The sequence below is a fragment of the Carcharodon carcharias genome, chromosome 30 (assembly GCF_017639515.1).
Source record: "Carcharodon carcharias isolate sCarCar2 chromosome 30, sCarCar2.pri, whole genome shotgun sequence".
In the NCBI taxonomy this organism is placed as follows: Eukaryota; Metazoa; Chordata; class Chondrichthyes; order Lamniformes; family Lamnidae; genus Carcharodon; species Carcharodon carcharias.
The window spans coordinates 13,330,606-13,460,263 of NC_054496.1; the positions used below are offsets into that span (position 1 = coordinate 13,330,606).

The 129,658-nt window shown below is 48.6% G+C and overlaps 2 protein-coding genes across 3 annotated transcripts; one reads left to right on the forward strand and one right to left on the reverse strand.

The window, feature by feature from the left end:
• Positions 1–202: 202 nt before the first annotated feature.
• Positions 203–73,751, forward strand: zgc:158403 (tetratricopeptide repeat protein 39A). Of its 2 annotated transcripts, XM_041177376.1 has the most exons (18): positions 203–311; positions 13,745–13,849; positions 32,776–32,907; positions 38,939–39,015; positions 43,734–43,801; positions 46,034–46,098; positions 48,064–48,163; positions 49,123–49,188; positions 50,777–50,885; positions 52,223–52,290; positions 55,601–55,660; positions 57,335–57,496; positions 61,078–61,169; positions 62,964–63,084; positions 65,966–66,077; positions 70,076–70,190; positions 70,871–70,987; positions 73,577–73,751. In XM_041177376.1, exons 1-18 carry the CDS (start codon positions 280–282, stop codon positions 73,689–73,691), a joined length of 1,716 nt encoding a protein of 571 aa, XP_041033310.1. In that variant the 5' UTR covers positions 203–279; the 3' UTR covers positions 73,692–73,751. The 2 variants fall into 2 exon arrangements, 1 of the variants encoding a protein (XP_041033310.1); XR_005941710.1 differs by lacking the exon at positions 70,076–70,190 and having other exon boundaries at positions 73,577–73,716.
• Positions 73,752–76,127: 2,376 nt separating this feature from the next.
• On the reverse strand, positions 76,128–83,229 carry gadd45gip1 (growth arrest and DNA-damage-inducible, gamma interacting protein 1). Its single transcript, XM_041177438.1, has 2 exons — positions 82,827–83,229; positions 76,128–77,045 (listed from the first exon to the last, which is right to left on the reverse strand). Exons 1-2 carry the CDS (start codon positions 83,213–83,215, stop codon positions 76,754–76,756), a joined length of 681 nt encoding a protein of 226 aa, XP_041033372.1. The 5' UTR covers positions 83,216–83,229; the 3' UTR covers positions 76,128–76,753.
• Positions 83,230–129,658: the final 46,429 nt, after the last annotated feature.

The following is a 129,658-nucleotide window of genomic DNA, read 5'->3' on the forward strand; positions in this document are numbered from 1 at the left end:
GGAAGCGAGCAGGTTGCGACAGGGGCTGGGATTCACTCCTGCGCTCTCTCTCTCTCTCTGTGTTCATGTTAATTCCAGCGCCGGCGAGTCGGTGTCAGTGAAGCTGAGGGAAGGAAAAGTGGCTGAGACCATTGGGAGGGGACCCTCCTCAAAGCCTCTCCCCTCCTAAGTAGGGTAGGGGGGGGAGGGAGGGAGGGAGGAAGGGGAGTTGACTCGCATCAGCACCGCTCTCCTCGGCTTTTAAACCCTTTTTGACACTCTGGATCCAAGCAGCTGGAAATGGCTAACTCCAGGGACTCCCCGCCCAGAAGGCAAGTATATGGTTTTGGTGGGGGGGAGGAGGAGGGGTAGAATAAGTTCTAAGTATTAAGCAAAGCAGCTAACAAGTGCATCCCGCACCTCAGTTGCAATTGCCACAGTCAAATTGTTTACAAATGCCTGTTCAGACTCAACAACAGTTTTCAGATCATTTTTAACCTCTCCCTCCCTCCCTGGAAATGCAGACGTGGCAGTGTAATTATCTGGGTAAAAAATAAAACCGACTGGTTAGGAACAAATGTGCTTTTCTGGCCTGCTCAGGTTAAAAGTTGCCACATGGTCATTTGTGTAAACACCTTGCAGGGTAGTAGGCCAGCAAACACTGGTGTCTCACAACAGGTGCAACACCCTCTGAAGGAGCAGGATTTTATTCACAGAAGGTTATTTGGGAGTAAGATGGGAGAGCAATTTCATCCATCCCTATTTTCTGCACCGCACCTCCCCCACCCCCACCTTTTTTTATTTTGGGAAGAACACTAGGATGCCTGTGTGACATCTTGCATTTATATAGCGCCTCCTAACATTTCCAGGCATTTTGCAAAGACATAATTAACTGTCAATCGAGGCATAGATTACAGAAGTAGGGAGGTCATGTTGGAGTTGTTATAGAACCTTGGTGAGGCCACAGCTGGAGTACTGTGTGCAGTTCTGGTCAACACATTATAGGAAGGATGTGATTGCCCTGGAGGGGGTGCAGAGGAGATTCACCAGGATGTTGCCTGGGATGAAACATTTAAGTTAAGAGGTTGGATAGACTCGGGTTGTTTTTGTTGGAGCAGAGAAGACTGAGGGGCAACTTGATCGAGGTGTACAAGATTATGAGGGACATGGACAGGGTGGATAGGGAGCAGCTGATCCCCTTAGTTGAAGGGTCAGTCACGAGGAGACATAAGTTCAAGGTGAGGGGCAGGAGGTTTAGTGGGGATGTGAAGAAAACTTTTTTACCCAGAGGATGGTGATGATTTGGAATGCGCTGCCTGGGAGGGTGGTGGAGGCAGGTTGCCTCACATCCTTTAAAAAGTGCCTGGATGAGCATTTGGCACATCATAACATTCAAGGCTATGGGCCTAGTGCTGGTAAATGGGATTAGGTAGGTAGGTAGGTCAGGTGTTTCTCACGTGTCAGTGCAGACTCGATGGGCCTCGATGTGTGATTCTGTGATAATTGGGCCATTTAACACGGAGCTACACGCCAGGAGATGTTGTGGGTGTGTTACAGATCACTCGGGGAGTCCGGGTTGCTGTGGCAACATGTACTTTTTCCATGCATGTTGTAGTCCGGAGCTGTGGATGGTGATGGTAGAGGCTCCAACATTCTCTCTGTCACAAGGCTGATCAGCAGTCTCCCCTGCTCTTACTGCCTGCCATTGGCGTGAGTTGGAAGGATTTACAGGTTGATCCTCGACTGTGGATGGGTAGTAACGTGTGGCCGCACTATGAATGTTCCTCCCTCGGCCATCAAGCCCTGGAGGGGGGGTTTGAACCCAGAGCTTCTGGCTCTGAGGCAGAGATGTTACCCGCTGCGTTACAAAACCTCTAAACAGTTAGTGGGATAGGTGACCAAAAGGAGACTCTTAAAGAAAGAGCAAGAGGACGATAGGTTTAGGGAGAGAATTCCAGAGATTAGGACCCAGGCAGCTGAAGGCATGACCTCCTGGTGGAGCAGTGAAAATCCCAAGGTTAGAGAAAAATTATGCAGCTAGCATATTGTGTTACCAGAAGAATACAGTGTGACACATTCTGCAATTTTATCCACCACATATCTGGGCCTCTCAGATATTTTGAGAGAAAATAAAAGCCCTGAGCACCATTTATAAGAAAGACATCCTTGCTTTTTATATAGCATTCCGTTATATTTCTCTGAAACGTTTCGAGCACTTTGCACACAGTTAATTACTTTGAATTGTACTGATTGTTATGTGGGAAGATGATGGGAACAGCTTTTTACAGCAAAACCTCCTCCTCCTCGGTGAACTCCACTGGCAAGGCTGGCATTTATTACCCATCCGTAGTTGTCCTTGAAAACGTGGTGGTGGGACGTCTGCTTGAACTGCTGTGGTCTGTGTGGGTGAAGGTGGGCAAGGGCACGCCAGGATTTTGACTCCGTGACAGTGTGAAGCGACAGTCTCAAGCCATGACGGTGTAGGAGTTGGAGGGGGACTTGCAGGCGGTGATGTCCCCATGCGCCTGCTGTTCTTGCCCGTCTAGGTGGTGGAGGTCAGGGGGTTTGGAAGGTGCTGGCGAAGGAGCCTTGGTGAGTTGCTGCAGTGCACCTTGTAGGTGGCACACACTGCTGCCACTGTGCGTCGGTGGTGGGGGCAGTGAATGTTTGAAGTGGGTGGATGGGGTACTGCTGATCAATGAACGGCTCTTGATTTGGACAGTGTTGAATTTCTTCTGTGATTGAACAAGTTCAGGGTATTCAGTCACACTCCTGGCTTACGCCTTGTAGGTGTTAGAGAAGCTTTAGGGAGGGTGATGGGGATGTCATTGGATTGTAAGGGGAGGTAGTTGGGCTGTTTCTTGTTATGGTGCCAGTCTATACTCTGTTGGGAGCACACTTGCCTTTGAGTTTGTGGGGTCATTTCAGAGAGAATAAGCACAAAATTCTGGACTAACACTCCAGTGCAGTACTGAGAGAGCGCTGTCGGCAGTGCCATATTTTGGATTAAGGCCACTAGGGTGAACATAATAGGGTCCATCTCACTATTTTAAAGAGAGTTCTCCTCAATATCCTCATGCATATTTGCCCTTTAGCCAGCACCTAAAACAGATGATCTGCTCATTATCTCATTGCTGTTTATGAGAGGTTATTATTTCCTATGTCACAACAGTGACGACACTTCAAAAGTACTTTCTTAGCTACGAGGGACATGAAAGGCACTATATAAATGAAACTTGGACTTTCAGTTTGTTGGGATTTCCTTCTGGAGTGAGTATTACTTGCCACTTATTAGCCCATATGTTTTGTGTATTGGGTCTCAACATTTTAGCAACTGGAATATGGGAACTGTCCAAAATTGACCCCTAGTGGTGTAAAAGGAAAAAAAATGGGCCAGTTCTCGGCAAAGCCAGGTACCACAAACAATGAAATGAACCACCAGAGAATCTGCTTCATGGTAACGTTGATTCAGGAAGGCTCAGGCACCAAGAAAAGTCCCTACTCACCTAATAGTACCACAAGATTGCTTACATCCACCTGAGATGGCAGAGAGGATGAGGGAAGGTTTAATGTTCCACCCAAAAAAAAAACATGGCATCTCCGACAATGCAGCACTCCTTCAGGTGTCAGGGTAGATTATGTGCTCATGTGCCTGGAGTGGGCCTTGAACCCACAACCTTCTGTTTTATAGGGTGAGAATGTTGAGAGAAGCTTTCACGTGGAAGCCATAATACCACAAAGGTTAGGGCGCTGAGGGAGTGGGTTGGGAGGAGGTGGTGGGTGGGGGGGTGCGGCTAAAGTAAAATGGGTTCAGTGATCTTCCCCAATCTGGAACGAGTGTTACTTACCATCTATCAGCCTATATGTTTGGTGTGTTGGGTCTTACACTTCAGTGCATTTATATAGCAACTGTGAAGTGACAGACGATTTTTGAACTCCATTTTTTACAGATGGGTTTGACCGATTTTTAGTTTGGGTGCTGTGACTGCTTCTGTGGAAAAGGCCATTCACCTGCTCCATGTGTGTAGGGTTGTCAACCGTGATTAAAAGTATTCCAGGAGGTTTCATCACATGATTTGCCCCCACCATCCAGCCATTAGTCATCCAACACATCCATCACGCACTGTCTTCCTACGCCAATTGGAAAGCAAAAATGCTCATTACCCAATTGGATGATGCTTGACTGTCAACCAAACAGCCCCCCCCCCCCCCCCCCCCCCCCCCCCCCAACCCCCCATTTTCAATATTTTTATTTCTGGCTAAGCGAAATGTTCAAAGAAAATGACAGAAAAAAAAAACAATCTTTTGTAAAGTCCCGATGATTTTTCTCCAGAACTGCACACAGCTGTGTCCTGGAGGTTGATCCTCAATTCCCGGAGACTCTGAGGCCAGTCCTGGTTGGGTTGTCAACCCAACATGTGTGGAAAGGGATCCACTGGAACCTATCGCCTTTCTGTCAACTGTGGCTCAGTGCACGCTCGCATCTGAGGGTAGGATTTTCCGGTCCTGCCCACCGCGGGGACTGGAAATTCCCTCCCGAAGTCAATGGATCTTTTTCCGGCCCATCGAATTTTCTGTCCCGCCCTCGATGATCCCTGTGGAGGGGCAGGACTGGAAAATTCTGGCCTGAGCCACAGGGTTCCGTATACGCTCCAGTTTTTAAGCACACAAATCAAATCTGACAACCCAGTACCGCACTGAGGGAGTGCTGTACTGTTGGAGGTGCAGTCTTTTGGATCAGATGTTAAACTGAGGCCCCACCTGCCTGCTCAGGTGGAAGCAAATGGCCCTATTTGAATAAGAGCAAGGGAGTTCCCCCTTGGCGTTCTGGCCAATATTTATCCCTCAATCGACATCATAAAAAAAATTATCTGTTCATTGCTGTTTTGGGAGCTTCCTGTGTACAAGTGGGCTACTGCATTTCCTACCTTACAACTGCATTGTCAGATGAGTGAAGGGCCAAACAGAGGGCCCCATCTGCTTAGTGAAAGGAATGTTGAAGAAGGAAGGACTTGCATTTATGTAGCGCCCTTCATGACATCCCTTGGCACTTAACAGCCAATGAAGTACTGTTTGAAGTGTAGTCACCATTGTAATGTTGGAAACACAGCGGCCAATTTGCGCACAGCAAGCTCTCACAAAACAGCGATACGAACTTTGAGGGGTAAATATTGGCTGGGACCATGGGGAGAATGCCACTGCTCCTTTTCAACATAGTGTCAGCTTACATCCATCTGAGAGGCCAAACGGGGCCTCAGTTCAACATCCCACCTGAGAGACAGCGCCTCTGGCAGTGCAGCACTCCCTCAACACTGCACTGGAGTTCAGCCTAGCTTTTCGTGCTAGTGTTTCTATAGTGGACGTTGAACCCACAGCTTCCTGACTCTGAGGCAAGGAGCCACATTAAGATCCCATTCTGGCATTCGAAGAAGAGTAGAGAGTTCTTCTGGTATTTTGAGTCATGTTCATTTCTTAAATTGACAAATTAACTTGTGACTTATGGATCAAAAGCCTTGGTGTATGTTATGGACTGTAAGAGCTGCTTGGCTGCCTGTGCTGCTTTTTTTTCCTCTAACATCCAGATTAGCTCATTATCATGTGAATGGCATTTGTGGCTTTCTAACTGCCCAGAGATTGTTCCACTGTCTTGTTGACACACACAGCCCCAGCCACATGGTATCATTATGAGCTTGTGCTTTTTCCCTTTGGCTTATCTTTTGAAAAAATCTAAATCGGAGTTACTCTGAGCCGCATAAATGAATGGTGCCTTTTCCATCTTCCCACGGGCCTGGAAATTGTGGAAGAAAACAGATGAGCAGGGCCATTTGTTTCCACCACTGTTTGTGGGATCTTCCTATGTGCGGGATGGCTGCGGAGTAACGGGAGCAGGCAATGACTGTGCTTTAAAGCAACTTGTTGTGATGCAACACGCTTTGGAGAGACGCCATAGCAACCATTCCATCACCTTTTCCTGCTTTTTCAAGGATCTTGAGGCCCAAGAAACCAGACCCATCACTCCATCTCCCTACCCTCGTCCAACCCTACATTTGGTTCTATTCATTTATGGGATGTGGACTTCGCTGGCTGGACCAGCATTTACTGCCCATCCCTAATTGCCCTTGACAAGGTGGTGGTGAGCTGCCTTCTTGAACCGCTGCAGTCCATGTGGTGTAGATACACCCACAGTGCTGTTAAGGAGGGAGTTCCAGGATTTTGACCCAGCGACAGTGAAGGAACGGCCGATATATTTCCAAGTCAGGATGGTGAATGGGTTGGAGGGGAACTTGCAGGTGGTGGTGTTCCCCATGTGTCTGCTACCCTTGTCCTTCTCGTTGGTAGATGTTGTGGATTTGGAAGGTGCTGTCTAAAGAGGCTTAGTGAGTTCTTGCAGTGCACCTTGGGGAGGTGGTGGCGTAGTGGTATTGTCACTGGGCTAGTAATCCAGAGACCCAGGGTAATTCTCTGGGGACCAAGGTTCAAATCCCACCATAGCAGATGGTGAAATTTGAATCTAATAAAAATCTGGAATTAAAGGTCTAATGATGACCATGAAACCATTCCCGATTGTCATAGAAACCTATCTGGTTCACTAATGTCCTTTAGGAAGAAAAATCTGCTGTCCTTACTAGGTCTGGCCTACATGTGACTCCAGACTCTCAAAAAGAAATAGGAGCAGGAGTGGGCCATTCGGCCCCTCGAGCCTACTCCACTATTCATGATCTGATTGTGGCCTCAACTCCACTTTCCACTGTCTCCCATTAGATTTGACTCTTTGACACAGATCAAAAATCTGTCTAACTCAGCCTTGAATATATTTAGTGACCCTCCAGTGCTTCCTGTGGAAGAGAATTCCAAAGATTAACAACCTTATGAGAGAAGAAATTCCTCCTCATCTTTGTCTTAAATGGGAGGCCCCTTATTTTTAAACTGTGCCGCCTAGTTTTAGATTCTCCATGGGGGGAAACACCCTCTCAGCGACTACCCTGTCAAACCCTCTCAGACCAATGGGGATAGGCCCAACCTGCTTAACCTTTCCTCATAAGACAACTCCTTCATCCCAGGAATTAGCCTAGGAAACTTCTCTGAACTGCCTCCAATGCAAGTGTATCTCTTCTTAAATAAGGGACCTGGCAGCATCTGCAGAGAGAGAGAGAAAACAGAATTCATATTTCGAGTCCAGTATGACTCAATCTTCAGAACCCGACTGAGACTGTTGTGAAGACTTCTTGTCCTCCTCCTGGGCTTCTCTGCCACTGTTGGCAAGTTTTACCTCACCATCCTCCTCCAATACCTCTCATCCATTGTTCCAGTGGGATTGCCCTTGCCTGCTTCCAGTGTTGCTTAACCAGAAGAAGCCAGAGAATCTCTGGCAATCTCTTTCAGCACCGTTACTTCCGGCGTCCCGCAACAATCTATCCTTGGGATCCTCCTATTTCTCATCTTCGTGCTGTCCCTCGGCAACACCATCTGAAGGCACGATGTTGGGCGGCAGACGTACGCTGAGGATCCCAACGCTGCCTCTGTGTTGTCGGACTGCGTGTCTGTCACCTGTCTGTAAGGAAGCTGCTTTTGTTGGTGCTTCCTTTGCAGTTTGATGGCACTGGTGCCCAGTTTCAACCAATTCCCATCCAAATGACCATCTACATACATGTGAATGGCAGAGTGTGACCATGGCTGAGCCTGATCATGACCTTCCCCTGACTTGCACACGTATCCACCGAGGATCAGGAGCTGATTCTCCCGACCCACGCCCTTGGCCCTTGACCAAATTGAAACGTTCACATCTGCTGAGCTGGCTGTGATATGGTTAACTCTGCACAAACTGAGAAAGAAACCTGGCTACTATCTGGTCTGTTTGACTCAGCTACGCATTATCCTTGCCAAATATACCATTAGGAGAACTGTCCGGAGATATAAGTTGCATTAGAGAAGGTGCCCAACCTGTCGCTTTTAATCAAGACAAATGGTCTGTGTGTCTCCTTGATCCTGGGAAAATGGATGGAATCCTGGGATATGATCTCCAAAACCCTTGTTTCCATTCCCGGAATCCATAGTAATAAAAATGGAACTTGATTTATTCCGGCCTACTTTTGGCTAATTGTGTAGCCCACACAAGTCGAACAGAAACACTATTTACATGAGGGTGGAGTGCCATTTTAGCCTGAAAGAACAGCTATTGTGTAATATTTACTCTTGAAAAGTCGCTCTAACGTTTATGATACTCTCACAAAGTAGAGAGTGGGCTGGGACGGGGCTTGATTTTCTCATGGTTCTCTCCTGAAGAGGTTTTGGGCAAAACTTTGAATGAATGCCGCAGGTCACTGGCACCACAAAATGTTGTTGCTTGGCTTGCCCCACCCCCACCCCCACCCCCACCCCCACTCCCACTCCTTGCACACCGCCCCCCACCCCCCAACCTCCCACCAACCCCACACAGTCCTTTCGTCTTCATTCTCAAAGTGGAGATCTGATTAACACTTTGCAAAAGTGGCTACAATAGCAGGTCGGAGGCTGGGAATTCTGTGTCAAGTAACTCGCCAACTCGCCTCCTCACTCTCCGCAGTCAGCCCACCATCCACAAGGCACAACTCAGGAGTGTGATACTCTCCACTGGATGAGTGCACCCCCAAGAACGCTCGAACAGCTCAACACCATCCCGGACAAAGCAGCCCGCTTGATTGGCACCCCATCCACCAACTTAACTATCCACTCCCTCCAGTGCCAGTGCACAGTGGCAGCAGTGTGTACCATTTACAATACGCACTGCAACAACTTGCCAAGGCCTTTCAAGAGCAGCCTCCAAACCCATGACCTCTGCCACCTAGTAGAACAAGTGCAGCAGACACTGGAAACACCGTTTACAAGTTCCCCTCCAAGCCACATGCCATCCTGATTTGGAAATATGTCACCGTTTCTTCACTGTTGCTGAGTCAGAATCCAAGAACTCCCTCCCTAACACACACGTGGGTGTACCTACACCACATGGACTGCAGCGGTTCAAGAAGGCAGCTCATCACCACCTTCTCATGGGCAACTATGGATGGGTAACAAATGCTGGTCCAGCCAGTGATACCCACATCCCATGAAAGTTAGTCTTAGTAATGGATTGTCATTAAATGACAATTGTCATTAAATTGTCATTAAAAACCCATCTGGTTCACTAGTGTCCTTTAGGGAAGGAAATTTGTCATCCTTACCTGGTCTGGCCTTTATACAAGGTTCCAGACCCCCAGCAATGCGTTGACTTTACTGCCCTCTGGAATGGCCTGGCAAGACACTAAAGTGTTTCTTTTTTTATTCACCTACAGGATGTGGGCTTGCTGGCTAGGCCAGGATTTATTGCCGATCCCTAATTGCCCTTGAGAAGGTGGTGGTGAGCTGCCTTCTTGAACCGCTGCAGTCCCATGTGGTGTAGGTACACCCACAGCGCTGTTAGGCAAGGTGTTGCAGAACTTTGACCCAATGTGTATCCCAAGAAGGTAGCACACCTTCACAAAGGCAATTGGCGATGGGCAGTAGATGCTAAGATTGGCAGTGACACCCACATCCCATGCTTGAAGCTAAGCCAAGAAGAGAAGGATTGACATGATCAGGTTGTCCCAGTAGCTCCTGGCTTGTGAGTGGTGATTTGTTTGGGCGATGCGTAAGCGGAAAAAAGATTTGACCAGGATTTCTAGAAATGAGAAGACGCTGAGGACAAACCTTGGTGGGAAAGATGGTGTCATGGATTACACATCAGCTGTTCTCTCTCGGGACTTGGATTCAAATTCAGCCCCGTATTATGGGATGAAGGTCTCACCAGTCTGTTTGCTGTAAGGGACCCCACATAATCTGATCTTGAAGGTCCTTGGCCCAGTTCCCATTGAGCAAGGTTCCACAATGTAAAAGTAATCTAACTCGGCACTAAATTTCCAATGTTTCTTTCTTTTTATTACTACTTGGGGCATGGGCATTGCTGGCAAGGCCAGCATTTATTGCCCATTCCTAACTGCCCTTGAGAAGGTGGTGGGTGAGCTGCCTTCTTGAACCGCTGCAATCCACCTGGTGTAGGTACACCCACAGTGCTGTTAGGAAGGGAGTTCCAGGATTTTGACCCAGTGACAGTAAAGGAATGGCGATATATTTCCAAGTCAGAATGATATGTGGCTTGGAGGGGTGGTGTTCTCATGCATCTGCTGTCCTTGTCCTTCCAGGTGGGAGAGGTCACGGGTTTGGAAAGTGCTTGTTGAAGGAGCCTTGGTGAGTTTCTGCAGTGCATCTTGTAGATGATACATACTGCTGCTACTGTGCGTCGGTGGTGGAGGGAGTGAACGTCAGTGGAAGGGGTGCCAATCAAGCGGGCTGCTTTGTCCTGGATGGTGTGGAGCTTCTTGAGTGTTGTGGGAGCTGCACTCATCCAGGCAAGTGGGGAATATTCCATCATACTCTTGGCTTGGTATGGGAAATGGGGAATTATCACCCTAGTGTGGGGGCTCTCTGCTTGGGTCAGAGCTCCAATGAGAGCTAAGGCATGTAGCTGAGGCAGAGGGAGCTTTATTTTGCATTGTTTCTTATAAAAACAGCTCTATACCCTTCCTCACCATTTGTTGTTTTGTCTTCAAAAGCCTCCTCAATGTATTTTTGACCATATATCAGTCACCTCGCGCATATTTACATCAAGGCTCCTCCCAGAAAAGCATCTTTTATGTTGTTATGATTAAAATAACTGCTGTATAAATCCATGTATGTAACCCTAACCCTAAGCAATATCCCTCATCTTTATGAGCACAAAATTCACAAAACAGATGGAGAGTTGAAAAGGAATTAGACCACTCCTACTCTCAAAGCCCTGACATCAGACAGCATCTAACTAAAGTGCAAGAGAGAACGTAAATATAAAAAATGCACTTTCCCAGAATTAGTGAACTCCTCGCGTGGAGAGTGCTTGGACCTTGGAGTAGTCCTTGCAACATTGTTCTGTCATCTTTAACCACGTAATATTGGTAAGGCAGTGGGCGATGTGGTGTGTCGTTGGGCAACATTGGAAACAGGCAAATTGTATGGAAATTTCTCCTGTCTATAGTTAATAATTTATCTCAGGGGATAGAGCGATTTAGTAACAAGGCAAATAGTCCAGGTTCTGTTTAGGTAATGTGGGCTGAATGGCCTTTTCCTGTTCCTGTATATGTGTCAGAGAGAGAGAGAGAGAGAGAGAGGTTATTTTAAGGAGCCCTCTCTCTCAATGGTACTGCATCCCTCCTAGTTTCCTCAGCTAGCTTAGACTAGAGACTGTCGTCATTCTATGATTCAGCTGCAGGAAGTCTTGTGTTTATGCAACAGCATTCCCGACCTTTTCTGGGAGGAGCCTTGATATAAAAGTGCAAGAGGTGACTGATATGTGGTCAAAAATACATTGAGGAGGCTTTTGAAGACAAAACAACAAATGGTGAGGAAGGGTATAAGAAACACTGCAGAATAAAGCTCCCTCTGCCCCAGCTACATGCCTTAACTCTCACTGGAGCTCCAACCCAAACAGAGAGCCCCCACACTGGGGTGATAAGTGCTTTACAGCCAATAATGAACTTTGTGAAGTGCAGTCACTGTTAAAGTGTGGGAACCAATTTGCTCACAGCAAACTCCCACAAACTAAATTGTTTTTTTTTGAGAGATGTAGTTTAAAAAATAAATATTGACCAGGAGACTGTTGGACTCTCATTGGAGATGCAACCCAAGCAGAGAATCCCCTCCACTAGGGTGATAATTCCCCATTTCCCATACCTAGTCAGGAGTGTGATGGAATACTCCCTATTTGCCTGGATGAGTACAGCTCCAACAACACTCAAGAAGCTCGACACCATCCAGGACAAAGCAGCCCGTCTGAATTGGCAGATTGCAATTGCCTGCTTTTCTTTGAAATAATTCGCACCTACAATCTAGATCTACCTGAAAGGGCAGACAGGGCCTTGGTCTCACGACTCATCTGAAGATGGCACCTCTGTCCTCTGACAGTGCAGCACTCTCTCAGTACTGCACTGGCTCTATCATTCTGGACTTTTATTTAAACTTAAGTCTCTGATGTGGGACTTGAACCTACAACCTTCAACTCGGCAGCACCCACTGAACCATAGTTTACACTGAACCAGTTAAAACTCGGGAGGAGCCCATTTCTTGCAGTTTAAAAAAAAAATAAAGATATCTAGGTGAAAACCAAGATCCTATAGTTTGAATAGGAGAATAAACAAGTGGCTAGGTAACACCAGATGTAAGTTTTAAAAGTTTGTAGAGTGAATGCGATTGGTAAGATGGTGGGTTGGAGTCCAGCAACTGGAGATAGGATAAGACCCGAGAGTGGTTAGAATGTAACTGCATCCTAGGACTGGTCTGGGCAACTAGCAGCGATGTCTTAAAGGGAAAGCGAGATAAGTTCATAAGGGAGAATGGGATAGAAGAATATGTCAATAGGGTTAGGCAAATTGATGCGGAAAGAAGCTGATGTGGGGCATAAATGCCGAATGGCCTGTTTCTGTGCTGTTGGGATGTGGGCACTGACGTGCAAGGCTGCATTTATAGTCCATCCCTACTCGCTGAGAGATATTGTCAGTTGTTTGCACTCTTGAAGCAATTGCTTTTATAACTGAATGGCAGTAGCTGGGCCACCTCACAATCAGCTAGGTGGTGTGGGCCCAGAGTTGCCTGTAGGCCTAAGCAGCACTCACTGAGCAACTTGGGAAAGTGAGGGATGGGGAAAGACCAACAGGGCCTTGAAGCCAGTCATCGGCAGACCAGCAGCCAATCTACCCGTGCTGTCAACACAATCCCCTCAGCCACATGACCTCCTGTCAGTCAATGAAGCACTTTTTGAAGCGTAGCCACTGTAATGTCGGAAATGCGGCAGCCAGTTAGCGCACAGCTAGATCCCATAAACAAACAGCAACGTGATAACGACCAGATAATCTTTTTATATTAAGCGATGTTGGTTAAGGGATAAATGTCGGTCAGGGCACTGGGGAGATCTCTCCTGCTTTTCTTCAAATTAGTACCATAGGGGTTGGTGGGGATGGGGGGGTCGGGGTGGGGGGGGAGGTGGTTTACATTTACTTGAGAGGGCAGACGGGACCTCGGTTTGATGTGTCACCTGAAAGATGGCACCTCTGACAGTGCTGTATTTCGCTGGGAGTGTTGGCCTAGATTTTGGGCTCAAGTCTCTGGAGTGGGACTTGAACCCGCGACTCTCTGACTCGGACGAGGAAATGCTATGTCTGAGCCGTGGATAATGGCTAAAGGAGGCAAGCTGCATCCATCGCCATGCGCCACAGGAACCATTAGAAGGCACCAGTAAAATCACTTGGCTCCTAATAACGTTCCTCTTTTCTCTTTATTGTTTCTTACTATCGTTCCTTTTGTTTCACATGTGCAGCCTCTCTTGTGAGGGTTAATGTTAAAGGCTTTTCCTTTAGCTGTGAGGTGAAGCTATCCCAACATTGAGGTGCGGGGTGAGGGGGTGGAAAACCATCTTCCGAAAGTGTAATTTTAATAGGGAGCTTTCACTGCTGCTATGAACACTGGGATAGCTACACCTCCATAGTTTGTTTCTTTTTTTCTTTACTCACGGCCAAGAGGAAGCAGAGTGCATCCTGAAAAATTAATGGTGCGGTGCTTACACGTCTGATATCATTAACCTGAGCACCCTGGTGGTTACGGGTTTGTTCCCCAGCGAGGGATCAGGAGGGGAGAAGAATAGCAGTGAAATATATTCTAATTCTTTCTTCAATTTAATTTTGTGCAGTTCCCCAAGTGTAGACCTGAAGACGTCCCTTGATGAATGTATGTCAGCCATGGACATGTTTCTTAACAACCAATTCAGTGAAAGTCTGGAGATGCTGAAACCAAGGTAAACTTTCCAATGTTGGAACATCAGCTGAATGCCCTTTGCACACCGGCAAGTCCATTCTAGCCGACTTAAGCTCATAAATCTGGTCAGTACTGGAGGAGTGCTACATTGTCAGAGGCACCATCCTTGAGTCCCATCTGCCTGTTTCAGTGGCTCTCGTGGATGTTAAGGATCCGATAGCTCTGTTGAAAGGACAGACGTGAGTTCCCCTGGTATGCACCAAGCACAGATGGACGACTCACTTGTGGGATCTTTCTGTCCACAAAATGGCTGCCATAATGGAAACGGCACCTCAGAGTAATTTATCGCACATGAAATGCTGTGGGATGTTTTTGAAGTGTGATAAGCTGTTTATGTGAGCGTGTAATCTTTATTTAAGATAACGGATATAAATGTCCAGAAATGCTTAAATTATGCCCAGCTTCTCTCCTGCCTCAGCTCACCTGCTGCTGAAACCCTTATCCATGCCTTTGTTACCTCCAGCCTTCACCATTCTATTGCACTCCTAGCTGGCCTTCTACCTTCCCGAAACTTGAGGTCATCCTACTGCCTGTATCCTAACGTGTGCACCAAGTCCCATTCCACTATCAGCCCCTGCGCTCGCTGACCTACATTGGCCCTCGGTCAAGCAACACCTTGGTTTTAAAATGTAATCTCCTCCAGCTCCACAGCTCACCAAGATATTTGCATTTCTCGAATTTTAGTCTCTTGCGCGTCCTCGATTCTAACTGTTTGGCAGCCGTGCCTTCAGCTGCCAGGGCCCCGAGCTCTGGAATACTCTCCAAGAACCTCTCTACTTCACATTCCTCCTTTAAGACACTCCTTAAAACTTACCTCCTTTGACCGAGGTTTTGGCTGTTTGCCCATATATCACCCTGTGGCTCAGCATCACACTTTGTTTTATAAAGCTCCTGTGAAGCTCCTTGGTAAGTTTAATTCTGTTAAAGATGCCAAATAAATATAAATTGTCGTTATTAAACACTAAACATAAATGTTTTTTTTAAGCCAAAAATTAATTTTTCCTGCCGCATCTGTCTCCTTATGTTCATTTTTATCATCAGGAATGATGCTTGAAGCCTCCAGAGACTGAGGTCTAGACAGCAATTAGCTTTAATGTCTTTACAGCAGGGAAGAAAGCTAAGGTTCCTGCTTAACATTGCCCAGCTGCTCCCTGCTAGAGCGTGTGTAGGGGTGTGTGCGGGTAGGGGTGTGTGCGGGTAGGGGTGTGTGCGGGTAGGGGTGTGTGCGGGTAGGGGTGTGTGCGGGTAGGGGTGTGTGCGGGTAGGGGTGTGTGCGGGTAGGGGTGTGTGCGGGTAGGGGTGTGTGCGGGTAGGGGTGTGTGCGGGTAGGGGTGTGTGCGGGTAGGGGTGTGTGCGGGTAGGGGTGGTTGTGTGTGTGTGTGTGGGGGAGGTAGGGATGTGTGTGTGTGTGGGGGGGAGGTAGGGATGTGTGTGTGGGGGAGGTAGGGATGTGTGTGTGGGGGAGGTAGGGATGTGTGTGTGGGGGAGGTAGGGATGTGTGTGTGGGGGAGGTAGGGATGTGTGTGTGGGGGAGGTAGGGATGTGTGTGTGGGGGAGGTAGGGATGTGTGTGTGGGGGAGGTAGGGATGTGTGTGTGGGGCGGGGAGGTAGGGATGTGTGTGTGGGGCGGGGAGGTAGGGATGTGTGTGTGGGGCGGGGAGGTAGGGATGTGTGTGTGGGGGGGGGGAGGTAGGGATGTGTGTGTGGGGGAGGTAGGGATGTGTGTGTGTGTGTGTGGGGGAGGTAGGGATGTGTGTGTGTGTGTGTGTGTGGGGAGGTAGGGATGTGTGTGTGTGGGGAGGTAGGGATGTGTGTGTGTGGGGAGGTAGGGATGTGTGTGTGTGGGGAGGTAGGGATGTGTGTGTGTGGGGAGGTAGGGATGTGTGTGTGTGTGTGTGGGGGAGGTAGGGATGTGTGTGTGTGTGTGTGGGGGAGGTAGGGATGTGTGTGTGTGTGTGTGTGTGGGGGGGAGGTAGGGATGTGTGTGTGTGTGTGGGGGAGGTAGGGATGTGTGTGTGTGTGTGTGTGTGTGTGGGGGAGGTAGGGATGTGTGTGTGTGTGTGTGTGGGAGGTAGGGATGTGTGTGTGTGTGTGTGTGGGAGGTAGGGATGTGTGTGTGTGTGTGTGGGGGAGGTAGGGATGTGTGTGTGTGTGTGTGGGGGAGGTAGGGATGTGTGTGTGTGTGTGGGGGAGGTAGGGATGTGTGTGTGTGTGTGTGTGGGGGAGGTAGGGATGTGTGTGTGTGTGTGTGGGGGAGGTAGGGATGTGTGTGTGTGTGTGTGGGGGAGGTAGGGATGTGTGTGTGTATGTGGGGGAGGTAGGGATGTGTGTGTGTGTGTGGGGGAGGTAGGGATGTGTGTGTGGGGGAGGTAGGGATGTGTGTGTGGGGGAGGTAGGGATGTGTGTGTGGGGGAGGTAGGGATGTGTGTGTGGGGGAGGTAGGGATGTGTGTGTGTTGGGGGGAGGTAGGGATGTGTGTGTGTGTGGGGGGGAGGTAGGGATGTGTGTGTGGGGGAGGTAGGGATGTGTGTGTGGGGGAGGTAGGGATGTGTGTGTGGGGGAGGTAGGGATGTGTGTGTGGGGGAGGTAGGGATGTGTGTGTGGGGGAGGTAGGGATGTGTGTGTGGGGGAGGTAGGGATGTGTGTGTGGGGGAGGTAGGGATGTGTGTGTGGGGGCGGTAGGGATGTGTGTGTGGGGGCTTTAGGGATGTGTGTGTGGGGGCGGTAGGGATGTGTGTGTGGGGGCGGTAGGGATGTGTGTGTGGGGGCGGTAGGGATGTGTGTGTGTGTGGGGGAGGTAGGGATGTGTGTGTGTGTGTGGGGGAGGTAGGGATGTGTGTGTGTTGCGGGGGAGGTAGGGATGTGTGTGTGTTGCGGGGGAGGTAGGGATGTGTGTGTGTTGCGGGGGAGGTAGGGATGTGTGTGTGTTGCGGGGGAGGTAGGGATGTGTGTGTGTTGCGGGGGAGGTAGGGATGTGTGTGTGTGTGTGTGTGGGGGAGGTAGGGATGTGTGTGTGTGTGTGTGTGGGGGAGGTAGGGATGTGTGTGTGTGTGTGTGTGGGGGCGGTAGGGATGTGTGTGTGTTGCGGGGGAGGTAGGGATGTGTGTGTGTGTGGGGGAGGTAGGGATGTGTGTGTGTGTGTGTGTGGGGGCGGTAGGGATGTGTGTGTGTTGCGGGGGAGGTAGGGATGTGTGTGTGTGTGTGTGGGGGGGGAGGTAGGGATGTGTGTGTGGGGGGGGAGAGGTAAGGATGTGTGTGTGGGGGAGGTAGGGATGTGTGTGTGGGGGGGGAGAGGTAGGGATGTGTGTGTGTGTGTGTGGGGGAGGTAGGGATGTGTGTGTGTGTGTGTGGGGGAGGTAGGGATGTGTGTGTGTTGCGGGGGAGGTAGGGATGTGTGTGTGGGGGGGGAGAGGTAAGGATGTGTGTGTGGGGGAGGTAGGGATGTGTGTGTGGGGGGGGAGAGGTAGGGATGTGTGTGTGTGTGTGTGGGGGAGGTAGGGATGTGTGTGTGTTGCGGGGGAGGTAGGGATGTGTGTGTGTTGCGGGGGAGGTAGGGATGTGTGTGTGTGTGTGTGGGGGAGGTAGGGATGTGTGTGTGTTGCGGGGGAGGTAGGGATGTGTGTGTGTGTATGTGGGGGAGGTAGGGATGTGTGTGTGTTGCGGGGGAGTTAGGGATGTGTGTGTGTGTGTGTGGGGGAGGTAGGGATGTGTGTGTGTTGCGGGGGAGGTAGGGATGTGTGTGTGTTGCGGGGGAGGTAGGGATGTGTGTGTGTGTGTGTGGGGGAGGTAGGGATGTGTGTGTGTTGCGGGGGAGGTAGGGATGTGTGTGTGTGTGTGTGTTGCGGGGGAGGTAGGGATGTGTGTGTGTGTGTGTGGGGGAGGTAGGGATGTGTGTGTGTTGGGGGGAGGTAGGGATGTGTGTGTGTGTGTGTGTGGCGGGGGGGAGATAGGGGTGTGTGTGTGGTGGGGGGGAGATAGGGGTGTGTGTGTGGGGGGGGAGATAGGGGTGTGTGTGTGTGTGGCGGGGAGGAGATAGGGGTGTGTGTGGCGTGGGGGAGATAGGGGTGTGTGTGTGGCGGGGGGGAGATAGGGGTGTGTGTGTGTGTGTGGCGGGGGGGAGATAGGGATGTGTGTGTGTGTGTGTGTTGCGGGGGAGGTAGGGATGTGTGTGTGTGTGTGTGGGGGAGGTAGGGATGTGTGTGTGTTGGGGGGAGGTAGGGATGTGTGTGTGTGTGTGTGTGGCTGGGGGGAGATAGGGGTGTGTGTGTGGTGGGGGGGAGATAGGGGTGTGTGTGTGGGGGGGGAGATAGGGGTGTGTGTGTGTGTGGCGGGGAGGAGATAGGGGTGTGTGTGGCGTGGGGGAGATAGGGGTGTGTGTGTGGCGGGGGGGAGATAGGGATGTGTGTGTGTGTGTGTGGGGGAGTAGGGATGTGTGTGTGTTGCGGGGGAGGTAGGGATGTGTGTGTGTTGCGGGGGAGGTAGGGATGTGTGTGTGTGTGTGTGGGGGAGGTAGGGATGTGTGTGTGTTGCGGGGGAGGTAGGGATGTGTGTGTGTGTGTGTGTTGCGGGGGAGGTAGGGATGTGTGTGTGTGTGTGTGGGGGAGGTAGGGATGTGTGTGTGTTGGGGGGAGGTAGGGATGTGTGTGTGTGTGTGTGTGGCGGGGGGGAGATAGGGGTGTGTGTGTGGTGGGGGGGAGATAGGGGTGTGTGTGTGGGGGGGGAGATAGGGGTGTGTGTGTGTGTGGCGGGGAGGAGATAGGGGTGTGTGTGGCGTGGGGGAGATAGGGGTGTGTGTGTGGCGGGGGGGAGATAGGGGTGTGTGTGTGTGTGTGGCGGGGGGGAGATAGGGGTGTGTGTGTGTGTGTGTGGTGGGGAGATAGGGGTGTGTGTGTGTGTGTGAAGGGGGGGAGATAGGGGTGTGTGTGTGTGTGTGGCGGGGGGGAGATAGGGGTGTGTGTGTGTGTGTGGCGGGGGGGGAGATAGGGGTGTGTGTGTGGCGGGGGGGAGATAGGGGTGTGTGTGTGGCGGGGGGGAGATAGGGGTGTGTGTGTGGCGGGGGGAGATAGGGGTGTGTGTGTGGCGGGGGGGAGATAGGGGTGTGTGTGTGGCGGGGGGGAGATAGGGGTGTGTGTGTGGCGGGGGGGAGATAGGGGTGTGTGTGTGGCGGGGGGGAGATAGGGGGGTGTGTGTGTGAAGTGGGGGAGATAAGGGTGTGTGTGTGTGTGTGGCGGGGGGGAGATAGGGGTGTGTGTGTGGCGGGGGGGAGATAGGGGTGTGTGTGTGTGTGGTGGGGGGGAGATAGGGGTGTGTGTGTGTGTGGTGGGGGGGAGATAGCGGGGTGTGTGTGTGAAGGGGGGGAGATAGGGGTGTGTGTGTGTGTGTGGCGGGGGGGGCGATAGGGGTGTGTGTGTGTGGCGGGGGGGGGAGATAGGGATGTGTGTGTGTGGTGGGGGGGAGATAGGGGTGTGTGTGTGTGTGAAGGGGGGGAGATAGGGGTGTGTGTGTGTGTGAAGGGGGGGAGATAAGGGTGTGTGTGTGGCGGGGGGGAGATAGGGGTGTGTGTGTGTGTGTGGCGGGGGGAGATAGGGGTGTGTGTGTGTGGTGGGGGGGGAAATAGGGGTGTGTGTGTGTGGCAGGGGGGTGATAGGGGTGTGTGTGTGGCGGGGGGGGAGATAGGGGTGTGTGTGGCAGGGGGAGATAGGGGTGTGTGTGTGTGTGTGGCGGCGGGAGATAGGGGGGTGTGTGTGGCGGGGGGAGATAGGGGTGTGTGTGTGTGTGTCTGTGTGTGTGTGGTGGGGGGGAGATAGAGATGTGTGTGTGTGTGGCAGGGGGAGATAGGGGTGTGTGTGTGGCGGGGGGAGATAGGGGTGTGTGTGTGGCAGGGGGAGATAGGGGTGTGTGTGTGGCGGGGGGAGATAGGGGTGTGTGTGTGGCGGGGGGAGATAGGGGTGTGTGTGTGGCGGGGGGAGATAGGGGTGTGTGTGTGGCGGGGGGAGATAGGGGTGTGTGTGTGTGTGTGGCAGGGGGAGATAGGTGTGTGTGTGTGTGGCGGGGGGAGATAGGTGTGTGTGTGTGTGGCGTGGGGGAGATAGGGGTGTGTGTGTGTGTGTGTGTGGCGGGGGGAGATAGGGGTGTGTGTGTGTGGCGGGGGGAGATAGGTGTGTGTGTGTGTGGCGGGGGGAGATAGGTGTGTGTGTGTGTGGCGTGGGGGAGATAGGGGTGTGTGTGTGAAGGGGGGGAGATGGGGGTGTGTGTGTGGCGGGGGGGAGATAGGGGTGTGTGTGTGTGTGGCGGGGGGGAGATAGCGGTGTGTGTGTGTGGCGTGGGGGAGATAGGGGTGTGTGTGTGTGTGTGTGTGGCGGGGGGAGATAGGGGTGTGTGTGTGGCGGGGGGAGATAGGGGTGTGTGTGTGAAGGGGGGGAGATGGGGGTGTGTGTGTGGCGGGGGGGAGATAGGTTTGTGTGTGTGTGTGTGTGTGAAGGGGGGGAGATGGGGGTGTGTGTGTGGCGGGGGGGAGATAGGGGTGTGTGTGTGAAGGGGGGGAGATAGTGGTGTGTGTGTGAAGGGGGGGAGATGCGGGTGTGTGTGTGGCGGGGGGGAGATAGGGGTGTGTGTGTGTGTGTGAAGGGGGGGAGATGGGGGTGTGTGTGTGGCGGGGGGGGAGATAGGGGTGTGTGTGTGAAGGGGGGGAGATAGGGGTGTGTGTGTGGCGGGGGGAGATAGGGGTGTGTGTGTGGCGGGGGGAGATAGGGGTGTGTGTGTGAAGGGGGGGAGATGGGGGTGTGTGTGTGGCGGGGGGGAGTTAGGGGTGTGTGTGTGTGTGTGAAGGGGGGGAGATGGGGGTGTGTGTGTGGCGGGGGGGGAGATAGGGGTGTGTGTGTGAAGGGGGGGAGATAGGGGTGTGTGTGTGAAGGGGGGGAGATAGGGGTGTGTGTGTGAAGGGGGGGAGATAGGGGTGTGTGTGTGAAGGGGGGGAGATAGGGGTGTGTGTGTGAAGGGGGGGAGATAGGGGTGTGTGTGTGGCGGGGGGAGATAGGGGTGTGTGTGTGTGTGGTGGGGGGGGAGATAGGGGTGTGTGTGTGTGTGAAGGGGGGGAGATAGGGGTGTGTGTGTGAAGGGGGCGAGATAGGGATGTGTGTGTGTGGCGGGGGGAGATAGGGGTGTGTGTGTGAAGGGGGCGAGATAGGGGTGTGTGTGTGTGTGTGGCGGGGGGAGATAGGGGTGTGTGTGTGTGTGTGGCGGGGTGAGATAGAGATGTGTGTGTGTGTGGCGGGGTGAGATAGGGGTGTGTGTGTGGCGGGGTGAGATAGGGGTGTGTGTGGCGGGGTGAGATAGGGGTGTGTGTGTGGCGGGGTGAGATAGGGGTGTGTGTGTGGCGGGGTGAGATAGGGGTGTGTGTGTGGCGGGGGGAGATAGAGATGTGTGTGTGTGTGTGGCGGGGGGAGATAGGGATATGTGTGTGTGTGTGTGTGTGGCGGGGGGAGATAGAGATGTGTGTGTGTGTGTGTGGCGGGGGAAGATAGGGGTGTGTGTGTGTGTGTGTGTGTGTGGCGGGGGGGAGATAGAGATGTGTGTGTGTGTGGCGGGGGGAGATAGAGATGTGTGTGTGTGTGTGTGGCGGGGGGAGATAGGGATATGTGTGTGTGTGTGGCGGGGGGAGATAGAGATGTGTGTGTGTGTGTGTGTGGCGGGGGGAGATAGGGGTGTGTGTGTGTGTGTGTGGCGGGGGGAGATAGAGATGTGTGTGTGTGTGTGTGGCGGGGGGAGATAGGGGTGTGTGTGTGTGTGTGTGTGTGTGGTGGGGGGGAGATAGAGATGTGTGTGTGTGTGGCGGGGTGAGATAGGGGTGTGTGTGTGGCGGGGGGAGATAGAGATGTGTGTGTGTGTGTGTGGCGGGGGGAGATAGGGATATATGTGTGTGTGTGGCGTGGGGGAGATAGGGGTGTGTGTGTGTGTGTGGCGGGGGGGAGATAGGGGTGTGTGTGTGTGTGTGTGTGTGTGTGTGTGAAGGGGGGCGTGCAACCTTTCCACCATTCCAACAACCTGTTTTCCACTCGCTCTTTAAATTTACCTTCCACATTGGAATAAGTTTAGCATCTCTGTGAACCTCACTTATTATCAACTGTTCCTGCAATACTCCCTATGAACAAATGTCACTATCCCACAGCATTAAGAATTGACTAGCCACTGTGTCTCTTAAAATTTTAACACCTTTACCTACTCCACCCTGTACACATGGAAAGACTTTCCCTTCACACACAAAGTCTTTAAACATTTCTGCAACCCGCTCCTCAGAATTCTCTTGGGTGAATTGTGAACACATTCCCACTTCTTTACCTATCACTGATTGTCCGTCTTATCTGTACACAAACCACTGTTTCATTTCTGTGCCTGAACTTCAGAACCCACAGTACTTTTACTTCCAGAACTTTTTTGCACCCCTATAATTCCAACAGATTTTACCTGTAATGCCCAACATACTGATTTTGTGTATCCGACTTTATTACAATGAAAACACCTCAATTTTTGGGTGTCATTCCTACCCTCAGCGTCTTCCTTTTTATCCTGAGGGAAAAAAACTTCCTGCAAATTTCCACCTACTCCTTCTCTTCCCTGACTGCTCACCTTCCTTTCACCTTCCCACTTTCTACCCTTCTCTAATTTAAAAGGATGACGAAAGAAAGGTTTTGCTCTATGAACTAACTCATAATCATCAGCTATCTCAGCTGCTTGTCTTACCGTTTGAACCCTCTGTTCCTCCACATGAGTTCTCACTACCGAAGGAATTGAATCTTTAAATTCTTCCAAAAGAAATACTACGCCAAGAGCTGCATATGTCATCTCTATCTTTAATGTCCGTATCCACTGGTCAAAATTACATTGTTTTACTCTTTCAAACTCAATATAAGTTTGCCCAGGCTGTTTTCTCTTATTCCTAAATTTCTGCCTCAGGAACCAACTCAAATACACTTAAAAATACCACCTCATAGTTCACTGACATTTCTTCTGACAGTGAAGCACAAACCTTATGTGCTGTACCCACCAACCTGGATTGTAACAACAATGTCCAGTTCTCCTGTGGCCATTTCATCTGTTAAGCTATCTTCTCAAGTGAAATAAAGAATGCTCCAACAGCTCTTTCCTCAAACTTTGGAGGAGCTTGTACAAATTTAAACATCTCTCCGCTGGGTTTTAGGTTAAAGGTGTTTTTCATCATCAGAACTTTCCTCAGAATCTGAGATCCCTTTTTTAACTTCCAGCCTTTTAAGCTGTTTTTAAAAAAATCATTCATGGGATGTGGGCTTTGCTGGCTGGGCCAGTATTTATGGCCCATCCATAGTTGCCCTTGAGAAGATGGTGGTGAGCTGCGGCTGTGCCATTTCCAAGGGCTGGGAGTGTGGGTCTGGAATCACATGCCAGGTAAGGATGACAGATTTCCTTCCCTAAAGGGCATTAGTGAACCAGATGGGTTTTTGTGACAATCAACAATGGTTTCATGGTGAAAAAAACAAAAAAACTGCGGATGCTGGAAATCCAAAACAAAAACAGAATTACCTGGAAAAACTCAGCAGGTCTGGCAGCATCGGCGGAGAAGAAAAGAGTTGACGTTTCGAGTCCTCATGACCCTTCGACAGAACTTGAGTTCGAGTCCAGGAAAGAGCTGAAATATAAGCTGGTTTAAGGTGTGTGTGTGGGGGGCGGAGAGATAGAGAGACAGAGAGGTGGAGGGGGTTGGTGTGGTTGTAGCGACAAACAAGCAGTGATAGAAGCAGATCATCAAAAGGTGTCAACAACAATAGTACAATAGAACACATAGGTGTTAAAGTTAAAGTTGGTGATATTATCTAAACGAATGTGCTAATTAAGAATGGATGGTAGGGCACTCAAGGTATAGCTCTAGTGGGTTTTTTTTTATTTTATATAATGGAAATAGGTGGGAAAAGGAAAATCTTTATAATTTATTGGGAAAATTTTTTTTTTATTTTATATAATGGAAATAGGTGGGAAAAGGAAAATCTTTATAATTTATTGGGAAAATTTTTTTCCCAATAAATTATAAAGATTTTCCTTTTCCCACCTATTTCCATTATATAAAAAAAAACCCACTAGAGCTATACCTTGAGTGCCCTACCATCCATTCTTAATTAGCACATTCGTTTAGATAATATCACCAACTTTAACTTTAACACCTATGTGTTCTATTGTACTATTGTTGTTGACATCTTTTGATGATCTGCTTCTATCACTGCTTGTTTGTCGCTACAACCACACCAACCCCCTCCACCTCTCTATCTCTCTATCTCTCCGCCCCCCACACACACACCTTAAACCAGCTTATATTTCAGCTCTTTCCTGGACTCGAACTCAAGTTCTGTCGAAGGGTCATGAGGACTCGAAACGTCAACTCTTTTCTTCTCCGCCGATGCTGCCAGACCTGCTGAGTTTTTCCAGGTAATTCTGTTTTTGTAATGGTTTCATGGTCATCATTAGATTTTTAATTCCATATTTTTATTGAATTCAAATTCTACCATCTGCTGTGGTGGGATTTGAACCCGGGTGCCCAGAGCATTACCCTGGGTCCCTGGGTCACTAGTCCAGTGACAATAACACTTCGCCATCGCTTCCCCCTGGTATTCTCTTTCTCATTCCTTCTCTCTTCCTCTTGCCTCTCTTTCTTTATCCTTCTCTCTCTCGCCTGGAATTCCAGTTCCAGCTTCCTCTCTTTCCCCTGCCTTTCCACTCGCTCCCTTTGAAATGTCCTTTCCTTTTCATTTTTTCTCTATCCTTTCTTTTCCACTGCCTCTCAAGTTTTTTCATTTCCTTTGCTTGTTCAAGTTCCAGCTTCTTCATTTCTAACTGAAGTCTCACTACCTCCAGCTGTGACTCACTAGTGTCAGGTATCACTTCCAACTTTAAATGCTGTGCTACACCTTCAGTTATGCCTGATATCCTTACCCCTGCAGGTATTCCCGATTGTAACTTATCCGCCAATTCCATTAACTTAACTTTGGTTACCTTTTGTAAATGAGCTAAAGTTATAACTTCAACTCCCAGAGAAGTCTTAGCAACTGTCAAAGTCATAGTGTGTGTGTGTTTGTTTGTTTGTGTGTGTTTGTTTGTGTGTGTTTGTGTGTGTTTGTTTGTGTGTGTGTGTGTGTTTGTTTGTGTGTTGGGGTGTGTGTGTTTGTGTGTGTGAGAGAGAGAGCGAGCATCTGCGAGAGTGAGAGAGGGAGAGAGAGAGGGAGCGAGTGTACGTGAATGAATGTGCGAGAGAGAGAGTGTGTCTGTCTGTGTGGTTCTGTGTCTGTCTGCGTAAGGGAAGTTTGATCTTGCCTGGAATTTCTTTCTGAAATTCTTCCAGGATATAAGAACATCAGAATTAGGAACTGGGGTGGGCCATTCGGCCCCTTGAACCTGCTCCACCATTCAGTAAGATCTTCAGGTTCGGCAGCTTCCCTGTGGAAGCCTCACCATTTACACGAGAGTCCTCCAGCAGGATCCACAATTTTCCAGAAAATAATGGGAGCGGTAAAACTGGAACTGACAAAAGAAAACAATACTCTCTGAAAAGAAAATAATATCTGAAAACTTGCAGGTGACTCGTTGGAACTGTGTTGGGCAGTGGTACAGAATCTGCTGACGTGGACTTGAGTTTACTTAGAAGCTGGCTCCCCGGCCTTGAGTAAACGATACCTTTCCTGGCTCCTGCCTCATGTGTCAACAGCAGTTTAATTATCGCCTCTCTGTGGATTCAGATATAATCAGCGACAACTGAGGTTGGAGATTAACAGATCCTTGAAAAATAGGAGCTCACAAGGCAATGAGGTTTATCACCGGGGTTTTAAATGGTTTATGAGGATTAAGTTTTGAGGGCAGGTTGCCTGAAGCTGGCTCGACTGTATTCTCTTGAATACAGAAGATTGAGAGGTGATCTGATTGAGGCTTTTAAAGTGTGAAACTGATTCGATAGGGTAGATATAGAGGAATGGTTTCCCCCGGTGGAGAATCAGGAATGTGAGGACAGGGAGCCGAGCCAATTAGGAGAAAAGCGGGAAGTAATTTCAGAACCTCAGCACGCCCCAAAGCGTTTTACTATCAGTGAACTGCTTTTGGAATGAAGTCGCTGATGGAATGACGCAGCCAGTTTGGGCACAGCAAGATCCAAAAAAGAGCAATCTGATCAGATCGTTTGTTTTAGTAATTGTTAGCCGAAGGATAAGTACTGGCCAGATAATCAGGAGAATGTCCCTGCACCGCTTCTTTGAAATAGCGGCATGGGATCTTCTCTGGAGAGGGCAGACTGAGCTGGCGTTTGGCACCATCGTTCCAACAGCTTCATTACCTTTTTTTAATTTGTTATTTAACAAAAAAAATTTTAAAAATTCATTTATGGGACGTGGGCGTCGCTGGCTAGGCCAGCATTTGTTGCCCACCCCTAGTTGCCCTTGAACAGGTGGTGGTGAGCTGCCTTCTTGAACCGCTGCAGTCCATGTGGCATAGGTACACCCACAGTGCTGTTAGGGAAGGACTTCCAAGATTTTGACCCAGCGACAGTGGAGGAATGGCGATATATTTCCAAGTCAGGATGGGGAGTGACTTGGAGGGGAACTTCCAGGTGGTGATGTTCCCATTTATCTGCTATCTTTGCCCTTCAAGATGGTAGTGGTCATGGGTTTGGAAGGTGCTGCCTAAGGAGCCTTGGTGAGTTGCTGCAGTGCATCTTGTAGATGGTACACACTGCTGTTACTGTGCGTTGGTGGTGGAGGGAGTGAATGTTTGTGGAAGGGGTGCCAATCAAGTGGGCTGCTTTGTCCTGGATGGTGTCAAGCTTCTTGAGTGTTGCTGGAGCTGCACCCATCCAGGCAAGTGGGGAGTATTCCATCACACTCCTGACTTGGTGCCTTGTAGATGGTGGGCAGGCTTTGGGGAGTCAGGAGGTGAGTTACTCATCGCAGGATTCCTAGCCTCTGACTTGCTCTTGTAGCCACAGTATTTATATGGCTAGTCCAGTTCAGTTTCTGGTCAGTGGTAACCCCCAAGATGTTGATTATTGCGTGAGGTGAGCCACATCGACTAGTGGATTGGGCAGAGTGTAAATTCTCTGCAGTTATCAAGCGCCATTAGAAGAAAATGGAAGTATAATTGTATAAAAAAAGTGGATGCTGCACCAAAGAGGGCGGATAACTACCAGCTCAGCCGAATGGGCAAGTTTTAAAAGGTTTCTCCAAGGAAGATAGGATGGCAGAGTGGTTTGGGGAGGGAATTCCACAGCTTATGTCCTGGATGACTGAAGGCTCGGCCGCCAATGTTGCAGCCAGCGATGGGTGAGTTCCCGCCTATTGCAAAAACCTACTCGGACACGCGTGCTGACAAATTTATCAGTGCATAGTAATGGCAATAGCTTATTACTGGTGTGGGAGGTGGGGTGTTGGGACTAAGGAGAATAGGTTGACTTGGAAATATATCAGCCGTTCCTTCACTGTCGCTGGCTCAAAATCCTGGAGCTCCCTCCCTAACAACACTGTGGGTGTACCTATACCGCGTGGACTGCAGCGGCTCAAGAAGGCAGCTCACCACCACCTTCTCAAGGGCAACTAAGGATGGGCAATAAATGCTGGCCCAGCCAGCAAAGCCCATGAATGGAAAATAAAACAGGCTGGAAGATTTCCCAGTCTAGCCCTGCTTTTTGCGATAAAAAGCAAAGAACTGCGGATGCTGGAAATCCAAAACAAAAACAGAAACAGAAATACCTGGAAAAACTCAGCAGGTCTGGCAGCATCGCCGAAGAAGAGCACAGTTGACGTTTCGAGTCCTCGTGACTCTTCAACAGAACTAAGTAAAAATAGGAAAGGGGTGAAATATCAGCTGGTTTAAGGAGGGGGGGGGGTGTTGTTGGGACAAGAAGCCAGTAATAGGTGGGAGATAACCAAAAGATGTCACAGACAAAAGGACAAAGAGGTGTTGAAGGTTATCTAAGGAATGTGCTTTTTGTGATTTTGGGTATGAAAACTGGAGGGTGGTAGGTGGGGGTTGGGGTAGGGGGTAGTGAACCAGCTGATCTACATGTCCGCTTTCCTCACTTGCATGGCTTTTGTCATTGCCAGAGTCACTGGGATTCGCTTGTATGTTTACAAAGTGTTCGGGATGAAGGAGGGCCTGCTGTTTGTGACCTGCCCCTGAAGTTTGCTCCCCCCCTTCCTTTTCGTGGTTAATGCTCCTTCTCATTGTATCAGAATGAATCAACTCAGAGGGAAGAAACAATGCGTTGATGGGGCAATTAAAAAACGGAGGTAGACAGAAGCAGCTTGAATCTCTGTAACGTCACATCAGCAGGATGTCACAAAGCATTTTTCTGGTTGAATTACTTCCGGAAGTCAATGCTGTTTTGTTGGCGAAGGAACAGTGATAAAATGAAAAAAAACAAGTGAATCTGCCATCTTGTTTAGTGCATGTCTGGAATACCCCTGCTGATCATTAAATAGTGCCACGGGATCTTTTAGGCCCACCTGAGTGATAATTGTATATTAATTGAGTGTTTAATTTTACGTGGGTTATTATCGTTAACTGGGGATTCACTTGAGCTGTAAGTAGGAGCAGACTGAAACTGGGCTTGTTGTGTTTTGGAGGTGCATGTTTTTAATGTGTGTGTCCCTGTAAGTAAGCGTGGTTCCATTTTACCCTTCACCACCTGGTTACCTAGAGCGTAACACTGAAAGAGCAGATGCCTTTTAATGTCTCATTCGGCAGGCAGCACCGCCAACACTGCTGCACTCCTTCAGCGCTGCAGGTTAATGTCAGCTCAGATCTTGAATGAGGCGAGAAACCATTCACCTCTGACTTGGTGGCAAGATGCTACCACGAAGCCCAAGTTGGTAATCCTGCGACGTTGGGCGTGTTGCGACCTCTGGCGCTGGGGGACATGGTCATTAGGACAGCTTCTAAACTCAGAAGCAGGGACTGTCCCTGCAGGGGGAAAGGTCTCCGTTCCCTTCTCGTGTGCTCAACTGAAGTCGCAAGCTGCCGGGTGGTTTGATGGGGCGGAGATGGAGCAGTTATGAATGATTAACATGAGTTTTCGGAGCACAGAGACATAGTTATAGGATCATGGTGGCGCAGAAGGAGGCTGTTCGGCCTTTTGAATCCATGTCTGTCACAAATTGCTTTATGTCCTCATGTGGCACCCAGCCTGGTACTGAGACAAAGAGAAAAGGCAGATCCCAAGTTGACTTACCTCTTTGCCCCCACATCTGCCCTGGGTCAAATAAGCCCTGGGGCTGGCAGTATAGTTACTAGGATTGGCCTGGATGACCCTTAACTCGATCGGGGAAAAGACAGTAATAACCTACGTTTCTTTAGCGCATGTAATTTTGGAGAGTGGGGCACTCCAGGGTACTGATCCCCGTCTGCCGATCGCTGCTGGGAGGTACCTGCATGTGACCATTCGTTGAGGCTGGGATTGGTCTCGACTGTGGTATCAGCCATGGTGCAATAACCCAGCCCAACCCAGCAATCGCCCTCAGCTCCATCCAGCCAGTCCCGAACAGGTGCTATCACGATATGTATACCCTGCACCTCACCCAAAACTGTGTCATGTCCTGGGAGAGGGAGAGAACTTTTAGAGTGGAGGGATAGGGGAATATAAGAAATAGGAGTAGGTGTAGGCCTGTTGATCCTGCTTCACCATTCAATACAATCATGGCTGATCTTGGGCTTCAACTCCACTTGCCCACCCACTCTCCATATCTCTTGATTCCCTGAGAGACCAAAAATCTCTCTATCCCAGCCTTAAATATATTCCACAATGGAGCATCCACAATCCTCTGGAATAAAGAATTCCAAAGATTCACAACCCTTTGAGTGAAATGATTTCTCCTTATCTCAGTCCTAAATAATCGGCCCCTTATCCTGAGACTGTGCCCCCTTGTTCTAGGTTCCCCGACCCATGGAAACAATCTCTCAGTATACACCCTGTCAAACCCCTTCAGAATCTTGTAGGTTTCAATGAGATCACCTCTCATTCTTCTAAACTCCAGAGAATACAGGCCCAATTTGTTCGGCCTCTCATCATAGGATGACCCCCTCTTTCCAGGGACCTATTAAACCTTCACTGTACTATATCGCCACAGCAAGTACCTGGATGGGGTAAAAATCTGGGGAATTCCACTCACCAGCCCTCATCTACCATAGCAATGGGAACCATGGTGATCAGTCTGAGAGATCGCCCTGAGCTATGGTGCAGCAGGAGTGATTACTCTCGTTGAAGGCAGGGAGGGAAAGGTCTCTGAAGGTGCTATTCCTTGGTGGTAACTGGTAACTCAGAGGAGGCGATGGCGTAGTGGGATTGTTGCTGGCCTAATAATCCATGAGACCCGGGGTAATTCAAACCCGGGTTCAAATCTCGCTACGGAAGATGGTGGAATTTGAATTCAATAAAAATCTGGAATTCAAAGTCTAACGATGACCATGAAACCATTGTCGATTGTTGTAAAAACCCATCTGGTTCACTAATGCCCTTTAGGGAAGGAACTCTGTCATCCTTACCTGGTCTGGCCTACACGTGACTCCAGACCCAAGCTTAAATGCCTTCTGAAATGGCCAAGCAAGCCACCCACTTGTATCAAACTTCTACAAAGACTTAAAAAAAAGGAACGAAACCGGACAGACCACCCAGCATTGACCTAGGCATCAGAAACAACAACCGCAGCCCTGTTGACCCTGTAAAGTCCTCCTTACTGACACCTGGGGACTAGTGCCAAACCCACGACCACTACTACCTTGAAGGACACGGGCAGCAGATAGATGGGAACACCACCACCTGGAGGTTCCCCTCCAAGTAACTCACCATCCTGACTTGGAAATATACCGCTGTCCCTTCACTGCCACTGGGTCAACATCCTGGAGCTCCTTCCCTAACAGCACTGTGGGTGTACCTACACCACATGGGACTGCAGCGGTTCAAAAAGGCAGCTCACCACCACCTTCTCAAGGGCAACTAGGGATGGGCAATAAATGCTGGCCCAGCCAGTGACGCCCACATCCCATGAATGGATAAAAAAAATGACTGGAAGAGAGGTAGTTTGAGATATACTGAGAGGGGAGTTACTTATCAAAATACCCCTTCAAGAGAGGGATGTAGTTGAACGAAGTCGTTTAGATATTGTCAAACCAAAATCGAGCAAATAGCAATTTTCTTTTGTCAAAAGAGACGCATTATTGGATGTAAAAGCAAAATACTGCGGGTGCAGGAAATTGGAAATGATAAAGGAAAATGCGGTGAAATACTCAATAGGTCAGGCAGCATCTGTGGAAAGAGAAATGGACCTTTCTGATCAATGTTCTTCTATCGTTATCAGATATGTTTAGGGCTGCCAACTGTGATTTAAATGTACTCCTGGAGGTTTCATCACTTGACTTGCCCCCCAAGCTCCAGCCAACACCCCCATCCCTGTGACGCACTGCCTTCCTACATCAGTTGGAAAGCAATAAGACTCGTTACCCAATTGGATGACGCTTGACGGTCAGCCAAACAACCTTTTCCCCCATCTTAAATATTTTCGTATCTGGTAGAGAGAAATGTTCAAAGAAAATGGCAAAAAAAAAATCTTTTCTTACGTCCCGATGATTTTTCTCCAGGGTTGCACACAGCAGTGTCCTGGAGATTGATCTTCAATTCCTGGCCCAATCCTGGAGGGTTGGCAACCTTAGATTTATTGCTAGTTTGTTAGAGAATAGTGGCCTTTTTCATTCATTTGACCGCACTGGACATCCTTTTGAGGGATCAATCCCATTGCGATTTTTCTCTCCCTGTCTCCATGGAGATGAAGTTTCTGTTTCGATAGGGTCATTCCGTTACTGAAACTTAAAGCAAGCAAAGGCTCTGCTTGCAAATCATATCTTAAGATGTCCTTAGGATGCGTTCCTCACATCCAGTGGACCCCTTTTCGAAGAGCAATCGCTGTTATTGTGTAGACTAAAACAGAAGGCCCGTTTCGACACAGCAAGATTCCACAGACAAACAAATGGTCCAGCAGATTGACGATGGGGTTGGTTGAGGCAAATGTCGGCCAGGACACCAGTGGACTACCCTGCTCTTTGAACACTGCTGCTGTCATACCATAACTTTGCATTTATAGAGCGCCTTTAACACAGCAAAACGTCCCAAGGTGTTTCACAGCAGTGTTATCACCGACACGTGTGAGATTTTAAAAAATCTATTCTTTCACAGGATGTGGGTGTTGCTGGTCAGTCCAGCATTTGTTGCCCATTCCTAATTACCCTTGAGAAGGTGGTGATGTTAGATAGGTGGGACAGTTAGGTAGGTTTGAAGGAGGGTCTTAAGGAGGAGGAGAGAGGTAGAGATGTTGAGAGGTTCAGGCAGGGAATTCCAGAGCTTAGGACCTGTGTAGCTGGGTGGCTGGAGGAGGTTACAGAGATAGGGAGGGGGTGGCGAGGCCTTGGAGGGCTTTGAAAACACCGATGAGAATTTTAAAGTTGGTGCATTGTTGGACTAGGAGCCAATGTAGGTCAGTGAGTACAGGGATGATGATAGTTGGTAGGACTCTCACCCTTGACAGAGTGAACGGGATTGGTGTGAATTAGGATATGGGCCGTAGAGTTTTGAATGGAGGGTGAGAGGCAGGTCAGGAGGGTATTGGCAAACATTGAAATAGTCAAGTATGGAGGCAACCAAGGCAGGACAAAGGCTTCAGGAGACAGATGAACTGAGGCAGGGCTGGAGGCTGAGTTGAATAAATAGATAGCACCTTAGTTTAATGTATATTTGAAAGATAACGCAGTGCCGGGTTGTCAACTGAGGTGATATGCTCAAGCCTTCTGGTTCGGACATGTGAGTCCTACCAACTCAGACATTGGAGGCCAGTAACCTGTTTCTCGTTTGTTTGACAGGGTGAAGAACAGCATGTACCACGCCCTGATATATGCTACCATTTTGGAAATGCAAGCCATGATGACCTTTGAACACGATGATATCATTAGTGCTGGTCACACGATGAAGGAAGCACAGGAGATTTGCCAAAGGTACAGTGGCTGGTGATGGGTGGGTTGGGGCAGGGAGGCGGGGGTGGTGGGTGGAGGTGGGTGGCGTGGGGGAGTGAGGGGTGGGCGGTGGGGGGAGGGGTGGGTGGAGTGAGGGGTGGGTGGCGCGGGGGAGGGGTGGGTGGAGGTGGGAATGTTGCTGGCACTGAGGAGCCAGGTACTGTTCTCTCATTTAGTACCTCTGGGTGCCACAGGTCACTCCGCAAATGGATGGGGTGGACAGACAATTGGCTCTGAGGCATCTGTCACCAGCCACAACAGTGAGACTGCAAACAATAAATCCAGTCGGGAATTCTGGAGATGCTTCTTTACCCAGAGAGCGGTGGAACTCGTGTGGAACAGGGAGTGGTGGAATGCATAACATTGATGCATTAACGGGGGAGCTCAATAAACACATGAGGGAGAGAGGGATGGAAGGATATCCTGATAGAGTGAGATGAAATAGAACGGGAGATGCTTGCGTAGAGCAGCTGGACCGAATGGCCTGTTTCTGAACTCTTCTATAACACACGTGCTATGTGGAATGAGCTAAGTGTCCTTTTGTACTTCCGTACCTTAACTACCGGAGTATTTTATCCAAGTACCATTTAGATTCTGATTACGGTAATCTCGTCCCTGACAGTCATTAATTAAATTGGAACGAGGAACAATATCCTCCCAGTGAACTGGTGGTGTTCTCTGGGAATGAAGGAACTTGTACTTACTTCGACAGCACTTTCCCCATCTTGTTGCCACCCCAGAGCTCTCCCACAGCTACCCTGATGGCAGGCAGAGGCCGTAGCCATTTGGTGCACAGCAAGATCCCACAGACAGCAATGGGATAAATAACCATTTAATCTGATTTTTGATGACGTTGGCGGCGGGACAGATGTTGGCCAGGGTATGAAGATGCCCTCTCCCTCCTTAGAATAACAGCAACAGTTAACTTTCCATCCATCTGGTTACACAGACACGGCTGGTGTGTTACACCTCAGGTGAAAGTCCACGAAGCCTCTGAATACCGTGCTGTTAACTGTCAGCCTAGATTAGATGTTCAAGTCTTAGAATAATTGATCATTTTATAATTTTTGCAGTTTTGTTACAGGCTGCTGTCACTCTGGGTCATTCTATCCCTTTTAAAGAGATTCATTTAATTTGGATAATGTAGACAGCCAGAATTTGAATGTTCCTTGCAGTTCACACTAATGTTGTTTCAAAGCGTCTCATTAGCTCTACTGGCTCTTGTATTTGCCTGAAATTATTTACATACTGATAAGAATGGACTCGTTTCCAGGCGCACAATCATTTTGGCAGAATATGACGATTGTGGGGGTGTGTTACAGTTCACTCAGGGAGTCCGAGTGGCTGTGGCAATATGTATACTTCTACATGCCTGTTGTAGCCTGGAGCTATGGAGCATGATGGTGTTGGCTCCAATGTTATCTCCATCACGTGGTTGACCAGGAATCTCTCCCACTCTTACAGCCTGCCATTGGCGTGTGCTGGGAGGATTTGCATGTTATGGCCACCAAGTTCTGGGCTGGGACTGAAACCCAGAGCTTCTGGCTTAGAGGTAGGGACGCCACCCACTGCGCCATAAGACCACCTCATGACTATTATACTCAAAGACCAATAGCTGTTGCTTTTGATGGAATGGGGCACGAGGTAACAACGCCAACTTTTGCAACGTGGGTTGAAATGTTCTTGTCCCCAACTATTCTCAGGATCTTCATGGCACTGATCTTTTCCTGGGGGGATGATGCTGTAGACCCCAACAGTGCTCCAGCTCTTATAGTTGACTTTTGCACATGAGACAGCAACCTTCAACAGCACCTTCCAAACCTGTGACCTCTAACACCTAGAAGGACAAGGGCAGCTGATGCATGGGAACACCACCATCTGGAAGGTCCCCTCCTGACTTAGAAATATATCGCCGTTCCTTCAAAATCAAAATCCTGGAACTCCCTCCCTAACTGCACTGTGGGTGTATCTACACCACATGGACCACAGTGGTTCAGGAAGGCAGCTCACCACCACCTTCTCAAGGGCAACTAGGGATGGGGAACAAAGGCTGGCCGAGCCAACTTCGATCACATCCAGTGAATGATAAAAAGTTATTCAATTCAGCATGATCTTTGAGTGTGTGCAGAATAGTTTACCCATTTGTGATTGAGTAACTTCTGTAAAAGCAGGCCGGAGAGAGGAGTGTGCATGTCAGTTTGTTTCATTGGGTGGGGGGTCATTGCAGAGGTTGCCCTGATGGGAGGGAATATCACAATTAATGGACGGAAAATCAGCCACACTGAAACACTCTATGCCCATATGCAGTTAGACCTGGACAACATTCAGGCTTGGGTCTGATCAGTGGAAAGCAACATTCGTGCCACACAAGTGCCAGGCAATGATCATCTCCAGCAAGAGAGAATCTAACCATCGTCCTTTGACAGTCAATGGCATTACCATCGCTGAATCCCCCACTATCAACATCTTAGGGGTCACCATTGACTGTAAACTGAACAGGACTAACCATATAAATACAGTGGCTACAAAAGCAGGTCAGAGGCTAGGAATCCTGTGAGGAGTGACTCACCTCCTGACTCCCCAAAGCCTGTCCACCATCTACAAGGCACAAGTCAGGAGTGTGATGGAATACTCCCCACTTGCCTGGATGAGTGCAGCTAAATACAACACTCCGGAAGCTTGTCACCATTCAGGACAAAGAAGCCTGCTTGATTGGCACCCCATCCACCACCTTCAACATTTAGTCCCTCCACCACTGATGCACAGTGGGAGCAATGTGTACCCTAGCAAAACTAGAGGCAATGGGAATCAGGAGGAAAACTCTCCACTTGTTGGGCTCGTACCTAGCACAAAGTAAGATGGTTGTGGTTGTTGAAGGTCAGTCATTTCAGCTCCAGGATATCACTGCAGGAGTTCCTCAGGGTAGTGTCCTAGGCCCAACCATCTTCAGCTGCTTCATCAATGATCTTCCTTCCATCATAAGGTCAGAAGTGAGGATGTTCGCTGATGATTGCACAATGTTCACCATTCGTGACTCCTCAGATGCTGAATTTGGACTTGGACTGCTTCAGTAAGACCTGGACAATACCCAGGTTTGACCATATAAATACTGTGGCTACAAGGACAGATCAGAGGCTAGGAATCCTGGGACGAGTAACTCACCTCCTGACTCCCCAAAGCCTATCCACAACCTACAAGGCACAAGTCAGGAGTGTGATGGAATACTCCCCACTTGCCTGGATGAGTGCAGCTCCAACAAAACTCAAGAAGCTCAACACCATCCAGGACAAAGCAGTCCACTTGATTGGCACCACATCCTCAAACATTCACTCCCACCACCACTGACGCACAGTAGCAGCAGTGTGTACCATCTACAAGATACACTGCTGGAATTCACCAAGGCTCCTTAGACATCACCTTCCAAAACCACGACCACTACCATCTAGAAAGACAAGGGCAGCAGACAGATGGGAACATCACCACCCAGGAGTTCCCCTCCAAGCCACTCACCATCCTGACTTGGAAATAAATCGCCATTCCTTCACTGTCGCTGGGTCAAAATCCTGGAACTCTCTTCCTAACAGCACTGTGGGTGTACCTACAACACTGCAGTGGTTCAAGAAGGCAGCTCACCACCACCTTCTCAAGGTCAACTAGGGATGGGCAATAAATGCTGGCCTAGCCAGCGACGCCCATCCTGTGAATGAATAAAAAAAAAAATCTACAAGATGCACTGCAACAACTCACCAAACCTCCTTTGACAGCACCTTCCAAACCTGTGACCTCGACTATCTAGAAGGACATGGGCAGCAGACACATGGGAACACCATCACCTGGTAGTTCCCCTCCAAGCCACTCACCATCCTGACTTGGAAATATATCGCCGTTCCTTCACTGTCGCTGGGTCAATATCCTGGAACTCCCTCCCTAACAGCACTGTGGGTGTACCTACACCACATGGACTGCAGTGGTTCAAGAAGGCAGCTCACCACCACCTCCTCAAGGGCAATTAGGGATGGGCAACAAATGCCGGCCTAGCCAGCGATGCCTACATTCCATGAAGGAATAAAAAATAACCCTTGCTGGGAATGCTGAATTTGAAAACTGACTCACGGATCTTGAGACCCCGGTCCGAGAAACTTTTGTTTTTATTCTTTCATGGGATATAGGCTTCAGTGGCAAGGCCCGCATTCCTTGCCCATCCCTAATTGCCCTTGAATTGAGTAACTTGCTAGGCCATTTCAGAGGGCAGTTAAGAGGCAACCACATTGCTGTGGATCTGGAGTCACATGAAGGCCAGACCAGGTAAAGATGGCAGATTTCCTTCCCCAAAAGATTAGCAATCCAGATGGATTTTTATAACAACCAATGATACTTTCATGGTCACCATTACTGAGACCAGCTTTATATTCCAGACTTTTATTAATTGAATTTAGATTCCATCAGCTGCTGGAGTGGGATTTGAACTCATGCTCCCAGATCATTAACAAGAGCTGCTGGATCTAACCCATTGACATTGCCAGTATGTCACCATCTCCCATATGGTGGCTTTTATCTTCTCCAGAAAGTTTGACTCCTTTCTGGAACATGTTCCAACTGGTCTAGATCCACGGCTCCCAGTCATTGTCTGGTACCTCAGCAAAGTGCCCATTCCTCGTGCAATGACCATTGGGATCCATTGAGAAGCCTAACTGAAAGGCCAAGGTTCAAAGCACAGGAAAGCCCAGTGAGATTGTGGAGAGTAGGAAAAGATAGATTGATGGAGCAATTTTTAGGTGACACCAAGGTTGGGTTTTTAAGACATGTCCAGATGTAGGAAGATCAGAAGAAATAGGAGCGTAAGATCCCTTTGTTGCCCAATTATTACCTCAGGAGAGGGCCTTGTGCTACGCAGTGTGGCATTTACCCCCTACCCACACCTGGCATCCTTATAGTTACTCTCAATGAGATTGCCAATATGTGGTATATTGCAAGTGACTTTTGCAATGAATTTCGCTTTATAGAACCATACAGTGCAGGAGAAGGCCTTTCGGCCTGTCATTGTCTGTGCTAGCTCTTTGAAGGAGCTGTCCTGTTTAGATCTGCACCCCCATTAATACACTGGCAACTTTGGGATCAGTTCCCTTCCCGCACCCACCCAGCCTGGCAATCGTGCAGCCTGTGTTTTCCATCCGCTTATCTGACAGGCTGTGGATGGATCACTTCCCAAATGGGAGGGGCCTAGCTGTCCTGGTACAAGAACCACAAAGAGTTAACATGCGGGTACAGCACTTAGTTTGGAAGGCAAATAGAACGTTGGCGTTCCTATCAAGTGGGATGGATTGTAAATAAGGGAGGTCTTGCTCCAGTTGCATTGGTGAGACCACACCTAGAGTAATGTGTACAGTTTTGGTCATCTGACTTAATGAGGGAGATACTTGCATTGGAGGCAGCTCAGAAAAGATTCACTAGGCTGATTCCTGGGCTGAAGGGGTTGTCTTATGGGGAAAGGTTGAGCAGTTTGGGCCTATGCTCATTACAGTTAAGAAGAATGAGAGGTGATCTTATTGAAATATTTCAGACTCTGAGGGGGCTTGAGAGGGTAGTTGTGATGTTTCCCCTCATAGGGGAATCTCGAACTAGGGGGGGGGGACAGTTTCAAAATAAGGGACCTCTCATTTAAGATGGAGATAAGGAGAATTTCTTCCCTTGAAGGGTTGTTAATCTTTGGAATTCTCTTTCTCAGAGAGCAGTGGAGGTTGGGTCCGTGAATCTAGTCAAGGCTGAGTTAAACATATTTTTGATCTACGAGGGAGGCAAAGGGTTATGGGGAGACAGGCGGGAATGTGGAGCTGAGGCCACAGTCAGATCAGCCATGATCTTGACGACTGGGCAGAACAGACTTGAGGGGCCAAATGGCCCTACTCCAGCCCCTCTCTCCTGTGATCTCATGTGTGCTTGTGCCTGTGGACGCTCCAATTCCAGGAGTGCCCAACTGGAAAGTTTGCCTTAATCGGCCGCTTGTTCCCAACAGGTTTCGGAAGAAGTCGACCGTGGTTGGTTCGCTCTCGAGTCTTGTGATCAAACCAGCTGGTGACCACTTCACAGAAGGTTTGTGTTTGTGCCACTGCTTAGAAAACGAAGCTTTGTGGAGACGAAGCCGCTTGCTTCATTTTCCCTACTAATCACTCAAGGTTACAACAACTTGTATTTATATAGCGCCTGTAACATCGTAAACCATCCAAAGATGCTTCTTCGCAGGAGCTTTCATCAGACGATATTCGACACCGAGCCACGCAAGGAAGTATTCCGGCAGGTAACCAAAGCTTAGTCAGAGAGGTAGGTTTTAATGGAGGGGAGAGAGGTGGAAAGGTTTAGGGAGGGAATTCCAAAGCTTAGGGCCCAGGCAGCTGAAGGCAGGGCCAGCAATGGTGGAGCGATTAAAATCAGGGATGTGCAAGGGGCTAGAATTGGAAAAGCGCAAAAAGGAGGCTATTCAGCTCATCGTATCTGTGCTAGCTCATCATGTCTCCCTTTAACCGCTATAAATATTCTTTGGTGCTTTTGTTTGTGCCACTCAGAGCTGCCTCGGGTAAACCTTGAATGGTACGATCGGTGCCGACAGCTCCACTCAGTTGGGAGGAGCCTCGGAGCTGAGCACGACCCTCTCTTCGTCCAACCCACTTCCCAAGGATACTGAGGCCATTTCCTCACCTGTATCACTGGCCCCTCGGAGATTAGCAAACTCCAGCACCGATTGGAAACCTATTTGGGCCCAGGGAGGCTTACAGGAACAGGAGGAGGCCATTCAGCTGCTCAAGCCTGTTCTGCCTTTATCATAGTGGTAGTTCAACTCCCCATTTACCTGATTTGGTTCCATAAGCTTGAATAGTCTAGATGTGCTTAAGGGTAAGTTTAATTAAAAACATCATGTAGAAAGGAATAGAAGGATACGTTGATAGGGTTAGAAGTAGAGTATAGACCAGATGGGCCAAACAGCCTGTTTCTGATCTGTAAATATTTGGTAGTACCCTTGCCTAACATGCAGCTTCCAATTGAACTGTTCAGCCTCAACACCTACCTGGGGGGCCGGGAGAGAGTTCCAGATTTCCCACCCCCTTTGTGTGGAGTGGTGCTTTTGGACATCTCCCTTAAACGACACAGCTCAAATTTACAGGCTGTGCCCCCTCCTTCTGGACTGCCCCCATCAGAAGAAATAGTTTCTATCCACCCTTTAATCATCTTAACCACCTTAATTGGATCATCCCTTAATCTTCTCTCCTCAGGGGAATACATGCCTAGCCTATCCAGCCTGTTGTTATCGTTTGATCATTACTGGTGAACCTGCTCTGCAGCCACTCTGAGGCCAATATAACTTTCCTGATGCCAGAACTGAACACAGTGACTTCTTACGTGTTTGATACAGCTCGAGCATAACCTCTACCCTTTTGTACGCGTATTGTATTCCGCATCCGGGACCTCCCCAGAACTCTGTGTCTTGAGTATAAAACTGGGTGATTCACCCACTCGGCTATTAGTGCAGATCAGATATACGATCAAACCTTGTATTGTTCTCTCATTTGCAATCTTCTTTGTTATGGCGATCCAGTATTTTTAAAAAAATTTGTTCATGGGATGTAGGCATCGCTGGCTAGGCCAGAATTTATTGCCCATCCCTAATTGCTCTTGAGAAGAAACTGTTGCAATCCATGTATTGTGGGAACACTCAGTGCTGTTAGATCTGTGGCATTTTCTCCCTACTCTGTCAATCAGCTGTTTACATTCACTAAATGTGTGTTTTTGAAGGACTGTAGTGCAATCTTAAAGGTCCACTCTCATCATGGAAAAACATGTGGCAAGTTTTTTTTCATTGGTTTGTTTCCAAGAATGCATTGCAGTGATCGAAGCTGATTTTAAAATGCGTCACAGGTCGGTTCCCATTGAGTGGGGATTACTATAAAAGCTGCTTGCATTAACAGGGGGCCTGTTAACATAGCAAAATGTCCCATGGCGCTGCACAGGGGTTAGGACAGAGTTTTTGGAGGAGCCCAAATATGCAGAGGGTGGAAGATGGAGGACCAGCCAGAGCTGCATTGGAATAGCCAGATCTGGAAGCAGCAAATGCATAAGTGAAGGTTTTGGCCACAGACGAGCTGAGGCAGGGACAGAGGTGACAATGACAGCCTTTCTGTCACAAATAAGATGAGCCAACTGGTCCCTTTTTGCACTGTATTAATCTGTTAGTCCATCTCTGTCCCAAAAAACACCTTCTGCAAAAATAACTTTCCGTAATGAAGGTGCACTTCCTTTGTTAAAGATCGATGTTGGTTTATCAAAGTCCATTAATGCAAAATTCAATCCATTGTCAGTACTGCATCAACGTCTAGCAGCATTGCTAGCAGCAGGGCCAGTATAATTAGCCTCTGATAAAAACAAAAATCAAACCAGCTTATATTTCACCCCTCTCCTAATATTCACTCAGTTCTGTTGAAGGGTCATGAGGACTCGAAACGTCAACTCTTTTTTTCTTCTCTGCCGATGCTGCCAGACCTGCTGAGTCTTTCCAGGGAATTCTGTTTTTTGTTTATAATTAGCCTCTGGACTATCCCAAACTCTGGGCACTATCCATCAGACTTCCTGCTCCGATGGCTCTCCGGTGACACCTGCTGGTTGTGTGCGTCAGGAGTGGAGGAGGCTGAGACGCCCCTTTGCGTCTCATTGGGGCAAAGCTTTTGGCTGAGCGGGTGGGCGTAAAATGAGGCGCGATGGCCTCAGACGAGCGTTCCCAACGTCATTGCGCACTCGTGTGCGTGTGTGTGTGACATTGCAGTCGGCGGGCGATCAAGGCCATAAAATTAACAATTAAATGGAAATTTTCACTTCAGGCGGCCTTTGGAATTTTTATGAAGCTTCATCCACGGGTGAGGTTTCCGACAGGAACTAAGAACACAATAAAAACGTTCGAATCTCATTTATGACACGTCCCTGCTCATGAGGCAGAGTCACCTGAGGGGACAAGTTTTTTAACGTCTTAAAAGTTCTTTTTTTTAAAAAAAAATGTTTGCGGTTTTTAAAAACCTGCAGCTCCCCCTAAGGCAGCTCCGTTCCTTCAGTTGGGGGTGGGGGGGGGTGGTGGGAGGGGGGGGGGGATTTCAGAGCACACCCTCGCGCACATGCCCCAACTTCCACGCCCGCCCTCCTCCTCCTGCAACCAGGCAGCGCCCCAGCATCGCTGCGCACGGTCCTTCACGCTGTCTGGCCGTTAACTGGCCGGCGTGAAATCGAGGTGGGGGGGACCCCAATCGCGGGCGGTGGTCGGCTACGTAACCATTCCCGGGGTCCCCCACCCACCCGCCCGCCCAACGGGGTTAAAAATTCCTGCCCATCGTCTGCTGAACTTGAGCCGCTGGAGGTTACCTGACCACTCGGACAATGTATTGGAGAGAGACGGGGACCAGTTCCCCAGCAAGAGTAGACATCTTTTGGATGGTGGGTATGCGAGCGGGGAGGAGTGGGGGTGGTGGTGGTGGGGAGTGGGGCCGATGGTGGTGGGGAGAAACTGCTGAAGGGAAAACAGAAAGTTAATTTTTTTCCAGAAATTCTTCTGGTGAATTTTTTGTTCTAATCGTCTTCAAGGTAAGTGGATCTCGCCACAGGGAAACGAAATGATTCCAACATTGCCCCCCCGCCCCCCAACAAGATCATGTTTAGCACACTTTCGATACAGAGTAAAGCTCCTGCATTCACACCTTCATGAAGAAAAGGAGCAGGAGTAGGCTATACAGCTCCTTGAGACCGCACCTCCGTTACTAACAATGTGCTTCGTTCTCAATAAGAAAAGGCAAGTGATCAACATGCTGTAGGGCAACATCTAGGGGTCGGTGACTCATGGAGGAGTTTTTACACTGACCGTGTGATACTCAACTTACTGTGGTTGTATTTTTATTTTGGGAAGACAAAAGTAAAGATTTGCATTGACTGGGCGTCTCGAAGTGCTTTACAGCCAATGAAATACTTTCTAAAGTGCAGTCACTGTTGGAATGTAGGAAAGGCAACAGCCAATTTGCACATAGCAAGCTCCCACAAACAGCAAGGTGATAATGACCCAGATAATCTGTTTTCATTTTTTGATGAGAGATAATTATTGGCCGGGACATCGGGGAGAACTCCCCCCGCCGCCCCCCCCAACCCCGAGCTTCTTCAGAATAGTGCCATGGGATTTTTTTTACAGCCAGTGGAGCAAGCTGATGGGTCCTCAGTTCAATGGCTTATCCGGCATTGCAGCACTTCCCTCAGTGATGCACTTGGGGTGCCTGCCTGGATTTTTGTGTTCGAGCCCTGGAACCCAAAAGCTGCGGAAAATGCCGGAACCCAGGCGATCTTTTTATTTTGCCCGTAGGCTGTGGGCTACCCTGGCAAGGCTGGCATTTATTGCCCAGGCCTGGTTGAGCTGAGAAATTGGTGATGGGCCTTCGCCTTGCTGAACTGCTGCAAACGATTGTTGGTGCAACTTATTTCACAGGAGGCAAAGAGTTAATGCGATGGGGGACTGGAGTCACTGGGTAGGCCAGGGGAGGTAGTGATGACAATTCACTTCCCTAAAGGACAACGTTGAACCCAGTTTGGGTTCTTAAGGCATTCGGAAATTTCCGAGGTCATTATTGAGGCAGCAACCCATGAATTGACGATTCTGAAACTTGCCTTAACCACGACACCATCAGGGTGCGCCAAATGACTTGTTCCATTTAGAATATAAACAGCAAACACAGGATTGCTAGGGTTAATCATACCTGCCTGCCTCTGATTAGATGCTTCAATTTGTTTTACAGAGGAAGTCCATGCAGAGGTCTGCTATGCAGAGTGTTTATTGCAGAGAGCAGCCCTCACCTTCTTACAGGTAAGAGTGGGAAACTCATTATCAGATAAAGCAGCCTGATCCAAATACAGTGGCCAACGTCAGCCCTTCCTTTTTGACATTGCTCTCTTAAATATTTTTTTCTAATTATAAAGCTTTCGTTTGCCCTCTTAGGTGGATGTAAAAGATCCCACGGTGCTATTCGATGAAGAGCTAAGGCATTCTCCTCGGTGTCCTGGTTAATATCCATCCCTTAAACATCAGCAAAACAAAAACCCTAGATTACCTGGTCATTATCACATTGCTGTTTGTGGAAGCTTGCTGTGCCCAAATCGGTTGCTGCATTTTCCGACATTACAACAGTGACGACACTTCCAAAATGCTCCCTTAAAGCGCTTTAGGACATCCTGAGGTTGTGCAAGGTGCAAGTTCGTTCTTTAAAGATAACACATCCAAAGGTGCTATTGGTGTATCTCGCTCTGCTGCAGATGCAAGGTAACCTGAAGAGAAAGCGAACTCACTCATTCAGTGCTGGGTGCTTCTGACCTAGAGCCATACTTGAAAACATTTTACAATTTGTAAAGTTTCCTGATCAAACAGCATTAATTCTGACCTGTGTGGCTGGGCTTACCCAACAAAGCCTTGGCCTTAGAGGGACACTGATAGTGGCAGAAGATTTCACTGAAGACTAAATGCGAAACAATCATGCTCATATATAAACAGCATATCATCCCAGTTACCATTAGCCATGTAATTTGGGGAGACGGTGGCATAGAGGTAATGCCACCGGGCTAGTAATCCGGTAGGCCCAGGCTAATTCTGTGGCGGGACAGGGTTCAAATCCCACCATGGCAGCTGGTGGAATTTAAATTCAATGAATAAATCTAGAATATAAAAGCTAGTCTCAGTAACGGTGATCATGAAACCATCTTCAATTGTTGTCAGAACCCATCTGGTTCACTAATGTCCTTTAGGGAAGGAAATCTGCCATCCTTACCTGGTCTGGCCTACATGTGACTCCAGACCCACAGCAATGTGGTTGACTCTTAACTGCCCTCTGGAATGGCCTAGCAAGTGACTAAGTTCAAGGGCAATTAGGGATGGGTGACAAATGCTGGCCAGTGATGTCTGTGAAAGAATAAAACTAAAATAAAACATGTATTTGTAAATGTGTTATATGGAAATGACATTTTCTCCTGATTTCTTCCTAATCTTTTCTTTTGGGCTATATACTTTTATACTGGTCAGCTGTGGGATATTAGTGACAGAGACTTCGGCCACTCCCTGATTACAGTGAGATGTTAACAGCAATCTTTCTATTTCTTAGGGCCCATCATGACCATTATGTCAAATCCATTTGACATACAACCCTAACAATAAGTGATGGAATTAATTTTAACCTCGACTCTAGAATCTACAACCATTATTCAAATGCTTTGTACCACCCAATTCCTAATTAATTGAAAAAAAATTATTTCGTGGGATGTGGGTGTCGCTGGCTAGGCCAGCATTTGTTGCCCATCCCTAATTGCCCTTGAACTGAGTGGCTTGCTTGGCCACTTCACAGAGCATTTGAGAGTTTAAAATCTGGGGAGGCGCAAGAGGCCAGAATTGGAGTACAGAAATCTCAGAGGGCTGTTGGGCTGGAGGAGGCTGCAGAGATAGGGAAGGAATCCACCACTAGTCTCACTGCAATGGGCTCTTCTTATGTGTGTGGCAAGGCAATCATGTACAATCCTATCCAACCTGCAGTCCGTACACACTCCCTTTCCAACTAGTTCATAGACTGGGATCAGGAGATCAAACATAAAATTTAAAAAAAAATTTGTTCATGGGATGTGGGTGTCGCTGGCTAGGCCAGCACTTATTGCCCATCCCTAGTTGCCCTTGAGAACTGAGTGGCTTGTTAGGCCATTTTGGAGGGCATTTAAGAGTCAACCATATTGCTGTGGATCTGGAGTCACATGTAGGGCCAGACCTGGTAAGGACAGCAGATTTCCTTCCCTAAAGGGCATTAGTGAACCAGATGGGTTTTTAGGACAATCAATGATAGTTTCATGAGACTAGCTTTCAATTCCAGATTTATTAATTGAGTTTAAATTCCACCAGCTGCCCACATCCTCAGAGCATTAACCAGGACCCCTGGATTACTAGACCAGTGACATTTAATAATTCTACCCTCTAAATTATGATGTACTTGGTTCTTTTATGCATATCAATACAGAAACAGCACAGTTGGTGTGGACTTCTCTCATCCGATCTTTGTGTTTTCAGGATGAGAACATGGTCAGCTTTATCAAGGGTGGAATTAAAGTCAGGAACAGCTTCATGATTTACAAGTGAGTTCAGGTTTTTATTTCCCATTTTACATTTGTAATTTTCTCTCTTCCCCCACCCACACTCAAAAATTTTTTTTTTTTGTCTGTTAATTATTGTGAAGAGCCCTGGGATACTTTACTCTTTTAAAAGTATCAAACCATCTTCCGCTTGTGGTTGAAGGCTGAACCAGGGGCCTTAAATATGATATAATTGCAAGTAAATCCAATCGGGAATTCAGGAGAAGCTTCTTTACCTAAAGAGGGGTGAGAATGTGGGGCTCGCTACCACAGGGAGTAGTTGAGGCCAATAGTATGGATACATTTGAGGGCGAGCTGGATAAACACGTGAAGGGGAATGGGAGAATATCTTGATGGGTTTAGGTGGAGAAGGGTGGAAGGAGATTTGTAGGAACCGGAGGAGGCCATTTAGCCTCTCGAGCCTGTTCTGCAATTCAATGAGATCATAGACAATCCGTGACCTAACTCCATATACCTGCCTTTGTCCTGTACCCCTTCATAATCTTGGTCAAAAAGATGTTCAATCTCAGTTTTAAATGTAACAGTCAATCTAGCATCAATTGCTATTTGTAGAAGAGAGTTCCAAACTTCTACCTCCCTTTGTGTGTGGAAGTGTTTCCTAATTTCACTCCTGAACGGTCTGGCTCGAACTTTTATACCCTGCCCCCCCATGCCTACCCTCCACAGCCAGCAGAAGTAGTTTCTCTGTACCCACCCTATCTATTCCATTTAATGTCCTGAAAATTTTGACCAAGTCATCTCTTGGCCTTCTAAGTTTTAGGGAATGCAATCCTAATTTGTGTAATCTCTCCTTGTAATTTAACCATTGGAGTCCAAGTATTGTCTGGGTAAGTCAATGCTGTACCCCCTCTAGGCCAACATAGCCTCCCTAAGGTGTTGTGCTCACAACTACTCTCAGTCCTCCAGGTGTGGTCTAACTAGGGCTTTGTAATAGATCATAAACACCAGCATAGACCATAGAAACCCTGTTTCTGTACTGTAAATACTTTGTAATATAAATGCAAGTCGCTGTCCCTTGGGTGCTGGTGAGAAGACATTGTTCACTCTCTGTTACTTCATGCAAGTTGTCATTCTTCAGGTATGAACCTTTGTGGCTTAGTGGGCTTATCGACCACTACGGCATCACAGATAAAAGCTAAATACTACAGACGCTGGAAACCTGAAATAAAAACAGAAAATGCTGGAAAAGCTCAGCAGGCCTGACAGCATCTGCGGAGAGAGAAACAGAATTAACGTTTCGTTAACTCTGTTTTTTCTCTCTCCACAGATGCTGTCAGACCTGCTGAGCTTTTCCAGCATTTTCAGTTTTTATCTTGGCATCACAGCCTGGCTCCATCATGTCATCACCCAGTCTCCAGTAAGGGGGCACTAGATAGAGTGCAGTAGAATCCCTGGCTGATACCAACCTCCCTATCTGGGGTTGGGGGGGGGGGCGGTGAGGTATTGAGGCTAATTGGAATATCCAGACTGCTGCCCTGGTGAGATCGATTAACTTGGCATAATCCAGAAACTGGGCCGTCTAGCACCCAGCTCCTCCCTCGATCGACTCCCCCAACACTGGCAGAGGCTTGAGGTTCTTTTTAATTCATTCCTGGAATGCGGGCAAGGCTGGTCTTTATTGCCCATCTCCAGTTACTCTCTGAAGGCGGTGGTCGGATAACTCTGGGGCATCCTGAAGCTGTGAAAGGTGGAATATAAATGCAAACGATTTCTTTCTAAGCAGGACTGCCACTTCCAGGCTCACCGAAAACCTCTGTTTTGTTGCAAATTCATTGTCGATCTGTGGACTTCATTTCCAATCAGCTACTTTGCCAGCTCTTTTTGTTTTTAATTTCAGGGAGCTGTTTTATGTTGGAGTCTGCCCCACAGCTGAGCGCAGAACTCACTTTTCTGCTGAGTTCCTGCCTCACTCGAAGTCCTAATTTTTTTTTCCCTTTGTGATGACAGGGAGCTCCACAACTTTCTGCAGTCGAACCTCTTCAGTAAAGGACCGAATCACTCGCATTTAGAAGGAGGTGTTTCTTTGGGAATCGGGGCGTTTAATCTGGTAAGGTCGAAACTAGAAGTGACCTTGCGTCCAAAGTGGGGGAGGCTCAAGGCAAAGGGGAAGTGTTAGAACTCTCCATGGCCACGGGCGGGGCAGGAGCACGGAGTAGCTTGTCGTTGGGCCTGAATTCGGGCTTTCCTTAATGGTGATTTAGATTCAATCACATACCAGTCACCCAGCCCTGGCTCAGCGGGGAAGCACCCTCCCCTCGGACTCAGAAGGTGGTGGGCTCACGAGAGAGGCAATTCAAAACCTGAGCCGATGCTTTCAGTGTTGAACTGAGGAGGGGGGTGGTTTCGGATGAGACACTAAACCGAGGTTTGTGTCCACCCTCTCAGGTGGACCTAAAGGGTCCCATGGCCTTATTTCAATGAAGAGCAGGGATGGATTTCCCCAGTGTGCCGGCTCTTAAGTCTATTTTTGCCCAAATTTCTAACTGTAACACGAAAGGTATCCATCAGCGAGCAAAAAAAAATCCCATAATCTCAATTAGAAGCACGAAGATGGGTTGGAAGCACCCACACTGGATCTGGAGCGATGGATGGTGGTGACAGAGGCTCCAACGTTGGTGTACGTTGGAAGGATTTCCAGGGTCGACGCTCAACGTGTTTAGCCCACGTTATGAACGCACCTTATTTGCCCATCAAGTCCTGGGGTGAGACTTGAACCCAGATCTTCTGGCTCAGAGGTAGGGACACTACCCAGGTGCTTTTACACAAGGTACACAAGCTACGCACAAGGTGCTTTTATTTGCATTTATTCCATGCTGTCCCTGACTAGGAAGCTCTCGATGCTGCTACTTGGTTGCCAGAAATTGGAAGCTCTTCCAATTCCCCTCCATAGCATCCCTCAATAGGAAAAACAGACGGTAAATGGTCAGGTAACCAGGCATTTGTGAAGTCACCTGGTCTTTTGTGACAGCCTCCTTTTTTTGACTTGTCTTTTGTTTTTGTCTTTAGACGCTGTCGCTGTTCCCCACACGGATCCTGAAATTGTTGGAATTTGCTGGCTTCTCTGGTGACAAGGTAGGGTCTAGATCTTTGGCCACTTTCACCTCGAAGGGAGGTCACAAGGGACCTTTTGTAGACATACACGTGGGAGTAAGTGGCGAATCCGGGGCAGTTACTCCAGGGTGTGCCGGGGTACACAAAGCAGGAATGTCGGCTGCAACCGGTGAAAGGAAAGTTTAGGATGGACACAAAGAGTGACCTCTTGGTGAATGCTGTGTGGAGACGAAAACCATTGACCTGTTGAAGAGACGGGTGCTGTGATGGGGGGATTGTAGCATTTTATCATTGATGGATGAGTAACCTCTTAATGTAATTGTCAAAAAAAGCCAGACATGACGTAAGGGGAAATGTTTTTCCTCAGTGAATTGTTATGGTCTGGGACGCACTGACTCTTAAGGGTGAGGAAAGCAAAATTGGAACTTTCAAATGGGAATTGGATAATACTTGGAAAGGGAAACATCTGCAGGGCTGGGGAGAGAGCAGGCAGACAGGGACTAATGGAGCAGCCCTTTCAAAGAGCCAACACAGGTACGATGGGCTGAATGGCCTCCTTCTGTGCTGCATGATTCTAAGAGCTGAGACCCTGATGGACCCGTGACTTTGTTAATTAGAGAGATGACTGTACTCGTGTGAAACAGTCCCTGTTCCTCTCTTTGTCAATTAGTTTGAATCATAATTGCCTTGGTTAACTGAAGTATATTAAATAATGCATTAATGAATGCATCTGGCATTCTTCCCCAGCACATCTTTTCTGAAGAGATATAAAATGAGTACATGTTCTGTGCTGTGATCTATTATGAAAAGGTTTGAGAGGTTAAATGGAAAAAGATAATATTCACTTGCCTGCAAAATGGTAACAAGGAAAGGTGGGCAGGATTGCTATCTGAAGTATAAAGTGGGAAGTTCAAGGGTAATTTTTTTCTGTTCAAGGGTTATCAGGAAATTGAATGCTTTACTGCAGGTGGTGATCTGAGTTTTAGATAGCTCCTGCAATGTGACACACTGGAAAACCCCAGTGTCTTGTCTCATCTGAGATCTCTAAGTTCCTCCAATTCTGGCCACTTGTGCACTCTCGATTATCAATGCTTCACCATTGGTGCCTTCAGCTGCCTAGGCCCTAAGCTCTGGAATTTCCTCTCTAAACTTCTCCTGCTCCTTTGAGACCCTTCTTAAAACCTACACCTTTGCCCAGGTTTTTGGTCATCCCTCCTAACACCTCCTTGTGTGGCTCGGTGTCCAACATTGTCTGGCAACGCTCCTGTAAAGTGAAGGGACATCTTATTAGTTAACCGTGCTATATAAATGTGAGCTGTTGTTGCAGTTTTTTTTAAAAAAAGCCTACCTTCACACACACACATTTTTCCCCCTTTTGTGGGGCTGTGGGGGAAGGATTGTCAGCCCATTGAGCTGAGTCTCGAACACTCCTCCCCTCACCAACAGGAGTGGGATCTGAGCCTGGAGTGGGATTTGAACCTAGAGCTTCTGGTCTGTAGCTAGGGATACTACCCACTGCACCACAAGACCTCCTACTGCCATAGGTTAAAAGTAACGACTCAAACTCCTTGTGCTCTGAGTCTGATGTTGCTGGTGTATTTTCCAACAGGAATATGGTCTGTCCCAGTTACGTGATGGAGTGCTGGTGCCTAACCTCCGGGCCATTCTCTGTGTCATGCTGCTGTTGTGCTATTATACCTTCCTTACTTTCATACTCGGTAAGAGAAAACGGATTACCTAAAGATTTATTTGAGCCAGGCTCCCATCGCCCTCGTAACGATAACTTGAGAGGGGAGGCGCTTCTTAAGGGATCTTCCCCTCCCCCTTGTCCCTATTCCTCCATCCTACTGCCAGCTAGCAGAGAACACAGTGACAGGCCATTCGGCCCCTCCAGCCTGTTCTGCTATTCAAAAGATCAGGGCTGTTCTGTATCCTAACTTCACCCACTTGTCTTGGCTCCATACCCTTGGGGGGGGGGGTGCGATTTCCCAGGTTTGTTTTCTTTTGTTTCCCAAGTTCCATCTGGAGTTTTTGTTTTCTTTGTTCCTTTGGCAAGGCTGGCATTTGTTGCCCATCCCTAAGTGCCCTTGGGTTGCAGAGGGCAGTTAAGAGTCAACCACACATTGCTGGGATGGGGGTCTGGAGCCATGTGTAGACCAGGCCAGACCGGGTAAAGGGTGGCAGGTTCCCTTCCCTGAAGGGGCATGAGTGAACCCCGATGGGTTTTTTTTTTAACAACAATCAATGATAGTTTCACGGTCACTATTACTGAGATTAGCTTTCAATTCCAGATTTATTAATTGAATTCAAACGCAACCAGCCACCCTGGTGGGATTTGAACAGGACTTTTGACTCTTGTGCGCGCCCGGCCGCTGATCGAAATATTGCACGAGCGCGGGAGTGAGGTCGGGGCGCTTGCCCGACATCGCCATGTGCTATTTTACACTTGAGCGGCTCAGGCGCCGAGCTAAAAACTCTGCCCTTGGAAACGATAGTGAATTAACATTTATTGCTCTTTTCTTGGGATGTGAGCATCCTTGTCAAGGCCAGCGTTTGTTGCGCATCCTTAGTTGCCCTTGAGAAGTGGTGGGTGAGCCGCCTTCTTGAGCTGCTGCAGCCCATGTGGTGTAGGTGCACCCACAGTGCTGTTAGGGAGGGCGTTCCAGGATTGTGACCCAGTGAAGGAACAGCGATTATATATCCAAATCGACATGGTGAGCGGAGGTGGTGACTGTCCTATGCGCCCTACCGTCCTTTGACCTTCTAGGTGATAGAGGGGGTTTGGGAGGTGCCGTTACGATTGTTAATATACAATTAACAGCTTTATTTAATGGAAGCTAATATTTCCCAACTGGGCGGCCGGCCTTGTGAACTGCTGCTTTTCTCCAGGTGGATTGTAACTTGCTGGTCTGCGGGTTCCCTCGGACATATTCCCGTGGAGTGCTCTGAAACTTCCCTTGGGGAGAGCAAGTTGGTGGTTTAATCACAGGCTGTCACTTGTAGCCAGACTCTGAAATGCTGTTTTCATGGTTGCTTTGTTTCCTCTTGGCTTTAGGAACAGGAGAGGAGGAAATCACTGATGCAGTGGTTCTCCTTCAGCCTTACCTCACTCGCTATCCCAAGGTAGGAGCTGCACCTCCATTTTGTTTTGTCTTGCTTATAATGTCGAACCAATAGCCATCCATTGATATCGTCTGGCGTCTGGCCTGTCCCTTTAAGGCCACTACATCCTGTGGGAGGCCCAGGGGCAGGATTTTGGGTTTTGAGTTGGGACCTCAATGTCAGGGTCAAATGGGGGTCATGACCCCCGCACTGTGTGGGCAACAGTCACCAGGCAGCGACTTTCCCTAAATTGGTGATTTACGTGGACACAGGGTGCGCTTGTTGTCCAATCAAGGGTGGTGGGCAGGCTCTCAAAGCTAGAGGGCCAATCCAAAGCCATTCTCCTACCAAAGCTTGGTAAGGCTTTTAGTCTGATCCAACCCACATCTGTTTAATTAAATAATGGTTCTGTAACTTACCACTACCCATTCATAAATTCTGGGCTAATTCCATGGATAACTTGTAATAGCTGCAACACTTACATTGTTTTTAAAATTAATTATTTATTTACTTGTTCATAACTTTTTTTTTTGCCAACTGTTGTTCTGCTCAGGACATTTTATGTTGAAATAAAATGTCTGCATCTGGAATATTGTGTTTAAGAAAGGATGTACTTGCATTGGAGGCGGTACTGCGAAGATTCACTAAATTGGCCCCTGGGATGGGGGGGTTGGCCAATGCTGAGTAAATTGGGTTCATATTCTCTGGAGTTTAGAAGAATGAAGATGATCTCATTGAAACCTACAAAATTCTGAGGGGGTTTGACAGGGTGGATGCTGAGAGATTGTTTCCACTGGTCAGGGTATCTAAAACGTGGGGGCACAGCCTCAGGATAAGGGGCCGATCCTTTAGGACTGAGGCGAGAAATTACTTCACTCAAAGGGCTGTGAATCGTTGGAATTCTCTACCCCGGAGGGTTGTGGATGCTCCAATGTTGAAATACATTTAAGGCTGGGATAGACAGATTTTTGGTGTCTTGGGGAATTAAGGGATTATGGGGACCAGATAGGAAAATGGTGTTGAAGCCCAAGACCAGCCATGGTCATACTGAATGGTGGAGCAGGCTCGATGGGCCGTGTGGTCTACTCCTGCTCCTAGCTCTTATGCTCCTATGTATATTGCTGAAAAAAGAGCCATATCAAAGCTTTTTGTACTGCTTTCATCAAGACACTTTGCAAAAATACCAATATAAGGGTAAACAACAATTAATACAGTATGTAAAGAGAGTGCTAAACAAAATAAGTGACAGCCATTCACTGACTCATTCCTCCGGGCAATGCCTTGACCAATCAGGGTCAAGCTGCCCGGTTTAAATTTCAAATAATGCTTGGCAGTTAACTGTCAAGTCACCATCACTGGTGCATTCCCCATGGCAATGTCTTTACCAATCAGCACTCTCTTCACGTACAGTATTAATTGTTGTTTTCCCCTTATATTGGTATTCTTGCGAAGTGTCCTGATGAGTGCAAGATGAAAAACTTCAACGCATCTCTTTTTTTTCAGCAATATTCAAGTTCTGTACTACCAAATGACTATCTCCTATGTATATGTATATCTGGCCTTGGAAAGTTGGGTCCCCAACCCATCCTGCATGGATTAAGTGCAGCTTGCAAACCCATGTCTTTTACTGACTGTACACCTGGAGTGTTGTGTGCAGTTTTGGTTTCCTGATCTAAGAAAGGATATACTTGTCTTGGAGGGGGTGCAGCGAAGGTTCACCAGACTGATTCCTGGGATGGCAGGATTGTCGTATGAGGAGAGATTGGGCCGACTAGGCCTGTATTCACTGGAGTTTAGAAGAATGAGAGGGGATCTCATTGAAACGTATAAAATTCTGACAGGGCTGGGCAGACAGGATGCAGGGATGATGTTCCCTCTGGCTGTGGGGGGTGTCTAGAACATGGGGTCACAGTCTCAGGATACGGAGCAGGTCATTTAGGATGGAGATGAGGAGAAACTTCTTCATTCAGAGGGTGGAATTCTCTACCACACACAAGGCTGTGGAGGCCAAGTCACTGAATATATTTAAGAAGGAAATAGATAGATTTCTAGACTCTAAAGGCACCAAGGGGTATGGGGTGAGAGTGGGATTATGGCGTTGAGATAGAAGACCAGCCATGATCGTATTGAATGGCAGAGCAGGCTCGAAGGGCCAAGTGAGCTACTCCTGCTCCTATTTTTCTAAAAGCTTCTATTGTTTTTTTGTGTTGACTTTCAAAACTGGCTTCTCAGTGCAGTTTGATGCGTGGGAAGGTGGGGGAGGATTGCAAGGAAGTTAGCTCTGGTTGATACTCTATACTTTGGCAAGCAGAGGAGTGTTAGACTAAGCCAGGGGGTGAAATATGTGCTTAGGTGTGACCTGCTCCCCTTCTTCGAGGCATTGACGGTCCCATTGATCTTATCTTGGCTGCCAGTAGCAATTGGGCCACAGTGCTGCCGGTATTCTCTCCAGGGTCACATGTGGCCATTTCACCAGTCCTCATCTCCCCTTCCCCCTTCCGATCACTAACATCTCACTCCCTGCTGGTGCTACTCGTGTGTGAGAAATTCCAAGAACCTAGGGGCCGGAAAGAGGTGGAACATGGGAACAGGAAGAGGCCATTTAGCCCTTTGAGCCTGAGGCTGATCTGTGACCTATAATCATATACCTGCCCTTGCCCCATATCCCTTTGACACGTTTGGGTTAATGAAATTTACCAAGTTCGGCTTGATTAATTTGATCTAGCGTCAATTTCCCTTGGCAGGAGAGTGTTCCAAACTTCTAACATCCTTTAGGCGTTTTCAAATTTCACTCCTGCAAATTTTTAGACTGTTCCAACTAGTCCTAGTCTGCCCAACCAGTGGAAATGGTTTCTCCTGATCTATCCTATTTATTCCTCTTAATATCCCGAAACCTTCGACCAAATCACCCCTTAGCACTGCCCTCTGCTACTTTGCCCCAGTGGTTGTTCTCTCAGGTGTGAGTCTCGGTGATGGATGTTGGTAGGTCCTTTTTTTTTGAGCACGGAGGGTTTTCCTGTCTTCACGTGTGCGCCATCCCTGTTTGGTCGGAAGCGAGGAGTGACTTTCCTCAGCGTGCCAACCCTCCAGGATTGTCCTGGAGTTTCCTGGACCGTTACCGCGAGTAACCCCCAGAGAGGATTCAAACAGGCACTTAAAAAAAAAAAGTTTTCTTCCGGCTTCTCATAAAAACGATGGTGGGGGAGGCTGTTCAACTGGATGGGGTAGTTGGAGGCAGGGAGGTCATGTGATGCACTCTCCAGAATGCAGCCAATCAGAGTTGGCTACTCTGCGATTTGCCAGTGAGATCCTGTTGTTGCTTTTTCCACAGGGGGCGATATTCTTGTTCTTTTCGGGGAGGATTGAAGAAATCAAAGGGAACCTTGATGAGGTAAGAACCCTCCCTGTGAGGTGGACTCTGTGGCCGGGGCTCGTACCCTGTCAGCCATGGCTCAGCGGGTAGCACTTTTGCCTCCAAGTCAGAAGGTTGTGGGTTCAAGCCCCCACTCCTTCTTGAAAAGACGCAGGCTGATGCTCCAGTGCAGTACTGAGGGAGTGCTGCACTGTTGGAGGTGCTGTCTTTTGGATGTTAAACCGGTGGCCTTAGAAGATCCCATGGCCCCTTGTGAGGAAGAGCAGGGTGTCCTGTATCCCTGGTGTCCTGGCCCGTATTTCTCCAGCAATCAGCATCACAAAAATAGGTCATGGGTCATTGGCACATTGTTTGTGGGAGCTTGCTGTGCACAAATTGCTTTTCCTAAATATCTCCTAATGTAGCTTGGTGTCAAATTTTGTTTGCTAATAGGCCTGTGAAGCACCTCAAGATGCAATTCGACAATAAACATGTTATGTTGATGCAAGCTGTTGTTCGTAATAATGTTCCTTTTCTGAAACAGAGTATCCTCAAACTCATCAAGAGCAAGTGGACGGGAGAGCTAAGAGTTTATGTTAAATTTCTTTTTTATTCATTCAAGGGATGTGGGTGTCACTGGCTGGGCCAGCATTCATTGCCCATCCCTAATTACCCTTGAGAAGGTGGTGGTGAGCTGCCTTCTTGAACCGCTGGAATCCCTGTGGTGTAGGTACACCCACAGTGCTGTGAGGGAGGGAGTTCCAAGATTTTGACCCACGACAGTGAAGGAACAGCGATATATTTCCAAGTCAGGATGTGTGGCTTGGAGGGGAACTTCCAGGTGGTGGTGTTCCCATGTATTTGCTGCCTTTGTCCTTCTAGATGGTAATGGTCGTGGGTTTGGAAGGTGCTGCCTAAGGAGCCTTGGTGAGTTTCTGCAGTGCATCTTGTGGATGGTACACACTGCTGCTACTGTGCGTCAGTGGTGGAGGGAGTGAATGTTTGTGGATGGGGTGCCAATCAAGTGGGCTGCTTTGTCCTGGATGGTGTCAAGCTTCTTGAGTGTTGTTGGAGCTGCACTTATCCAGGCAAGTGGAGGGTATTCCATCACACTCCTGACTTTTGTCTTGTAGTTGGTGGATAGGCTTTGGGGAGTCAGGTGGTGAGTTACCGCAGAATTCGCAGCCTCTGACATGCTCTTGTACCCACTGTACTTATATGGCTTGTCCAGCTCAGTTTCTGGCCAATGGTAACCTCTAGGATTTTATTAATGGGGGGATTCAGCAATGGTAATGTCATTGAATGTCATGGGGTGATGGTTAGATTCTCTCTTGTTTGAGATGATCATTGTCTGGCACTTGTGTGGAGTGAATGTTACTTGCCACTTGTCAGCCCAAGCCTGGATATTGTCCATGTCTTGCTGCATTTGGACATGGACTGCTTCAGTATCTGAGGAGTCACGAATGGTGCTGAACATTGCGCAATGATCAGCGAACATCCCCACTTCTGACCTTATGAGGAAGGGAAGGTCATTGATGAAGCAGCTGAAGATAGTTGGGACTGGGACACTACCTTGAGGAACTCATGGGTAGGAACTCCTATTAAAATGGAGTATCTTCTGAAATACTTGTTACTAATATCACACAGCAAAATTTCACCCTATCTGAAGCCAGACTGTACGGTATTGTAACTTCTACTGTGTGTTTGATGTAGGCAATTGGAAGGTTCGAGGAAGGGTGCGCTGCACAACAAGCCTGGAAGCAGTTCCATCATATGTGCTACTGGGAGCTGATGTGGTGCTTCACCTACAAGCAGCTGTGGAAGGTGGCCTACTTCTACGCTGACCTCCTCAGCAAAGAGAATCGCTGGTCTAAGGTGAGGGACCCGCTAATGCTTGAGTGGCTGGTGGGTTTAAACATTTGATCTCGGGAACACCCTATGCTCCAAGAATGATGGAATGGAGATTCTCCACATCATCAGCCTCTGTTTTTAATGAGGAGGTGACCCATTAGAGGGTTTTAAAATGATGACTGGAAGTAGAGAAAGTGTTTCCACTTATGGGGAGATCAAAACTAATTGGCAACGAACATAAGACAATAAATCTAGCATAATAAATATTATTGTATAACAAATCCAGTATAATAAATCGGCCCATCTCAGAATCCTTGAAACTGGAGCGGAGGCAAGTCAAACTTGATCCTGAGGTAGGGCCTAATAATAAGATAAATCCTTAAGTGGCTCGGTGTCATTCTTTTGTTCTATAATGCTCCTGTGAAGCGCCTTGGGATGATTTGTTACATTAAAGGTGCTATATAAATATAATAGGGAATTCAGGGGAAACTTTGTTACCCAGAGAGTGGTGAGAATGTGGAATTCACTACCACAGGGAGAAAGGGATAGAAAGATATGCTGACAGAGTGAGATGAAGTAGCTTGGGAGGGAGCACATGTGGAACACAAACACCAGCATGGACTGAATGGCCTGTTTGTGCGCTGTAAATCCTTTAGCAATGTGAGCAGCTCTCAAGTACAGAGCCACGGGGAGATTCACCAGGATGTTGCCTGGGATGAAACATTTAAGTTATGAAGAGAGGTTGGATAGACCTGGGTTATTTTCGTTGGAGCAGAGAAGTCTGAGGGGGTGACCTGATCGAGGTGTACAAGATTATGAGGGGCATGGACAGGGTGGATAGGGAGCAGCTGTTCCTCTTAGTTGAAGAGTCGGCCACAAGGGGACACAAGTTCAAGGTGAGGGGCAGGAGGTTTAGGGAAGATGTGAGGAAAATCTTTTTTACCCAGAAGGTGGTGACAGTCTGGAATGCGCTGCCTGGGAGGGTGGTGGAGGCGGGTTGCCTCACATCCTTTAAAAAGTACCTGGATGAGCATTTGGCACGTCATAACATTCAAGGCTATGGGCCAAGTGCTGGTCAACGGGATTAGGTAGGTAGGTCAGGTGTTTCTCGTGCCGGTGCAGACTCGATGGGCCAAAGGGCCTCATCTGCACTGTGTGATTCTGTGAAAGGAAGTTGCAACGGGAGCTCTGGGGAGCTGGGATAACTCTGCTCCCCTCCTCCCACCCCCACCCCCCCTCCTCCAGGGCACTTTCTACAGCCTCAAGAGCAAGCGAGGGAGACAATCCAAGCACTGAATTGTGGCACATCCAACATCCTGCAACCAATCATGTTTTGAAGGAGACCCAGAGTCCCAGAGAACGACATGGTGGGGGAAGTGCACAGTGGCGTCATCAACTCTGGCTGGGTGTATTCCTGGAGGTTTTGTCATGTGACCTGTCTCCAACCACCCTGCCCCCCCAAATCCTACCATTGGTCCATTCTCCAGACTGCCTTCCCATGGCTAATTAGGAAGGGAACAATCTCTGTTTCTCAGTGGGATTAATTTTGACTGTTCATGAAACTGCTGGCACCATGGCAATGTCCCTACCTTTGGGCTAGAAGCCCTGGGTTCAAGTCCCGCTTCAGGAATTGCTGGGCGTGGAAGGTGCATTTATAATGTGGACAAACAGGTTGAGAATCAACCTGTAAGTCCTTCCAATACACCTGATGGTCAGCAGATGGAAACGGCAAACCACTGCCGCACCTTGCCACGCATAACCATGGAGCAATCGAATGGAAGTCCATGGTCACCAAGGCCCTCTTAGGCCATGGTATCTGAATGAAGAGGAGGCTCATGAAATGGCTCTATTCTCCATCTTAAATTAAAAAACGTTAAAAAAGAAACCTTTTTAAATGCTGTATTGTATTTCTTCCCAGGATTTGCTCCCAGCGCTCCCTTGGGGGGTTAATCTTCAATATTTGGAGATGCCAGGATAGTCAGCAACTCTACACGTGGTCCCTGGGTAGAGTTATGTTTTAACATGACCCTAAATCAGTCCCTTCAGTCTGCTTCTCGGTGCTTTTTTTGCCTTTTCTGTAGCAGTTTGGTACAGTGTCTTGCTCGGCCTTTTCAGAGGGAAGTTAAGAGCCAACCACATTGCTGTGGGTCTGGAGTCACATGTAGGCCAGACCAGGTAAGGACAGCATATTTCCTTCCCCTAAAGGACATTAGTGAATCGGATGGGTTTTATGACAATCTGATAGTTGGTCACCATTAATGAGACTTTAATTTTTTAATTCCAAATTTTATTAATTAATTGAACTTAAGTTCCACCGGCTGTGTAGTGGGATTTGAACCTGTGCCTCCAGAGCATTAGTCCACGCCTCTGGTCCACTAGTCCTGGAACGCTACGTCACTGTCCCCTTCTCAAGGGCAGCTAGGGATGGGCAACAAATGCTGGCTTTGCTAGACCGGTGCCCACATCCCATGAATGAGTTTAAAAACGGGCAGTCCAAGATCTTGTGGAGATTAAGGTCACCTTAATCTCTTTTCTAACATTGGTGTGTTTGACTTGCTGGCCTGCATGTCTACAAAGGAACATCAGGCCTGCTGATGGAGATTGGACATTGGCTATTTTTAAAAAGATTATTCATGGGCTGTGGGTTTTCGGGCAAGGGTGGCATTTATGCCCCATTCCCGGTTGCCCTGAGTTGGCGCTGGTGGGGCCACCATTCTTCAGCCACTTTTTGTAGTGGCTTTGATGAGGACGTAGGAACATAAGAAATTGGAGCTGGGGTAGGCCATTTGGCCCCTCGAGCCTGCCCCACTGTTCAATAAGATCATGACTGTGGCCTTAACTCCACTTTCCTGTCTGCACCCTCCCCCCACTCCCCTCCCCCCAACTCAGCCTTGAATATATTCAATGAACCAGTCTCCACTGTTCTCTGGGGGAGAGAATTCCAAAGGTTAGCGACGCTCTGAGAGAAATTCTTCCTCCTGATCTTGGTCATAAATGGGAGACCTCTAATTCTGAAACTGTACCCCCCCCACCTAGTTGTAGATTTCCCCCATGAGGGGAAACATTCCATTAGCATCCACCCTGTCAAACAGTTGAATGGGTTGCTGGGCTCCTTCAGAGGGCAGTTAAGAATCAACCACATTGCTATGGGGCTGGAGTCACACACACACAGGCCAGACTGGGTGAGAATGCCAGGCTTTGTCCATTCAGGGGATGGTGGGAGGGAAAGTATGAGCCATGATGTAAAGAGCAGGCGCAAGGCGAGAACAAGATCAGATGCGATGGTCATGCCTTCCAGAGTCCACCCCAGCTTTTAGCTGTGTGGTTTTAACATTATCATCTTCAAGCTTTTTCCTGTTTGCTTCAACAATGTTTACAAATCCAACATGTCGTTTCATATCCAAGGAGCTTCTAGAAACATCTTCAGAGCAAATTTAGTTTGAGCTCTCGATGATGGTGAGGTCTCGTGAGCGGATGGGACAAAAGAAAAAGCGCATTTATCAAGCTATTTATTTAGCAGTTTTTCACAGAAAGATCTGGAAATTCTTGTCTTACAATGGATTAGCAGTCAAACAGTTATGCTGGTTTCTTCTCTTGCTCTTTAGGCTATGTACGTCTACATGAAAGCAGCGTACCTGAGTATGTTACCTGCACATGAACCAAAACCCTTTGGGGACAATGAAGTTGAACTCTTCAGGTGAGTCAAATTCCTTGGGAATATTTCTTCCCATTCCGCTGACAGAGTGACCGATTTCCCCCTGGCAATTTTTCACATCGCTATATATACTCCCACTTCTGCTTTAGTTGTGTCGACATAGCAGGCTAATATCCACATTCTGCCAACATTCATCTGGGTAGCGCTATCTAAACCAGGCATGACCTGCTGAGACTGGTAGTCCTGATAATGAAAACTTTTAAATGGAAAGAACCTAAAGATGGGTCTTGAAGATTTCCAGTGATGGGGCTGTGACTGTTTCCTTTGGCAGCTTGTTCCATTGTGGGATTGTCCTTGGGAAGAGAGATTGTTGATACAGTCTTGAGAACAGGTGGTCTTTGTAGTTTGTGTGGAGGATTCCCTCATGTTTTGTTGTTGCCAGAGGGCACCAGGTACTTGTTTCTGTCAATTCCCACCAGTCCGTTCCTTATTTTATAGAACGTGGTCAGTGTATTTTTCCCTCATTCCCATTCCAAATCTTTGATCCAGGATGTGACACTGGTGTCTTTCCCATACTGATCCGTGCAGAATTGCGCATCCACAACCTGCCAGCTGAAGATCGTTGGGGAGTTGACCAAGTTGATCCAGGCAAGTTGTTCACAGTGGTGACTGGTTCAGATCCAGCTCCACCTCATAGGAGGAATATGCAGGGTGACTCAGCATGAGGCATGCTTTGATGGACTGAGTGAGTGTGGCATTAGCATTAGTGTATCGTCCGACATTTTGGCAAATAGTCTGGGATCATTGCATCCAACCTTGCTGTCCTTGGGTAATCAGCTTGCTTTGCTTAAGTACATCAGATTAATTAGATTTCTGTCAGAAAATAGCATTTTGGAATATGGCACATGAATAATTTGAGACATGACTTGTGGTAAGTATAGCAGGTTTTGGAGGAAAAAGATGACTTTGGATCTATGGTCTCCAGAAGGGATTTTTCTTGTCATGCCTGGGTCTGTTGTAGGCTAATTGATAGAGATTGATTGCTGTGATTAGACCACAGATCTATAAATGCATCATGCCACTACCAGGATGGCGGAAGGCAGGTGAGATGGACCTTGGTGCTTTATTTTCTCTCCAATGCTATGTTCCTATAAACAGTCGCTTGGTAGTACAGAACTTGACTATTGCTGAAAAGAGAGACTCAGGATTGTAAGTAGGGTACAGACCGCACTCAACCAGCCTGTGCTTGTAAAACCCAAAACAAAATGTTGACTGTTAGATGTGATTCCACAATTAGGCAGCACTTGCTGAACAATCCTGTGTGTGCTAATAGCTACACTAACCACAAATTTGAGTTTGAAATGTGACTCATTTATGCTTGCTAGAAGCAACATATATTCATCCACTGGGACCTGTTCTCTACAAACAAAAGGAATATGTTCAACCCTTTTGAATTACCTGGAAGCATAAGGAGCTTATAGTTCCCCATTGTTTTCTTCATGGCAACACCTTAGCCAATTAGAGTTGACTTGCCAACCAATCAGCACTTTTTTTTCTCCTATAATATAAACTGTGATTGTTTGAAATTTGGTATTCTTGTCTTTGTCCTGATGAGTTCAAGATAAAAAGCTTTGGCAACATGGCTCTCTTTTCAGCAAGATTCATGTTACTATAACCTGTTTGAAAACCAAATGCACAGTGAGCACAGACAGTAAAATAAACCCAAGTCTGCAACTTACGGCCTCTGTGCAGTTTGTTATTAATCTGTCTCTGTCATATGCTATTTTTTTTTTAACTGAGATCTTCGCAATCTGCTTTTCCCTCTCCCTTGTGCAGGCAAGTCCCACTGCTGAAGCAGAAGATTGCTGGGAAGTCTCCTCCTACTGAGAAGTTTGCTATTAGAAAAGCCAGGAGATACAAATCCAATGATGCTGTGAGGCTGCCAGTGCCGGCCCTGGTGAGTTCCCACACTGAATCCTCCCTTAGTGAATACAGCCTACGCGAGGAGGTCTGTTTAAAAACAGGCCACCTTTTTAAAGGTGAAAGGCCTACGTCCTGGACATTCCAGAGTGAAAAGATCAAGAGAGAAGAACAGGATAGGAGCAGGTGCTTTAGATCAGGCTGTAAATGTGTAGCTGTTCGAAGCAAAGAAAGACTGAGAACTAAAGTTTTTTGTTCTATTCGTTCATGGGATGTGATGGAGCCCACTGGGACACTGGTTGTAAGGTATGATTCAGTGACTATGTCAGGCTGTTGCTTGACTAGTTTCTGGGACAGCTCTCCCAATTTTGGCACAAGCCCCCAGATGTAGTGAGGAGGACTTTGCAGGGTTGACTGGTCTGGGCATGCTACTGTCCTTTCTGGTGCCTGGGCTGAGTGGTTCATCCAGTTTTATTCCTTTGGTCCTTCCAAGTATGTCTCGCGTCGAGTAACCCTGTGAGGTGGAACTGGGTCTGAACCTCATAGTGGACAACTTGCTACTGAGCGGCTTGCTAGGCCATTTCAGAAGGTGGTGAAGAGTCAACCACCCAATTTTGTGGGAACGAGCGAGAATAGGAACAGTGCAGCCAACCTTCATTTCAACAGGGTGAGAATGTGGGCCGAGGAAGAAAATGGTGAGAGTCAGTTTGATAACAGCCAGTGGCTTCCTCAGCTCTGGCTTGTGGCTTGTTTACAGTCTAGCCTGGCCTATCAGTCTAATACTGTCAGAGGTGCGAAGCTATGGCAAGATTGAGCTCTTGGTCTTCCTCTCCCAGTGGCCATTAAAGAGTCCCCAGTGGGATTTAAAATAAATGCACTGTAGGAGGAATAGTTGTCTTGTTTTTTTAACTAATAGAATTTGTAATATTGAATGTTGCTGATTTATTAAGACTACAGTAAAGAAATACAACTAAAGAAGCAGGACTTACGAACAAACCTTACGAGTTTAGTTAGGGGGTTGTTTCCGAACTTGGCTTACAGGCTGCAGACCTTTCAGTCTTGAGAATCTGTAACACCCGCCTTTTATCTGGTTTTCATGTTTAAGTGACAATTCACATTTCTGCATTATCACATATGACTCCAGAAAAGGTGCACTTTAATGAGTTTCCTCCCTTGTCCCTTACCAATAATTTTAATTTTAACACGTTCTTTTTCCATTCTGATTCAAGTCCCCTATGTTGCTCGCAATAGTTTCCCTCTTGAATCTATCCACTGAAACTCCAAATTATAAATCTACACTACTCTCCTCTGGTTTTTATAAAGGATGGTGCATTCACAGATGTATCTTTCCACAGAACTAACCTGCTATTAACTGATTCTCTGGAGTATGCACCGAAATATTTTTGAGTTGGCTTATTCTCTGAACAGGTTTAAAGTTAATCCTAATTATTAATTTCTTAACATTAATATTTTAATATAGGGTCGGTAATCAGAGGCACATATTTAAGCTATTTGCCAAAAAAAACCAGGGAGGAGATGAGAAGATTGTTTTTTTTTAAACGCAATGAGTTCTGGCATGCGCTGCCTGAAAGGGCGGTGGAAGCAGATTTAGTAGGAACCTTCAAAAGGGAATTGGATAAATACTTGGAAAGGAAAGATTTGCCGGGCTTTGGGGGTAGGACAGGGGAGTGGAATTAATTGGATAGCACTTTTAAAGAACTGGTAGAAGCCTGATGGGCTGAATGGTCTCCTATATTGCATGACTACTACAGATCAGTGGTTACTGTATCTATGTGACCTGCATCCTTATTTAACAGGGAAAAGTTAAAGCTATTCACTATATAGAGAGAAATAAATAGCTGTATGAGATTAATAGACTTCGGGACAATCTGATTAATCCTTTTCTTCCAAACAGGTTAACGTCTATGTTGAAACTGTAGTAAAGGGAGTTTGGGGCAATGGGGAAGTTGATTGAATTGTTGTATGCTTATCTATAGCTTGAGTATTGCTAAAAAGAGACAGACTATCAAAGCTTTTCATCAGAATAGCTCGTAAGAATTTTCCAACAGTAATGGAGCAACAGAAATTTACACTGCATGTGAAGAGAGTGCTAACTGGTTGGCAAGTAGACTGCATTGCCATGAAGCATGCAGCATGGAGCAGTTAACTACCCAGCTTTGTTCAGATTCAAGTCGGGCAGACAATAGGAACATGTCCACACGTTGTGCCTTTTTTTTCAACTAAACAAAAAGTTAGGGAACATTCATCCCCTGGTACATTCCTCAGGGTAATGCCTTGACAAGTCAGAGTCGACCTGCCTGGTTTGAATTTGAAGAAAGCTGTTCCATGCTGCGTTCTCCACGGCAACGCCTCCATCAATCGGTCCACTTGCCAACCAATCAGCACTCTCTTCTCATGCAGTATAAACTGATCCCCCATTATTGTTGAAAAATTCTTGAGAGCTATTCTGATAAGTGCGGGAGGAAAAGATTTAATAGTATGTCTCTTTTTCTAACAATACTCAAGTTCTGTACCACCAAATGCCTATTTATCTGCAGCTCCCCGAAGACTGCTGTATATTTTATACATCTCAGAGCAGGGCAGAAATACCACTAGTTTCTAAGTGTGCAACAGGTTTACAAGAGTTTTAAAATATCTCTGCAATCACAAAATGTCTGCACTCATGCTTACAGCTCAGTTTCCAGTAGCTTCTGTGGTGTGTGTTTACTTGCTCTGAGTCCACACCCAGGCCTAACCAATCAAGCTCAGTGAGCTTGGATTAGTTACCAGATGCACATAATCGAACACAGAACAATTGAACACTACAGGGACAAGAAGCTTCTTAGAAATTGACCAGTAGATTCTCTTTTCCTCACCCAATTCCCCCCCCCCCCCCCGCCCCCCTCTCACTTCAATAGGAGATGATGTATATGTGGAATGGCTTTGCAGTCATTGGCAAACAGCGGGAGCTGACGGAAGAAATGCTGGGAACGATTAGCGAAGCTGAGACAGTGCTGGAGCAGGCAACACGTATGTACTGAACTCAATCACAAAGGGACACCCTACATTTAGCGTTTGCTATGTCTCTCTTTAAGATGCCCCAAAATGCTTTACACTCAGTGAATTGTACTTCCACTTACATGCAGGCAAACGCAGAAGCCCATTTGCGCACAGCAAGATCCCACCAATAGCAAACGGGATAAAGTCCCAGCTAATGGGTTTTTGGTGGCATTGGCGGAGGATGGAACGGTGCCTGGGAATGCCGGAGAATTCAAAAACTGCAACGGAGTCCAGTACAGGGGAGGCAGTGGCATAGTGATATTGTCACTAGTATTCCAGAGACCCAGGGTAATGCTCTGGATACCTGGGTTCGAATCCCACCATGGCACGTGGTGAAATTTGAATCCAGTAAAAATCTGGAATTAAGAAAGTCTAATGATGAACATGAAACCATTGTCGTAAAAACCCATCTGGATCACTAATGGGAAGGATATCTGCCATCCCTACCTGGTCTGGCCTACCTGTGACTCCAGATCCACAGCAACGTGGTTGACTTTTAAATGCCCTCTGAACAAGGGCAATTAGGGATGGGTAATAAATGCTAGCCAGCGACACCCACATGATCTGAAAGTCCAACTGTGCAGCGATCATAAGAAAGAGGAATAGAAATAGCCCATTCAGCCCTCGAGCCTGCTCTGCCATTTGATAAGTTTATGGCTGATCTGATTGTGGCCTTAACTCCACTTTCCTGCCAGCCCCCCAATAATCCCCAAGTTCCCTATAGATCAAAAATCTATCAAACTCCGCTTCCACTGCTAAAGACTAATTCTTTGTATATTTTACACATCTCAGAGCAGGGCAGAAATGACACTAGCGTTTTAAGTGCGCAACAGGTTTACAAGGGTTTTAAAATATCTCTGCAATCACAAAATGCCTCTGTAGAAAAGGGGACAGTGTCAGAAGATACCTCATCCCATTCCTGCTGGTGGATTCAGGAGCAATAACCCAAAATGTTGATCAGACAGAATGGAATAATGGGCAGGGTTTTCCGCACCCACCTGCCCACCGCTGGGATCTTCCAGTCCCGTCGCAAGCCAATGGACTTCTGGCTGGGGCACTGCCTCGCCCATGGTACCCGCATCAGGGCCGAAAAATCCTGGCCAGTGTGTGGCCTGTGGCGAGTAGAGTAGAGTAGAGGCGTGGCGAGTAGAGTAGAGGCGTGGCGAGTAGAGTAGAGGCGTGGCGAGTAGAGTAGAGGCGTGGCGAGTAGAGTAGAGGCGTGGCGAGTAGAGTAGAGGCGTGGCGAGTAGAGTAGAGGCGTGGCGAGTAGAGTAGAGGCGTGGCGAGTAGAGTAGAGGCGTGGCGAGTAGAGTAGAGGCGTAGCGAGTAGAGTAGAGGCGTGGCGAGTAGAGTAGAGGCGTGGCGAGTAGAGTAGAGGCGTGGCGAGTAGAGTAGAGGCGTGGCGAGTAGAGTAGAGGCGTGGCGAGTAGAGTAGAGAGTAGAGGCGTGGCGAGTAGAGTAGAGAGTAGAGGCGTGGCGAGTAGAGTAGAGAGTAGAGGCGTGGCGAGTAGAGTAGAGAGTAGAGGCGTGGCGAGTAGAGTAGAGAGTAGAGGCGTGGCGAGTAGAGTAGAGAGTAGGGGCATGGCGAGTAGAGGCGTGGCGAGTAGAGTAGAGAGTAGAGGCGTGGCGAGTAGAGTAGAGAGTAGAGGCGTGGCGAGTAGAGTAGAGAGTAGAGGCGTGGCGAGTAGAGAGTAGAGGCATGGCGAGTAGGGTAGAGAGTAGAGGCGTGGCGAGTAGAGAGTAGAGGCGTGGCGAGTAGAGTAGAGAGTAGAGGCGTGGCGAGTAGAGTAGAGAGTAGGGGCGTGGCGAGTAGAGGCGTGGCAAGTAGAGTAGAGAGTAGAGGCGTGACGAGTAGAGTAGAGAGTAGAGGCGTGACGAGTAGAGTAGAGAGTAGAGGCGTGGCGAGTAGAGGCGTGGCGAGTAGAGTAGAGAGTAGAGGCGTGGCGAGTAGAGAGTAGAGGCATGGCGAGTAGAGTAGAGAGTAGAGGCATGGCGAGTAGGGTAGAGAGTAGAGGCGTGGCGAGTAGAGGCGTGGCGAGTAGAGGCGTGGCGAGTAGAGAGTAGAGGCGTGGCGAGTAGAGTAGAGAGTAGAGGCGTGGCGAGTAGAGGCAAGAGTAGAGGCGAGGCGAGTAGAGGCGTGGTGAGTAGAGTAGAGAGTAGAGGCGTGGCGAGTAGAGTAGAGGCGTGGCGAGTAGAGAGTAGAGGCGTGGCGAGTAGAGAGTAGCGGCGTGGCGAGTAGAGTAGGGAGTAGCGGCGTGGCGAGTAGAGTAGGGAGTAGAGGCGTGGCGAGTAGAGTAGGGAGTAGAGGCGTGGCGAGTAGAGTAGAGAGTAGAGGCGTGGCGAGTAGAGTAGAGAGTAGAGGCGTGGCGAGTAGAGTAGAGAGTAGAGGCGTGGCGAGTAGAGTAGAGAGTAGAGGCGTGGCGAGTAGAGTAGAGAGTAGAGGCGTGGCGAGTAGAGTAGAGAGTAGAGGCGTGGCGAGTAGAGAGTAGAGGCGTGGCGAGTAGAGAGTAGAGGCGTGGCGAGTAGAGGCGTGGCGAGTAGAGAGTAGAGGCGTGGCGAGTAGAGTAGAGTATAGAGTAGAGGCGAGGCGAGTATAGTATAGAGTAGAGGCGTGGCGAGGCGAGTAGGGTAGAGTAGAGGCGTGGCGAGTAGAGTAGCGTAGAGGCGTGGCGAGGCGAGTAGGATAGCGTAGAGGCGTGGCGAGGCGAGTAGCGTAGAGTAGAGGCGTGGCGAGTAGGGTAGCGTAGAGTAGAGGCGTGGCGAGTAGGGTAGAGGCGTGGCGAGTAGAGTATAGAGTAGAGGCGTGGCGAGTAGAGTATAGAGTAGAGGCGTGGCGAGTAGAGTATAGAGTAGAGGCGTGGCGAGTAGAGTAGAGGCATGGCGAGTAGAGGCGTGGCGAATAGGGTAGAGTAAAGGCGTGGCGAGTAGAGTAGAGGCGAGGCAATGTCATCGGATTGGTTATCCAGAGCTCTGGGCTAATGCTCTGAGACATGGGTTTAAATCCCACCAGGGCCAGCTGGTGGAATTTGACTTCTTTGAGTAAAGATCTGGAATTGAAAGCTAGTGTCAGTGATGGTGGCCAGGAATCTATCATCGATTGTCGTAAAAACCCATCTGGCTCACTGATGCCCCCTTCGGGGAAGAAAATCTGCCCTGCTTACCTGGTCTGGCCTACATGGGACTCCAGATCCACAACAATGTGGTTGACTCTTAACTGCCCCGCTGAACTCCTGGCAAGTCACTCAGTTCAAAGGCCACGTCCCATGAAAGATTAAAGGAAAGGGTAGAAACTGAGAGCACATTTTACACTAAGAAAATAATTTCAACGTAAGATTGCTTTTTAAGTTTAAAATGAGAGCAATGCCAATGACAAGCAAATGGCTTCACACAAAACATTCTTTGAACATTGCCTGAGAAGGCCAAACCCAACAGGGACGCGTACAAGGGTATCAGACACTGACCTCAGGAGTCAGGTGAAACACAATGCTTGGCGAAATGAGATCAGTTAGATGAAAAGGAAAGATTCCCCTGTTCTAAATAGAATCGTGGAATCTTTCATGCCCTCCTGAGATGGCCTCAGTTTAATGCCTCACCTGAAAGATGGCACCTCTGACAGTGCAGCACTCCCTCCGTGTGCTTGCACTGGGAGTGTCGGCTTAGATTTTGTGCTCAAGTGTCCAGGGTGGGACCCGAACTCATGATCCTCAGGCTTCCAGGGGAGAGAACGAGCCACTGTAAACAAAAGTGGGGGGGGCGGGGGGGTGGGGGGTGATAGCCGGACTTGAATCGTCTTTCCTATCCCCCTGTTGACACTGCCTGGTTTCACATGTCCGAAATCCGGTGAGAGTCAGCGTCGAGAGTGATCGCTGTACGATTGCCTCAGAAGTCACCCAGTTCACATCCCTGCAGCAATCGCTTTGACAGTGATGTTCCCTCAGACTAATCGCCTGCTCTTAACCCCCCCCCAGCTAATGAATACCTGACTGACGACAAATGCGTGGTTAAACTCTTGAAAGGCCTGTGCTTGAGGCATTTGGGAAAAATCTTAGAAGCCGAGCAATGCTTTGTCTTCATATACCACAAGTGAGTGCGGGAGCCTGGGCGCAGAATGTTATGCCCCGTGTATTAAATCATGCGAGCAGAGGCTGGGCGAGCGTCCTGACATCACCGCGCTCTGGCGCGATAGTTCACATTGGCGCTCGCCGACAGTCAAGAGGGCGCCCGAGCCCATTAACGGCACAGTTGACTCCGGCTTCTCGTTGCCCCGTCCCACCTTACGCTTGGCCGATCAGCCAGGCGAACTTCGCAGTTTTCATCGGACCTCCTCGTCCCAAGGGTGGGACGAAATTTCCGGCGTGAAATAAATTTCCCGCGCGCGGCGTTTTTTTTTTATCAGCTGTTTTTTTTTCTCCAGGCGATCGATTATGATGCACGGACGCTTTTTTTTTTGTTTTTGCGAGCTTTTTAAACCTTTTATTAGATCGTTTGCAGGTCGGCCCAGCTCCCTGGGGCAGCTGTCTGCCTGCGGAGGGGTGGGGGGCTTCTCATTCCGCGCTCCTCCCACCCTCACCCCGGCAGCGCCGGGCTTTTCAGCACGTGTTTCACGCTGGCTGTTAATTGGCCAACTGGAGTGAAATTGCAGTCGGCGGTCGGTTTCCTGACCCACCCAAGGTGAAATTCAGGCCTTTGGGAGGAGGGTGTGGATGTAACCACTACACAATCGAATAGACGGGACTAATCTTCCCAACCCTTTTTGTTGACAGTGAGAAGAACATTAAATATGACCACTACTTGATTCCAAACGCACTTCTGGAGCTCAGTCTGCTTTTTATACAACAGGCGAGAAAGGAAGAAGCCATTAAGTGGCTGAGGCGAGCAAAGTGAGTACTCTTTAAAAAAAAAAATTATTTCGCGGGATGTGGGCCTCGTTGGCAAGGCCAGCGTCTGTTGCCCGCCCCTAATTGCCCTTGAACTGGGTGTCTTGGCTGGGCCATTTCAGAGGGGCAGTTAAGAGTCAACCACAGGGCAGTGGGTCTGGAGTCACATGTGGGCCAGACCGGGTAAGGATGCCCTCTCCGAAGGGGCATTAGTGAACGAGGCGGGTTTGCATGGTCACCTTTTACTGAGACTAGCTTTCAATTCCAGACTTTTATTGTTCGAAGTGAAACTCCGTCTGCTGACGCGGTGGGATTTGAACCCCTGTCCCCAGAGCATTCGCCTAGGCCTCTGGATTACTAGCCCAGTGTCATTACCGCTATCTCCTGTGGGTTTGTGGCGCCTCCTGCTGCCTTCCTTTCATCAGCCCTGGTTTAAGACGCAAGGTTTTTAGCTCCCCTTCCCACCTCTTGGCTCCAGCTGGTGATTGCTGCCTGGTAAACGGGTGCATTCACATAGCACCTTTCACAACCTCAGAGCTTCCCAAAGTGCCTCCTAGCTTTTTGAATTCCAGTCGCTCCTGCAATGTAGGAAATACAGCAGCCAATTTTTAATGGTGAGCTCCCACAAACAGGAATGTGATGACGACCAGATCACCAGTCAGCCTAGACTTTCTTTCGGTGCCCGTGTGGCTACAACGGGACTTACCAGGCTTTCCACCCCAGTCTCCGTTGAGCACGTGGTTTGGAGGTGCCATGACTGACATCCACACCATTGGGCACTGACCACGGCTACAAAGATTGTGGCTTCGTCACAGCCTAGAAGAGATGGACTTATGATTAAGTAGCCCATTGTACCTCACTATCGAGGAAGACATACGGCCATTCAAAAGTGGCTCGTCTCCGTGGAAACACACCCTAAAACAAGAGCCGGGTGGGGGGGGGACAAACTCAGGGAGAGGGATAAAATAGCAACAATTGCTCTGGTGCTGGTTTTCCACTAGGTGGTGCTGTTTGCTCATCTATCAGAACCCATTATCTTTTGCAATTCCTGTTGCATTTAGGAGCCATTCAAAGTTGATTCTAGAATGTGATGGTAAAAACTCAGCAGGACGTTCAAAAGTTGCAAGTTGGTCTCCCCATAAACTGGCGCTGCCCCACGCCCTCCTCCCTCCATCACCCGGCATGATGTAAAACAGCAAAACTAGAAAGTGCTGGAAATATTCAGGCAAGTCTGGCAGCATCTGCAGAGAGAGAAACAGAGTTAACGTTTCGAGTTGGCCTTGACGACGACTCCTGTTTGCACTGATCAGTATCGTATTCCACATGTAGATTTGCGTGGCGATGACAATAGTGATGGGCCTTTCAGCCCGAGTCCGTGCAGTCATGTAGTGTGACAGCCAAATTTGAACACGACACAAGATCCCACAAACATCAATGGGATAATCTGTTTTCTGTGATGTTGGCTGATGGATAAATATTGGCCGGGACAGTGGGGAGAACTTGCCTAGCTCTTTGAAATAGTTCCTGGGATCTTCTGTGCGCATCCGACACAGACAGGGTCTCGCTCTTAATGTTTCATCCTAAAGGACAGTGTTCCCTCAGCACAGCACTGGAGCATGAGCCTGGATTTTAGCTCAAGGATCAAGCGATAACTATAAAAACCGGGGGGGGGGGGCTCACTCTCTTAAATTTACACCACCTTACGTGCCTGCACTTCAGAACAATTGCCTGATTGTAGCTTATTAGTGCGCTGATACATTTTAGGCTGATACCCCTAAACAGTCCCTGTGGATCGCTGCTGATATTTGGCACCGAGCTGAGTCTTCAGCTCTGGTTTTGAAGAGCTGCAAAAGGCGTCCTGAGGACGTGACAGGTGCTATATAAATGCAAGTTTGTTCCTCGCTTCATTCGAGGTAATTGAGGTGAGGTATCAAATGACAAAGGGCAGAGCACACTGGAAGGGCCGAATGGCCCCCTCCTGTTTTCCCGCATGTGGATTCTTCTGCTCGTTCACGTGGGCAATAAGAATTGGTGAGAGTTTTTAAAAACAGCCCAAATGACAGGATAAAAGATAGGTTTGCATTTATATAGCAACTTTCTCGACCACAGGATAACCCCCCAAAAGTGTTTTATAGCCAAAGAGGTGCGGTGAGTGTTGTAATGTAGGAAACAGTGGCAGCCACAAACAGTAATGCGATAACCACCAGATAATCTGCTCGGCGTGATGTTGGTTGAGGGGTAAATATTTGGCCAGGACACCAGGGAGAAATCTTCTCTGGAGGCAGCACAACCGGATATTTTATGACCACCTGAGGAAGGCAGATGAGGCATGGGTTTAACATCTTGTACCAAAGGACGATGCTTCTGAGAGTGCAGCACTCCCCTCAGCGCTACGCTGGGAGCGTCCGCTTTCCATTTTGGTACTCAAGCCTATCGGTGTGTGGGATTTGAACCCACGTCCTTCATGCTCAAAAGGTGAGAGTCCTCCCCTCATCGAGACCGAAGCTGGATGGGTCTTACGGGCCTGAACTGGGTTTGATTGGTTGGAGGGCCTTTTGTGATTTCCCTCTTGACTCTTGCACTCTCTCTTAGGCAAAACTACAAGGACTATTCCATGGAATCCAGGACACTCTTCCGAATACATGCCGCTCTTTCCAAACTGAAGGCAGAGAAGGACGAGAATGAGTTTGAAGTGACCGCCCTTTAGAGGGGAACCCGATCCAGCGCAGAAGCAATGGGAGGACGCAGAAGATTTTCAAAGTGGGTTGGGGGGTGGTGGGTGGGAGAGGAGGAGGAGGAGGAGTTATAAATAAACCAAAACGCTTACACCCCGGGGTATACCTAGCTGGGGGGGTGGGGGTGGGGGAAGAGGGGTGTTGAATTTTTAGGCAGCGGGATATTTGAGAGCTTGGGGTTGCTGACTGCCCACCTCACACTAAGTCTCAAGGCTCCTGCAGGTTGTTAGAAATTGTCCTGTGCCTCGGAGGGAAGGAGGTGGAAAGTGTTGCCACGGTGACGAGTCAAGCTGCCATATTTCGTTCGGAACGCAGGGCCCACTTTCCATTGGGTCTTACTTCTCTCGGCACCTGAAAAGCGTCACAGGTCCGTCCGAACCATCACCCAAACGGAACATGAAGCGATCTTTCTTTTGGTGACTTCAAGGCGTCAAATCAAGATGACAGAATGGCTCCCGGAAGACGTTACCAGAAGAGCTTTTCACCCTCTCCTAACACAACCAAGGCATTATTTTTGGAGGGATGCAGGCCTGTCGTTGTAGGCCTCAGGGGGTTAGAGGTCACCTTGTTAGTAGGATTTCGTTCATTTAATGTTTACTTCGATGTAATTTAGAATGCGTTTTAAAAAAAATAGTCGATTCCAGATCTAGACTGTTCCTTGAAGTAGTGTTAGAGATTGAGATAATTAATAAACCTTCCCTCATCAAAAGCTACTTTACATTCAACACTCTTTACATTTTGCATTGAATTAGGAGTGAATGTTGTGTTACATCGATTCACTGTTTTTCAAACCGTGGAATAACCAAATCCCCATCAGCTTTACAGACATGAAGTTAATGATTTAGGTTCTGGCTGGTGAACGGGATTAGATAGTTCGGGCAGCAGATTTGCTATTTAACCTTGGAAAATGAAACAATTTTCTAGAATTAGTTGCTACACCACACTCCCAAATTCAATTGAGGTCCAGATGTTTAAGCCACTCACCTCTGGAGTAGGGAAGTAGCAGATTTTCCACTGGTTGAGTGCAGCTCCAACAACACTCAAAGCTCATCCAGGACAAAGCAGCCCCGCTCGATTGGCACCGCATCCACAAACATTCACTCCCTCCACCACCGACGCACAGTAGCAGCAGTGTGCACCATCTACAAGATACACTGCAAGAACTCACCAAGCCTCCTCAGGCAGCACCTTCCAAACCCACCCCCATCCAGCAGATACGTGGGAATGCCACCATGTCACTCACCATCCTGACTTGGAAATATATCGCCTTCGGTGCCACTGGGTCAAAATCCTGGAACTCCCTCCCTAACAGCACTGCGAGTGTACCTACACCACAGGGACTGCAGCGGTTCAAGAAGGCGGCTCACCCCCACCTTCTTAAGGGGCAATTAGGGATGGACAATAAATGTTAGTCCACATACCATGAAATAAAAAAAGACTCACCCCACTCTCGGTAACTATTCCCAGCCAGTTTTTCCCTGGATAGCACAGTCATTTCCAAATTGTGAACTGGAACTCAAAAGCATTATTTATTTGAAAAGTCAAAATTTTTTTTAAACGTCTGATTGGGGCTGCAAGCTATGGCTGAATTTAAGTCTTATTTCCATTTGCAATTCAACCTATGATTCCATCTCAAGTCCAGTATCAGGCTTGACAAAAGTGCCAATTCTGGCAGTTCTAAATTCAGGCAGACTGCCCTCTAGCTGTGTCCCAGAGCTTGCAGTGTGTTTTATGACGTGTGTTGGTTTAATGCAGGGCAGCAACACTTGCGTTTAAACCGAGGAAGTCACCGAGCAACGCGGGAGTGGGGAGACGGTGGCGCAACGGTGATGTGACTGGACTAGTAATCCAGGGGCCTGGGGACACAGCTTCAAATCCCACCACAGCAGCTGGTGGAATTTAAACTCAATTAATATAATCTGGAATGGAAAGCTAGTCCTGAATCGATTGTTGTAAAAACCCCATCTGGTTCACTAACGCCCCTTTTAGGGAAGGAAATCTGCTGTCCTTACCCGGTCCGGCCTGTGCGAGACTCCGGACCCCCAGCAATGGGTTTGACTCTTAACTGCCCTGTGACATGGCCTAGCAAGTCACTCAGTTCAAGGGCAATTGGGGGGGGGGTGGCGACAAATGCTGGCCTTGCCAGCGACGCCCACGCCCCGTGAAAGAATTAAAGGAAAAAAATAACTCACCCAGCACGATTTTTAAGCACAAACAGCATCCAAACCCCAGTGAGCAGTCAGCCTGAGGTCACCGCTGACTCTGGTTTTGCCCCTCTGTTAGGAGACTGCACCCACGCCACTTTATCTTTACCTGACAAGATGCAATAGTGTGAACTTACAGGTGATTGAGCCGAGTGCTGCCGGCACTAAGCGAGAAGAATTTTATACAGCGTCATTTGGAACCGGTTTGAAATCAGATCGTTTTAATTTATGTCGATTAACTTTCGGAAATAAAGTGGAAATTTGGTCAACGATCCTTTCGGGTTTTGTCATTGGAGACCGTTTTAATCGTAGTGGTTTTAGCGCCGGGGGCGGAAGTTGGGAGTTCGAATCCCACCGTAACAGGCGGTGGAATTAAATTCCGGGAACAAATCTGGTAATTCGAGGGCTGGTGTCGCAACCAGCGACGGCGCAGGGTCAATAGAAGTCCAGCTCGTTTCGTGAATGACCTTGAGGGGCGGGGCGGGGGGGGGGGGGTGGGGACCTGCCATCCTTGTCCACTCCGACCTCCCCCAGTCTAAACGGTAGACGGTGGATTCTTTAATGGGCGCCGGAGACCACCCAAACATTTTGTACCAACGAAATCAAGGCCAAAGGCAGCCTCCCAAACCGTGTCTCAGGACAACAGCCAATAGAATGTGACGTCGCCAGCGGCAAGAGCAAATATTAAACTAAAAATGGCCGGGTCACTAGGAACGGAACACTTCACACACGTCAAAAGTCCTCACATTTCATTGAGCCCGTTCAATCAAGATTCACGGAAACGCTTTTGCAGAACCTCCCAAAGCCTGGCGTGTAAAAATGTGGTCAGTTTAAGAGGCGCCGGCATTTACAGTCGCCTCGCCCCCGGCTGCCTCTTCCTTCTGACGCCTCTTCATCAGTTTGCGTTTCTTCTTCTCCTCTTTCTCCAGCTCTTTCACCATCTCCTGGAACTTGGAGCTGCGCGGGTCAACGCTGTAGCCAAAGCGTTCCCTGGCCTCCGACAGGAGCAGCTCCCGCCTGGCCTTCTCCTCCCTCTGCTTCGTCTTCAGCTCCCGCTTCTCCCGCCTCCAGTCTTCAACCATCTTCGGCATCTTGTCCATGTTGGCTGCGATCAGCTTCTGCCTGAAAACAGTGGGGGGTTGGGGGAGGTGGGGGGGATGGTGTGGAGAGAAAGAGAAGGCATCATTTCATCGTGGTCACTTGTGTCAGAGGGATCCACAGACGCCCCCCCCCCCCCCACTCCCCGACAGATCAAATTCGATATAAAACTCACGCCTGTCCGAAACACAAATTGGCCTGACGTCTTAATTGTTGCCTGGAATATCGCCCGCCCAGTACTTCAAAATGTATTTACAATTCTTAACTTGGTTCTCAGCTTCCTCCGTGACCTCATCCTCCGCTCCAACTCGAAACTCCAAGAATCCTGCGCCCCCCCCCCAACTTCGGCCTCCTATCCGATTCCTTTCCCTCCACCACTGGCAGCCGTGCCTTCAGCTGCGTGGGCCCAAAGCTCTGGAATTTCCTCCCAAACCTCCCCCACCCACCCCCCCCCCTCTCTTTTCTCTTAAGGCGCTCCTTAAAGCTTACCACCTGTTTGAATACAGGTATCTCCTTGTGTAGCTCGGTGTCAAATTTTGTTTGATAACGCACCTTGGGAACTCGTTCTGCTACCTTAATGGAGCTGTATAAATGCAAGTTGTTGTTGAATGCTGCTCCCCGTGTGCTTTATACACCCGACTCTCAGCACAGTGGGTGCTGCTGACGGTGAAGTTTACACATCCAGTCACAAAACTGAAGTAAACGTACCGTGACCGCCTGCATTGCAACTCGTTGATCCCAGCCAAAATATGGCGCAAGCGTGGGAAAGACCGGGCAGAGAGGCACAGAATCCTGCAGCACAAGAGATGGCCACTCAGCCTTCATACTCGTGCTGGCTCTGTGGAAGGGCTATCCAATCAAGCCCGCCTCGCTGCTGTTCCCCAAGGCCCCTGCAAATCTTTCCTCTTCGAGTACTTAGCTCACCAGGGCTCCCGGGAGACAGTCTCAGAATAAGGGGCAGGCCATTGAGGACCAACTGGAGGGGGAATTTCAACACTCAGAGGACGGTGAATCTTTGTTGTTCTCTACCCCAGAGGGTTGCGGGGGCTCAGTCGTTCAGTCTGTTCAAAGCGGAGCTCAATAGATTCTTGGATATCAGTGGGATACAAGGGGTAATGTGGGAAGATCAGCCATGATCTAGTTAAATGGCAGAGGGGCCGAATGGCCTACTCCTGCTTCTAGGTTCCTATCACCTTTTGAAAGTTATGGCTGAATCTGCCTCCACCACCCTGATTCCAGATCATTGCAAACCCTCCGCGTAAATAAAATTTTAAAATTAAAAGTGTCTCCTCCTCAGGTTCTTTTGCTTATTAACTTAAACCTGTGACAAAAGTGTTTGAAACGTGTGAAAATTTAAGAAGGGTTAAAATTCTTCTTGGTAGCTTTACAGTTTAGCTGATTATACAAATAGCTCAAAGCCAGCACATGAACAGAGTTGAAACAGGCCCTAAAGTTGCAAACCTTTGAACAGAGGTCAATGAGGAAGAGGCCCTGAATCATCACCGTGGCCATAAACCACACAATCACTTTCTTGCCTTTGATTTTATGAATTGCTGCTGCTCTGCATTTTCACACCTGCTGCTGAAACCTGCGTTTAGCACCTCATTCAAGCAGCTGTCAAGGGGCGAGGACACATCATGACAATTCACACTGTGCACCGGCAGCTCGGAAAATTCAGTACACAAAGAGCCAGGTTTAGGCTGCAGTGCCTCATTGGGGACCTCCTGCTTCCCCCCCCCCCCCCCCCCCCCCCCCCCCCCCCCCCCCCCCCCCCTTCCCCCCACCCGCTGTTTGGGGTGCTCCCTCGGTCATGGCGTAGCTGTGATGCCCTGTGGGTTGCCTGACAAACACTAATACTGAACCGTAGAATGGTTACAGCACAGGAGGCCATTTAGGCTGTCGTGGCTGTGCTGGTTCTCAAAGGAGCAGCCAACCAGTGCCACTCCCCTCTCATCCTACGTTCTCCCCGAAGCCCTGCACATTTCATTCTTTTCAGATAATAATCCAATTCCCTCCCAAATGTCTTGATTTTTTTTTTAGTCAGAGTTATACAGCACAGAAACAGGCCCTTCGGCCCATCATGTCCATGCCAGCCATCAGGCACCTATCTATTCTAATCCCATTTTCCAGCACTTGGCCCATAGCCCTGAATGCTATGGTGTTTCAAATACTTCTTAATTGTTGTGAGGGTTCCTGCCTCTACCACCCCCTCAGGCAGTGAGTTCCAGATTCCACCCACCCTCTGGGTGAAGAACTTTCTTCTCAAATCCCCTCTAAACCTCCTGCCCAATACCTTAAATTTATGCCCCCTAATTATTGACACCTCCGCTAAGGGGAAAGTTTCTTCCTATCTACCCAACTACCCCCCTCATAATTTTGTACACCTCTATCAGGTCCCCCCTCAGCCTTCTCTGCTCTAAGGAAAACAACCCCAGCCTATCCAGTCTCTCTTCATAGCTGAAACGCTCCAGCCCAGGCAACATCCTGGTGAACCTCCTCTGCACCCTCTCCAGTGCAATCACATCCTTCCTATAATGTGGCAGCCAGAACTGAACACAGTACTCCAGCTGTGGCCTAACTAGCGTTTTATACAGCTTCATCATAACCTCCCTGCTCTTGTATTCAATGCCTCGGCTGATAAAGGCAAGTGTCCCATAAGCATTCTTAACCACCTTATCTACCTGTGCTGCTGTCTTCAGGGATCTACGGACATGTACACCAAGGTCCCTCTGATCCTCTGCACTTCCTAAGGTCCTACCATTCATTGTGTATTCCCTTGTCATGGCTCTGCCCATCTTACCAGCCCATCTATATCATCATCCAGTAATCTAAGGCTTTCCTCCTGACTATTTACAATACCACCAATTTTCGTGTCATCTGTGAACTTACTGATCATACCTCCTTTATACACATCTAAATCATTAATGTGCACTACAAACAGCATGGGTCCCAGCACTGAACCCTGCGGTACATCACTTGTCACAGGCTTCCAATCCAACGTGGTTAGACGTGGAGTTGTGAAGGAGTGAAAGGATTGCCATGTAATACAAATCACTAGATGCTGCTGCACAGGTAGAGAAAGAAATTAAAAAGGGCAATGGAAGGTTAATCTTTATCGACAAGGTGGGTTCAGAAATGTAAAAACGATGCTTCAGTGGACAGAGATCCCGTGTGCAAGCTTTGTGGCAGCAATGCTTCAGTAGTTGCTCAGATCCCCACCTGGAGTAATGCATTCAGTGCTGGGTGCTGTGCTTCAAAATGGATATACCAGCCTCTGAAGGGGTACATCACAGATTTGCCAGAATGATATCAGGGCTCAGAGTGTTAAATTATGAAGACGTGTTGCATAAACTTGGTTCATTTTCCCTTGAGTTTAGAAACGTTGAGCATCTTTAAAATGATAGTAGCTACCCTGTTGCATACTCTAAGTGGGGAACTCAGATGGAAGAACTGTATCCACCCAATGATCCACTGGAAATCTCTTGCCCAAATAAAGGTAATGTCGAATCAATTTAAAATGAAGACTGAGTTGGACGGGGTTTTTGAAAAACAGAATATGCTGCAAAAAACTCAACAGGTTAGACAGCATTCTGTGTAGAAAGAGAGAGAAACAGAGTAAAGGATGAAGGGTCACAGGGATGTGGGTACAAGAGCAGGTCGGAAGCTGGGAATTCTGCAGAGAGTAATTCACCTCCTGACTCCCCAAAGGATCTCCACCACCTACAAGGTGCAGGTCAGGAGTGTGATGGAACACTCTCCACTTGGCTCAAGAAACTCGACAGTATCCTGGACAAAGCTTGATTGGCACCCCATCCGCACACATTCACTCCCTCCACTACTGATGCACAGTGACAGCAGTGTGTACCATCTACAAGATGTACTGCAGCAACTCACCAAGGCTCCTTAGACAGCACCTTCCAAACCCGTGACCTTTACCACCTAGAAGGACAAGGGCAGTAGATACATGGGAACACCACCATCTGCAAGTTCCCCTCTGAGCCACTCATCATCCTGACCTGGAACTATATTGCCGTTCCCTCACTGTTGCTGCAAGGATTCAGGCGGATATTACGTGTGTCACGGACGGCCTAACAGACAAATGAGTGGGTGCTCGAGAAAGCTGGGGTTAAGAGGAACTTGTTTGAGGCAGTGATGTTAAGGAAGTTCCACACATTCTGAACAAGTGCTGTGAACAGGGTTGGGGGGGGGGGGGGGGGGGGGGGGGGGGGGCAGGGGGGAAGTGTTTGGAAAAAGAGGCACTGTAAGGCAAAATACCTGGAAAATATGCACAAGGGAAGACCGAAGATGGCATGGATGGATAATATCAGAAGGTGGACTGGCCTCTCTAAGGCACAGGCAGCAAAGGCAGCGGAGAATAGGGATCAGTGGACAAAGATGGCTTGTAGTGCAGCCAACCCTCGGAACAAAGATGGTTGAAAGACAAGACAGACGCTTCAAAAGTATTCTACTGGCTGTGAAGTACTTTGGAAATCAGGTTGCCAATTGCAATTAACAGGGTAGCTACAAAGTGGGGAACTCAGATGGAAGAACTGTATCCACCCAATTCCTGGAGGTTTCAAGCCTTTAATCCACCAACACATCCATCCTTGTGACGCACGGCCTTCCTACGCCAACTAGGAAGTAAAAAGACTCATTACCCAACTGGATGATGCTTGACTGTCAGCCAAACAGCTCCCCCCACCAATTTTCAATACTTTTATCACAGAATCACACAGGGCAGAAGAGGCCCTTCAGCCCATGGAGTCTGCACCGACACGTGAGAAACACCTGACCTACCTACCTAATCCCATTTACCAGCACTTGGCCCAAAGCTTTGAATGTTATGACGTGCCAAGTGCTCATCCAGGTACTTTTTAAAGGGTGTGAGGCAACCCGCCTCCACCACCCTCCCAGGCAGCGCATTCCAGACCCTCACCACCCACTTGGGTAAAAAAGTTTTTCCTCACATCCCCCCCTAAACCTCCTGCCCCTCACCTTGAACTTGTGTCCCCCTCGTGACTGACCCTTCAACCAAGAGGAACAGCAGCTCCCTATCCACCCTGTCCATGCCCCTCATAATCTTGTACACGGGATTACATCTGGTAAAGAGAAACGGTCAAAGAAAATGACAAAATAAACAAATCTTTTAAAAAATCCCGATGGGTTTTCTCCAGGGTTGCACACATCAATGCCCTGGGGATCCATCTTCAATTCCTGGGAGACTCCAGACCAATCCTGGAGGGTTGGCAACCCCCCTATTTGGGCCACCCTGAGGATGTGAAAGGCGCCACAAAAATGTAACTTTGTCTCCTCCTCCTCCCCGCCTCTCAGCTCTCCTGCTTTTGTTGGCAACTCCCCTATTTGGGACACCCTGAGGACGTGAAAGGCGCCACAGAAATGTAGCTTTGTCTCCTCCTCCTCCCCCTCCTGACCTCTCCCGCTGTTGTGGCAACCCCCCCCCTTATTTGGGACACCCTGAGGATGTGAAAGGCGCCACAGAAATGTAGCTTAGTCTCCTCCCCCTCCCCTTCCTGACCTCTCCCGCTGAGTTGGCAAACCCCCCTTATTTGGGACACCCTGAGGATGTGAAAGGCGCCACAGAAATGTAGCTTAGTCTCCTCCTCCTCCCCTTCCTGACCTCTCCCGCTGTTGTTGGCAACCCCCCCTTATTTGGGACACCTTGAGAATGTGAAAGGCGCCACAGAAATGTAGCTTTGTCTCCCCACAACACCCCTCACCCCACCCCACTCACCCCACCTCCCCCACCCTCCCCACACCCCACACCCCCACCCCCCTCCACCTCACCTCTCCCGCTGTTTCTTCTGCTGCTCCAGCTCCTTGGCCCGGAGGTTGCTCCACATCTGCTGTAGGCTGGGCTCCCACTCGGCCTGGTGCCGGACCAGCTCCTGCAGCTGCCCGGGCTCCGGCCACAGGGAGGCGGCGTCGACGCCCGAGGCGCTGCCCCAGCGGCCGTACAGCTTGCGGCGGGCCCGCGGGCCGCGCTGCCACTCGGGGCTCCCGGCGTGCGGCAGGTAGAAGCCGCTCAGGTCCAGGCCCAGGCGCCGGGCGTTGTAAGAGGCCTGGGCCGTCCGGAGGGGCGCCGGGGGCCGCAGGCAGCCGCTGCCTGCCGCACAAAGCCCCCGCCTGAGGCCGCCCAGAGCCGCCGGGAGGCCGCGCAACATGGGCGCCGCCATCTTGAAACCGGGTCCTCACCTCAGGGGTGGCTTTCAAGCGCCTGTTGAAAAGTTTTCAAGAACTTTTTAAAAAAGTAATTCCTGAAGTTCCCCCACCTCACCCCCAACACCCAGACACACAAACACACACACACTAAAAACAGTTAGTTTGGACCAGTCATTCAAATAATCAGTTCTTCTCAACCCTTCACATTACAATATCCATCTTTCTTAACATTAATTTGGTGTCACTGAAGCAATAAGGAACTTGCATTTCTATAGCGCCCTCCACAGCCTCAGGATGTTCCCAAAGCGCCTTCCAGCCAGGGTTGCCAACCTTTCAGGATTGGCCTGGAGTCTCCAGGAAAATCCATCCATCGGGACATTGAAAAAAAAGATTGCTTTTTTGTCATTTTCTTTTGAGCATTTTGCTTACAAGATATAAAAATTAATCAAAATGAGATAAAAAGGCTGTTTGGCTGACAGTCAAACATCATCCAATTGGGTAATGAGTCGTTTTGCTTACCACTTGGCATAGGAAGGCAGTGCGTCACAAGGATGGATGTGTTGGCTGACTAATGGCTGGAGCGTGGGGGCAAGTCACGTGATAAAACCTCCAGGAATACATTTAATCACAGTTGGCAGCACTATTTACAGCTAATGAAGTACGTTCTGAAGTGTAGTCACTGTTGGAGGAAATGCTAATTTGTGTTGCACAAACAGCAATATGTTAATGACCTCAGGATCTTTTTTTATAAGTGATGTTGGTTGAGGCCTTTGAGGGATAAATATTGGCCAGGACACCGGGGTAATTCCCCTGCTCTTCTTCGAAATAGCGCCATAGGATCTTCTCCATCCACTTGAGAGATCAGATGGGGCCCTCATGGTTCAATGTCTCATTTGAAACACAGCATCTCCAGCAGTGTAGTGCTCCTTCAGTACTGCACAAGGCTCTAGAGTGGGGCACCAACTCAGCAGCTCCTGACTCAGTAGGCAGAAGTGCTACCATGTCAGCCACTGACCACACACCCTGAGTTTTTGAATCAGTTGTAATGTATTAAAAACTGCAACTACTTTGCGTACAGCCAGATCCCATAAACAGTAATATGATAATGACCGGATAACGTGTGTTTTAGCCGTTGATGGAGCGATAGATATTGACCAGGACACCTGGGAGAGCTCCCCTGATCTACTTCAAAGTAACACGTTGGAATCTTTTACATTCAACCAGGAGGACAGACAGGGTTTGTTATCCCATTTGAAAAACAGCACCTCCCTCAGTAACTGCATTGCAGTGTCAACCCAGAGCCTTTGGAGTGGGAGTTAGGACCCACAGCCTTCATGACGCAGAGGCAAGAGTGCTCCAGCTGATATCCCTAATGTGCGGAATGAAAAGGCTTTAATATGCAGAATCTCCTTGCCTTCAGCATGAAAGTTTACTAAAGGAATGGCTGGATCAAATGGAAGCTTTGCAATAAAACAGGCTTTTAAGCATTGCCAGGACATCACACGTTTCATTGTGGTGGATTCAAAACCACTCAACAAGAAATTACATTTTCTGGAGAACTCGTTACCAGAGTTAGCACCTTCCTCTAAATCTGACCTTGAATGGTTTGAGTTATTGATCTGACAACCCTATTTTCTGCTTGGTGGGAATTCCTTTCAGGTTCAATGACCCTTTCTCTAACACAGAAACTCCAACTTTGCGTTTTCCACTTTGAATTTAACATCTGAAAGCAAAGAAGGTTGACAGGTGCTTTCAGATCCACAGCAGAATCCACATTGGGGGACCACCTCAGTGGAGAACTCGGTTGGTCCCTCAATTCTGGTGGTTCCTGTTATGCAAACGCTGCACAGCACAAATTAAACAGAAGCAGACCACTCTGGGGATATAAAATCAGGATGTGAAGTATAAATCCAGGTTAATGTTACAGAAGGTTCACAAAACAAGTGGTGTTTTTACCTGAAGCATTAATTTGAGTTTTTCTGATGTGTAGCCCGGGCTGTGGATTCCCAGTGTTTATTGTGTTTATCTCCCGATACACCTGAAAGGCATGGGTTAATGTAAAGTGTCATTAACCGATTTACTCTCCCAGCACACAGACTAGTCTCTCTTAGTCAGTCCCTCGGGGTCGAGGATGACTTGCTTCCACACTAAACATGAGTTCTCTGGTGACTGAAGAATCCAATGCATGACCTACGCTCTCTGTCACTTGTGGGGCAGATAGTGGTAGGGGGAACAGCTGGATGGGATGTCTGGGTTGCCATGCGCTCTTTTCACTGTTGACCCTTGACTTCAGATATCCCTTGGCGATGAGATTTGAGGTGTTCAACTCCTTCTTGGATGCTTTCCGTCCACTTGGGGTGGTGCTGGGCCAGGGATTCACAGATGTCAGTGGTGATGTTGCACCTTTTCAAGGAGGCTTTGAGAGTGTCCTTGAAGCATTTCCTCTGCCCTCCTGGGGCTTGCTTGCCGTGTCGAAGCTCTGTGTCAAATGCTTGTTTCGAGAGTCTTGTGTCAGGCATGTGGACGATGTGGATTGCCCAGCAGAGCTGATCGAACGTGGTCAATGCCTCGATGCTGGGGATGTTGGCCTGAGCGAGAACACTGACGGTGGTGCGCCTATCCTGCCAAGGGACTAATGCAGACAGACACCATCCCTCGTTTGCATAAGCACAGACCCATAACATTAATCAGGTTGGAGGCCAGTCAGTTCCATGGCTCCTCTGCTCCTTTGTTTAGCTATTACCCGGACAGCACCCAGCCCTGTTGGGTCTGTTGGAGAGGCCGCTGAAAGCTGTACAGTCAGAGACAGGAGCACACTCTGTCCCCACTGGCACCGGCACACCACTGGCATCTCTTGCTTGAGTTTCCATCTCGGTGGTCACCGGTCTGTTGCTTTGAAGGCCAGGGGTGGTGGGTTGATGGCAGCCATCAGGAGTGAAAGACAGAACATCATTACTTCCAAACCGGGCCGGGGAAATACAACGACAATTTGCATTTATGTAGCACCTTTGGTGTGGTTTAAATGTCAAACAAAGTTTGACACCCAGCCACATGAGGAGATAGGAGGACAGGTGACTGAAAATTTGGTCAAGGAGGCAGGTTTTTAAGGAACATCGGTAAAGAAGGAGAGAGGGAGAGAGAGAGAGGTAGGCGGAGAAGTTTAGGGAGGGAATTCCAGAGCTTAGGGCCCAGGCAGCTGAAGGCACGGCCGCCGATGGTGGAGCGATAAAAATTGGTGCTGCTCAAGAGGCCAGAATTGAAGGAGCGCAGATATCTCGGGACCAGTGGGGGGGTTGGCGGCGAGGGAGGGTGTTGCGGTTTGTGGGGCTGGCAGAGGTTACAGAGATGTGGCGGGGGGTGGGGGTTGGGGGCGAGGCCATGAAGGGGTTTGAAAACAGGAATGAGAATTTAAAAATCGGGCCATGGCCAAATTGGCAGCCAATGTGAGTCAGCAGGCACAGGGGGCGATGAGTGGACCAGGCTTGGCGTGAGCGAGGAGGTTGGGGGGGGGGCAGCAGAGCTTTGGATGACCTGAGGTTTACAGAGGGTGGGAGGTGGGAGGTCCAGAGGAGTTGAGGATCCCGACAGAGAAACCCGGCAGGTTCGGGTAACCGAGCAAGGATTAGTGAAGAATCACGAGCCAAAGATTAGGTTTATATTTAGTTGTTATTAATTTCTGCAAATAGATCTTGCTTTCTGCAGTTGCTAATACACAAATCTGTTCGCCTTGACTACTATAGATGCGAATATCTTCAACACTAACACCAACAACCTCAAACAACAGGTGTTAGCACCGAATTCTTAAAAAGATGGGGAGTTTTTTTCCTCCCCCTCCCTCTCCTTCTGCCCAATGATTTATTGATTCAATAAAACTAAAGATTTCAATGACACTTGAGGATGTGAGATGACAGCTTCCTGTGCTAACCTCTTCAGCAAGGAAAAGCCAATGGAATATAAAGAGCGAGGAGGGAAGGAAAGTCCAAAATTGACTGCAAGGCCTGTTACTACCACAGCCTTGAACTGGGATTTAGCTAGAAAGTTAGGAACGTAGAAGGCCTGTGAAATGTTAGCCTTTCGAAGGGAGCTGATTCTCAGTCTCTTCCTCACCGCGTCAAGCCTCAGGCCCTTTCCACAGCGAGCACAGCAAGACCCAGATGACAACGAAGAAGTGACTTCTTCTGCTTACTCTTCGCTGGAGAGCAGCGAGCTGGACCACGGGCGAACCCCCAGCTTGGCAGTGACACCGCCCAAGCCTCCCGTTGCCCGCTTTCCCTTCGGGCGCGGCCCCCGCCTCTCGCCCCCACTCCCGGAGGTAGTGAGCCACCAGTGGTCGACCTTCCTGGGCCTGCAGAGGGGGCGCGAGGGCGCTCCGGCCAGAGGAGAAGGCCCCCCCTTCCGCAGCCCGGGTTTTCCAAGTCCGGCCCGCCCCGGAGGCTTCTTCAGGCGACGCGGGCCTGCGGTCAAGGCTCGAGGCCCAGCTCTGGCTTTTCCGGGGTCCCTCTGGGAAAACCGGAAGACAGCAGCCGCTGGCCTCCAAATTCAGAAGACGACAGGGTACGGCATTTGGGGTCCAGCACCAAATTTCATCCAAGGGGAACATTTTCAGGCAAAGCAGAGGAAGCAGGGCCTTCAGGCCAAGATGGAGGTCGGCCACGACAGGCCATTTCGACAGAATGCTGAAGATCTCCCAGCCAGGCAGGGGACAGACGACGGGGTCCGGGGTTCAGGTGCTGGTCCAACCGACAGCCCGCGGACAAAGTTGAAGGCCAAAGCCAGGGGTCGGGATCCATCCGCCCTTCCTACGAGACTTGACACAGAAAGCAGGCAGAGGACAGCTGAGGAGGCATGGCGGAGACTGATTGAGAAAGGGAGGGGGGTCACAGAGGAGATTGTCCTCCCTCTGACAGAACGTGAAGCCACCAGAACAAACTGCAGAACGTTACCTTTTACACAGGTAGGTGAGCTAATCGGGAACAAAATCTGTGTCTAATTTATCTTGTACGAGACGCCAATTTGACCTCAGCTGCAGTATTGTGTCCAACTCTGGGTGCCACACTTCAGAAAAGATCTGAAGGCACTGGAGAGAATGGCTCCAGGGATGAAGAGCTTCAGGAGTGAAGATAGATTGAAGAAGTTGGGATGGTTCTCCTTTCGAGAAGGGAAGCTTGAGAGGAGATTTGATAGAAGCATTTAAAAGTCATGAGGGATTTGGACAGAGTGAGAGGGAGAAGCTGTTCCCCACTTGCGGAAGGATCCGGAACGAGAGGGCACAGATTAAGGTAATTGGCAAAAGAAGGAGAGGAGATGGGAGGAAAAGCTTTTTCACGCAGCGAGTCTGCAAGGTCTGGAATGCACTGAGTGAGAGTGTGGTAGAGACAGGTTAAACTGAGGCATTCGAGAGAGAGTCTGAATGTGATCTGGAAAGGAAGAATGTGTAGGGTTAGAAGGAGAAGGCAGGGGGAGTGGCACTAAGTGAATTGCCCCTTCGGAGAGCTAGTGCAGATACAATGGGCCGAATGGACTCCTTCTGCACTGTAACAACTCTGTGATTTAGTGACCGATATGTAAAGCGGGGAGAAAAGTAAAACTGATTAATGGTCACACATAGATGCTAAAACAAAGGACTGATGAGACACTTTAAATTCTATGATTGTTCTGGACAGGCTCACTGCTGTTGCTATTTAAGAGTTCTATTTACATTATAGATTTACAGAGTGTTTAGCGCTCAGAAACAACCCAACTGCTCCATGTTGCTGTTTATGCTCCACACAAGCCTCTCCCACCCTTCTTCATCTTTCAGTGTGCCCCTCTATTCCTTTCTCTAACATGTATTTAGCTAGCTTCCCATTAAACGCATCTATGCTTTTTTCCCTCAGTGACCCTTTAGTAGAGAGCTCCTTGTTTACACCACTACCTGGGTACAGGAATCCCTCCTGAAATCCCTATTGGATTTATTAGCGACTATCTAATATTGATGGTCTCTAGTTTTGGGCTTCTTCATATGTGGAAGGGTGTCTGCCCTTGCCTTACATTAACAACCTCTGAAAGGCCTCTCTTCTGTCTTCTCTAAAGGGAAGAGCCCCAGCCAATGCTACCTTCATAACTTTTTTACTTTATTCTGTCATGGGGTGTGGGTGTCACTGGCTAGACCTGCATTTGTTGCCCATCCCTAATTGCCCTTGAACTCAGTGGCTTGCTAGGCCATTTCAGAGGGCAGTTAAGAGTCAACCACAGTGTAGTTGACACATGTAGACCAGACCAGGTAAGGATGGCAGATTTCCTTCCCTAAAGGGGATTAGTGAATCAGATGGGATTTTTAACAACAATCAATGATAGCTTAATGGTCATCATTTCACTTCCAGATTTGTTAATTGAATTTAAACTTCATCAGCTACCATGGCAGGATTTGAAACTGTGTCCTGGCAGCATTAGCCTAGACCTGCTGGATTGCTACACTATTATCGCATTACCACTACACTACACCACCACCTCTCAGTTGCTAGTGTGTGTTTATTGTCAGGCATGTAGGGCTTTATTGTGAAGTGGGGGGTGCAACCCAAACTAAAGTTGAGTGAGAGTCCCTACTCCAAGGCGATTCACAATGCTTCATCTTTATGTGTGTAAGCTTGGCTCAGTTGGTAGCATTTTTGCCTCGGTTCTGTGTTCAAGCCCCACTCCAGGGCTCGAGCACAGAAATCAAGGTTGACACACCTGTACTGAGGGAGTGCTGCGCAGTTGGAGGTGCTGTCTTTTGGATGAGATTTTAAACTGAAGCCCCATCTGCTTTCTCAGGTGGATGTAAAAGATCCCCTGGCACTGTTTCAAAGGAGAGCGGGGGGGGGGGGGGGGGGGGTTGGTGTTAGCCCCGGTGTACTGACCAAGCTGTATCCCTCAATCAACATCACAAAAAACATCGCTGTTTGCGGGAGCTTGCTGTGCACAAATTGGTTACCATGCTTCCTACGTTACAACAGTAACTACGCTTCAAAAAGTACTTGATTGGCTGTAAAGCTCTTTGAGACATATGGTGGTCATGAAAAATGCTATATAAATACAAATCTTTCTTTTAGTATTACGTTTGGTCTGGAGTTCAGGTTCAAGCTACATTTCCCCAATAACTGCACCGATGGTATAAAGTGAGGAGCAAAGGAGAAAGTCAAGCATTGGAGACAGTGCAGAGAGAAGATAGGAGGCTGATCCCTGGTACCTGGGCCTGAGTTATGAGGAGGGAGATGAGAGACTTGGACTATTCATCCAGGGAAGGTGGTACCTGAGCCACAGACCGGGTAGCTGTGGGAGCTGAGGCGGTTTTGTGGTGCGATGGGTAGTGTCCCTGCCTCTGAGGCCGAAGCTCCACTGTAGGACTTGGTGGCCGTTGAGGGTCTGTTTGTAACATGACCAAACAGGCTGATTATCAGCCTGCGAACCCTTCTGATATGCAGGTGGTAAGAGTAGGAGAGTCTCCTGGTCAGCCAGGACCATGTGGTAGCTGCAGCCGACAGCCTCTCCATGTTGAAAGACCACAGGCGTGGGTTGTGGCAAGCGCCTCCCTTCCTTGAGGGACTCCTGGGAGACAGAGTTGAGGGAGTGCAGGAGGTAAATGTGGAATAGCACAGGAATTAAATCATGAGAGGATTACGTTCTGGCTCAGACTTACCTCAAAGTCATGAGATTGTGGTGGAGTGGTATAATAAAAATCAGGGAGGTGCAAAAGGCCAGAATTGGGGGCAGGGTGGTGGTTACAGTGAGAGGGAGGGGATTAAATAAAATGGCTAGGGAAATGTGAGCAAAGAAAGGCTTTATTTACTTTTACAAACAAACTAAATCGATTTTGCTTTCTGGTACCACACTGTACACGAGCTTGGTGCTCGATATGACAAATACCTTCAGTTAGCCCTGAGCTCAATCAGTTGTGGAAAGGAGTGGACAATGTAACTCATCAGAATCGCTATCGATATTCTTTCAGCCCCTCTCACTCGCTCCTTGTAACAATGCTGAACCGTGCACTGGGATCACAGAATGGTCACAGCACAGGAGGAGGCCATTCACCCCATCGTGTCTGTGCTGGCTCTCTGCAAAAACAATTCACTTAGTGTCATTCTCCTGCCTTCTCCCCGTAACCCTGCACATTCTTCCTTTTCAGATAACAGTCTAATTTCCCTTTCGAATGCTTTGATTGAATCTGCCTCCACCACACTCTCAGGCACTGCGTTCCACACCCTAACCACTCGCTGTGTAAAAAAGAGTTTCTCCTCATGTTTCTTTGCTTCTTTTGCCAATTACCTTAAATCTGTGCCTCCTTGTTCTCAATCCTTCCACCAATGGAAACAACTTCTCCCTGTCTAGTCTGTCCAGACCCCTCATGATTTGGAATACCTCTATGAAATCTTCCCTTAACCTTCTCTTCTCCAAGGAGAATAGCCCCAGATTCTCCAATCTATCCATGTAACTGAAGTTCCTCATCACTGGAACTATTCTTGTGAATCTTTACTGCACCCTCTCTAATGCCTCCACACCCTCAGGAGTAGACACAACCCTCCAGTTGAGGCTGACCCCATGTTTTATAAGGGTTCACATAACTTCCTTGCTTTCGTACTCTATATCTCTCTAAAACCCAGAAACCCTTTATAACCAACTTTCTTAACCTGCCCTGCTCCCTTCAATTATTTGTGCATATACACTCCCAAGTCTCTCTGAGAGGAGGGGCGTTGGAGGAGGTTTGTGTAGTCGACCCGTGTCAAAGGGTGACAGAGAGACCCTGGTCACAATCATATTGGATCATAAGACAAGATCATGAGAAATAGGAGAAGCAGTAGGTCATTCAGCTCAGCCATTCAATATGATCATGGCTTATCTGATTGTGGCCTTAACAGCACTTTCTTACCTGCCCCCACCCTTGATTCCCTCGTCAACCAAAAATCTGCCTAACCCAGCCTTGAATATTGTTTTTTATTTACTTTTTCATGGGATGTGGGCATTGCTCACCACTAATAGCCCTTGAACTGAGTGACTTACTAGGCCATTTCAGAGGGCAGTTAAGAGTCAACAACATTGCTGTGGATCTGGGGTCACATGTAGGCCAGACCAGGTAAGGGTGGCAGATTTCCTTCCTTAAAGGACACTAGCGAACCAGATGGGTTTTTAAGCAACAAAAAAATGACATTCACTGAAACTGGCTTTATATTCTAGATCTTAAATTCCACCGGCTACTGTTGTGGGATAGGAACTCATTTTCTCAGAGAGTTAGACTAGGCCACTAGGCTAGTGATGTTACCATTACATCGCCATCTACTCCACAAGCAGATTCAATGACCCAGCCTCCACTGCTCTCTGTGGGACGGAATGCCAAAGACTAACAACTCTCTGAGAGAAGAAATTCCCCCTCATCTCCATCTTAAACAGGAGACCTGTTATTTTTAAACTGTGCTCCCTAGTTCTAGATTTCCCCACGAGGGGAAACACCTTCTCAGCATCTACCCTGACAACGCCCTCTTAGAATCTGATGTGTTTCAATAAGATCACCTCTCCTTCTTCTAAACTACAATGGGTATAGGCCCAACCTGCTGCCATTTGTGACTTTGGTCGATCTTTGGTTTGGCTTAACTTTAGTTATCGTTCGTTAATTTGAACGATTATTTATTCTTAAGGGAATCTCAACATCTGAATCCCTCAGAAAATTTGTAATGGTGTTGTTCCATCCTCGTTCTTTGTATATGGTAAGCCTTCATTTCATCAGACACGCACTGAGGTGAAATAGAGGAGCTGAATAGAATCAGCAAATTTCATTTGCCCAAAGTAGTTCTATAAACCGAATTTCAATGGCCAGTGTTAATTCAGCCATGTCAGTAACCTCATCAAAAGAGGCTAGTCAGCCCATTGTGTCTGCACTTTCTCCAGGTTATGCTGATAGGGTGAAATAAAATAGGGCGGTGGGAGGTCCATGTGGAGCATAAATACTGACAGGGACCAGTTGGGTTAAATGGCCTGTTTCTGTGCCGCACATTTTGTGCACTTCCATTTTTTAAGAAGGATTGTCAATGGGAACGATTATGGTCCTCTGACATTCACTCTTTACATTGTCCACATTAACTTTGGCAGTTGGTCCAGTAAAAGTGTGGTTTCATTGTCATTAGTCCTTAATCTTTATTCGTTAACTCCCAAAAAATGCACACAGCCCTTCCTGCCCCTCCTCCGCCCTTCAACTAATAGGTCATTGGAGCCATTGGGTGAACAGTGATTCCTTTGCCCCAGTCGAATGGGCTTGTTCTTGCTTGGGTGCACTCTCCACTATCCAATCATGGCCAGGGCATCTCCAACAACGGCTTCTCTTGCCTCCCTGTGCTGTTACCTCCTTGTCCCTCTCTTTTTCTTATTGCACCCTGCTCCTTGACATCATCAGTACACATAGCTAAAGGAATGCTGGGACTACTGGGTGACCAGCGAGGCTCAGGACACCCACTGCCCACCTCAAGAGCGCTGACCTAACCTGGTTCCATTGGTTACTTGGTCGAACTACCTTGCCCAATTTAAGCTCACTCCAGTCAAGGCCCAAGTCAGGAGTGTGATGGAATGCTCCCACTTGCTTGGCTGAGTGTAGCTCCAACTACACTCAAGAAGCTCAACACCATTCAGGACAAAGCAGCCCGTTTGATTGGCACCCCATCCACATACTTTCACTTCTTCCACCACCGACACAGAGTGGCAGCAGTGTGTACCATCTACACTTTGCAACAGCTCATCAAGCCTCCTTTGACAGCACCTTCCAAACCCGTGACCTCTACCAACTAGAAGTGCAAGAGAAAGAGACACAAGGGAACACCACCACCTGCAAGTGTCCCCCCAAGTCACTCACCATCCTGACTTGGGAAATATATCGGCCGTTCCTTCCCTGTCACTGGGCTAAAATCCTGGAACTCCCTTCCTAACAGTACTGTGGGTGTACCTACACCACATGGACTGCAGCGGTTCAAGAAAGCGGCTCACCACCACCTTCTCAAGGGCAATTAGTGGTGGGCAATAAATGCTGAATTAGCCACTGACACCCACTTCCAATGGAAAAGCTAAAAAGGAATCTATTGTCTCATCTGTAGGTACCTATATAACCTGTAACATATTATGTGGGTGTTAGTGTTGCTGAATTCAATAAAAACCCTTAAACACATAACACAAAAGGTTTGTATTGGTCTCATCGCTGTCCCAATAATCGCTGCAGTAGACACTGGACGAGGCACATAATGATGGGTTAACAATCCCATTTTAATGTGCACAGCTAGCTAAAGAATAAAGGCAGCTGCACACTCTGAATTATTAAAATGGTTCCCTATGTTCAGATGCGAAGAAACCGAGAGAGAGAGAGAGCGAGCAAAACAAATTGAAGGAAAGAGGAAAGGAATAAACAGATAGAGAGAATGAGAGAGGGTGCAAGGAATAGAGAAAAAAGGAGGGAGGGTACAGAGAGAGAGAGAGAGAAGGAAGGAACAGAGAAAGAGGGAGAAAAGATATATAGAGACAGGGTGGAAAGGAACAGAGAAAGAGGGAGTACAGAAAGGGAGAAAGTGAGGGAAGGGAAGAGGGAGCACAGAGAGACAAAGAGAGGGAAGGAATAGAGAAAGAGGGAGGAAAGGTACAGAGAGGCAGAGACTGAGATGGAGGGTGAAGGAACAAAGAGGGAGCACAGAGAGAGAAAGAGAGAGAGGGAGAGAGAAAGAGAGGGGGGGAGAGGGAGAGAGAAGGAACATGTCTTGAAGGCTCAACGATTCCCTAGTGTCAGCCATTAATCTTTTATACCATTTTTCTCCCAACCCAGCCAAGGTCTGCTCGCAAAGGCTGATCAGGGGCAGGCTGGCAGCTACAGTGGGGCTGGTAGGGGGAAGGCTGGAAGAGGGGAGGTCGGTAAGGGTCAGACTGCTAATGGAAGCAGTTGAGCGCCTTGTCTGCTCCAAACAGTTCTGGGTCGGGGGGGGTCCCCTGGCTGGCTCCTCTCTTGAACCCAGCTGCCACGATTGGAAGCGGGCTTGGTGGAAGCTCTTGGCCTGGCCACCAGAGGGAGCTGCTGTGGCACGGTGCTGCAACGAAGAGAAGGCAAGTGTGTGGGTGAGAAGCTTGGCTTGGTTATCCTGCTACAAGTGTATCCTGTTGGCTGCCATGCGCAACAGTCTAGCCCAGACCATCCTTATGGCTGCAGCTTCTGGAAGATTTGGGGAAGTGTGAAATCGATTGCCTGCTGCACTTGTTGACACCATTTAAAGGTCTAGAGCAACCCCAGTTTACTGCACTTGTGATAGTGCCTGGACGTGGTTCAGGAGCATTAGACCCCATTGAGCGTTCAATAAGAAAGCTTTTGGCACAGGGAGAATTATTCATAAAGCCTCAAGGTGCAAACTGCAGAGCAGATGGGATAAATCAAGCTGTAATGGCTAGGCCACACCCCAGCTTTGGGCTTGAGAGCCTGTAAATTGTAGGAGCTGGAGAAGGCTGAGGGGTGTGAGGCGACCCGCAGATTTTCACTCCAGAGGAGATGGAAGCGAGAGTGGGAGGTTCGAGGTCGATTTTCAGCAGAGAGTGAGGGAGTGGGAAGGACTAGAGAGAGAGAGAGAGAGGGAAGGAAGGAAGAGAGAGAAAGAGAAGGAGCAATGGAGAGAGGGAAGGATTGGGGAGAGGGGGGGGGAGGAAGGAAGAATGAGAGGGAAGGAACCGAGAAAGGGTGGTGGGGGGGGAAGGAGCAGAGACAGAGAGAGAGATGTCAAAGTACAGAGACAGTTGGAGGAGTTGACGGAAGAGAAGGGACAGTAATTAATAAGGAGAGAAATTAAGAAAGGAGTGCAATCCCACCAACTCCAAGTAGGGGTAAGTAGATTGGGAGCTGATGTGCTGCTTACTCACCGACTCGAACAAACTGAAAAGTGACTTGACCCTCCACCAGACATTGTGAAGTGACACACCCTTTGGGCACCACTTTTATAGATCTGTATAACAGAAATGGTGGTGAGCGCTAATAGCTATCAGCATGAAGCAGTTCGATACAGCTGCTCGACAGTTTTAAGATGCTTCTACTTGGGTGAGGGATGAATATTGGCTGGGACACTGGGGAAGAACTCCCTTGCTCTTTATCACAAGCATGCCATGGGATCTTTTGCATCCATCCGACAAGGAAATTAGTTTGACATCACATCCAAGGAAGGCACCTCTGACAGCAGGGTACTCAGTACTGCAAAGGGGAGGTCAGCCTGGATCTTGTACTCAAGTCTCTGGAGGGGGAACTTGAACCCACAGCCTTCCTGACTGAGAGGTAAGAGTACCTACTGTGCTACAGCTGACAGGACACTGAGCTGTGGTTTTAGCAAAGGAGAGGGACCTGACACACTGACCTCCTCCCGCGATCCGAGCTGCAGACGCCATTTAAGGCTTGGCTCTCTTCGCAATGAGAGCTGGGAACCTTCAGCCCGTCTGCCCGGCCTCTGATGTTCACCGTCAAGCGCTCCGTCATGTTTAACCGCCACTTTCGTTCTGCCTCTTTCAGACCATTTCTCACCCAGACTGCCAGACCTTCACCGTCCAAAACCGACTGTGCTTTGGCCAGTGCAGCTCGTTCTTCATCCCCGGCACAGAGCAGCGATTGTACCGGTCGTGCTCCAGATGCTTCCCCAGCCAACTGAGAAAAACCACTGTCCTGCTGGAATGCGAAGGGGACCTGGTGGTCAGCAAAGAGGTGACTCTGGTGGAAGAATGTAAGTGCGACCTCGAGAAGGAGCAACACTTGGAAAACTGACCGCACGCCTCCGTTGCCAAACCATTCAGGCTCGCACAGGCCCTGGCTGGCTGATGGAAGGGGGGAATAAGTTAAATGGGGATATCTTCCAGGGTTGTTTTTGAATTGGTGCCCAATTTCCTCAATCATGCTTGGCTCCCTTCCCCCAATTTCTTTGCCCCATCGTTGGTGGCTGTGTCTTCAGTCACCGTGCTTAGAAGTTCCCCTCGCTCCCCCCCCCGCCACCCCCACAACCTCTCTGCCTCCCTCCCTCTCTTAGACCCAGACAAGGGCAGCTCCCTTGTGGCTGGTCCCGCTGCAACCTGGATAGGGGTGCGGCTGGCAGTATAACTCGGGCTCAGACCGGTTGTGAGCCACAGAACCTGTCCTGAGAGCCTCTCCGGGCGCCTGTGGGCCATTTTTGAGAGGGAGTGGGGTGCCGGGGCAAGTTTGTGATAGCGGGACATCCTAATAACAGCAAAGTCGCTGAGTTACTCTGAGCTGCTGACTCCGCAAGGTGTATCAACATGATCCACAGAGGCGCTGGCGGGGGTGGGGGGGGGTGGTTTGGCGGTGGAGGGGGGGGGGCAATAAAAAAGAAAGTTCAGCCAAATAAAAAGGGGCATTAGGAAGGCCAATCAAAAGCTTGATCAAAAATTGGGGTTTTAAGAAAGGGCTTAAATGGCGAGAATGGAGGTGGAGAAATGGAACCTGGGGAACGAATATGGAATTTCATTGAATTTCAGTCCATGTGGAGTGAAATGGGACAGGGATGTAGAAGAGGCTGGAGTCGGAGCGCTATTAAATTTGTTTCCACATGAATTGTAAAAAAAAAGAAAACCAGAGTGGGGTGGGAAGCACATTTTCAGATTTCAGTGAGAGGAGCCGAGAATCCTAATTATGGTTGTGGCATTTTGTGTCCTGACTAGGGATTTATTGTTAAGATGCGAGTGCTGTACACAGCCAACAAGCAGATTGTGAGGAGAGCTTGTCTTCTCCTGAAGGGATGAATTGGCCTTTTCAAGGCTCCCTGTCATCAGGAATCGAATGCATAATTTTGCGAGGCGAAATCTTTCTGAAACTGATGATGCTAAGGCGTGTCTCTGTCCTGATTTCCGACAGTCGGGAGGGGGGGGGATTGTTCCATCGAAGCAAATTTAAGCTCACTCGGAATTTTCTGCCCTCTCCCACCCAGGTTTTATGAAGAATATTTACCCTCCACTTTCCCTCTCCTCTGCCCCGCTCGATTGCCCTTTACAACGGAGGCAGCAATCAAGTTCAGAGAGCACACCGGGTTCCCACCACCCAACCACCCAGCCACACCCCCACGCAACAGCCACCTCTGCAATGCCCCCTTCCTGAGGCTGGGGAAGAGTTTAGACAACGTTCCCTTTACATCGCCTCCACCTCCTCAGGTGCCTGGCCTGCTGCTTGCCTTTGTGAGCGGCCCCAGCGAATGTGAGGGTCAGAGTGTTAAGATGGCTGCCTTACCCTGGCGGCACGGGTGAGATCGTTCACCCCGTTTTCTACGCTGGGTGGCGAACCTCATGGCACTGCCCACCTCTGCCGCCTCCTCCCAAGCCGGAGTGGTGAGACTGATGGGCCTCCTGGGGCCTAAAGAGAGAGAGAGGGTGGAGGGGGTCAGGGGGTGGGGGGGGGTTGGGGGGGTGGGGGGGCGTTCACGGACATTATGGCTGACCTCCACAGTGTCCAGGAGGCGCCCCAGGGATGTTGTCACTGAACCGATGTTGGTGGGGGGGGGGGGATGGAGTTGGGGAGGGGGCCTTTTGGGGCCTTGTCTTCATTGGAGCAGCCGTGGGAGAAGTGGGCGCGCGGCTGCGGATTAAACACGGCGTCCTGTGTGAGGCAGAGGCGAGGTAACGGTGTGATGAGCAGATCGGAGGCTCCCCCACCAGCGTGTGTCCTGTGGCTGCATAATGAGCGAGGTGGGCATTGGACCATTGCGGCTGCACCGAGCTGACACAACAGAGGGAGTCAGTTGGCGTAGGGATGGCTGCTGATTCCTTCCTTCTGCCCTTAAACATGGGCGATTTAGCCTTCACAGAGAACCTTTGCAGAGTGTAACTGTACTTAGTTGTCTATAATAGTCCAAGCTCGTGGACAGTGAGGATTCTCAAATCTTGGCCGAACAGCAAAGGCTTTAGGGAGATTTGGATAAGTAACAACGCACCTGTTAGGATAATAAAACCAAAAAAAGCGCCGGAAATGCTCAGCAGGTCTGGCTGCGTCTGCGGAAAGAGAAACAGAGTCCAGTGCGGCTCTTCTTTGGGAGAGTTTCGAAGAGTTCATAGAGTTCTGAAGAAGAGTCATATTGGACTCGAAACGTTGAGTGGAATCGCCCCAGATTTGCACAGAGTGCGGTGGGAGGGGGGTAAAGATGTTGTTTTACCCGCTGGTCGCAATGGTGGGTTTGCACGCTGCCCAATTCCCACCTCATTAAATACGCAGCCACGGGAAACAAGCCGTCTCGCTGGCAGGGCCGCCTCCGATCTGCCCACCACGCCGTTACCTGGCCACTTGCTCACGCCAGGCACCATGTCTAAATTGCGGCTGCCCGCACTGTTCTCGATGCTCGCAGCCCAGGGCTGCACCGGGAGACACACGGCCCCAAAATCCAAGAAGAGTGCACCCCTTCCCCCCCTCCCGATTCACTGACACATCCCTGGGACGCCTTCTGGATGCTGTGGAGACCCACCCCGATGTCCTCTACCCACTCTCTGGCCGCAGGAGGCCCATCAGTCTCACCACTCCAGCTTGGCAGGCGGTGGCAGAGGTGGTCAGTGCCAACGCTGCACACAAAGGGTCAGCCATCAGTTGCATCATCCATGCCACCAGGGTAAGACAACCATCTCCTCACTCTAAACTCACACACTCACAAGCCCATCACATATTCACTGGCATCTCACTCACTGCCAGCTCAAGGGACATCACCACTCACTCTCTCACACACACCCTCACATCTCCATCTGGCCTCATCTCCTCTGGAGACTGCCTCCTCAACATCTTGAAGCCACTTGCACAGATCAACATGTGTCCCCCACACACAAACCCTGGGATACCCTCCTTCCCCAGTACAGCCCTCGCCCTGCAGCTTCTTCCCTTGCCTGAGGCCACGTCTCCCCCTTCCCCAAACAGGCCCTAGTCCTGCAGCCATTGAAAAGCCACCCCCGCCTTACGGCTGATCTGGTAGGTGAGCCCCCCCCACTAACAGTGATGTGGTGCTGCCTGTGAAGCCTGGCGCTGATGACTGCGAGAGCTGTCCGGAGCAAGGTGGGCAAACAGACCTCGAAGTCCCGAGTGAAGTGCAGCTCGCCAGGCGCATGTCGCCTATATACAGCTGTGAAACATGTGGGAGTGCCCGGGTGATCCAGCACGGGGTGGGGGGAGGGAGATGATTCCGGTGAGCAGGGCTTACGATGAGACTCTAAAGTATTGAAGTTAGGTTCCCAATGTGTGGTGGTGGGAAACGTCGGCCTCGCCCATTGACGGGTGGAGCGGACAATCGCAAACTGGCTTCACCGCGGGACTGAAACCGATTTTTGGCCTTCTCGCCATAGTGTTACCCCCCTCCCCCCTCCCCCCGCCCCCCCGCCCCCCGCCCCCCGCCCTCGCCCCCTCCCCCTCCCCCACCCCCGCCAGCCATGACGTCCGACGCCAATGGGACTGGAAAATTCTGGCCGTTGACTCTGTTTCCCTCTCCACAGCTGTTGCCGGGCCTGCCGAGCCTTCCCAGCACTTCCTGTCTTTATTTCAGAACTCCAGCGTCCGCAGTATTTTGCTTTTGTACCAATTGGCCTTGCGTTCCCTGTGGCCGATAGTCGGGGCAGATAACTGAATCAGGATTAATAGGCGTTGAGCTTAGGCCTAGGCTCTGGATTTTGCTCTCTCTCTCTCTCTCTGCTTTATGACCAAGGGCATCTGCCCTGAAAGCTCCTTGTAAGGCTCCTCAGTGCTAAATTTTGTTTGATAATTCCTCCTTTGATGTGCCGTGGGATGCTTTACTTCTCAGGAGGCGCTATATAAATGCACGTTGTTGTTGTTGCTGCTGCCCATGGATCGCCTGCTGATGGTTCAGTTAGTTCCGACCCCGGCTCACTGCGATAGCCTGGCGGCCCACGGCGCCCGATGGGGTTTAACATTGTGGCCCGCGCTAAACTCCCTGGGGTGGTCCTTGACTTTGTGCGAAGGCGCAAAGCGGGCAATAGGCCATCGGCAGCTTGTTTCCCACCTCTTTCTGACTGACTTCAGTGGCAATCGGGAGAGATGTAAATAGGTTGTCAACCGATGCATTACCTCAAGACTCTGCTTGTCAACTTATCTCTGTGAATTCCACATCCCTCCCCCACCCCCTCCCTCCCCCCACCCCTCCTCCCCTCTTCCTTTCCTGATGCACCCTGGGATATGGTCTCCACAGGCACCAGTTGACCACCTCAAACTCCGCCACCCCCCCCGCCCCCACTCCTTGGTTTACACTGCGGCCGTAACTCTCCCAATCCCAGAAACTGGTGGCAGCATCGAGGTATTGTCATTGGGCTAATATTCCAGAAGCCCCAGCGTAATTCTCTGGGGACCTGGGTTAAAATCCTAGCACGGCAGATGGTGAAATAAAGTATCTGAATGAAGCGCCGAATGTCACACAAACCCGTCTGGGATATATAGGAATGAGTACCCGCTGCCTTTACCTGGTCTGCTCATGTGACTCCAAACCCCCAGCGATGTGGTTGACTCTTAAGTGCCCTCTGAACAGGGATGGGCAATAAATGCTGGCCTAGCCGGCGGCACCATGAATAAATAAAAAAAAGTATCAAGGCCCTCATGGTGCATTTGGTGAGTAGAAGTAGGTCAGGTTCAACAACAACAACTCGCATTTGTATAACACATTGAACATAGTGAAATGTCCCAAGGCACTTCACAGGAGTGTCATTGGACAGAAGTTGGCTCCAAGCCGCATAAGCAGATATCGGGGTTGATGACCAAACAGGTAGGCCTTAAGAGGCATCTTCATGGACGAGAAAGAGGAAGCCATGAGGACAGATTTAGGGAGGAAATTCCAGAGCCTCGGGCCTTGGAAGCTGAGGCACAGTCACTGAAGGTGGAGGGATCTGCGCAAGGCTGGAATTCAAGAAGCATTGAGATCTTGGAGGGTTGTAGGGCTGGAGGAGGTGGCAGAGATAGGGAGGAGTGAGGCCATGGGTGGATATGAAAACAAGGATGAGAATTCAATGAGATGTATTGAAGGTTGAGTTGATTAAACATCCCAAACCTGGTGTAGTGGTGTGTCACAGTTCACTCAGGGAATCTGAGTTGCTGCAGTGACATGCACTTTTTACATGCCTGTTGTAGTGTGGAGCTATGGATGGTGATTGTAGAGGTTTCAACATTCTTTCCATCACATGACTGACCAGGAATCTCCCCCACTCTTACTGCCTGCCATTGGCGTGTGCTGGGAGGATTTACAGGTTGATACTCAACCTGTTTGGCCACGTTATGAACTCACCTTCCTTGGCCATCAAGTCCTGGAGTGGGACTCAAACCCAAAGCGTCTGGTTCAGAGGTGGGGACACCACCCACTGTGCCACAAAGCCTCCAGTATTTCATGTCAATAACAGTTAAATTAGGATCTGAAGGTCATAGAGCCATTACAACACAGAGGTAGACCATTTGGCCCATCAAGTATCTGCTGGATAGCAGTCGTAATTGAACGAAGTGCTAAAATGGTGGTGATCTCAGTGGACTGAAGTATAAGCTAATGAAGACTTTCCCTCATTGCCATAGGTTGGGAATAGTTCCCAGCCAAACAAACAGTTTAAAGTCGTCAACACAAAAACAGAATTACCTGGAAAAACTCAGCAGGTCTGGCAGCATCGGCGGAGAAGAAAAGAGTTGACGTTTCGAGTCCTCATGACCCTTCGACAGAACTTGACAGTTCTCTTATCTTCTCCGCCGATGCTGCCAGACCTGCTGAGTTTTTCCAGGTAATTCTGTTTTTGTTTTGGATTTCCAGCATCCGCAGTTTTTTTGTTTTTATCTCTCAGTTTAAAGTCGTCGCTTTTAGTCTTGATTCCTCCAGTCTTGGCTATTCCAAGACACTCCCGACTGGTCTCCCACATGCTACCCTCTGTAAACTTGGTCATCCAAAACCCTCCTGCCTGAGTCTGAATTCGCTCCAAAGCCCCCGTTCACCCCTCAGCCCTGAGCTCGCTTGACTTACACTGGCTCCGGGTCAAGCAACGTTTCGATCTTACAGCTCTCAAGGCTTGTTTTCAAATGCTGTCCAGGGCCTCCCTCCTCCCTACCTCTGTAAGCTCCCGCAGCCCCACAGCCCGCCGAGGTATGTAATTCTAGCCTCTCGCGCATCTCTGGCTTTGACTGCTGCAATGGCTGTGCTCCCCAGGCCTGGAATACCCTCCCCATCTTCACCTTAAGTTGAAACCGTGTGCTCCCTCTGCTCACCGTTCATCAGCTGAACAAGACAATGTAACACTGGGACCTGTGACTTTAAACTCTGAGGTTTGCAACGTGAACCAGTCAACACTTAATTGATGAACTAGGAATAAACGAACGCAAGTCGTTTTTGACTTCAGCCCAGTGCTAAATGATTTAAGCTCCTTCAGCTGGATTTTGAAACTCACCTGAATAGCGATTTATTTCGGAGAAGCCCAGTGACAGACTGATAACATGCCTTGCTACATATGTCCTGTGCTCACAGATCTGAGTCCCGCTGGAGATGAGCAATTGGCCTGTCTGCTATTGTTCCTCTGCCAGACTGGCATTTCAACTCACCTGTATAATCCTTGAGAGGAAATGTGTCTCCTGCCTCCTGAATAATGGAGCATCTCAGGTGTTCGAGTTTGGAGGTAGGCCACACGATTTTAGTGCTTGTTCATTTAATGAGATAAAGATGTAGGGCTGGGGATTTCTGTACTGTACCAAATCTTGTACACCTTGGGGAACATAATAACTGCAATAACTTGTATTTATACACCGCCTTTAAAGTAATGAAGCAACCCAGGATGCTTCACAGGGGTGCTATAAAACAAAGATATGACACCGGGCCACGTCAGGAGATATTAGCTCAGATGACCAAAAGATTGGTCACAAGTTTTTAAGGAATGTCTTAAAGGAGGAAAGTGAGGGAGTGGGGAGGGAGGCAGAGAGGATATTCCAGACCTTGGGGGCCCTGGGAATCTGAAGGCACAGCCACCAAGAGCGGAGCGATTAAAATCGGGGATGCGCAAGAGGACAGAGTTACAGGAGTGCGGGTATCTCAGAGAGCTGCGGGGCTGGAGGAGATTACAGAGATAGGAGTGAGGCCATGAAGGGTTTGAAAAACAAGGTCGAGAGTTTTAAAATCGAAACGTTGCTTGACTGGGAGCCAGTGGAAGCCAGCGAGCATAGGGCTGATGGGTGAACGGGGCTTGGGAACAAATTCAGACTCAAGTAGTGGAGTTTTGGATGACCTCAAGTTTACAGAGGGGAGAATGTGGGAGACAAGCCAGGAGTGTGCTGGCACAGCCAAATCTGAAAAAAAAACCCCAGAGTGAAAGCGATGACTTTAACTCTGTTTGAGAACCTAACATAGATCTCACCAATTCAGTTCAACCCTTGAGAGGAACCTAAAGCACTTGAGCAGTAGTTATCCTCGAAAAAGGCTTGAACCGTTGTGAAGAACTAACATAACGGCCTTTTCTTCCCTGTGCTTTAATGGGTGTTGTGAAATGAATTATTATTCAGCAACCATTAACTGGCAGATACAAATGCATATTAGATGGAGTTGCCTAGGCTGTGTTGCTAGGATTTGGAGGCACCATGGAACCTGTGGGTCAAAATTTGGGGAGCTCCTGGCTTATGGGACTGGCCTCGATTAGTTTGCAGAGACGTCCTCCTCTCCATTCTCCTCAGTATTGTTCCAGGAAGTGGGATTTAAGTAGCATTTGTGTTCAGCCTGGTTATTAAGAAGTGTGTGTCTGCTGACGGTGGGCAGTTTGCCCAGAAAATGTACGACTAGCAGCCGCATATCAATGAACTGCATAGAAAATGAGCTTGACTAATCTCTCGATGGGAGATGCTATACCTGATAAATTCTCTAAACCATGCTGAGAATCTCTTTGTTGTGTTTTTTTTTTGTTGGACTGCAAGAAACTTTCTTTTTGCACATCTTTTCCTACTTGCCTGTGCAGACTTTACAGTGAAGGGGATGCATTAAGCGGTGGACACAGGGCACACGGTGCTCACGCTCATGACCTGTACCTTCACCTGTATGTTGCCTAATAAATATTCAGACTACCAACTTGTCTCTCGTCTGATGCTGTTCGCTGGTTTCGGATGCCTTTCTTTCACCAGGAAATGCCGACGTGTGAAAAACGACAGACTGCATCGTGGAAATTTACAGCTCAGAAAGTGGCCATTTGGCTCGTGATGTTTGACAAGTGGCCATCCAGCTTAATCTCACTTTCTGGCTCTTAGTTCATCACCTTGTAGGCCATGCTGTGCTTCAAGTGCCTATCCAAGTAACTTTTAAATATGATAAAGATTTCTGCCTCCACCACCCTTTCAGGAAGTGGGTCACAGATCCCCACCTGGGTTAAAAAAAATTCCCCTCTAAACCTCTCACCCTAAATCTATGCCCCCTTGGCTGTGGACCCCTCAACCGGGGTTGCCAACCCTCCCAAAACGGCCGGGAGTCTCCCAGAATCCTGAAAGCCAAAGAAAGGCTTCAGGGAGACTTTAAACTGTGACGTTATCAGTGATGCAGGGAGTGGGCGTGAGGACCGGGATTAGCCAAGGCAGAGTTTTTCTTTCTCTCTTCTGTCTTAGTTTGGTTTGCGCCCCCCCCCCCACCCCCCCCCCCCCGACCCCCCCACTTTGATGGGGGCAGCTAATGCTGCAGCTGTGCCCTCTGTGCCTGCGGGCATCGCCAATTGCAGCCGCCGCCCACCCTCGATCTCCCGGCTGCAAAGAGCGTGAAGCCTCCTGGATTTGGTCTCGTCCCACGCAAGGGTAGCTCCCAGCCAACTGGAAACTGTGGGTTCGGAGGGAGCTGTGAAATCCCGGCAGCCATCGTCGGCATCTCCGTCCAGAGCGGCCACAAGCTATTCCTCAACTGCTGCCGTCTGGAGTGCGCCCACACAACATGCCCACAGTTCCAGAGAGGACAGGGTCAGAGGCAAAGTGGAAGGAATATCGTTCGTATGTGATTAGCTGCTGCTGGGTTCAGTGCAATGAATGTCAGGAACAGTGTGACCATGTTCATTTAGTAAGAACAACCACAGCCTGCCTCGCACGCTGCCTTTCCACGATGTCACTTTAGCCGAAGTCTCCCTGAATATGTCCAGCCACAGTTGACAACCCTACTCTGCCCACTCCGTCTAGACACCTCGTAACTTTCTACCCTTTAATTTTGTGCATTTAGGTTCAAACAGGTCCGAATGGTCCATCCAATCTGTCCCAAACTCATCGGTACGTCCTGTGCACCTTTAACACCTTCACTGCCCGCCTCATCCAATACTCAATGATCTACTGGGTTCTTCTTTCTATTTATTCCCCCACCCCACACAGCCCCCGCCCCCCCAACAGCACCGCCCCCCCCCACAGAACCGCCCCCCCACAGCCCCCGCCCCCCCACAGCACCGCCCCCCCACAGCCCCCGCCCCACACAGCCCCCACCCCACACAGCCCCCGCCCCACACAGCCCCGCCCCACACAGCCCCGCCCCACACAGCCCCGCCCCACACAGCCCCGCCCCACACAGCCCCCGCCCCACACAGCCCCGCCCCACACAGCCCCCGCCCCACACAGCCCCTGCCCCACACAGCCCCCGCCCCACACAGCCCCCGCCCCACACAGCCCCTGCCCCTCCCCACAGCACCGCCCCCCCACAGCCCCCACCCCACACAGCCCCCGTCCCACCAACACCGTCCCCCCCCACAGCACCGCCCTCCCACAGCCCCCGCCCCACCAACACCGCCCCACACAGCCCCCGCCACAGCCCCTGCCCCCCACAGCCCCCGCCCCACCAACACCACCCCCCACAGCCCCCGCCCCACCAACACCGCCCCCCACAGCCCCTGCCACAGCCCCCGCCCCCCACAGCCCCCGCCCCACCAACACCACCCCCCACAGCCCCCATCCCACCAACACCGTCCCCCCCACAGCCCCCGCCACAGCCCCCGCCCCACCAACACCGCCTCCCACAGCCCCCGCCACAGCCCCCGCCCCCCACAGCCCCCGCCCCACCAACACCGCCCCCCACAGACCCCACCCCACCAACACTGCCCCCCACAGCCCCCGCCCCACAGCCCCCGCCACACCAACACTGCCCCCCACAGCCCCCGCCCCCACCAACACCGTCCCCCACAGACCCCGCCCCACAGCCCCTGCCACACCAACACCGCCCCCCACAGCCCCCGCCCCACCAACACCGTCCCCCACAGCCCCCGCCCCACCAACACCGTTCCCCACAGCCCCCACCCCACCAACACCGTCCCCCCACAGCCCCCACCCCACCAACACCGCCCCCCACAGCCCCCACCCCACCAACACCGCCCCCCACAGCCCCCGCCCCACCAACACCGTCCCCCCACAGCCCCCGCCCCACCAACACCACCCCCCACAGCCCCTGCCCCCCACAGCCCCCGCCCCACCAACACCACACCCCACATTCCCCGCCCCCCCACAGCCCCCTCCTCACTAACACTGCCCCACCAACACCACCCTCTCCAATTTTTGCCAGCACTCGGCAGCCTCCCATTACCTTTCCCGCCAGGGTGGAGAGTGTGGCCATTCGGTCCATCGGGTCATTGCCGGCTCTCTCCGTAGAGCCACCCACGTGGTCCCGATTCCGGGTTGAAATGGCTTCGATTGACTGGCCGAAAGTGGAAGATGTCAAATGGGAATCTGAAGCTGCCGCCTCCCTTTTGTTTTAATTTGCTTTCTCCCTCTCACTGGTCCACGGGCACTGAGGCAAATTCCAACTGCCCAACAACTATCCTAGCTAAGAGCAGCTCACTCCCCGCAAACCAAACCATTGAGTCGGTGACCATCCCTTGCTTTGGCCGTGCATCACACTGACGGAACAACCTGTGACGGAACAACGTGGGGTTCTTGTACCTAGAAAGGAGGCCTCTAACATAAGAAGGCGTTTGATGCTATGAACATGGAGAGGATGTTTCCACTTGTGAGAAAGTCTGAAAACGAGGGGCCATAAATATAAGATACTCAGTAAATCTAATTTCAACATTGTTGAAAAGAGAGACATATTACCAAAGCTTTTCGTCTTGCACTCATCAGGATAAATGCAAGAAAGCCAAATTTTAAACCAGTCCGCACTTGCAAAACCCCAAACGAAGTGCCGCGATGTGATTCCATAATTGGGCAGCACTTGTTGAACAATCCTGAATATGCTAATAAGCACACTAACAACCAGTTTAAGATAATCAGCTAGAAGTGACATACATTCATACACAGGGTCTCATTCTCTGCAAACTAAAGGGATATGTTCAAGCCTTGCACCTTTTTCGAATTACTCAGGAGCTTGGGGAGCCTATAGTTCCCTATTGCTTTCTCCATGGCAACACCTTAGCCAATCGAGTTGACTTGCCAACTAATCAACATTATTTACTCCTAAGGTATAAACTGTTGTGATCATTTGAAATTTGACATTCTTGTGTTTGCCCGGATGTGTGCAACGTCTATCATTTCAGCAATATTCAAGTTCTGCGCTACCAAAGGTCACTTTAAATCCAATTTGGAATTCAAGAGAAACCTCTTAACGGGGGAGCAGCGAGAATCTACCACTTTGAACAGTTGAGATTAATAGCAGAGGTGTATTTAAGGGGAAGCTGGATGAGGGCAGGATTAATAAACAGTTATGCCGATGGGTTGGGTGAAAAGTAGATGGAGGAGGCTCGAGTGGAGATGAAACACCACATGGCCATTTTCTATGCTGTAAAATCCAAAGTAATGCAAAGAACGTTGTACGCTTTTAGGGGTAGAATGAGAGCCCCATGAACTGTGCTTAGGATTAGGCTATTGGATCAGGTTGGGAGAGCTTCTGTGGGCAAGCCCAATCCTCTTCACACACACACACACACAGCCCAGCAGAGGTCGCTGATGATGATCATACTGCCACTCTCAGCTCTTTTACTTTCCCATCCTGCCTGGATCAGAAACAGACTGAAGCAGCCTATCACACACGCCCATGCATCACCCCCATGCCCCAACCCACCCACCCCCACCCAACCATTCCCCTCTGGGCTGTAAAATCAGGAGACTCAATGAACAGCAGACCATCGTCTGCCATGTAGCTTAATTCAATATTTCATCATGGCGGAAACATCAAGAGCATCGTTATGAAGTGTATTTATCCCGCCATCGCTTTGAGTGATAATGTACATTTTATACGGATGATATAATGAGGTCCGACTAGAAACCTTTTAACCTGAGATGAGGAGAAGCTTCTTCACTCAGAGGGTGTTGAGCCTCTGGAATTCTCTACCACACAGAAGCTGTGGAGGCCAAGTCACTGAATATATTTAAGAAGGAAATAGATAGATTTCTAGACTCTAAAGGCGTCAAAGGGTCTGGGGAGAGAGCGGGAGTACAGCGTTGAGATAGAGGATCAGCCATGGTCATGTTGAATGTCGAAGGGCTGAATCACCTACTCCTGCTCCTATTTTCTATGTTTCTATGTAACAACTTGCCTTTACTGTGGTAAAACCTCCCAAGACTTTTCACAGGAGTGTCATCAAACAAACCTATGGGAATCCAAGCCACAATAGTTCCTTGTGAACCACTGAAGTGAATGAGAGGGCAGTAAATTGCTTGTAAGTTTAAGACTACAACAGCAATTTGTATTTATATAGCACCTCTGATGTAGTACAAAATCGCCAGGTGCTTCATGGATGTGTTATCAAATATAAATTTGACACTGAGACACATGAGGAGACATTCGGACAAGTGACCAAAATCTTGATCAATGAAGTGGGTTTTAAGGAGCACTGCAGGAGTTCCTCAGGGTAGTGTCCTTGGCCCAACCATCTTCAGCTGCTGGAAAAACTCAGCAGGTCTGGCAGCGTCGGTGGAGAAGAAAAGAGTTGACGTTTCGAGTCCTCATGACCCTTCGACAGAACTGTTCACTGATGATTGCACAATGTTCAGCACCATTCGCGACTCCTCAGATACTGCAACAGCTCATGTCCAAATGCAGCAAGACCTGGACAATATCCAGGCTTGGGCTGTCAAATGGCAAGTAACATTTGCACCACACAAGTGTCAGGCAATGACCATCTCTAACAAGAATCTAACCATTGCCCCTTGATGTTCAATGACATTACCATCACTGAATCCCCCACTGGGGTTACCCTTGACCAGAAACTGAACTGGAGTAGCTATATAAATACTGTATCTATAAGAGCAGGTCAGACACTAGGAATACTGCGGCGAGTAACTCACCTCCTGACTCCCAAAGCCTGTCCACCATCTACAAGGCACAAGTCAGGAATGTGATGGAATACTCTCCACTTGCCTGGATCAGTGCAGTATTAACAACACTCAAGAAGCTTGACACCATCCAGGACAAAGCAGCCCATTTGATTGGCACCCCATTCACAAACATTCACTCCCTCCACCACCGACGCACAGTGGCAGCATTGTGTACCATCTACAGGATGCACTGCAGAATTTCACTAAGTCTGCTTAGACAGCACCTTCCAAACCCACGACCACTACCACCTAGAAGGGCAAAGGCAGCAGATAGATGGGAATGTCACCATCTGGAAGTTCATCTCCCAGCCACTCACCACCCTGACTTGAAAATATATCACCGTTCCTTCACTGTCACTGGGTCAAAATCCTGGAACTCCCTCCCTAACAGCACTGTGGGTGTACCTACACCACATGGACTGCAGCAGTTCAAGAAGGCATCTCACCACCACCTTCTCAAGTGTAATTAAGGATGGGCAATAAATGCTGTCCTAGCCAGTGATGCTTACATTCCATGAATGAATAAAAAAATACTTAGAGGTGTGAGAGATTTAGGGAGGTAGTTCCAGAACTGAGAATCTAGCTAAAAGTACAGCCACCAGCAGTGCAGTAATTGACATCAGAGATGTGCAAGAGGCCAGGACTGGAGGAGTGCAGAGATCTCGGGGGGGTCACAGGGGGTAAGTTGCAGAGAAAAGGATTAACATCCAGAATGCTGCAAATGTTCCTGCAAATGTGATAGTTTAAACCCATGTTATTTTTAAAATTAGCTTGCTTAAAGCCAGCCTTGTTCAGCTCTTTAGTTTAGCAGAGACGATGAAGGCTTTGTGTGTTTTTATTTGCCATTCAGAACTGACTCAAACAATGCTCAGGAATGAAGCATTCAATTCTACCCACCACACCAGAGACACACTGAAGATGGTGTGATGGAGAAGGAAGCGGCAGGTAGGTGGTGGTGGTGGTGGTGGTTGTGGGGGAGGGAGGTGTTGGTGGTTGTGGTTGGGGGCAGGGATGGGGGTGAGAAAGGAAGGAAGAGTCAAGGTGTAGCATCTAGTGAGTGATGGTTAGGGGACCTCCACCGACATAAATGAAATGCTGTAAGAATGACAGACTTGCATATCCATGGCACCTTTCATGATCTCAAGATGTTCCAAATATTTGCAGCCAAGCAACTGCTTCTTGAAGTACTGTTACAGTTGGTATTTTTTTTTAACCAAAATTGGACTTTGAGGACAATGGGACTTAAATTTAAATGAATGATTTAAAACGGATATTGCAGAGGATTAACGAAAAAGAGATATGCTGTCAAAACTCATCGCCATGCACTCATCAGGACAAAACTCATCGCCATGCACTCATCAGGACAAAACTCATCGCCATGCACTCATCAGGACAAAACTCATCACCATGCAATCATCAGGACAAATTCACAAGAATACCAAACTGTAAAGGGAGCAACAATTTATACTGCATGAGAAGAGAGTGCTGATTGGCAGGTAAGTGGACTCTGATTGGTAGAAGCGTTGCCATGGAGAATGCACCAGCAATACTCAAGTTCTGTACTACGAAGCAACTAAAAATGATAATTGCTGGGCTATCTGGCTAGTTATGGTAAAGGGACTTTTAAAGGTGTTAAGAGTGTGGTTGGACATGAGGACATGAAGGGCTGACTCCAATGGTTGAAAGCATGTTTACATTTTTGACCATTGCTTTGACCTTGCAGTTTATCATTAGGACCGCTCTCAATGACATTACTGCCCAATATCGGACTCCGATCTTTGGGAGAAAAACTGAAAACGCTGGAAATTCTCAGCAGGTCTGGCAGCACCTGTGAGAGAGAGGAACAGAGTTAACGTTTCAGGTCGATGACCTTTCACCTGAAGTGGAAAAAGTACAGAGGCACGGAAAGAAGCTGGGAGAACAGAAGGGAAGACCTGCGACAGGGCAGAAGGCAGGAGAGATTAAATGATAAAAGAGGTGATGGTGTAAGGCAAAAGGATATGGTAAAGAGACAAAAGATGGGTCTAGGGGAGGTGTAAGTGGGAAAAGTTGAATCATCACCAACAGTTGCTGATCAAAAAAATAGGGACAGATGTTATTATCCGAAAATGTTGAACTCAATGTTGAGTCTGGAAGGTTGTACAGTCTACAGATTACAGCCTTTGAGTTAGTCTTTATTTAATGCAATCCACAGACAATATGGTCATTACAGACTTTTCCATTATTGTCAATTGTTGACTTCCCTTTTGCAGTTTGTGTAGAATCCAACTTAATTAGCTAATGGTATATGTGTGGTGCTGCATACGCAGGAGTTGTACTCATAGAGTCATTCTGGCACAGAAGGAGGCCATTTGGCCCATTAAGCCCACGTCAGCTCTGTAGAGCAATCCCCAGTCAGTCCCATACTCCCGCTCTATCCTTGCAAAGTTATTTCCTTCAAGTGCCCATCCAAATTCCTTTTGAAATCAACACTGATCATCTCTGCCTATATTACGCTCGTGGGCAGCAAGTTCGAGGTCATAACCACTCACTTCTTCCTCACACCCCCCCTGCATCTCTTGCTCATAACATTAAATCTGTGTCCCCTAGTCCCTTACCTAGGATTACATAGGATATACGGCACAGAAACAAGCCATTCAGCCCATCAGCCCATGCTGGTGTTTATGCTCCACTCGAGTCTTCTCCCATCTTTTCTCATCTAAATCTGTTGCTGTAGCCCTATATTCTCTTACCCCTCATGTGCTTGTCTAGCTTCCTCTTAACTGTATCTATAATATTCACTTCAGTTGCTCCCGGTTCTAGCGAGGTCCACATTCTCACCACTCTTTGGGTAAAGAAGTTTCTTCTGAAGTCCCTATTGGATTTCCCGGTGATTATCTGATATTAATGGCCCCTGGTTATGCTCTTCCCCCCAAGAGGAATTGTTCTCTCTGACCTCTTGTTAATCATCTGAATGATTAAACCAATATCTTTCTGTCTGAAGGTTAACTCCCACACAAGAAATCTCGCTCTCATTCACAACTGCTAACAAACTCTGCTTTCTCAACTGCCAATAATTTGGTTCCTTTCTCCCTCGCACACACCCACACACACCTGGCCATTCATAACAGTCAAACATACCTCGCGTCTTCTTGCCTTGCAATTCTTTTTTACCGACTTTTCATTCATGCTTAAGAGGCGGACAATCCTTCTAAAACATGATTGTGGAGCTTCAACAATCATAATTTCCCACTCCCACTCTCCTTTTTTGCTATCTGTAGGAGAGGCCTGTTAAAATGTTGTTGCTTTGCTGCTGACCTTGGTGTACGCATTTTCCCACAAAAACATCCAAAATCTTTCTCCTTAAATGTTCTCAACCTCACACCACCCTGCACTCCCCCACAGCTCCCCCCCGCACCCCCCACCCCGGCCACCAACCCCATCTCTACAGAAATATCTTGTCTCCTACTTCTACACAGCTATCCTCTAATGCCTCAGCCTATTGGTTGCCCTTCTTGTGTGGGGCAAGCTACCGTTGGGAGGCTATCCAACTTTAGAGGGCATCACAGTTGACCATTCATATAATCATTATCTGAATGCAGCCAACGGGCGCACTGTTTCAGTGAGGGCTGCAAAGCCAGAGGTTTGAGGTAGGTGGTGACGGGGGATGTGACATAGGATGGCACCAATATGGGGATGGGCACCCTGAGCCTTTCCCACGTGACAGGCAGAGGCATAAAATCCTATGGGATGAGGGCGAGGGCACCTAGACCTCTTTGTCATGAGATGACTTGTCATCTCTTGGGTATTGGATAGGTACCTAGAGCATAATATATTGACTTTTCCCTCTTGTTCTTTTTAAATGGTGTTCATTTGTTCATTTTTCTACCCAGTTTACTCCCCAGATTCTATCTCTGAGACTTCCTTAAAGGGTTTCTCTTGCCAACACTGTTACCTCTGGTGTCCCCCAGTGATCTATGCTCAACCTATCCTATTTCTCATCAATACTCTGCCTCTTGACCACAACTATCTCCACATCACCCCCCCTAATCCCTCCTCCGCCTCTGATTTGTCACATTACTTCTCTGGCATTCCAGTGATGGATGACCAGAAATTCCCTCCAATTAAACACTGGGAAAGTCAAAGCCATTGTCTTTGGCGCCCACCATAGACTACACTCCCTCACCAGTGAACCCATCCCCCCTTCTGGCTGAGCCAGACCATTTACAACCTCAGCTTCCTGACTGACTCTGAGCTGAGTTTCTGACCCCATTTCCTCTCCAAGGTCACTTACCTCCACCACTGTAACATTACCCATCTCCTCGCTTGCCTCAGTCCACACTCATCAACACTCCAGACTTCACCATTCCAAATCTGTCCTGGCTGACCTTACACCTTCCACCTCGCATAACTCCAAACTCTGCTACTCATACCCTGATTCTTACCAAGTACATTTCGCCGATCACCCCTGTGCTTGTTGACTGGCTCCCAGCACGCTGAAGCCTCAAATTTTTAAATACTCAGCTTTCTGTTCAAATCCTTCTATAGCCTCACACCTCTCCATCTCTGAGGCCTTCTCCAGCCCTATGACCCTCCATAAACTTTACACTCCTCAGTTTCTGTAGTGGGGATAATTAATCAGAGATTACAGGGCCAGAAGTAGATGGAATGGAATGTGGAATACTTATGTGCACCATCTACAAGATGCACTGCAGCAAACTCACCAAGGCTCCTTCGACAGTGCCTTCCAAACCCGTGATCTCTATGGAAGGAGAGGGGCAGCAGGTACATGGGGACGCCACTGCCACCTGCAAGTCCCCTTCCAAGTCACACGCCATCCTCACTTGGAAATATATTGCCATTCCTGTCAATCCTGGAACTCCCTCCCTAAAAATAAGAACACTGTGGGTATACCTACGCTGCGTAGACTGCAGCAGCTCAAGACAGCAGCTCACCAAGAAGTGCAGTTACAGCTAGGCAGACAAAGCTACCCTTGGCTGTGATGCTCGCGTCTCATGAATGAATAAAAATAATGCCAACTTGGAGGTGGGAAGGGAATCAATTAAAAGTTTGCTTCGTTCGATCCTGTCTCAAAGCTGTTCCAGGCAGTTGATGGGTAAGGGAAGTGTTTGTGACACAGCTGGAACTGCTGAAGGCTCCCACAGTCCCACTGATGAATATCTGCTCATTAGGAGGGTGATAGGTCAATTAACCTGAAGGAACAAATGGGTTTCTGAGCGTACAGCGTACCTGTCTCGCCGAAAGCGGCCCTCGCTTGTGTCCTCTGAGTCTGCCAGACGTTTCGGAGTGTAGTGGGGGTGATTAGCAGGAAGCTAAATGCATGTGCTCTGAGCCTCCCTTGCACAGCCAAGACCGAGTCAGATTGCATCACTGTTAGCCTGCGCCGTTTCCATCACTAAACAGTGCTCGAGCAGTGGTGGGGGTGGGGGGGGTTGAAGCAGACTTTTTATGGAGTTCCTACCGAGGGAGAACTCGGATGCATCGCTCTTCTGGCCCTTTTGAGTTCACAGCTGGTTGCACTGAGCTCCCAGCGGCAATGCAGAAAGCCAGCCTCTTCATAGTGCTAACCCGGGCACTGACACGCTTTCGGAAAACCCTGTCCCCGTTAAGGGCGATGAGATATTATTTGTGCAGCGCGTTGTTATCTGGTGTGCACTGACTGAAAGGGCGGTGGAGGCAGATTTAGTAACCACTTCCAAAAGGGAATTGGATGTGTACTTGACAGCGAGACATTTGCAGGGCTAAGGGGATAGAGCTATCCAATTACTGCCCACGCTGGATGCCGGCTTTTCTGCATCGAGCGTCTGCTTACAAGCAACCAATCAGCAACAACAACAACTTGCATTTATATAGCGTCTTTCCCTCATTAACAATGCCCCAAGATGTTTCACAGAACTGAACCACATTGTAGGGCAAGAGGCAAAATCTTGGTGAGAAAGGTAAGTTTTAAGGAGGAGAGAGGGGCTTGAGGGGTGGGAGGTGGAATTCCACAACCTAGGGCCCAGAAGGCTGAAGGTACGGTTGCCAGTAGCGGAGAGCTAAAAATCGGAGATGTGCAAGAAGCCGGAAGCGGGGGAGAGCGGAGAAAAGCTGCTGATGGTGGTAAGAATTGTTCCACGAGTCGGTTGTTCTGGCCCCTGTAGAGAGGAGCGTTGAGGGGAGGGACAGTTCCACCCACTGGGAAGCCAGCAGCCAGTGCGGGACTAACTGGATCGCGCTTTCAAAAGGCCGGCACAGGCACGATGGACCGAATGGCCTCCTCCTGTGCTTTAAAATTCTATGATGCTATTTATATATAAAAAAAGAGAAAAAAGTTGCATTTATGTAGCGCCTTTCACCACCTCAGGATGTCCTAAGATGCTTCACAGCCGATGAGATGTTTTTCCAGAGCTGTAATGTAGGAAACGTGGCAGCCAATTTGCAAACAGTAGATTCCCACTGGGATAATGACCAGACAAATCTGTTTTTGTGATGTCAGCTGAGGGATCAATATTGGCCCGGACACTGGGGAGAGCTCCCCTGCCCCTCTTCAAAACAGTGCTTTTACATCCACCAGAGAGGGCAGATGGGGCCTTAGATTAAGGTCTCAACCCTGCACGGGGAGTGCCAGCCTAGATTTTGCGCTCAAATCTCTGAAATGTCACTTGAACTCGCAACCTTCTGACTCGATGGGGAGAGTGCTCTCAACTGAGCCAAGGTGACACCAGCATTTCACAAAATTAAAAGAATATGTTCACCACTGAGTGTTTGGATGAATGGGTATGGGGGTGGGAGGGGGAAGGGCAGAGGAACAAAGCAATCATTCCGTTCTGTGATGTGTCCCCAGCTCATCTAGGGTTTTGTAAAATCTTAATTTAAGATTTTCATCTTAAAAATTGTCACGAAAGTGCCCATTATATGACTGCCAAAAGTCATTGACTGAGTTAGGAGCCCTGCTGCATTTGCTCTGTGTTAATCACCATAAATTACAGGCAATGCCTCAATCATTTAAAAAAAAAACCAGATTATTAAACTAAAGGTACAATGCCATCAATCTTGTTTAAACGATTCCACTGGAACAGAACCATCTGAATTCTCCTTCACAATAGGTTAGGCGATTTCTTTTCTCTCAGCAGCTTATTTTATTTCGTTTTGGCCGGCTCGGCCCAATCATCTTTGGTGCCTAATTAACGGTTTGATGAGAAAAGATGGCAAAATTAAAATGGGTTTAAGTATTTGTTTTGAAAACTACCTGACCGGGCACCCATCGTGTGCCAGCTCGGTCAGTGAGTGTTATTTGACTGTCATCGTGCCCGTCCGCACTCTTGGGCCATTGGACGGTGACTGGCATCAGGCAGGTAGATCATTCCGGAAGCGCTGAGGCAAGTTATGGTCCTGAGGTCCAATCACCATGCCTGGTCTCACCAGTGGGAGCGGGGGGTGGGGGGTGGTGAACTGTCCCTTCCCTCAACACTCCTCCTTTCTCTCAACACTTCTCCTTTCAGACCAACCAGTTTGTAGAACAATTCTTGCCAACGTTAGCTGCTTTTCTCTGCACTCCTCCAACTCTAGCCTCTTGCACATCTCTGATTTCATCGCTCCACTAATGGTGGCCATGCCTTCAGCCTTCTAGGCCCTAAGAAACCTTCCCCTTAAAATTCGAGGCCTCTCTCTCCTCCTTAAAACCTAACTCCTTCACCAAGATTTTGGTCTCTTCTCCTAGCATATACTTATGCTGTTCGGTGTCAAATTTTGCCTGATAACTCTTCTGTGAAGCACTTTAAGGGGAGATGGTGGCATTGTCTCTGAACTAGTAATCAGGAAATTCAGAGTAATTCTCTGGGGACCTGGGTTTGAATCCCACCACGGCAGATGGTGAAATTTGAGTTCAGTAAAAGTTTGATGATGACCATGAAGCCATTGTCGATTGTCGTAAAAACCCATCTGGTTCACTAATGTCCTTTAGGGAAGGAAATCTGCTGTCCTTACCTGGTCTGGGCCTACACTTGAACTCCAGACCCAAAGCAATGTGTTCACTCTTAAATGCCCTCTGAACAAGGGCAATTAGGGATGGGCAATAAATGCTGGCCTAGCCAGTGATGCCCACATCCTATGAACAAATAAAAAAAAAACTCTTACTATGGGAAAGGTGCTATATGAATGCAAGTTGTTGTTTCTCTCGATTGTTTGCTTGGTGCCAGTATCTGGTGTGGGCAGGAATTGGAAGACGGAGCAAATCTGGAGTTTTATAAAACCACATTATTACTCGGTGGTTTAACAGCTTTCCCCACAGAGTCCTCTGACCTGAACCCAGCTCAACCTGCAGTGGGCCAGGTTGGACAGAGCTCGTAAGGGTAGTCTAGAGTTGCCAGCCATCCGGGGTTGATCTGGAGATCAACGTCCAGGACACTGCTGTGTGCAACCCTGGAGAAATATCATCGGGACGTTAGAAAAAGATTATTTTTTTCTTTGTCAGTGTGAACCTTGATGGTTGAACTGCAGTTCCATAGTAGCCAGGGTAAGGGAGCCAGCTTCTACATTGAACTTACAGCACAGAAACAGACCATTCGGCCCGGCTAGTCTTTGCTGGTGCTTATGCTCCACATAAGCCTCCTCCCACTCCACTTTATCTCATCTTAGCACCATATCCCTCTATTCTTTTCTCTCTCACATGTCTATCTAGCTTCCTCTCCAATGTATCTACGTTATTCACCTCAATGACTCCTTGTGGTAGCGAGTTCCGCATTCTCACCACTCTCTGGGTAAAGAATTTTCTCCTGAGTTCCCTACTGGATTTATTAGTTATTATATTATATATTGAGGATTGGCCTGGAGTCTCCAAGAAATGAAAATCAATCTCCAAGACACTGCTGTCTGCAACCCTGGAGAAAAATCATCGGGACATTAAAAAAGATTCTCTTTTTTTTAGTCATTTTCTTTGAACACTTCTCTTTACCAGATATCAAAATATTGAAAATGGTGGGGCGGGGGGGGGGGGGGGGGGGGTGTGTGGGAAGGCTGTTTGGCTGACAGTCAAACATCATGCAGTTGGGTAATGATGTCTTTTTGCTTTCCAATTGGCTTAGGAAGGTTGGCCAAATAATGGCTGGAGTGTGGGGGATGGGGCAAGTCACGTGATAAAACCTCCAGGAATACATCTAATTACAGCTGGCAACACTAGGGTAGTCACTCTGTCTGCCCGCCCCTCTTCTGCACTTTTGTTTGTCCCTGGATGGTCCATGAAGGGGAATGTGGTGCCTGCTTTTATGCTTGAAGCCTCCGGTGACTTGAAGACACCATAGGCACTTGCAGAGCACTGTGGGAGCTGGGAATGACATTAGTGTTTAATTTTAATAAGTTTCCTTTGGTTTTATAGCTCAGCTCCTTATTAGTTATGTCCCACTTAGGATTGAGATGTGGAGCAATTTCTTCACCTGGAGGGTTGTGAATCATTGGAACTCTCTACCCCAGTAGATTAGATGCCCCACCACTGGATATATTTAAGGCTGAGTTGGACAGATGTTTGGACAGTAGGGGGAATCAAAGGATATGGGAAGCGGGCGGGAATGTGGATTTGAGGCAGAAGATCATCCATGATCATATTGAGAGGCAAAGCGAGCACAAGGGTTAAATGGTTGACTTCTGCTCCTATTTTGTTAGATTCTTATCTTGACGTGTTTAACGTAGATTTGCGCTAAGATGGCCATTCTCTTCAATCAGGCGCATCTTGAAGGAACTTTTCTTTCACAACCTCACGATGTCCCAAAAGACAATGTGTGTTTATAATGCTTTAAATTACTTCTGAAACTTTTGTTTCATTTTACACTGTAAGCAGCATGGACTCGTGATTTGGAGGGATTATTGTCATAAATTGGCTTCGGTTTTAATGAGATGCAAATACGAGGTGTGGAGCAACCCAGAAGCAGGGTGGTAGAGGATGGCAACTCAGTGAAACAAAATAAAGTGCTGAGATAAATAAACTGCCCTTAAATGATGAGCAGGAATAACCTGCAAGGATCAGAATCCACTCACGACTGCATGCCTCGCCAGTAGGATTCACCGGAAGTTCATTCACTTGTGTATATGGTGTGTTATCAGCAGTAAACACACAAGAAACTCAGCACCACTCAGGACAAAGCAGCTCGCTTGATTGGCACCCCATGCTCCACCTTAAACATTCATTCCCTCCACCACCAAAGGACAGTGGCAGCAGTGTGTGTACCATCCACAAGATGCACTGCTCCAGCTCGCGAAGATTCCTTCGACAGCAAATTCCAAACCCACGACTGCTACCATCTAGAAGGACAAGGGCAAGAGACGCATGGGAACACCACCACCTGCAAGTTCCCCTCCCAGCCACACACCATCCTGACCTGGAAATATATTGGCCGTTCCTTCACTGTCGCTGGGTCAAAATCCTGGAACTCCCTCCCTAACCGCACTGTGGGTGTACCTACACCACATGGACTGCAGCGGCTCAAGAAGGCAACTCACCCACCACCTTCTCAAGTGGCAATTAGGGATGGGGCAATAAATGCTGGGCCCAGCCAGAAATGCACTTATCCCAAAAATGGAGTGTAAAAAGAAACGTATAGAGTCCACATCACCTTGGGCCAGATCTTTGTGGAGGCAGGCATGGAACAGCATTGATGGATTAGCCCTCCAATCCTTCGATGCAGAAATTGTTTTGCTCTGTTCTCCAGAGGTGAGGGATGCTGGTATTGTCCCCTCCAACAAAGACAGCAATTTTTTATAAGCAAGCATCTGCATCCTGACTGTTACCCATTTAACTGACTGGACCAGCGAAGTCCGGTGGGGACCACCACAGTTTAAAGACGACACTATTTTAATTTTGAGGTCTGCTCAGTAAGGCAGAAAGCAATTTGGTTTGGCTAGAGTTTAATATGTCGGGCACATCAACAGAGATGTCTATTTGCCTTGTAAAAATAACAGACAGATTGCAATGCGCAAATTGTCATTTGGAAGATGTAGCATGAATGCCAAGGGAACTCATTTATTGAATCATCTGGAGCAGGATCTAAGCAACATTTGGGATAGGGAGGAGGGAAGTGAAGGGGGGGGGGGTGTGGGTTTGGTAGTGGCGGTGAAGAGAATGTTGTTGCAGGTTCTGGCACTTGCTTAAAACAGGAGGTACCAGTAAACATCACAGGACAATACATTTGAAAAATATGAAGCGCTTTCTCATTATCTGCTGAGTGCTATTAAATGGAGCGTACTTGAATCTCCACTTCACATAACAGATGTCATCCCTGTTACCAATAGGAGGAAGACAGGGAGAAAAGAAAAAAGCTTTTAGTACCAGCCAGCAGAATCAAGCAGCAACAATCAGGAAAGGTATCATGCCTCCTGCGTTGCCAGCAATTTATCTTCTGGGCAGCTATTTGCCTACCCACCACCCCCCACTTCTCTCATCGAGTCCTCCCTCATTAAGGTAGATTCTCACCCCACCAACTGTAGTGGGGAGCGTTACTGAATAGACCACTTTCCACACCGCCCTTTTGACATTTTTTTGTCCAGAGGCAGGTTTTAGGCACGAGGAGAGCTCTCGGGTAGCGCTGCGGTCTAAAATGAAAGGGCTTCCAACGACGGGCGACCTCACTGAAGTGCACTAGATCCTGAAGAGGGCAAAATCAAAAGTCTGCGGCTGCTGGAAATCTGGAATTAAGAGCCAAAGGCGCTGGAAACACTGACAGGCCGTGCAGCGTCTGTGGAGAGGGAAACAGAGTCAACGCATTTCAGGTCAGGAGGACCACTCATCAGAACTGTTTCAGATGCTGAAGGGGTTGGACGCTGAGAGACTGATTCCGCGGGCCGGTGAACCTAAATCGCGGAGGGCACAGACTCAGGATAAGGGGCCGATCATTTAGGACTGAGATGAGGAGAGCTTACTTCACTCAAAAGGGCTGTGAATCTTTGGAATCCTCGACCCCAGAGGGTTGTGAATGCTCTATCGTTGAATGTAGTTAAGGCCGGGATAGGCAGATTTTTGCTCTCTCCAGGGATCAAGGGATATGGGGAGTGAGCGGGAAGGCAGTGCTGAAGCCCAAGATCTGCCATGATCTTACTGAATGGTGGAGCAGGCTCAGCAGGCCATCTGGTCTAGTCCTGCTCCTGTTTCATGTGTTCTTGTTTTCTCATGTTCTTTGGACTTCCAGTGTGGAAGCTTCTCTCCCAACCCAGGAAAGCCCCTCTCTGAATTACTGACAGTACTTGACTATTATTGAAAAGAGAGACATCTCGCCGCAGCTTGTCATCTTCAACATTTCAAGACAAACGCAAAAATATCACATTTCATTCTAGTCTTTGTCCTGATGAGTGCAAGATGAAAAACTTCAGCAAGATGTCAGTCAAGTTCTATACTACCAAGTGACTGTTTCCTTACCAACATAACATGGTTTCACATGTGGCTAACTGATTTCCTGTGATGTTCCAAGGTGTGGTGTTTAGTCGTTCCCCTTTTTTAGGTCGCTGCTGTGCTTGTTGCCTCCCGCTAGAGTTAAAATAGGTCCTGAGGTCAGTTGGAGTTTAATTGCCATTTTGGTGGGGTCATTTTGCAGACTGGTGGTTGTTTGTAAATTCCTGGCTTCGGACAATTATCCACTTGGAGTGACTACCATCCTTTGTGATGTTTGGAGTTAAGGCTTTTGAACGGGTATTATGGGGGAGAATTTTCATTGGTGAATTGTCTGTCATTCAGCATAACTCCGGCTGAGAGTGGTGCAAAAGGCCTTTGTGCCATTTCACCGTGGGTCCTGTAGCTCCTCTGCCAAACGTTATGGTGAGTCAGTGGGAGAACCTGCGATGGAAGTTCTCCCCTTCCAGGGTAGGGTGAGATCAGGAGTGACAGGTGGTACGGCACCACCACCCCTCCCCCCTCTCCCATATTCCCCACACGCAACCAACCATGACCCCCTTGGAAAGAACGGAGCCCCTCAGTTGAGTTCATATGGCTAACTGGTTTAAAGGGATGTGATTTAGCTAACACCTCAGTGGCATTGCTAGTGGTTCAGGAGCACAATTGTGACATTTTACCTATTCTTTTTGGCCAAAGCCAGGATTTACAAAACGATAGCCTTAAGGGGACAGGTAGCACTGTGATATTCTGTTGCACTGGGAATGAGTCTTCCTGCTATCAGGAAAATACTCAGCACACCTCCCTGTATTTATCTGAGGCTTTCTCTTTCAAAAGTGGTCTTCACGTCTCATTTTTGTCAAAAAGAATTTTTTTACTCTCCTATCTTAATTTAACTTTTCTCCCCTGCTTCCCTGAAGCCATTGATGTTCGCTGGCACCATGTCAGGGGATGATTACATAGTCACACAGACCTAAGTACAGCCTAGTGTAAGACCTTCGACCCTAGAGTGGGACTTGAACGGTAACTTTCTGACCTGGAGACGAGGGGCCTGCCAACTGACACAAAAAAATGACTACAACCATGGTTTTATTACCCCAATTTGCTGAGGGTGATGGTGGCATGGTGTTAATATCATTCGAGCCAGAGGCCCAGGATATGGGTTCAAAACCCCATCATGGCTGCTGGTGGAATTTTAATTCAATCAGTAAATCTGGGATTGAAAACTAGTCTCCGTGACCATGACAACTATCGTCGATTGTCATTAAAAACCCACCTGGTTCACTGATGCCCTCCAGGGAGGGAAATCTGCAGTCCTTACCCGGTCTGCTTTACACGTTGACTCTAGGCCCACAGCAATGTGGTTGACTCTTAACTACCCTCTGAAATGTCCCAGCAAGTCACTCAGTTCAAGGGCAATTAGGGACGGGCCAATGAATGCTGGCCTTGCCAGCGTCGCCCACATCCCATGAAATAAATAAGAAAAATCAAATCAAGGAATTAATCTCCATCTGAGTGGGCAAAATGGCTCACAAGGAGCAAAAGCAAATAAACAAGTCTGCTGTGAAAGAGGAGAATTTGAGGTGAACGGTTTCCCCCTGCTGTGATTGAGTGGATGGATCATCTCGCCTTGCTTGGCTGTCACCTGCTCTGACAGCATCCAAAAGAGTGAGCAGTTCAATGGTTGCCATGCCTTCTTGGATGACCAGCGCCTTATGATGCTGGAAGGCTGGATGCTAAGCGATGCTATTAATCTCTGTCTGCCTCACATTTTTCTCTCTATTTGCTTGCTTTCTCCTTCTCTCTCTCTCTCTGTCTCTCTCTATTTCTTTCTCAGTGTCTGTCACCATTTCTTTCTTAACCTGGCCTCATAGGAAAACAGGGACAGAAGTCGGCTACTTCAAGTGATTTGCGAAAGAAGCAAAGCACGGCGGGTTGTTTGGGTCTGCGGTGCGCAGCCTGGGAGTGTGGTGGAGGCAGGTTGAATCGAGGCATTCAAGAGGCCATTAGATGATTGTTTAAAGAGAAACGATGTGCAAGGTTACGGGGAATAGACAGGAGAGGCACTGAGTCATGCTGCTCATTCGGAGAGCCGGTGCAGACACAATGGGCTGAATGGCCTCCTTCTGCACGGTAACAGTTCTGTGACTTTGTGATTCTGCGATTTTCAGCCCCCTTGCGCCTGCTGTTCCATTCATCCAGATCATCGCTGATTAATACCTCAACTCCAACTACCTTAATATCCTTACGCAACAAAAATCTGACAACCACAGTATTTAAAATTTCAATTGACACACCGCCTTCAACAATCTTTTGTGCGATGAAGTTCGAGATCTATGCTACCCAAGTGCTTCCTGATTTCTCTCCTGGCTGGCCTGATTCCCATTTTAACATTATGTCACCTTGTTCTGGAAGCCTTCAACAGAAGAAATAATTTCTCTGCATCGACTTTTTCGATGCCAGCCATGGCTCAGTTGGTAGCAACTCTCGCCTCTGAGTCACAGGCTCCTGGATTCATGAATCCCACCTGAGTGCACCTAGACACTCCAAGGGAGTACTTTACTGTCAGAAGTGGCATCTTTGGATGAGATGTTAAACCCAGGCCCCTTTTACCCTCTCAGGAGGATGTAAAAGATTTCACAGCACTATGTTGAAGAAGTGTTGGGGTGAGTTATCCCTGGTGTCCTACATGAAATTTATCCTTCGATCAGCATCACTATAAAAACGGATGATCTGGTCATTTTCATTCTTGTGAACCTCCTCCGTCCTCTGCAATGCCTTCACATCCTTCCTCAAGTAACGTGCCCAGAACTCCAGATGAGGCCTAACTAGTGTCTTATTCAAATTCAACATGACCTCCTTACTCTTGTACTCAATGCCCCTATTAATAAAGCTGTTTGTGGAAGTTTGCTGTGCACAAATTGGCCACTGTGTTTCCTACATTACAACAGTGACTACACCTAAAAAGTACTTCATTGGTTGTAAAACATTTTGGGACATTAAGTGTCATGGAAGGTTCTAGATAAATACAAGACTTTGTTTTTATATTATTGAATCCTTTTTTCATTTTATAGGTGTCGATCAAATCACACCCACAATCTCCTAACTCCAGGGAAAGCAAACCAAGTTTATGGAACCTGTTCTCATAACTTAATCCTTTAAGTCTCAGTATAATTCTGATAAATCTTCAGGGCATCCTCACCTATAATATTCCATTATGCCTGGTGCCCAGAACTGAACGCAGGACTCCAGGTGGTGTCTGACCAAGTCTCTGTACAACTGAAGCATCTCTTCCCCACTTCTGAATTCCAACTCCCTTGAGGTAAAGGCTGACATTCTATCCACCTTCCTGATTGCCTTTTGTACCCCATGCAATAACATTTAGTGCTTTGTGCACATGGGCACCGAAATCCCATTGCTCCTCTGCAGATCCCAGTCCCTTGTCATTACAGAAGATATACAGCACAGAAACACGCCATTCAGCCCAAACAGTCCATGCTGGCATTCAAGTTCCACTTGAGTCTCCTCTCGTCTTCCCTCACCTAAGTCTGTCAGTGTAACCCGCTATTCCCTTAACCCTCTTATGCTTGTCTAGCCTCCCCACAAACACATCGGTACTATTTACTTCAACCATTCCCTGTGGTAATAAGTTCCACACTCTCACCACTCTTTGGGAAAAGAAGTTCCTTCTGGATGCAGCTCCCACAACACTCAAGAAGCTCGACACCAGCCAGGACAAAGCAGCCCAGTTAATTGGCACCCCATCCACAAACATTCATTCCCTCCACCACCGACGCACAGTAGCAGCAGTATGTACTATCTACAAGATGCACTGCAGGAACTCACCAAGGCTCCTTAGACAGCACCTTCCAAACTCATGACCACTACTGTCTAGAAGGACAAGGGCAGCAGATACATGGGAACACCGGCACCTGGAAGTTCCCCTCCAAGCCACTCACCATCCTCTCTTGGAAATATATCGGCCGTTCCTTCACTGTCGCTGGGTCAAAATCCTGGAACTCCCTCCCTAACAGCACTGTGGGTGTACCCACACCACATGGACTGCAGTGGTTCAAGAAGGCAGCTCACCCACCACCTTTTCAAGGGCAATTAGAGATGGCAATAAAAGCTGCCCTAGCCAGCGATGCCTACATCCGCAAATGAATAAAAAACAATCTCTATTGGATCTCTTGGTGATTATCTTATATTGACTGCCTCTAGTTATTCTCTTCCCCACAAGAGGAAACATTCTCACTGTATCCACTCTATTAAAAGCTTTCATAACTTTAAGGGCCTCTATTAAGTCAACCCTCAGCCTTCTTGCTTCTTCCTCTTCTTCTTCTTCGAGAGACCCAGTTTGTCCATCCTTTCCTGATATGTATACCCACACATTTCTGGTATAATTTTTGTAAACCTTCTCTGCACCCTCCCAACAAGTGGAAACATTCTCCCTGAATGCACTTTATTAAGAAATCTGTTAGAATTTATTTTCCTTGGATCCAAAGTGGATGATCCCATGCTTCCTCAAAATGAACGCCATCTGCCCACAGTTGCAACTGCTTATTTAGCCTGTCAATATCCCTTTGTTACTTCCATCTCTCGTCTATACAGCTCACTGTTCTTCTATCTTAGTGTCATCTGCATACTTTGCGCAAGACCTCATGAAATACCACCATATGCCTCTTCCGATTGAGGACACAGGCTGATACTGAGGTCGAATAGGAATATAAACTGAGGCCTCTGCCTAAATCTCTGAGGAACAAACATTTGCCAACCTTGCCAATGACAGCGTATTCCCTTTGCCTCCACTCTCTTTGTCTCACCTCTCAGCCAATTGCAATGTCATAAGGTGCCTAGTTATTTAAGATTGTCAACCTTCCAAAACACTGCAGTGAGCACAGTCCAGGAGAAAATGTTGAGCTGTAGAGGAGTCGAGGGTTGTGTTGAACAGGCAGAAAAGTGGAATTGAGGCCAAGATCAGATCAGCCAAGATCCTGCTGAATGGCGAAGCAGGCTCGAGGGGCTGGATGGCCTACTCCTGCTCCCATTCCTCTTGTTATGTTTTCACTGGGAGCATTAAGCAAAATTGTGTTTTTTCTTCATTGTTCTTTGAACATTTTCATTCATGAACTGTAAAAATATTAGAGATGGGGTAGGGGGAGGACTGTTTGACTGTCAAGATTCATTCAGCTGAGCAACCAGAATTCTGCTCCGTTTGCAATTGGCTGTGGGTAGGTGCTTGGAGGATGGATCAATGGTGGGAGTGTGGGGAGAGGTGGGGGAAGGAGGGGTTTGAAGGTGAGTGACCATGTGATGAAACTTCCAGGGAAGCGCGCAACCCATATTGTTCATGGAGGCACAGTGAAGACAATGGAAGACGACAGGTCCAATCCTATGCCGTGTATACCACCTGGTCCCTCAAATGATCTTTCCTGCTCAAAGCGCTTTTTCGGTAGCCTCGTTGGTCATATAACAGCCAGGCGTTGACCAAACACTGTTGAGAGTGAGGGCTTCACCTCTGTCATCTCAAAACAGCTCTCAGGAATTCCTGCTCACGCAGCCACATTGATAAAGCCCTCAAGGGCAGATATTTGTCACTTGTCTTTTGTCACTTAACACATGGAGAGAACGATTGAGAGCAGCACCATCATCCTGGGCAGTTGGTGAGAGGAACAGGGAAGGTGAGTGCTCAATGCAAGGGGCAAGGAGAGACAATGAGATATCAGGCCAGTGTATAATGGGAGGCTGATGAGCCACCTCCCAACTTGAATTTCTCCTGCCTGCAATTTACATGGAAGGTACAGCACAAAAACAGGCCATTCAGCCCGCGTGCTCAATGCAAGTGTTCATGCATCACCTGAGCCTCCCCCCACGTCTCTTCATCTCACCCCATCAGCATCTCCTTCTATTCCTTTCCCCCTCATGTGTTTATCTAGCTTCCCGTTAAGTGCATATACTAGTCGCCTATGGAAGATGCAGCTTGCTGCCTTGTCCCTGTGTCTTGGCAGATTGGAATGCATTCCTCAGGATTATTTTCCATCCCAGGGTTTGTGGCTGCACGCAAGAGGCAGGGGAGCCCATAACCAGAGCTCCTTGTCCTCTGATAGCTCCCTTTTCCCCTCAGGGTGAATGCTTTGTCTCCAGGTTGAGGGAGGCTTCCCTGTGATAGTGAGTTCTACATTCTCACCACTCTCTGGGTAAAGAAGTTTTTCCTGAAGCCCTTATTTGATTTATTTTCTTATATACTCACAGCCTCTAGTTCTGGTCTCCCTCACAAGTAGAGGCATCTTCTACTGCCTATCCCATGAAACCCCCTTTCTTGACACCAGGGTCTCCATTAGATCCCCCAGTGTTCTCTCCTGCAGAGAACGGGAATGGGAGGTTAGAGTGCTGGCATGAACATCTAGAAGCCCCTCTCAACCTGAAGACAGTTTACACTGAGGAGAGAAGGGAGCTATCAGAGGACGAGGAGCTCTGGTTCTGGCCTCCCCCACCTCTTGCATGCAACCACAATCCTGGGGGCAGAAAATAATCCTGAGGAATACATTCGAATCTGCCAAGACACAGGGACAAGGCAGCAAGCTGCATCTTCCGTTTTCAAACATCTCCAAGTGCTTGATGTTCAAATGCAGATAACCAGGTGGTGAAGGATGGAACGCAGGAGCCCAGTCTTTATCCACTTATAAACCTTTATTGGCAGACAGACAATTACATTACACATCATGCACCTCCAACTAACAACCCTTCATTCCGCTTGCTGTTCACATATAGTTAATCCACACCAGCTCAATACAATTAAACGCCCAACTGATATACAATTAACACTTCATATTAAATGTGTTGTTATGCAAGCAC

Excerpts from the sequence above, each read along its gene's own strand:
- zgc:158403 (XM_041177376.1), top strand. The coding sequence starts at position 280 with ATGGCTAACTCCAGGGACTCCCCGCCCAGAAG. Across the intron at positions 49,189-50,776 it reads CTGGCTTCTCTGGTGACAAG|GAATATGGTCTGTCCCAGTT; the intron begins GTAGGGTCTAGA and ends ATTTTCCAACAG. Across the intron at positions 70,988-73,576 it reads AAGTGGCTGAGGCGAGCAAA|GCAAAACTACAAGGACTATT; the intron begins GTGAGTACTCTT and ends ACTCTCTCTTAG.
- gadd45gip1 (XM_041177438.1), bottom strand. The coding sequence starts at position 83,215 with ATGGCGGCGCCCATGTTGCGCGGCCTCCCGGCGGCTCTGGGCGGCCTC. Across the intron at positions 77,046-82,826 it reads CAGAAGAAACAGCGGGAGAG|GCAGAAGCTGATCGCAGCCA; the intron begins GTGAGGTGGAGG and ends CACTGTTTTCAG.